The sequence below is a fragment of the Pinus tabuliformis genome, chromosome X (assembly GCF_031772625.1).
Source record: "Pinus tabuliformis cultivar Carrire ecotype Pingquan chromosome X, CPIR1, whole genome shotgun sequence".
In the NCBI taxonomy this organism is placed as follows: Eukaryota; Viridiplantae; Streptophyta; class Pinopsida; order Pinales; family Pinaceae; genus Pinus; species Pinus tabuliformis.
In genome coordinates, this window is record NC_142308.1 from 5,935,956 (window position 1) to 6,080,134 (window position 144,179).

At 38.9% G+C, this 144,179-nt stretch overlaps 1 protein-coding gene across 1 annotated transcript; it reads right to left on the reverse strand.

Annotated features, from left to right (window-relative positions):
• Positions 1 to 40,335: 40,335 nt before the first annotated feature.
• On the reverse strand, positions 40,336 to 118,323 carry ACD32.1 (alpha-crystallin domain 32.1). The gene is made up of 6 exons (XM_089453296.1): positions 118,068 to 118,323; positions 79,567 to 79,680; positions 79,121 to 79,430; positions 78,648 to 78,756; positions 78,369 to 78,524; positions 40,336 to 40,625 (listed from the first exon to the last, which is right to left on the reverse strand). Exons 1-6 carry the CDS (start codon positions 118,158 to 118,160, stop codon positions 40,583 to 40,585), a joined length of 825 nt encoding a protein of 274 aa, XP_089309422.1. The 5' UTR covers positions 118,161 to 118,323; the 3' UTR covers positions 40,336 to 40,582.
• Between the last annotated feature and the right edge of the window lie 25,856 nt (positions 118,324 to 144,179).

Consider the following 144,179-nt stretch of genomic DNA (forward strand, 5'->3'; position numbering starts at 1 on the left):
ATTGGTACAAAGTCCCTAACTTGTCCCACAAAGCCTTCGCCGTAGCTTCCCCTGATACATTCAGCAATACTGAATCTGAGACACACAATCGCATTGTGCTCTTTGCCTTCCGATCCAACTGTGGAGCGATAAAAAGGGTATTTTTCACCTCTAATTACCTTCACATTAATTATCAACCCAGGGACGACTTTTTATTTCAAGAGTGTACTCTGTCTGAGGCGGCTATTTACTTAAGAGTAATGTTTAGTAGTATAGTGCTTAAAACCCAAAAGTAAATGAATGCTTGAAACAAAATCTAATTAGAACAGCAAGAAACTGAAATGTTCTAAACTAAATCATTCATTCAAACAACCATCAATCGAGGATATAGTAGCAATAACTCAGTCCTCTAGAAATTGATGCAAAAGGAATTAGAGCATGGACCATGGATCAGGGAGCGTGGTAGCATTTGTTGAGGCTCACGACAGCCTTGGACCTTCTCTCACACCAAAGCAATAAATGCAAGTAAAAGGAATGGCAAAAAGCAGCATGAAACGAAATGGACAGCAGTAAATGAAACAGCAATTAAAAGAACTAAATCTCGCGAGTTAGAACTGAACTCTCATTCCGCAATCAAATAACAATCGGCAAAAGCAATTCCAATGATCTTTACTTTACGAGAAGATATTTACAAATGAATTATGGAACAGCAGTTCATTATAAAACAGGAACGTCAATCATATATACATTCAACACACTAATGGAACAGCAATCCTCAACCGTATGTACACATTCTCTACTACTACAGCAATCTGAGAGTAATGGATGATATGACTATGTTTCTGAACGAAGTAATATTGCTTTCAAGTCTTACAAATACTATTTCACATGGATCTGATAACAATAACATACTTACCAACATTCCGCTACAGAAATAGCTGAAAGATGCAATTCGAATAAATGCAGAGACATGAGATAAAGAACTCATTCAGATATCAGTTATAACGAAGCATAGCATATCACATAAAAGATGTATCAGATTACTACGTAATAAAGATAAACAATCCACACGCAGATCACCGTATAATGATACAAAGGCAAGTGTCCTTCGGAGCCGGGCCCTTGGCTGCCGATGGTGCACCGCCTTAGATTACTCCAGACGCAGAGACGGAATGAACACCAAGTCTTCTATATTAATTGCATCCACAAAAGTATAACAAAATCAGGTCTCAATGAGACTCAACGATCAAAGTTTATTCTGAAACTGTAAAATTACAAAAACAATCCTCCCTCCTCTGATCTTTGGTTTCATTAAATAGAGAAAGATCAGAGCATAGATAATTACAACATGATTTCTTTTACAAATTTGGGTTGATTCTAACCAGATGATCAACAAGAAAATATATTTCCTCTCATCTCTTCAACAAAAGCAAGACGAATTTGGGTTTGCAGCTGAGATTTGGAGGACGGCCGCAACTGCAAATCTGAGAAAATTGTGCTCAAAGAACCCTGCGTTTCTCCCTGTACAAGCCGAATTTGGGCAAACCGTTCTTCACTAAAGTTAATTGGGCCCGTTCTGGACAAAACCCATGTTCCGGATTTTCCAAATTCATCTTCATTTGCTCAGAATCTCAACCGCAAAACTGTCACTCCTTAAACCAGCGGATTTCTGAGTTGACAGATTTAAAAATCAAATCTTCAATCTGGAAGTTACCTTGGCGGCTAAAAATGGTAAATAATGTTACAACCAACTTATTAGAACTATCATTGGTAAAATAATGCATAATAATCAATTTATTAGAAATAAAGGAGAATAAATAATGTAAGAGCATAAATCATCATAAAATGGATTTATATAATAAATTATAATAAATGACATGATGAAGAATGGTAGAAATGGGTGGAATAAACGTTCACAAGTGACAATAATAATGGCATATTAACGACCCAACATACCCCCACACTCAATATGTTGCATGTCCTCATGCAACGAAAACTGAATATATTGCATGTCCTCATGCAACCCAAAGACAAAAACCATGTGTTAACCAAGCAATAAAAATTTGAGAATAAATGAATGCTTCCTTAATTAATGAATATTCACTTTTAGTAATCTTGATGAAGGCATAACAATCCTTACATTGACATTCAATTATATGCATATATGAAGTTGCAACAAAATGTGATATAGATAACAACAAACTTCATTAACCATTTTGTCAAAACTACAAACCAGATTTTGTTGAAATGTTGCAAGTAGATTTGTAATATATGAAGGCCTTTATGATCCAAAAATCAGATCGTTTTGATGCATGGATCATGGGATATAAACAAAATGGCTGTAAGTGAGAGTGCATGATTTCTGAAATTTTATGAACCAATATTTCTTGAATTTATCTAGGTATGTGTATTTTAATAGTATGTCTATGTTTCCTAGAGATCACAAGAATTGAGTTCATAGTTTTAAAAATATTAGGGAAATCAATTTCTACACTGAAATTGTATGCCTTAAAGGAGAGAAAATAGAAAACATCCATCAGGCGTAGCAATTCCTCCCCCTCTTTGAAAAATTAGCATGCCCTCATGCGATGCTAGAAAACAAATAGAGGTGGTAGCTATTATCTGTTGAATTCTATGCTTGGTGTAAAACAACATGGCATAAGGGAGGTGTTGAGAATGAATAAGAATAGCAATGGATGATAAAGAATATGAATGGCGTGGTCATAAGAAAGAAATGAATGAAAAGAACACTCCCCCACACTCGAAAATGACATGCTGCTGAAAAAAAGGGGAAGTGGTAAAGATGTGGAATGAAGGATGACAAATAATGCTCAAAATGGATTTTCATTAGATTCTCCTAAATTTATAATAAATTAGAAAACTATGCAATTTTACCTCAAGTTTTACCTCCAAAAATGTGGAATGACATATAAATACTGGCAGTTGTTGAAGCTGATGTAGGCAAAGTTGGTGTTGAAAGTGATGCAAAAAGATAGAATCCAGGGAAGCACATCATGTCTGAAGAATTGTTCACGTTCGCGAGCCTCTACTGTGAAGTGCAATAATGTGGTCATGCTACGAATAGAATTTTGCCCATACTTTTTGTTCGCCTGTAAACAAAGCACTATTTTGCATACAATGTTCTTGAATCCATAGTGTTAGTTTTGAATAGAAATAGATAAGATGCATGCAAAACTTTCAGTCAGAAAAACTGTTGTCAAATCAACAAGTTATGGCAGAGTGTAGTAATCATATCACATGCAACCCCATAATGCATACATTCCCCCCCTCCAATTGGAAAATGGGTTCCATAACCATAAAGCATATGAGAGGGGTGGTGCTGACGGCAAGGCAATGGAATGAACAATATATCAGTAAGGGAGGCAGAGTACACTTATCAATGATAGGACGGTGAAAGTGATGGTTATTTTGAGAGCAAAGTGTGTAAAGATAGTTATGAAAAAGAGATAGGACGCTTTGGAGTGATGATAGTTTATGCAAAACAAAAAAGGACAACAATATGCTAAAAAGATGCTTTGCTGGCGGTATTCTAGCTGAAAATGATGTGATTCATCATAAAACAATTTCTCATGCATAAAGGTTCAAACAGGGAAAAAGTTAAGGAAATAGCTTCTCTGATAAAAAGAAAATAAGAAAATGGTATTATAATAATAATTGACGAAAAGATATAACTTCAATACCATAAGCAGAGCCGCTGCTGCCAGCAGGCGTCCATAGCCTCGGCAGGGTTGCTTTTTAACCCATATGAGCCAGAATCCTCAATTTATAAATGGAGAGTTACAGTGTTGTTCTACAGAAGAGATCAGTGTGCTGGCGTGGTAACCAGATAACCACACTGCCATTCACTAGGATGTAGCAAGAGTGATCAGGCCGGCTCGTGATGAGACCTCCTGTTCCAAGGATAATTTGGCTATCCAATGGATCATAACCCTGGTGTGGTGGCCATAATGGGAATGTCACTTTGTTACAGCCTTATGAACATGGTAGGCTGGCTCGTAATGAGACCCCCTATCCTCGATCTGCGAACAAAATTTTGTTGTTATTACATATTTTTATGATAAAATGAGGGAGGCTCAGTACTCCTTAAGAGCAGGGATGGCGGAAGAAGTTGAAGATGTCAATAGAAAAAAATATACCCATAATCTCATTTATTACAGACAGAAAAGATTATAACCAGGGATGATGGAACCAGCATGGTATTAAGATGGTCAATCAATATCATGTTCAATAGAAAACAATGCAGTAAAGTAGTATATAAATAATTGTGTCTCTTTTGAAAAAAATCTATCATCAAGGAGCTGTCCTGTTAAAGATCATAACGTAAATGATAATAACTCGCTTCAAAAGAATCCATAATTCTTGTCCTCATAAAAATAGTGTACTTCATGCCATGAAAGAGAATCAGGAGAATGTGGTTGAGCTGAACTATGAATAATCCCACAAGAGAAAGGAAAGGGTTGCCCTCAAAAATACTCTCAAAGTGTTGCTTTTTTTTGGAAGGAACAGCAAAAACACTCAAAAAGAAAGTGGTGTTCTGTGTAGGGAACAAAAAAGAAAATGCATACCAAAAAAAATCAAAAATACACACAAAAACGCGAAACTACTGTTCCTTTTGAAAAAGGAACAGAAAAAACACGCGCTGCTGTTCCTTTTGAAAAAAAGAATAGCAAAAACTCAAACTGTTGTTCCTTTTGAAAAAGGAACAGCAAAAACACGCACTGTTGTTCCTTTTGAAAAAGGAACAACAAAAACTCAAACTGTTGTTCCTTTTGAAAAAGGAACAGCAAAAACACGCACTGCTGTTCCTTTTGAAAAAAAGAACAGCAAAAACTCAAACTGCTGTTCCTTTTGAAAAAGGAACAGCAAAAACTCAAACTGTTGTTCCTTTTGAAAAAGGAACAGCAAAAACACGCACTGTTGTTCCTTTTGAAAAAAAGGAACAGCAAAAACTCAAACTGTTGTTCCTTTTGAAAAAGGAACAGCAAAAACTCAAACTACTGTTCCTTTTGAAAAAGGAACAGCAAAAACACGCGCTGCTGTTCCTTTTGAAAAAAGGAACAGCAAAAACTCAAACTGTTGTTCCTTTTGAAAAAAGAACAGCAAAAACTCAAACTGCTGTTCCTTTTGAAAAAGGAACAGCAAAAACACGCGCTGATGTTCCTTTTGAAAAAAAGGAACAGCAAAAACTCAAACTGTTGTTCCTTTTGAAAAATGAACAGCAAAAACTCAAACTACTGTTCCTTTTGAAAAAAGAACAGCAAAAACACGCACAGCTGTTCCTTTTGAAAAAAAGGAACAACAAAAACTCAAACTGCTGTTCCTTTTGAAAAAGGAACAGCAAAAACACGCACTGCTGTTCCTTTTGAAAGAAGGAACAGCAAAAACTCAAACTGCTGTTCCTTTTGAAAAAGGAACAGCAAAAACTCAAACTGCTGTTCATTTTGAAAAAGGAACAGCAAAAACACGCACTGCTGTTCCTTTTGAAAAAAGGAACAGCAAAAACTCAAACTGTTGTTCCTTTTGAAAAAGGAACAGCAAAAACTCAAATTGATGTTCTTTTTGAAAAAGGAACAGCGAAAACACGAACTGCTGTTCCTTTTGAAAAAGGAACAGCAAAAACTCGAACTGTTGTTCCTTTTGAAAAAGGAACAGCAAAAACACGCACTGCTGTTCCTTTTGAAAAAGGAACAGCAAAAACACACCAAATGCTGTTCCTTTTGAAAAAGGAACAGCAAAAACACACCCAACGTGAAAGTGCAAAAGTGTTGTTCCATTTCGAAAAGGAACAGCAGCTGTTCCATTTCGAAAAGGAACAGCAAAATGAACTGTGAAAAAGGAACAACAAAATGAATCGCTGAACCAAAAAGTGTTATTCCTTTAGAAAATAAATAGCAAAACGAAAATGATGTCCCTTTGAAAAAGGAACAGCAGGAACGACAAAAATGCACACAAATGTTGTTCCTTTAGAAAAGGAACAGCAAAATACACAACCATAAAATGCAAATACGCAAGGAATGAGTTAGTTGTTCACTGTATTGAAACTGAGGATGGGTCACAGTTTGAATGAAGCAACACCTGAAACACAAAATATAAAAGAAATTAGAAAAGAAACAACATTTTAAAAAAACAATATGTAAATTAAGTTACAACAGCAATGATATTATGTAAAAAAATGATCTTTTTGAAAAATGTTTTGGCAGCAGTGACAAGACATGAATCTTGAAATTGAAATCAATTCTTCATTTGTTCTATTATGAATCCGTTGGGTAATGATTTGGATAAAATTCCTTTGTTTTATAAAAACTTCTTTGAAAAATCACTCGTCCATAAATTAACCTTCTTTATTTTCCCAAGACCTGCAAAAAACGAGTATCTACCTGCAATAAAGTATTAAATCATGAAGAAAGAGAGGTGTACGGGCTCCCTTAATCCAAGAATTATGCAAAAAACAACAAGTAGTTATTCTGTATAACAAATCCATAGAGAAAATAACAAAGTAAAATTTATTTGTTACCTGCGGGAGAGTAGTGGTCGACCATACTAACCAGAAGTGTTTTAATCACAACTTCTTTGTTTTTCGTCCAAATTGAGTGATTCCAAAGTCAAATGAGAGCTAATTCAAAGTTGTATCTCGAATAGAAACATGTTTTAAAAACTCAATGATATGATATGTCAAATTTGTTTAGAACAACCTGCATAATAGAGTCATTTTCGATTACCCGGCTTAGACCAACAGTTGATATTTCAAGCATAACTTTTTCGTTTGATGTCGGATTTGAATGATTCAAAGTGGAAATGAAAATAGATTCATTTATTGATCTCCAATAGAAACAGGTTTTGAAGACAAGAAGAATTGATAGGTCAAATACTTTAAGGAACAGCTGGAAAGACAAAGTTTTAAGAGTGCTGATTTACGATAGACAGTCAGTATTTTGATCATAACTTCCCCATACGATATCGAAAATGAGTGATTCCAATTGCATTGTAAACTAGATTCATAGGGGAATCTACCATAGAAACAGGTTTTAAAAATTCATTCATTTAGGCCTCCAAAAACTGACTGTCCCAACTTTGTTCCTGAGCTGCCCGCTAGACATCCGGTCAATGTTTTGGCTCTAACTTTTTCGTTTCAAATCCAAATTGAGTGATTCAAATTGGGTTAGAAAGTAGACATCAAGGGCTACTTAGGGTAGAAACAGGTTTTAAAAATATTCACTTTTGGTCCCTCAAAACATGACTGTCCCGACTGTTTTTCCAGAAAGTTTATCAAGCCCACAAGCCAAAAAAAATGAAATTCAAGCATTTTTTCAAATTGGTGATAAAAATGAAAATGAGTGTTTGTAGAACTTATTATTTCCATTATGATTCATCTACATACACAAATTATTAAAAAAATTATCACCGATGTTGATTTGCATAGCATGTTGCAACAAAAACCCTAGTTTTACATGGAAAAACAAAATGCATTTATTTATTCCCTTATTTATTTTATTTTCTACCCTAACCTATTTTGATTTGAAGAATGAATATGACTACGTATATGAGTACTTCCAGTGAAGCCGTTTTCGAAATAAGGCTTCATGTATACACATACCCAAATTTGAAAAATGCATATTAATGAAAATTAGGGTATGAGAAGCCATCTTCCCTTGAAAAAATGATATCAAAAATTGTTGAAGCATGGAGTGATGTTGCAAACAAATGATGGAGTGAAACCAATCTTCAATGTATCCTTTACTTTTTTGATCTTGCATAGCCATCATATCATGAAGTTCTTGAGCTTTTAAAATGGCTTGTTGATGCATAGTAAAAAAAACCTCATTTTCTTCCATAGCTTCTACAATTTTTGCATTTGAAACATTATGAATCTCATTGTAGATTTTCTCTAATAACACATGTGAGATAGAATGGGTGGGAAGGGTGGTTAAATTTGCCAGCTCAACATTGTAAGCATGTTGTACTGGTTTATTATGGTGAGGGTGTGGAATTAGTTGAGCAGGAAAATGTGTATGGAATGGAGCATTTTGATGATGTGGCTGATTGGGTTGTGTGAATGGTTTTGATGGGCAAGCAAGGTGTTGTGAAAGCGCTGGTGGAGAATATGGAGAATGTGCTTGTGCTACAAGATGAGGGAGAGTAGTCATGCCATCATAAGATGAACCATGCCCAACTTGTAAACAAGATAGGTGGTTATATTGAAATTGACATGGCTACCCTAACACATTAACATTCCATAATGGATTATGCAAGTATGACAATGGAGAAAAAATGTTTTGAACCATACCTATAGGCCTTGTTGCAGCTTTCCCATCTCTTTGATATGCCACTTCCATCCTAGATAAGGAAGAGTGAGTATCTATGAGATGCTCCTTTCGGTCATGAGGGCAAAACACTTCATCCAATTCTTGATTTTTATGAACCTGCAAAACATCCAATTTTTCATTTAGAGAGCTAATAAAATCAACTTTAAAGTTTTCAAATAACACATTGATTTCAGCTCTTATGTCTCCTATTCTTGTAGCAGATTTGGAAAAGAAAGAAAAAACATCTCTAGGATTCTTACCAGCCTTGGAGATTCCTCTTGAATACCTTATGCACAACTCACAAACATCATCATATGATAACTGAAAAACATCACCTTTTCCTATCAGATTTAAAAGTTCTAAAAATTCATCTTTGATTCCTTTAAGAATGAGTGTTTTTAAGATCTCTTTTTCCAAATGCTTATATTTTGATTTTTGAAGGTTGTATTGAAATCGATCTACATAATCCTCCAAGCTTTCATCTTCCCCTTGTATCATACTGAAAATATCTTCATTGGATTTGCAATAGTCTTGGTACTTCTTCAAGAATATGTTCTTCATGTCCTCCCATGATTGGATGCAATTCCCACCTAGGCTCATGAACCATCGGAGAGCTGCTCCTTTTAGAGTAAGAGGAAACACTTTCAATCTTTGATCATTAGTACAATAATCATATCCTCTACAAAGTATTTCAAACTCAAACATAAATGTATGTGGATCTTCATTTGCTAAACCATGAAAATTTGGTAAAGATGGGGGAATTATGTGCATTTGTGTCACTCCTAGATCTTTGATAGGAAATTCAAAAGTAGAAACGTGAGCCATTTCTTACCATAATAGAAGATGTTCTTCATGTGTTTCTTCGAGGCTCCTTCTTCAATTGTTCCTGTCAATTAATTAGTGAAATGGGTGGTGCTTACATCACCACTTAAGTGAAATCATGTGATTCATTTTTTTTTTAAATTTCTATACACAAAAATTCAAACATCTATTTCTACTCTAGGTTCTTTAACAGTCCTGCTGGAAAGCGGACGGGGGAGCAGGGTTTTTACATGCTCCGTACGCAGGTTCTTACCTTCCGTTTTTAAGATCCAACTCTTCCCTAGCAGGCACTCATCAGATTCACACTACTCTTTAGAAATGGCTACACTCTCCCCGGCAACGGCGCCAAAATGTGGAGCGATAAAAAGGGTCTTTTTCACCTCTAATTACCTTCACATTAATTATCAACCCAAGGACGACTTTTTATTTCAAGAGTGTACTCTGTCTGAGGCGGCTATTTACTTAAGAGTAATGTTTAGTAGTATAGTGCTTAAAACCCAAAAGTAAATGAATGCTTGAAACAAAATCTAATTAGAACAGCAAGAAACTGAAATGTTCTAAACTAAATCATTCATTCAAACAACCATCAATCGAGGATATAGTAGCAATAACTCAGTCCTCTAGAAATTGATGCAAAAGGAATTAGAGCATGGACCATGGATCAGGGAGCGTGGTAGCATTCGCTGAGTCTCACGACAGCCTTGGACCTTCTCTCACACCAAAGCAATAAATGCAAGTAAAAGGAATGGCAAAAAGCAGCATGAAACGAAATGGACAGCAGTAAATGAAACAGCAATTAAAAGAACTAAATCTCGCGAGTTAGAACTGAACTCTCATTCCGCAATCAAATAACAATCGGCAAAAGCAATTCCAATGATCTTTACTTTACGAGAAGATATTTACAAATGAATTATGGAACAGCAGTTCATTATAAAACAGGAACGTCAATCATATATACATTCAACACACTAATGGAACAGCAATCCTCAACCGTATGTACACATTCTCTACTACTACAGCAATCTGAGAGTAATGGATGATATGACTATGTTTCTGAACGAAGTAATATTGCTTTCAAGTCTTACAAATACTATTTCACATGGATCTGATAACAATAACATTCATACCAACATTCCGCTACAGAAATAGCTGAAAGATGCAATTCGAATAAATGCAGAGACATGAGATAAAGAACTCATTCAGATATCAGTTATAACGAAGCATAGCATATCACATAAAAGATGTATCAGATTACTACGTAATAAAGATAAACAATCCACACGCAGATCACCGTATAATGATACAAAGGCAAGTGTCCTTCGGAGCCGGGCCCTTGGCTGCCGATGGTGCACCGCCTTAGATTACTCCAGACGCAGAGACGGAATGAACACCAAGTCTTCTATATTAATTGCATCCACAAAAGTATAACAAAATCAGGTCTCAATGAGACTCAACGATCAAAGTTTATTCTGAAATTGTAAAATTACAAAAACAATCCTCCCTCCTCTGATCTTTGGTTTCATTAAATAGAGAAAGATCAGAGCATAGATAATTACAACATGATTTCTTTTACAAATTTGGGTTGATTCTAACCAGATGATCAACAAGAAAATATATTTCCTCTCATCTCTTCAACAAAAGCAAGACGAATTTGGGTTTGCAGCTGAGATTTGGAGGACGGCCGCAACTGCAAATCTGAGAAAATCGTGGTCAAAGAACCCTGCGTTTCTCCCTGTACAAGCCGAATTTGGGCAAACCGTTCTGTATTAAAGTTAATTGGGCCCGTTCTGGACAAAACCCATGTTCCGGATTTTCCAAATTCGTCTTCATTTTCCCAGAATCTCAACCGCAAAACTGTCACTCCTTAAACCAGCGGATTTCTGAGTTGGCAGATTTAAAAATCAAATCTTCAATCTGGAAGTTACCTTGGCGGCTAAAAATGGTAAATAATGTTACAACCAACTTATTAGAACTATCATTGGTAAAATAATGCATAATAATCAATTTATTAGAAATAAAGGAGAATAAATAATGTAAGAGCATAAATCATCATAAAATGGATTTATATAATAAATTATAATAATGACATGATGAAGAATGGTAGAAATGGGTGGAATAAACGTTCACAAGTGACAATAATAATGGCATATTAACGACCCAACACCAACTTCTTCCATTCTTCATCGGTCACTCCCGTTGGTTTAGTACCTGGATCTACCATGATCCACTGATCTTTATCCACCAACAGATCCTCCATCTTGAGTTTCCACAACTCAAAACTCTGACCATTAAACTTCTCGATCTCTATCTTTCCGATGCTCACCATCTTCTTTCACCACCAGAATCAATCTCACAGTTCTCCCACTGAATAGGGTCTACCACAGGCTCGAGCGAAACCCCTCAGCAACAAAGGCGTCCCCTTGAGCCAAATCAACTCTGATACCAAATGTAGGTTTTAACCCCGTACAGAAATTACCTGCATACGAATTCTAAATCACATAAAAATAAACAATGCAAGAGCATAACACATAAAACACATATACACAAAGATTTTTCCGTGGATCCCAAAACCGGGACTACCAGCTTGATTTTTCATTATATTCCTTTCAATGTTACAATACATATTTATACATGCCGAAGCATCCAATACCATGGACCGAAAAACCATTGCGTCCAAAACCATGGACCGAAAAACCATAGGTAGGTTCGCCCAACCTAATATAGGGTCCAAAAAAAAATTTCTCGGGGCGCTACCCCGAACCCCATAGAGGGGGGCTACCCGCCCACCCTGTGACCCCCCCTCTAACCCCCCAGTTCACTACGTAGGTTAGTCGTGGAAAGAATATAACACAACCCAACACTAGTGTTCTTTTATTTACTGTTATTACTGCATAAACATTAATAATAATTTGAGATTAACTAATGCTCCGAAAAGATTTAAAAATGTTAATTGCTAAGGAATATTGATTCACCCCCCCTCTCAGTATTTTCCAACAATTGGTATCAAAGCTTGGTTCCTTCAGTAACAGCTTAACCGTTGGAAGTCAATTTTCAGAGCATAGAGATGGGAAAGTCAAAGAAGCAAGTTACAAGGATTTCAAAGGAAGGTACAAGTACAACAAAATATAAAGAAAGTGAGTATTGTGTACCAACCCCTGATTTTGATGCAGATAAATACTGGATATGGGAATCCAGGATGGAAGTACATTTGCAGGCACATGGAGTATGGGAACCAATTGTTTCTAGAGACACATCTGCCAACAAAGCTAAAAGGTACAATTCAAAGGCCATGAATGTAATTTTGAATGTTTTGCCAAATTCTATGAAAACAAAAGTTGGTCAATGTTCAACAGCTAAAGCTATTTGGGAAAAGCTTCATAATCTTTATTCAACAAAACAATCAGATCAAGATGTTATTGAAAATTTGGATCCTTCTTATTATGATGAAGAAATGGGAGAAATGAGTAAAACAGAGTTTCAAAATCAAGTGATCAAGGTGATAAAGGAACTCAAAATGCAAAAGGAAAAGACAAGACTTTTGGAAGCAGCATTGAAGACAAAAAAAGAACTCATAAAAGAAAATGAAGAGTCTGAGAAGATGATTAGTAGTCTTAGAAATCAATTAGAAGAAATCAAGAATACAGCGACACGAGACCTCAAGAGAGAAGTCCAACAGAAGCAATAAGAACTCTACACAACGTTTGCAGATATTAGCAGGATCACACAACAGATGTAGGAAGCAGAAATTGAAAGGAAGGAATCTAATAAAGCAATTAGCAAAAGGAATTAGAAACATCTTCAGTAGAAATAAGTAGGCTCGGGATTGAAAATGAGAAGCAAAAGGAACATATACAGGCTCTCAACAAAGAAGTAGAGAATACCACTCTTCTCAAGCTACAGGTTGAGGAGGCAAAAAAAAGAAGGAAGATATTGAAAAGATGGTTTCAAGAAGATCTTGCTCAAAAGAAATAATAACTTGATGCAACCCATGATGAGATCAAAAAACTCAAGGGATCACAAAAAGAACACTCACAAGATAAGACAGATGAAAAAGCAAAAATGAAGGAAATTAAAGATGGTAAAGCTCCAGTTGATGAAGGTACAAGATCCACATCTTCGCAGGATGATTCTAAGAAGGAAGTTGATCAAAGTGAAAAGCCAAAGAAGAATGTTGCAACTCCAAAGAACAAGACTAAAGCAATCAAGAACAAAGGACCACAACAAACTACAACACTGCCTCCAAAGAAGAATGAAAAATATTGTAGTTATGTTAGTTTATTTAATGGTTATTTCTTTTTATGTGCTAACTATGGACATATGGCTAGGGATTGTGAATTTTTTGACAGGTACAATCATTATCTGCAAAACCCTAGAAGCAAGTTTGCAATATCACAAGACAGGTTCCATGATGATTTTGTTAGAAGAGAATACGTGCTAGATGGGCCAAACATTGAATGTTTCAAATGCCATAACTATGGCCATAGCGCTGGCGAATACAGATATCAGATGGAATCACCTATGGACAACATTGAATGCTTCGAGTGTCATAACTATGGGCACATGGCTCAAGATTGTACGAATAAGAAGGTCTAGAAAAGGAAACAGGTAGAGGAAGACAAAGAAGATAACAAGGTTTCAACATTTATTCTTTCAGGATTTGTAAAAGCAAAAGGTCACGAGGAATTAGCAGTTGCTTCAGATAATGACTCAAGTCAAGATGGCCCGTTAGGTGACTCACTATTTTGAACAATCTGGATTGTCGACTCCTTAATGTTTGTAGAGGAGGAGTCTATGCAGCAGTATATGGCACAAGTCTACGATTTACAGGAAGGTAGTTTGAACAAGACCGCAGTTTCATTACAGGTTCAGGGAGAGAAAAATAGTTGAAGGATTACAGGTTACTAGGAACAAGGCAAGATTAGTCTGCAAAGGATATGCACAGGTTGAAGGAATCAATTTTGAAGAAACATTTGCTCCTATTGCTAGAATGGAAGCTATCAGGATGTTTCTCGCTTATGCTTGCCCAAGAAAAATCAAGGTCTGCCAGATGGATGTTAAGTTAGCTTTTCTAAATGGTGAATTGGAGGAAGAAGTTTACATTGAACAACCCGAAGGTTTTCTGCTCACTAAAAAAGAAAATTACGTTTGCAGATTAAAGAAGGCACTATATGGTCTCAAGCAAGCTCCTAGGGCTTGGTATGATCGTCTTGATAGGTATATACATCAACAAGAATTCAATAAAGGAAGTGCTGACAGAAATCTCTATGTGAAATTGGATCAAGATAACCTAACGATTATCAAGGTATATGTGGATGATATAATCTTTGGAAGCAATGATGACAGATTAATTAAAGACTTTGCCACAAAAATGTAAAGCTATTTTGAAATGTCTATGCTTGGCAAGCTGACATACTTTTTGGGGCTTCAAATTTCTCAGCAGGATAAAGGAATATTCATATATCAAACCAAGTACATCAAGGAAATGCTCAAAAAATTTCAGATGGAAGATTACAAGCCAATCCTTACCCCCATGATAACATGTTGAAAGTTAAGCTTAGAAGATTCATCAAAGGCTGTGGACCAAAGGTTGTAAAGATCCATGATTGGTAGTCTCCTATATGTAACAGCCTCCCGGCCTGATGTGATGCAGGCAGTTGGACAAGTAGCAATATTCCAAGCAACGCCAAAAGAATCTCATATTATTATCGTCAAAAGAATTTTTCGATATATTAAGGGCACAACGGAATATGGTCTATGGTATCCAAAGGAAATTATCTGGTTATCCAAGCTTATACAAATGCAGATTGGGCAAGAAGTGTTGATGATCATAAGAGTACCAGTGGGGCATCATTCTATTTATTGGTTGCCTTGTTTCATGGTTAAGTAAAAAGCAGTCTTGAATCTCGTTATCCACAGCAGAAGCAGAATATATCACGACAACAGCTTTTTGTACACAAGTTCTCTGGATGAAGAAAACTTTGCAAGATCTTCAAGTCAAGTTTGATGATCTTATTCCCATCTTTTGTGATAACACCAGCACCATTAGTATCTCCAAGAATCTTGTGATGCATTCCAAAACGAAGCACATTCCGATTAAATATTGTTTTGTTAGAGAGCAAGTCGTCGAAATGAATATCAAGCTTGACTATGTTGGTAGAAAGGAACAAATTGCTGACATATTTACCAAACTATACCTCGTGAAGCATTTGATTATATTCACCAAAAGCTTGGGATTCTCCCAAGCTTTCATTAGAATCTCTCTTATTTACTCGAGTAGAAAGGGGGATTGGAGGTGTGTACAGGTCCACAAGATGGTTGTTTTTCAGGGGGAGTTACCCTTTGCCATTGATGACAAAATGGGATAGAAGGCAGTAGGAAGAGGTGTCATGATCGCAGGGGGAGTACTTGTGTTGCCATCAATTCCAAAGGGGGAGATTTTTTATCAGTGGTTGTCATTGATGTCAACCCAAGCAACACCAGGGGCTACCTCGATATTGCAAGGGAATTTTGACTTGACAACTCATATTATTTTGAGTCAAAGATCTTCTCTATGGATTCTACTCGTCGAGATGTTTTCGTTGATATGTGGCTCCCAAATTCCATGTCAAACAAGATATGTTGGGAAAATATTCATAACTTTCTCTCTAAGCATTGGATTCAAGTTTCGTAAATAGTCATAGAAAGAGGACGGACTGTAGTTTGTTGAGAAGTGTTTTCAGGGCCGAAGGTTGCAACGGTGACACATGGCACTTCGTACAAGTTCGCTCCACTGTACCAGTCTATAATCAAGTCATCGTGGGAGAATGGGCATAACTCTTTCTTGAAGAATCCAATCTTGATCATACTTGTGGTGTTGGAAAGAGGACTCAGAGGGATACCACGGGATGAAATTTCATGCTTTGGAGATCCGAAATTACATAGAGACAACATATTCAATATAGAGCTCCTAGAAGGCAAGAAAAAACATGCATTCAAGGATCACTGCAGTAACGACCACACATCAACAGTCAAGGGTAAGTCTCCTACAGCAAGGTATGTATGATTAGTGTTTACATTCGAAATATGAGTATCATCTCTGACATATTTTTTTGCAGGACAACGTGAGTATATACAGGGTCTCGGTTATATCTCTATGTCTCTATATGTCACAGTTAGTTTTGATACTACATTTAGGATGTGCTATTCTTGATACTACACATTTGATGCTACACCAAGTCTACTAAATCTATATGATGTTGTAAAGTCATGTTACTTGTCTTGTCATAGTTGATAGAATGGTCTCTTTTGTTGTACTTAGAACTTGGTCCATCACAAGTCTAAGGCCTGTCATCAATTTTTATTGTATATATCTTTAGGTCAGTTTTGGATATAGTCTTGCATAGAGTCCATGCCTATATCAAGAGTGGGATTCTTTGTCTACTGCTGCAACAAGTCAACAACAAAAGTGACAAGCACACTTCACGTACGCATTGTAATTTTAATTTTTATTTATTCATTATTATGCACTTACATGTGTAACTTTGCAGGCATAGATAAGTTGAAGGGTATTTTGTTTTGTTTTAGGATTGGTTTCACTGAGAAAAGTTTGCATGCAAGTAGAAGAAGATTCATGTAAAACTTCAAGCAAGAATTCAAGAGCTGAAGTATCAAATCAAAGGAGGCATTGCAACTAGACATCCTTTGAATACATGACAACCATCTACATATTGTGAAGAAGTATCAAGGCCAAGAGTCAATGGGACATCCTTTGAAGACATTACAGCCATCTGCATATTTTGAAGAAGTGTCAAGGCCAAGAGTCATCATTGTAAAGTTGTAAAAGAGTCATTTGTAAAAGTGTCATCTTTGGAAGAGTCATTATTGTAAAAGAATCAATCTACCTAGAGTCGAAAAGGCATTGTTGGGAGGTATAGGAGTCTTTGTTGGGATGATGTCATGGTTGGGTTTCAGGTCATAGTGTGATTGGGTGTTCGGTCAAAATCATTGTAAATCATATTATATCATGGATCATTGTCCTTGGTACAGGAATCCACACTCTTGTCTCATTTCATTCATTAAAGGGGGAAGGGAGGTGCTAGGCAGGTGCATGAAGTCTCCTACAAGTTGGAGCCTGTGAACACTTCAGGGTGGTAGGTTGGTCTAGTGTTGGGGCATCCATTCAGTTGATTACTAAAAAAAACAGGGCGTTGGGGTGTTCTTCTAGTGGGAGCTGGAGAAGAACGCTTTTCTAGAATTCTAGGAAATTGTTGCTTTCATTTCAGTTGGGGCTGAAGATTAAAGAATTTATTAGAAAAGCATTCAGTGGTTTTTGACCCAGAGGGGGTTTTCCACCTAAAATTTTTGTGCCTCTGATGTTCTTTTATTTATTGTTATTACTGCATAAACATTAATAATAATTGAAGATTAACTAACGCTCTGAAAAGATTTAAGAGTGCTAATTTCTAAGGAATATTGATTCACCCCCCTCTCAATAAATCAACATTACATCAAATGCCCAAAATGGGATTGCATACATAATTGAATTGACCCCCAATAGTCCAAACATGACTGAATATTACAATTATTACATCATGGGTCTTTACATGACCTTTACATCAAGAGACAGATATTACATTTATGACCAAAACCAAAGACCTCAATAGTGAGGTAGCAAGACCATGATAGTCTTCAACAATCATCATACACCATATAGGATCCTACAACATGAACATCTTTATCATCATCATGAAGTAAGATAGGGCAATGTAGCATCAACCTTCAACATCATCAATATGTGACTAAATATGCAATGTCTCCAAGCATCACCCAACAGTTATAGCAGTAGTATATCAATAACCATCCTCTTATCTTCATGTAACCTACCTTTTCCTCATATAGGCATCAATATCATTCTCTTGGCCCATTATCTTAATGCAAGAAGAATTATCACATCATAAACAACTTCACCAATATGCAACTCAAGTAATCATCCATAAGATTCATGCATCATCACCATATAACATATGTGAGAACTAAGGATATCACATGCAACAGCATCATAACAATTTTTCACATGAATCTCAAGCAACATATAGGCATTATCCATAATTTCACCATATGCAACCCATGCATCATTGAAGATATAATGACAACAGCATATAAGTAGTGAGTGAATCATAAACTCATCATCATCAACCAATGTCACTAAGGACCATAGCATGCACATCCTCTTCATCAATTATATTATGTAGGATCAACTTCACTAAGTGCAACTTAAGAAATATATCCAAAACTTCAGCAATCATATGTGTCTTCAGCAACATCACCAATGATATATATTATTTTCATGAACACCATTATGCAACAAGAAATGCTCAATAAATCATAATGCCAACAATGCACTATTAGAAGCATAGCAAATGCTCCCCCTGAACCTGTGGCAGCGATTCACTGTGATGTATGATCATATCCATCTTCATCAATCAGTAAATCCATCAAAAGAACCAAAACAACAATGAAATATAAAATTATAAACCATCATAAGCCAATACCACTTCTAAGTAATATATGAGCATCAACATACTGTAACCAACCAATTTCATAGCCATAAATCCAAATAATAAATGTTTGAACCATATCAGAACTTCTCCCTGATTCTGACCCACTGTTTCTTCATATCAAAGAAACATACGCGATGTCTAGATAAAAACTCGTGTATATATGTGACTTTTATTCATAAGATCCTCGTACAGAACGTAAAATGTTGAATTATCATAACCACGGCTCCCCTTGAGCCTGTATTGTATGTTCATGTTCATTGTTACTACATCAGATGCACTTTCATTAATACAAGCAACATGAATATTAAAAAAACATGGGAATCATCATGAAGATATACATATGTATATTCCCTGTGAGATCATACATCATTGATCCCGAGTACCTAATAATCATCTCTTGTTCTTCATGATTTCATGTACCTCACATCACTTGTGTAGTCACTATGAGAAGTAAAGTTTTAAAAAAATAGACCGCGGTAGGGTCAATCATCCCTACATTTCTAATTGAAGTTCCTTCTTCCTCCATATATGCTTTCAATTACTAATTATGTGTTGGAACTTATCCCATCCCATGGTTAGGTTCTCTTGACCTACAATCAGTGGCCTTATGCCCAAATGAGTTACAAGAGAAACAATATCCATAAAACCATCCTTTGTGCCTAAGGACTGATCTTGACCTTGATCTAGGATATTTTATTTTAGATGTGTGTCTTGATTCAATTTTCCTTTAAACAGCACTATATTGTTTTTTTTCATCACATTGTGTATCTGAAGCCATGTGATTGTACCCAATGTCAGACTTGATTAAAGGACAACGTTGTTCATTAATAAACTTATCTATAGTCTCATATGACTTTGCCCACTTGTTGATCTTCTCATAACCTTCCTTTACGGTCATAACTTCAGATTCTAATGTTTCACAGTGCTTTTCCTTTTCTTGAAGTTGTTTTCTTATGTTTTATGTTCTTCTATTGGTTGCTTCTAATTCCATCTTTAACATGTTTATTTCCTCAATCATATTGTTTCCTTTTGTTTCCAATTCTTTGTTAACATTCTTGAGCTTATCATTCTCTTTTAGTGATTTCATTAATTCATCTAGCTCACAACAATATGATTCATTAATTTATTGTTCTTCAAGAGCCATAAGTACTTGATAGTGACTATTAGAATCTGAATTTGAATTTTCCTGGTCATCGGATGTGTTATGACTATCTTCATTAGAGTAAAAGATTTTCTTAACTTCTGTTCAGCAACATTCTTTCCATTCTCTTTATGATTTTCTCTATATGGAAATTTGGATGCATAATTCCCTACTCTTCCACAAGCAAAACATTTAAAGGGAAGCTTACCTCTGAATTTTCCAGTTCCTACTTGCAATCTCCTCACAAAGTTTGCTTCTTCCTCATCTGATATGTAGCTTATATCTTTGGGTGATTCCTTCTCTTTCCCTTTATGTGTGGCTTTGAAATTTTCTTCTCTCATATCTGATGGACCTCCTTTTCTCATCTCAAAGGCTGTTAGGATCCCATGGAGCTGTTCAACAGTGATAGTTTTCAAATCCTACATTTCTTCAATAGCACAGACTTTGGAATCGAACTTCGGAGTTATTGATCTAAAAATATTTTCAACAATAGTAGCATCATTTATTTCATCACCAATAGTTCTCATTGAGTTAACAATCTTGTCTACTCTAAGGAAAATTTATGCAATTATTTCATCATTATGCATTTTAAGTGTCTCATATTGAACTATGAAATTACAATTTTTCCTTATGGGAAAAAAAAGTGTCTCATATTGAATTCTAAATGTTTGAAGTTTAGAACTTTTTACCTTAGTGTCACCTTCATACCTTTGGATAAGCTTATCCCACATTTTCTTTCCAATGTTCAGTTGCATGACTTTCACAAATTCAGACTTGGACAGACTTTCCAAGATGGCATTCACAACCTTTGCATTGGTTTCACATTGCTTCTTCCCTGCAGTATCTGTGGGAACAGAGGCTAGATATTGATATCCACCTTCAACAATTGCTGATACATCTATTCCAAGTTCCTGCAAGTATGCCCTCAATCTAACTTTCCAAAAGGAAAAGTTAGTTCCATTAAATAAAGGTGGTCTGATAGAAAATACTCCTTGACTACTCATCTTGACAGATCTCCCTTAACAGATCAAGCTTCTACTGAGGGACTTGCTTTGATACCAATTGTTGGGAAAAATATTGAGAGGGGGGCAATGAATCAACATTTTAAAACTCACTTAAAACTTTCAATTTCTTATTCAGATTTCTGTACGCTATTGTCATTAAGTAAACCCGTGTATGTATGCGACTATGATAAAGGAAAATATCATATATCCAGTTAACTAAATTTTCATATATTTCATCATATGTTCTACTTTAACAAATGTATCATTATTTCATTAGTATTAAACAGTAACCATGAGTAGTAAGAACAGAATAAACCATCACACATAAGAAACACATCAACACATGAGGACACTAGAATTTTTAATGGAAACCCAATGTAGGATAAAATCACGGTTGTCGTCATCTTTGTCTTCATATTTTATTATAAAGAAAAACATCTTACAATCTTATACTGGCACATACTCATACTAGCACGCATGCACCCACCTGTGAAAGGCTACAACATTCTCTCGTTCTCTAGCACCTACTAGAAGGGAGCTCCAAGTTTACCAGCACCCACCGAAAGGGAGCTCCAACCCCCTCATCAGATTTACCAGCTACCATTGGCAAGAAGCTACGACTTCCTCACTGAAGGCTCCAACCCTCAACACCTTTGTGGACCATGTTTCATAATATTTCATGTTGGATCCACCTGACTCACAACATAAAACTTGTAGGCCACTTTTCATCATATTTTCATACTAGAACCACTACCATGATTTAAACCCCATACCAAAGAACAATACTGAAATCAATCACTGTATCAAATCACTTAATCATTAAACCAGCTAAATCATCAAAGCAATCATTAAATCTTAATCAATCAATACAACTAGATCAAACTAAACTAGGATATATTATATCAATGCACAACTACTCATCAATAAGCCAAGCATTGTTATCTATCACAGAAACCAACTACTGATACTGCAAACCCGAATCAACCATATGTCAGAATATATACGCTATTGTTCTGAGTCATACCCACGTATGTAAGTGCTTCTCCTTAAGAGGACTTGCGTATAAATCTCAAAATATTGAAAAATTGAGTCTAAATCACTGTCACACTGAATCACATATTGAACGCATCACATATCACTTAACCAAATACAGATCACCACACAGTGGCATCATCCTAGTCAACATACCATTCCATAAACAATTCAACCCAGCCAACACTATCAAACACAGATTATCATAAGACAAACTTCACCGACAGACAACAACAAACATAACAAAACTTATCAGACATCATTAATAACTCATACTACAAAACCCTAGTAGATGTACGCAACTCTTATAAAGCACTTCTACGCATGTACACGCTTATCATTCACCACACCTGCATACATATATGTCCATATTGCAGAATATATATGCAACTACCCAGAAGAATATCCACGTATGTATGTGACTTCTCAATGGAAAAACAATGTATAGATCTGTAATCACTGAATCATACCTTCGTTGCACAACACAACATTTGTCAAACCCAAATATTGGCATGCAAATTGTTACAGACACACATCATAATATTATCATCACAAATCTATCAAATCCTAAGCAAATTATCCAATATGTATTCATTTCAGATCTAACAGATCTGATCCATCTCCATGCTCCTTGGTGCACACATATTTTAGATTAAGGCATTCATAAATAATCCATCACATGCACACTCTAACACTTGATCTCCATCGCCTTATATAGATTTATGCCTTAGCCAATACCTTAGTAATGTCGATGGTATTCTTTGACGGGATTAAATATCCATTGTCGTGATCAATACTATGGGCCAATACCATGGTAAAGACCCCTGGTATTCATAATACCATGGTGCAGAAACTGTACGCGACTTCTTTTCATCATACTTGAGAATGTACGTGGTTTTTCTTCACAAGGCCCGCGTATACTTTCCTAAACTTCACCTTTATCATTTCTTTGTCTTTGAACTGATATTCCTTTGTCCATTCTCTCTATCACATCTGTATAACCATGTTGGCATCTTTATCAAGTAGGTTACCATTAAGGACAACACATTAGTCATAATGCCAACAGAAGTATCAAGCTTTGAGATGTATGGGATTAGATAATCTTTATTGGAGTCCACAATAATGCTCATAGCAGTGATGTCATCTTTCTTGTACTTCTTTTTTGCATCATCTGTAAGTTCAGTCACTTTGCCTTACACAATTTCCAAAAGATCTTCCCTTACAAATATTAGGTCAATTCTTGTTTTCCAAAATATGTAGTTTGTAACCCCTTCTAACTTGTTCTCAAATTTTATAGTGGGAGGCATGGACAAGTCTTTATAGTAGATTTAGAGTTCCTTAAGAGTGATCTTACTGCTTTTTCCTTCACCAAAACTCTGAACCCATGTTGCTTTTTCAAGAGAAAATCATACAAGCACTTCTTTTGAAACTTGATAATTACTTCCAATGATGTATATGATTATTTAACACTTCCAATATATTATCAAGAAATTAGGCATTCATAAATTCAACCACAAAGATAGTAGAGCAATAAAGATCACAATTTATAAGAAGATAATAAGATTTTACCTTAGGAAAACCCACTTGGGAAAAAACCAGCGAGCCTTTTCCTTAGAGAGTCAATGCAACAAGAGATACATCAAATTCAAACTAACCAACAAGATGACAACCACAATATGCCTCAATATGCCAAGTCAAACTTCACCAAAATCACCTCAAGCAACTTCTCCACAGATTCACACAAGGTTAGCACTAGGGCCAAATTTTGGCCTCCTCTTCACCTCAAAATTTCAGACTTGTAGTCTTACTTTACCAGAAAAACTCGGACCTGCAACTTCCACACGTGAAAGGGAAATAGGTCACATATGCGAAGGTTTCTTCTTGAGTTAGGTTTCTTTTTTCCCTTTAATTCAACCTTCTTCTCCCTTCTCTCCTTCACTATGCAAGATCAAATATATACTTGATGATCAGATGAAAAAAAAAAAACTTTGAGTGGAGATCAACTAGTCTCTATATACACACACTGGAAGGAGTCGAATAGGTGCCTCTTGGGGCAGGGTTGACTTCATCACTAGGAGGTCAACTTGGGAAACTTGTGGTTTCTAGAATACAAATTTAAAATTTCATTTTCCCATTTTTTATAAGATCATGAAGAACATGTCGTATAATATTTTTCTTTTGATTTTAAAATCAATAAATATTTTATTTTCTTGCAAGCATGAAGAACATGCTTCAAATAACTTTCTTTTGTCACAAATATAATTTATATTTTATTATTACAAGTATAAATGAACATTATGAAGATAGGTCATAGCTACAAAATTCAACAAAAACAAGGGTGACCCCTCTCATCAACTCTCTTTTGGATCTATATTGATGAGTTAAATCCTTTCCTCCATCAGTATATCCAAAAGGGCAGTGGTTGTCTTCCGCACCAAGGGTTGATTTCTCAGCTCCTATTTTCCAATGACTTGGTCTTGTTGGTCTCTACTCCTAAGGGCTTGCAAAGATAGACTAATGCACTGGGTACTTTTTGTGCCCTCTAAAAGTGGCCAGTCAACTTGGGTAAAACCAAGGTTTTGATCTTCAATGAATTGAAGAGCTCTCTCACATATTTATAATACTATTATTAAGGGGCGGATATTGAGATCACCACAACTTACACTTACTTGGGAGTACAATTCACAAGTCCTCTCTTTTGTTTGTCGCAAGCACTCCAACATCGACTCAATGGAGAGCATGGTTTCCTATCCCTCATCGAGAGATACTGCTTCCAAGGGCAGTTTTAGAACACCTCAACTAAACTCTATCTCATGGAGGTAATTATTACACCCACAATTCTTTATGGCTCTGAGGTCTAGGGACCAAGCTTATTACATATAGACTAAACTAGGTTAAAGAGAGTACAAACCATGCTTCTTTGGCACATCATCGGATGTAAGCAGATGATCTCGCATCCCATCATCCAAGCAAATTTTAGCATCCACCCTTTCCGTCTCCGAGTCATTTTCCATTTGGTTTCTTTCCTTCATAAAGTTTGATCTCTCAGTGACTTTTCCACTGGGAGAGAGAGGTATCCCTACCTTGCACTTTGCTCCTTAGTGGCTCTTGCTTCAAATCCTTCCTTGGGTTGGGCACGAGGTTGGCTCTCAGAGGCATATCAATTTCACCAATGGTTTATTATCTCCCCAAACCACCTTCCTTCTTTCAAATTCTCCCTTGATGAACCAAGGCATCTCTTTCTAACTAAATAGGCATTGAATCAAGCTATTAGAGTATATCTATAGATTGTACATTCAAGTCAACAGGACTTCACCTTCGATGAGTTTGGGCTCAAAGATGTCCTACTTAGAGCACTTTTTGGAGTTGTGAGATGGTATTGTCCTTTGTCCTTACACACAGGCATTGGATGCACTCGCTTAAGATCCAATCTGTAAACTACCATGGACATTCCATTGGATAATTCATCATAACAAATATGGAAAATATATTATAAATTCCAAATCTATACTATGAGGGTTAATTTCCCTTAGATTCTTAGATTTATAAAAATTACTTTTACTGCTTATGCATGCATATATGAGATATGGAAAATAAAAAGAAATGAAAAATATACACTCACAAAACACAATGACAAATGTATGTATGTTATGGTAGGATTTTACATGAGAAAACCTAGCTGGAAGGTGAGGTTGCTTTGCTCTCTCTTTCTCTGAAAGGAAATGGATGCAAGTACAAAGGAGTGAGACATGTGGCTTGTGGACTGCTACAGCACACAAACCCTCTCTATTTGCTTTATCTTTATCCACTCTCAGCTACTCTGCTCAAATATGGAACAAATTCACTAACAAGAATGAAACCCTTTTCCTCATAGTAGCTCGGTTATAACACAACCCCAGAGCCAGATAGTGGCTAAGTCTGACTCCTTCAATTCTTAATTAGAGTTACAATATTGACTCTTCTAGAGTCTACTTCATCATGATCACGTGGCTAGCCCCTTTTTCATGATTATTGGGGATGATGTAGCATCCTCTCGAATGATGGAAATTAAAACAAGAAGGTTAAAATCCAAGTGGCATAACTTTTGCATTAGGAATTTGTTTAAAGTCTTTCTTGTGTCATTGAAAATGTATCTGAATGTAAAACAACGCTATAAATTCTTGCAGAAGTGAAATGTTTTGGGTCCCAAAAATATTAAGCTATTTCGAAAGGTTTAAAACCCTAACTCACCAAACTAGACCCGCTAGTAAAAATGGTCTTGTGAGCTTATTCCTCAAATTTTTCCACTTTGAAAGCATCAAGATGGATAACAAATAATATAATGATCCAATCTGAATCAAGGTCCTCTTGGGACAGCTCTGGGTTGGCTCTCATCGACTCTGAATAGAGATAAATCACCATATACCACAATGTGGTAGGAAAGGCAATGATGCACCTTATCTTTCAGTTTCAGGGGTACTACAAGGTAAGAGGGCATTATCACTGCCTCTATAGGGATTTTAGGGGTTCCCTCTCTACTTTCTTTTGGTACCAAAACAAAAGATGCTTAGACATCTTCATCAAGGAGATCTTCTACCATAGATATAATTTCCTCAATGCCATGCCTTACTCTAAGATGATCAAAGTTCTCACCTCTTACTTCCCTATTGATCCATCAAATTGGAGCACAAATTTCCAAAATGTTACAAATTGCAAAATGGTGAGATTCCAAATTTATCTAAGGAATGCCAACCAATATTATCAACATTGACCTGTGTATCAAGCCACACGATCTTGGAGTATTAGAGAGAACTACTCCAAATGGATTCAGAGTAGAGAACCTCATGAATGTCAGACTACTTCCCAAAACCAGAGGAGAAAACGACGACCTATTCAAAGTTCCCTTCTAACTTTTGGGTTGTGTTATATTCTTTCGACGACTAGCCCACATAGTTAATCGGGGGGTTAGAAGGGGGGCGGAGCACCCCCTTTGTTGCTCCTATTGTGTAGCGAGGGGGGGCACAAGTGGTTTGAGGGGTGCAGGTAACCCCACTCGCTGCCCCGAAAAATTTTGTTTTTGGACCCTATATTAGGTTGGGCGGACCTACCTATGGTTTTGTGCATGATTTTTTGCACATGGTTTTGGACGCGATGGTTTTCGGTCCATGGTTTTGGACGCAATGGTTTTCGATCCATGGTATTGGATGCTTCGGCATGTATAAATATGTATTGTAACATTGAAAGAAACATAGTGAAAAATCAAGCTGGTAGTCACGGTTTTGGGATCCAGGGGAAAATATTTGTGTATATGTGTTTTATGTGTTATGCTCTCACATTGTTTATTTTCTATGTTTTTAGAATTCGTATGCAGAGAATTTTTGTATGGGGTTAAAACCTACATTTGGTATCAGAGTTGTTTTGGCTTCAAAGGGACGTCTTTGTTGTTGAGGGGTTTCGCTTGGGCTTGTGGTAGACCCTGTCCAGTGGGAGATCTACGAGATCGATTCTAGTGGTGAAAAAGGATGGCGAGCAGTGGAAAGATAGAGATCGATATATTTTAATGGTCAGAGTTTTGAGTTATGGAAACTCAAGATGGAGGATCTGTTGGTGGATAAAGATCAGTGGGTCGCAGTAGATCCAGGTACTAGACCAACGGGAGTGTCCGATGAAGAATGGAAGAAGTTGGATTGGAAGGCTAAGAGCACAATACGATTGTGTGTCTCAGATTCAGTATTATTGAATGTATCAGGGGAAGCTACGGCGAAGACTTTGTAGAACAAGTTAGGGACTTTGTACCATTCTAAGTCTCTGGTGAATAAACTGTTCCTACGAAAAACTTTGTATAACCTAAGGATGAAAGATGGAGACTCGGTGACAGAACATATGAATGCACTTAATACTATGGTAAGTCAGTTATTATCTGTTGATATTAAAATTTCAGATGAAGATAATTGCATTAGTTTGTTGTATTCTCTACCAGATTCGTGGGATAGTCTGGTTATTGCAATAGGTAACAATGCAACTGCCTTGCAATTTGATGAAATAGTTTCATCCTTGCTGACAGAGGAGATGAGACAGAAAAATATGGAGAGCCGGAATGGTGATGCCTTATCTGTACGAGGACGGTCCCAGAACAGAAACAAAAATAAATCATCGAGTGGAAGATCTAAATCTCCAAGAAAACTTGTAAAAGTGGTGTGCTGGAAATGCAGAAAGGAAGGGCACTACAAAAGGGATTGTAAATCTAAAGCTCCTGACAAAGTAAAGGGATCTGATGATACTCCTTCTGCAGAGGCAAAAACCACCTCAAATAAAGGTGGGGATGTGTACTTGGCTTCTTCAAGTACACATGTAGACCATGAGGCATGGTTGATTGATTCGGGTGCATCCTTTCATTTCACTCCCCATAGAGAGTGGTTCTACGAGTATGAAAAATATGATGGTGGTGATGTCTTCTTGGGGGATGACAGGAAGGCTAGAATCGTTGGTCGTGGAAAAGTAAAGTTGAAGTTTCAAGGTGAAAGGGTTAGAACACTTCCGGTTGTTCTGCATATTCCTGCATTGGCAAGAAATCTAATTTTCGTAAGCAAGCTGGACGATGCAGGTGTAAAAACAGTGTTCAAGAAAGATACCTGTAAAATGGTTCGGGGAGTTCGGATTGGAACTCTGTACAAGCTGCAACGTATCACTGTTATTGATGGGTGCAACAATTCTGTGGTTCCTGAAAGTGGAGCAGAAAATCTAGTGGTCTCTGGAGAGAAGACCATGTTGTGGCATCAAAGGCTTGGACATATTAGAGAGAAGGGCCTTCGAATACTTCATGGTAAAGGTATGGTAGAAAGTATGAGTAATAGCTCTCTGGATTTTGATTTATGTGAAAATTGTGTATATGGGAAGCAGAATCAGGTGAGTTTCCCCTCTGGTGGTAAGAGGGCGAAACAGATGTTAAAGCTTGTGCACAATGATGTGTTTGGACCTGTGAAGGTTCCATCACTGGGTAAGTCCGTGTACTATGTCTCATTTATAGATGACTTCTCAAGGAATACATGGATATATTTCCTTGAGAAGAAATCTGAAGTCTTTGACAGGTTTAAAGAATTTAAGGCTCTGGTGGAAAACGAGACAGAGAAGAAGATAAAGGTGTTGAAGACAGATAACGGTGGAGAGTTTTGCAGTAAGGAATTTGAAGAATTCTGTAAGTGTGGTATAGCACGGCAGAAGACTACTCCATATACACCTCAGCAAAATGGAGTTGTAGAAAGAATGAACAAGACGTTAATGTAAAGGGCAAGAAGCATGCTCAATGGTTTCAGGTTAGGACAAGAATTCTAGGCAGAGGCAGTGGAAACTGCATGTTACCTAGTCAACGGATCACCTTCTTTAGCATTGGAAGATAAGACTCCACAAGAGGTATTGACTGGTAAGAAACCTTCTCTTTCACATCTGAGGGTATTTGGATGTGATGCATATATACATGTTCCAAAGGAGAAAAGAACCAAGTTGGATAGTAAACTGAAAATTGAATCTTTATTGGGTATAAGGATGGTTTAAAGATTTATAAGCTTTGGAACCCAGTAACAAGGAAGGTTGTGTACAGCGGAGATGTGATGTTCAGAGAGGTGAAAGATGTTATTAAACATGAATTCCAACCAAAGGAACATGAGAAGATAGAGTTTGAGCTAAAGGAGGAAGAATCAGACACTACAGCCGAGAAGGAATCAGAAGATGAAGAGCCACAAACTTCAGGTGTGAGAAGATCAATTCGAGAAAGTAGGCAGCTAGAAAGGTATATTCCATCTGCTTTCTATTCACATTTTGCTTATCTATTACTGATGATAATCCCAGAACTGTGAAGGAAGCAGTAGATTCAGAGGATGGAAAACTATAAAAAGATGCCATGGTTGATGAAATGGCATCTTTGCACAAAAATGAGGCTTGGGATCTGGTGGAGTTGTCGGCTGAAAGGAAACCCATTGGCAGCAAATGGGTGTTTAAGAAGAAGAAAAATGCAAAAGGAAAAGTGGAGAAATACAAAGCTTGATTAGTAGCAAAATGTTATTCCCAGGTACTGAGAATTGATTTTGGTGATATTTTTTCTCATGTTGCCAAGGTAACTTCTATTAGATTACTTTTATATGTTGTTGCTGCTTTTGATTTTAAGATAGAACAGATGGATATGAAGGCAACATTTCCTCACGGGGATCTAGAAGAGGAAATCTACATGAAGCAACCTGAAGGTTTTGCGATGAAGGGTAAGAAAGAACTGATATGCAAGTTAAAGAAGTCTTTGTATGGGTTAAAACAGTCACCAAGGATGTGGTATCAGAAATTTGATACATTTATACGGGGTCTTGGCTTCATCAAAAGCAACGCAAATCACTGTGTGTTTTAAATATATTGGTGACCGTGTTATTTATCTGGTCTTGTATGTGGATGATATGTTACTGGTTGGAAATGACAAAGAAATTATCCAGGATTTGAAGACCCATTTTTCCTCCAAATTCGACATGAAATATCTTGGTGTTGCAAACTATATTTTGGGCATGGAAATTAAAAGAGATCGGACAAAGAAGAAGCTTTGGTTAAACCAGAGGAAATATGTCGAGACAATATTGCAGAGGTTTAATATGTAGGATAGTAAACCAGTGAAGGTTCCTATTCCTGTAGGTGTAAAGTTATCTGCTGAACAGTGTCCCAAGACACAAGAAGAGGAAGAGGACATGTCTCGTGTTCCATATGCAAGTGCAGTCGGTAGCCTAATGTATGCGATGGTCTGTATTAAACCAGACATTGCACATGCAGTGGGAGTATTGAGCAGGTTTATGTCAAAACCAAGGAAGGAGCACTGGACAGCAGTGAAGCGAGTTTTCAGGTATTTGCGTGGCACTAGTGATTATGGTTTGTGCTACCAAGGAAGACCATGTTTGGACAGAGTGTTGATATTCGTGGCTTTGTTGATGCAAACTGAGTTGGAGATCTGGATCAAAGAAGATCTACAAGTGGGTTATGTGTTTAACCTATTTGGAGGTGCAGTCAGTTGGATGAGTAAGAAACACTCTGTAGTGGCACTATCAACTACAGAGGTAAAATACATGGTAGCCACTCATGCAAGCAAAGAAGCAGTTTGGTTGCAGAGATTGTGTTCAAGTATGGAGTTAGTACAGGGAGCTATAAGGATACATTGTGACAACCAAAGTGCAATTTTCTTAGCAAAGAACCATGCATATCATTCAAAGACAAAGCACATTGATGTTCAGTATCACTTTGTGAGGGATATGATAGAAGACAAAAAGGTGTTGCTGGTAAAGGTAGACACTTTGAAGAATACTGCAGATGCATTGACAAAATCTATGAGCTCTGAGAATTTCTCTTAGTGTAGAGAAACAATGGGCGTTGCAACGCTGGATAAATGACTAATCTCTCTCGTGGCCCCATGTAAGAAAACTGTAGGAATTTACAGGGTAAGTTCCTCAGAAAGAACACCAAAAGGACACCGCTCACAACCAGATCACAGATCAATACACCAGTATTTTTGACGTGGTTAAAACCCTCAAAGAGGGAAACAGTCCACGGCCTGCGCCAACGTGGCTACTACAGGCAATTTATTAATCAAAGAATGGGAATTTACATAAGCTTCTCTCATGCACGGATCACCCGAACAATGACCCTCCATGCGCTTTAAATAGAACTCATGGACCAATCGGGTGTCAAGCCACGGATCAAGTGTCGGTAATACCGAGGAGAGAATGAACCGTCGGATCACTACATATCGTGACCGTCGGATTGTAAGTTACAAAATGTACAACGGTAAAGAAACACACTTTACCTAACTCTATACCTAACTCTACACTAGACCAAGTTGAACTTAACTATATCCTATGTGTCGGAATATCCTAACATCCCCCCTTAAGAACAACTTGGGATAGGATTGAAGGATTTACAAATATGACACAATAGGAGAAGGAAGGAGGCACTAGAGCCTATCCCCCCTCAGTGACAACTTCCTGAACTCCAAGCATATATCGAAGTTTAGTGAACTTCGCCTCTATGAGAGCCTTTGTGAAGATGTCTGCAACCTGATCATCTGTTGGACAATATTGCACTTCAAGAACATGGTCATGAATGAGCTTTCTGATGAAGTGCATGTGTAGTTCAATGTGTTTGTTGCGCTGATGCTGGACTGGATCTTTGCATAGCTGAATGGCACTTTGATTATCACACCAAAGTGTGGTTGGATGCTGCTGCTCAAAGCCAAACTCTGATAGGATCTGACGAAGCCACAAGGCTTCCTTACTAGCCTCCACGGCACCACGATACTCTGCTTCTGCTGACGAAAGAGAAATGGCAGCCTGTTTCTTACAAGCCCATGTAATAGGTCCTGAACCAAGAGTGAAGACATAACCGGCAGTAGACTTCCGATCATCAGGGTCACCAACCCAATCAGAATCAGTGAAACCAACTAATAGAGGAGCTGCTTTGGCACTGTAATGAATCCCAAACTGTACTGTACCTCGAACATAACGAAGTATTCTTTTAGCTGCTTTCCAATGACTTTCACGGGGGTTTTGCATAAAACGAGCAACAAGGCCAACAACAAAGGAAAGGTCAGGACGAGTATGGGTTAAATACAAGAGTTTTCCTACAAGTTGACGGTATAAGGTAGCATCAACTTCAGGAGAAGTACAAGAGACTGAAAGTTTGACTCCAGACTGAAAGGGAGAAGGGGCTGGCTTACAGTCTTCCATGTGAAAATGACGAAGAATATCACAAGCATACTTGGACTGGGAAAGGAAAATACCGTCCTTGGATTGCAAGACTTGAAGACCGAGAAAATAGTGTAAGTGTCCTAAGTCTGTCATTTCAAATTTCTTTTTAAGGTTGGACTTCACATGGTTTATAAGGTTGGGATCACTACCAGTAAGAATAAGATCATCAACATAAAGAACAAGGATGATAAGAGAGTTTCCCACTTTCTTGGTGTAGACAGTATTGTCAGAATAACACCTAGAAAAGCCAGATTCTAAAAGAAAGCTATCCTTTTTGGCATACCAAGCCCGAGGAGCTTGCTTGAGGCCATAAAGGGATTTCTTAAGTCGACAAACAAGGCTGGAGTCTGTTTGTATGAAGCCAATGGGTTGTTCCATATAGATTTCTTCCTGCAAGTCCCCATGTAAGAAGGCAGATTTAACATCCATCTGATGGACTTCCCATTTTAAAGAGGCAGCAAGGGAAAGAACAAGGCGGATAGAGTTCATTTTGGCAACAAGGGAGAAGGTTTCAGTGTAGTCAATGCCTTCAACCTGTGAAAATCCCTTAGCAACAAGACGAGCTTTATGTTTATCAACTTTCCCATCTGGTCCATACTTGGTTCTGTAAACCCATTTACATCTAACAAGTTTGCGTCCCTTTGGTAGAGGAACAAGATCTCATGTATCATTTTCCAACAATGAATGATATTCTTCATTCATAGCTGCTTCCCAATGTGGATGGCCTGAAGCTTCTGCAAAAGTGTCAGGATCATGATTTACTGGAGCTTGAGCCAGTAAAGAAGAGGCTCTTTCAAACTGAGAACGTGTACGTCGCTGATCTGTAGGATCACCGGCAAGATCACCTGCTGCATCCCGAGTAGCACGGACCCATCTTGGAAGTTGAGGATCCTGAGAAGGTGGGGAGGATTATCATCCTCACTTTCATCATTTGAAAAAGAAATGTTTTCAAAAGTAGAAGAGATAGGAAGAGGTGGCACATCCGCCGGACTAGGCTCGCAGGCCGATTTATTTTCATCAAATTTTACAACTCTTCTAATGATAACATTTTTGGACTTAAATGGAATAAGTCTATAACCTTTTACATCTTCAGAATATCCAACAAGTCACTCTTAGGTTCTAAAGCTTTATGCTTTTCATCTGGAATATGGGCCCATGCTTCACTTCCAAAAACACGAAAGTGACTTACATCTGGTTTAATGGAACTCCAAGCCTCTTCTGGAATGATATTCTCTAGAACCTTAGTAGGAGTGCGATTGATTATATAATTTGCACAATTAATTGCTTCGGCCCAAAAACTAAGACTGAGTCCTTTAGATTGCAACATACAATTAGCCATTTCCTTTAAGGTGCGATTTTTCCTTTCAGCTACACCATTTTGTTGTGGAGTGTATGGAACAGTATGTTGCATTTGAATTCCATTTTCGGTGCAAAAGTTGATGAATGTGTTTTTAACATATTCTCCACCATTATCAGTTCTTAGCTTAAGAATTTGATGTCCAGATTGTTTTTCAACAAAGGCTTTGAAGGCCAAAAAAGTGTTAAATACTTCGCTCTTGAGTTTTAAGAAGTATACCCAAGTGCGTCTGGAGAAATCATCAATGAAAGTTAAGAAATACTTGCAGCCAGAGAATGAAGCAACAGGAAGTGGACCACATAAATCACTGTGCACAAGCTGTAAAGGGGCTGAGGCGTGCCAAGAGGCACGTTTGTCAAAACTGTCCCGATGATGTTTTCCGAGTACACATCCGGAACAAACACCATCTCTGCAAGATACCATAGGAAGACCTGTCACCATATTTTCTTTACATAGATGCTGAAGGGAGCGATAGTTTAAGTGACCAAATCGCTCATGCCAAAGTTTGCTGACTTCATCATTATGAGCAACAAATACTGAGGGAAGATTTGATGACCCAAAGTTGTGAAACTTATACAACCTTGTGGAATCATCAGCAAGACCAGTAGCTAGAATCTGTTTAGGATCTTTTAGATCCTTGATTACAACATCATGAGGTGAAAATTCAACAATTTTACCTTCACCTGAATGAGTTATCTGATATACAGATAGAAGGTTGCAGGATAAGGTTGGAACACATAGTACATCATTAAACTGACCATTGTCTAGATGAACAGTTCCAGTCCCTACAACATTAAGAGATCTATCATCACCAACATATATATTTTTGGTGTTACAATCATTTAAAGAAGAAAACATGGCTTGGTTTTTGGCCATGTGATAAGAGGCTCCAGAATCAATGAGCCACTCATAAGAATGAGAGGAAGAAGATACATTTAATGCATAACCAGACTGAGATGATTGACAACGACATGCAGAAAGTGCCATTCCGGAAGTTGAAGTTGAAGTAGGTTCCACATGGATGTTATGTTTCTTCATTGCGGCTTCCAAGGCTTCCATCTTCTTAAAGCATTTAGATTCTAAGTGGTCATCTCGATTACAAAAGTTACAATGTCTATCAGTCTTCTTCCATTTGTTTTTATTGGTCTTATCATTTTGCTGAAATGATCTTTCATTTTGAGGCTGAGTTGGTTTAGGACCATTCTTTTGAGGATATGACTTCTTAGGATTCTTTGAATTTGGTTGCTGCTGGGTGGCTAACGCTTTCGTGGAAGAGTTTCCAAGATTAAGAAGACCAAGGTGTAAGAGTTTTTCTTGTTCTCTTATTAAGGAATCACAAAAGGAGTCAAAGGAAGGGGCCTTGTAGTCTTTTCCTTGACAAATGAAAGCTTCCCTTGTAGAATGGAAAGTGGAAACAAATACAGAGTAGGCTAGTCCCAACTTAGTAAGGATGGAATAAATAAGGTTACCATCTTCTTTCTTAACCTTAACACCTTCCAAGAGATATCTAAGGGTCTTGAATTTGGACAAGAAATCTTCAATGTAAGAAAAATTATTAGGATCCAAAGTAAGCAACTCATTTTCAAGTTGATGGGCTCTAATTTCATTTTTAATCCCAAAAACTTTAGCGATTTTTTCCAATGCTTCATGAGGAGTCTCAAGTTCTGCAATATGGAATCTAAGATCAGGAAAAATAGACATCCCTATCAAACCACGTGCTTGATCTTGTCTATTTTCCCATTTTGCAGCCTTGTCTTCATCTTTTGATTTCTTCTCTTGGTCTGTGGCTATTCTGTAGAGACCTTTACTTCTAAGTAAATCTTCCATGTAGGCTATCCATTGGAAGTAGTTAGTGCTGTCAAGAATGACTTGGCATGGACTTTCCATTTTTTTTTTTAAACTGAAGCTGAAGACGCTGAAAGTAAGTGTTCTAATGGATAGATCTCGAAAAATTAGGCTGTTTTAAAAAAAACGGCTCTGAAAAAGGCTTCCGGATGAAGAAGTTATGGCTTTTTGAAAAAAAAATTGTTGAAGTTGCCGGCAAAGTGCGCGAATGTGCGGGAATGAAAAAAATCCGCCCCCACAAAATGGAGACTTGAACCCAAGACCTCTACTCTCTTAAAATAGCTTTGAACCAATTGATCTATACAAAAAAATTGAGAGAGAGAGAGAGAGAGAGGGGGGGGGGCCTCGGTTTGTGTGCTTGCCTTGAGAAAGCTCTTTTTCCCTACAAAACACAAAACACAAAACCCAACACGAATATGCAAAGAAAAACGAACCTTGCGGCTCGAAGTTAGCTTTAGCCAAAAAACTAGATATTTTAAAAAAAACCTCAAAGTTAGCTTTAGCCGAAAAACTAAATATTTTTCTCAATGTTTCTGATTTTCCGAGATCACACTAAGGTGCAGGGAAAAGAGCATACGCATGAGAAAAATCCTTCCTTTCTGTTTCTGATTTGCCCAGATCGCACAGAGTCGCAGGGCAAAGAGCATACGCAGAAATGAAAGGTATAGATCCGGTTAAAAAAAGGGGTAAATAAACCGAAACCGAAATAAGCAGAGAGAAAATAACAGTAAACTGCAAAAACACTGTATACCTCCCGATCTGAAAAATGACGCAGCTAGGGCTACCGGAAACCTTTTCGCGTGAAACGAAAGGGGTTCCTCACTGGAACAGATGCTCCGAACGCAACAGAGTAGTCCTCTCGGCCCGAAAGCAGTCAGAAACAGCAGATCTAGGAAACGACAGCCGCATGCAGTTCTACTGGCTTCAGATTTGGATCACCAACGGACGCGGCCCTCAAATAGCTCTGATACCATGGACCAATCGGGTGTCAAGCCACGGATCAAGTGTCGGTAATACCGAGGAGAGAATGAACCGTCGGATCACTACATATCGTGACCGTCGGATTGTAAGTTACAAAATGTACAACGGTAAAGAAACACACTTTACCTAACTCTATACCTAACTCTACACTAGACCAAGTTGAACTTAACTATATCCTATGTGTCGGAATATCCTAACAAAAACAACAAGTGGGAGAATGTTGGGTTGTGTTATATTCTTTCCACGACTAGCCCACGTAGTTAACCGAGGGGTTAGAAGGGGGGCGGAGCACCCCCTTCGTTGCGCTGATTGCGTAGCGAGGGGCGGTCACAGGGGGTTTGAGGGGTGCAGGTAACCCCACTCTATGGGGTCCAGGGCAGCGTCTCGGAAAATTTTGTTTTTGGACTTTATATTAGGTTGGGCATACCTACCTATAGTTTTGTGCATGATTTTTCGCACATAGTTTTGGACACAATGGTTTTCGGTCCATAGTATTGGATGCTTTAGCATGTATAAATATGTATTGTCACATTGAAAAGAACATAATGAAAAATCAAGCTAGTAGTCCCGGTTTTGGGATCCAGGGAAAAATCTCTGTGTATATGTGTTTTATGTATTATGCTCTCGCATTGTGTATTTTCTGTTTTTTTAGAATTTGTATGCAGGGAATTTCTGTATGGGGTTAAAGCCTAGTGCTAGGAGTATCCCTTTCTTGTAAATCCTTCCAAGGATTATACAATCGAACCCCCAATGGTTCTAGAGAAGTTTAACAATGGGCCAGTGACATGTTCATCCTTCTCAACCTCAACAATTACACTCTTAAGTCCTTAACATCATCAATCTCATCATTTGATCTCTCCCTTTCTCTGTCTCTCCTGATAGATTCGAATTACCCAAACTCAATCAATGTTTTGTATCATCATACCTTTGTCATTGTCTTCTACATTTGTGTTGATGTTATACTTATGTACACTGCTTTCTTTATATTGTTTTTGGCATTTCTAGGAGTTTCACTTGCATTCCCACATTTTATACATATTGCTTGTACTCCTCAATCCCATTGACCTATTTTTGTGGTCATTTGTCAGGCATTGATGTAATAATATTATCTTATTTTATTTTTGCCCATATGCCAAAGTCTACTTGGTAATGGATGTCTAAATTTGGCTATTTTTCAAAACACTTCCATGCTACATGACAATTTATAACAATAATTTATGTTGAAAATTAGAAACTTAGAAATGAATTTCTAAAAAATATGAAGTCTAAAAATGGAAAGTCTATAATTAAAAAGTCTTTAGTTAGTAGATCACCTTGCATCAATTGGTAATCAAATATTGCTGATGAAAAATTACTTACTATCATTAATCAATCATAATAGTTCAATCTTTACTTTATATTTTATCATTAATAATATTATTATTCTTATGATACTATTATATTATTATTAAAAAATCAAGTGACTCAATCATGGCTCTTAATAATGTTCTCTTACACTCTCATTATTGGCATGGCATATTCCTCTTACACTCTATTATACTCATTAAAGTACATCATAAAAGATTCTCTTACACTCAATAAAATCATGTCATAAAATATTCCTCTTACGCAGTCTTTAATGCATATGTTACACTCTCTCTTAAAAGCACAAGTTACAAAGGCATGCATACCTCCTTACTGGCATGAGTTACATTTCCTAAATGGATGTAAGTTACTCTCCCTCTTGGCATGTGAGTTACTCTTCCTTTGTGTCATGGATTCATTGCTCCTATATATATGTCTCATTCTTTCTCCCCTCACTACTTGTACATTGTGAAAGACGAATTCGAACCTGAGAGAGTTGGAGAGAGTTGAAGAAGATTGTTAGAGAAACTTGGAGTAGGTGCAAAACTTGGTGAGCCAAAGTCGATTTAGTGCTTTAGTGTTTCACTGTTGATTCAGTTAAAAGGAAAGTTGATTCAGTGTGTGCATTTGTTGTTGCTACCAGTGATCATCATGCTACAACTTGTTTAGATTTCGGTGAACTTAACTATTCTCTTGATCTCTCATTGTACTTCGTATCTCTTCTGAACAATTGATTTCTAATAGAAAAGAATTTGATTGGATTTTCCCCTTTGGGTTTTGCCCTAGTCATTGGACCTAAATTCTTTGTTTCATTTTGTTCTTGGTTGTCTTCTATTGTGCATTTGATTTATGTTCTATCTCCAATTGTTTATTTAATATTGCAGCATAAAAAAAAATTGTCACAAGTGATTGTTACAGCATAGAACATCAGAATTTCAACAATTTATTTTATATGAAAGGAAAAGAATAACGCTTTGTTTAACAAGTCTCATTTTTTTTACAAAACTCTGATAATGTGATTTTTACCGAAAGTTTTCTTACTTTTCAAGTCTCGTCATTTTAAATTTGTCAGCCAACATAAAATTTAACAGTAGATGAAAAGTGTTACACTTTTCTCTCTTTCACGGGTATATTTTCTGTTGAGTTTTGATCAAAATCAGACCAAAAATATTTGAAATAACAAATTTGAGTTGTTAAATTTGTACAGACTGAGTGCCACAAGGGCTTTCAAAACTCTGAATCCATTCAAAAAAACACTTCAAACTTGAAAGATAACAAATGCACCAATAATGATATCACCAGATTCCAATGAAACAACAAAAATGTAGAGCAGTGAGATTTCACCGAAATGAAACACTCCAAATATGGAGGCGGCATGCCCATCCAACTGAAACATTTTCCAGGATGCATAGATTTTTCCAGGACGCCAAATGCACCAATAATGATATCACCAGATTCCAATGAAACAACAAAAATGTAGAGCAGTGAGATTTCACCGAAATGAAACACTCCAAATATGGAGGCGGCATGCCCATCCAACTGAAACATTTTCCAGGATGCATAGATTTTTCCAGGACGCATAGATTTTCTCTTTTATATGGCATGTGCACTTTGCAATGCAGATGTGCATAGAAACATAGTAGCAAAATTTGAATATTATATCAGATGATTCAGTTAAAAAAACAATTAGTGCCAATTTTAGACTTGCTCTATATTCAATACGGTATGCATTGAGTGGTTGTACCGTATGCATGTAACAAAAAAAAAAAATTCTAATGCTGCTCCAATACAAAGTAAATATTTCATAAATTCAAAAACATTTATTTTGGTTTCAGAATCTGAAAAAAATAATTTGCTACGTGTGGATTGGGTAATTTAGTTTATCTTTACAGTTTTTAATGGTTTTGTCAAAAATAAATACAGGGGTTTTGAGCTGTTTTTCCAGCTATATGGGTAAGGCACGGATCAAACTATGAGTATATTATCAAAGACAGTCAAAACTAAGGTCCGCGGTATAATGAAAATTTGTTTTAATTTTATACTCGAATCTTGCTACTATGCATAGAACTGCCATACAAACATCAAATTGCTAATTGGAACATAAAGAATCGATTCCAAGATCATTAAAAGTACATTTGAAGCAGTCCATAACTCACTGTTTGTCAAATTTCACTTAAAGCATGGATAGGATAAAGTACGACCTGGTTTCCAAAGGCTTCTCAAACAGTCAAATCTCTTTAATATTGACCATATCAATTTATAATTAAGTACGATCATGTTTCCAAAGGCTTCTCAAACAGTTAAATCTCTTCAACATTCACCATATCAATACATAAAACAGTACCCTAAACACAATGACATCTCCATCCACCACTACAAGATAGTCATATATATTATATACAAAAAGTCCAATACATTATTAACTAAGCTGGCAGTAGAAACCTTTAACAAGGATTCTATCAACTCATTTTACTGGTCCTGTTTCAGTATTCTGATTTGCAGGAATCCATCCCTGCCAGCCACAGATAGTATTGAGTCAGAAAGCTGTACCACGAATAATCTAATCCAAACAAAAATGAATGATGCAAGCAATATCCAATCTCTTCGAATACTTTAAAGTTTCTCTTCAAGAAACGTGCGAATGACTTCCATATCATGTAGCGCATTTCATTAAAGAATCGTTTTTTTTCAATGTCAAGTATTCAATTTAACAAGTACTCCATTTTCAAAATCTGTGATGTTATCCATATCCCATTGTCAACTTGCAAGGGCGACATACGAAAGAAAGATTAGAAACTTCAAGTAGAAAAACTGAAAATAACTATAGGCATAAAAGTTTTAAGATCTGAACTACCTCTGATAACCTAGGTTACCAGATAGGTTAACTTACCTTAACACACAATTTTCAGATAAAAACAAACCAACAAATTAAACGTCTTCCCAAAGGTCAAGTGTGTATAGGATAGCACATAACGTTTTAAAGGCTCAGAAAACCTCCAGATCCTTAAACATCATCGAATTACGATGCTCTTCTGAGTTGTTCCGGATCTGCCTTGCTCACCGTTCATAGTTGATAAACATTAAAAACGGCTTTGCATATTCTCGTGTTTCAATCAAAATTGCACGCTAATATGTTGTATTTTTTAATATTATTGTTTCATGAATTTTGCCAAATTCTCTCCCTTGCAAGCCTAGGTCTTTGTACTTGTGATTGTGTCCACACCAGAAGACCAAACAGGGGTCTTCAGTGAGGGATTCACTTCACATTAATTTTGCCATGTGCCCCATTGGGGAAACGAGAGTTTTGAAAACACACCTTCCAGAAGGATTAAACTTTCCTGGAGATTTTCTTGGTTCACAAATATATTTCGCGTCGAGAACCACATCCTTGTCTACTCTCTACAATTGGAAGTGTCTGATTAGATTATAAAAAAAAAAGGGCCAAGTTTCAAACAATGAATTGCCAGGCCAATTATGCTGTATTGCGAGCTTTAGGGTTAAAGTATAAAAAGAAAACATATAACAGGCAGGCTAAGTTTGTAATAAAATTGAGCACTATGAACCACCCATCATCAAACAATTGATCGCAAGTAGCAAAATCTAAGCTAATAAAAAAAATTATGTAGAGCAAAATAATATTTTTTATGTATAGCCAATGTTTTAAAACTCCAACTCCAGTTTGGAAACGGCCGAGGGTCGGCTCCAACTTCGGTTCGCAAAACCGCCGAGGGTCGGCTCTAATACTCCGACTCGGTGTCGACTCGGCCGATTTGATTTCAGTGACTCAGTTGTTGTAAAAAATACATTAAATATTTATTTTTTTTAATTAAAAAACATAATTTTAAAAATTTTCATTCATGTTTCCAAACACAAAGCTTTAGAATATAGAGAGAAGACAACAAATGATCAAAGTAGGCTCATGAATATATCTATCATATCAAAATGGCACCCAGTGCATTGTCCAGTGTCCAATACATACATGAATGATGATATAGAGATCACAAGAACACATAACCAAGGAGGCTAAAAATGGCCCCTACAACAAAAGTAAATTGTGAAACATCACTAGTCACCAGTACTACTGGCTACTGCTAGAGGAGCCAACATCATTTGGCTCAGACTCTGAATCAGGGTCAAACAGGGAAACCCATGGCTCCTCCTCATCATCATCTCCAACTGCAACTGTAGAAGTGGTAGCAGGCTATGCAGTAGTTGCACATTAAAATAGACGAGATATGCGCTTTCGTTGTGGTTGAACAGAGGAAGTGCCTGCAACTGAAGGACTTGGGGCTGAGCCTGACGCTAGTACAAGTGGATCTGAATTCAACTGAACATTTTGTTCAAGTGATGCCTCTATCAGTAAATCCAAATCAAGATCCTCATCAGAATCAAACTCTGTTGGATGACTCTCCACTACCCAATCTGATGTTCGATCAATATCTTCCAACATAATGGGATCTGAATCAGGGCTTTTGTTCAACAATTGGTTCCGTCTGAGCCGGAGGTTGTATTGGACATAGACTAGATCATTTAACCGTTTTTTATCTAAGCAATTTCTCTTCTTCATGTGAATCCTCTCAAAGACAAACCCATTGCGCTCACACCCAGTAGCACTGCAAGTTTTGACTCAAAATACGAATTGCAAACCTCTGCAATTGAAGACAATGGCTACCAAAAGCCTCCCACCATTGTGCTGCAAAAAACATAGTAGTGTAATGAGTTAGCTCAACAAATTATATCCAACTTTCAAATTATAAACAATTTAACAAAATAAGTATTAAGAATTTGAAAATTGAGATTTTTCTTTCCCTGGCTCATTCGCTTCCCTTGCAATCTTTGCTAGGTTCTTGCCAAAGGTACCTGTGGCTTCGCTGAAAGTTGTGACATGTCGATGTATCTCCAGCTGATCACACTCCAATGGGATCATGCGATCAATGCAGTCAATCAATCCATCTCTAACCTCCCCACCCAAAGCTCCTGCCTCCAGAAGCTTTATAATGAAACTGTGGGTTCAAAAAATACCCAACTACATGTATAGGGCAATGGGGTTGATTGTTCCATCTTTCATTAATGATTGCCCAAATGGGCCCATGCTTAGCCACTCTATCCTTGTCTGCCCTCTTTATTTGCTCCTTTGCTTGATCCATAGCCAACATTTCCCCATCCACCAACCGCAACACCTTAACCAGTGGCTCAACAACCTTCACAATCTTTGCTGCCTTTTTCCAAAATATTTGTTCATTAACTTTCTTTTTCAAATCTTTCCCTTCTTGTTTGTTAGACCACTGGCTTTGATTCCAATCATCACCGGAAAACATCTTTTGCAAGTTTCTATGTTGTGAAAGCATAGATTGTAATGTCAAAAAATGTGTTGCAAATCTAGTGATGGAAAGCCTAATAATATCTCTACCCCCTGTGTGTCTCCTCATCAGGCTCAAAATCCATGAATAATTGTAGATAAATTTTGTTATGCTTTTGGCATAATCTACAGTGTTCTTGACCCAATCTAATTTGCCAATATCCTCAAGCATGAGGTCTATGCAATGTGCAGCACATGGGGTCCAAAAGATGGTTTTGTGTTTTTCCTCTAACAGTTTACCAGCAAGAACATAGTTAGAGGCATTATCTGTGATGACTCTAACAACATTAGCCTCCCCCACCTCCTCAACAACCTCATCCAATAGCTGAAACAACAATTGTCCATCTTTCACCCTATCAGATACATCAACTGATTTTAGAAACATGGTTCCTTGTGGGCAAAAGATAAGAAAGTTTATGATGGCACGGTTCCTTTGATCAGTGCATCCATTTGATATGATGGTACATCCTATTTTTTCCCATGAGTTTTTGAAATCTTTCAAATACTCATTAATGGAGGAAATTTCTTTCTGCAAATGATGCCCCCTTAACTCATGCATAGTAGGGTCTTTGAAGCCCTTTCTAGCAGCAAATATGGCATCAAACATAGGCTCATAATATGGTGAACGGGAAGCATTGAAGGGGATATCAGCGTCATACCACCATCTAGATATGCAATCACAAGCAATCTCCCTCAATTCTTTCTTCTAGTGGTCATCTAAAGTGGGCTGCAAAGTTCTACTGGCTTGAGGACCATGTGCATCTGATGGAGAGGAGGGTGTGACAGTGAAATAACTTTTGATATTCATATCACCCTTCTTTTTCATTTTACCCTTACCCTTTTTTTTTGCATTGGATCCAAAGAGGGAGGAACATAGCGAAAGGGGTTGGATGCATCAGTACAAAGGATAGAAGAAGAGCCCTCAAAATCAAAATGGGGGTTGGTAGCCGTCATTTGTTGTATACTCCTCTTCCTCCCAATTTCAGCCTATATTTCTTTTTGCCTAGTTTTTTCTTTCTGAAACTTCTCAAAGTTATTTAACAACTCTAGGAATCTCCTCAATTTATGGTGATTCACATGGACTAATTTAGCCTCCAATACCTGCCAAGTGTTGTTTTAGCCTATGAATGCCCCCAAAACCCTCCTTAATTTTTCTATGGCAACATTTGCAATGCATTTAATTATCAACCATATCACCATATGCCCAAGCAACATCTTTCACTCTAGGAGACATTTTTTGACTTGGAAATGAACGGAAAAATTTTGAAAATGAAAACAAAAATAATAGCATTGTTTCAATGTTCATTTCTTTTACAAAAAAACACTCTTTTCAATTCCCAGATTTGCTCAAAAAAATAAATAAGCAAAAACAGATTTTAGAAGTGCAAAAAAAAAACCTCTTGGCACAAACTGCCTCCTCAATGTTGTTCCAACAAACCAACTCCTCAATGCAGCAATGGCTGCCCAAGAAGCTCCTCACTGCTGCTCCAATGCTTGCCCAAAAATCCTCACTGCTGCTCCAAAAACAAACTCCTCGCAATTCTCACTTAAATGCAATGAGATAGCTGTGAGGAAATGAGAGGGGTTGGGTTGGGTAGCTTTTATAGGGTTTGGGAGAGGTAAATGGACGACAAATAACCCTTAAGCCAAAATAGAATTGGTTGTGGGGTCCTTAATTCCCCCCCCCCCAAAAAATTCAAACACTTTTCAGCTGCAGCCACTAAGCCGGTTGAGTTAGCTCAGGCTCGGCCGAACTGGCCGGGGTGATCGACTCGATAACGCAGCCAGCCGAACCGATTCGGCTACCGAGCCAACCCAACCAGGCTCTGGCTCGATCTGGCTCAGTGGTTTCAGTTTCAAGCCAGTTGTGTGTAGAGCAAGATAATCTGTCTCCGCCAAAGGTTTTATCATAACAAGCATAAAATGAAAAACTGCCCCCACAGAATACATCATCCAACCATGTTTGGTGCTCATTAATGCTCATTCTGTGCAGACCACTACTGGCTCTCATTATTTTTCTAGCCTATACATGCAGCTTGCATACAAGTACTTATGAAGAGCTTGTTGCCACCTTAAATAAATATGACCTTAATTTATTTATATCCAAAGGCTAAGTATGGTTAAGTTCCATGGTAGAAGAGTTCAGGAAAGCACTTAACCCTTTAAGCTATATAAGACAGCGAATTTTTTAACGACTAGAGGACTCCTGCAAGAAATAGGTTTCAGTGCATGCAATGTACAAATGAAGGTAGACCACTGAATTAGCCGTAAAGTGATCAAGAGATATTTATTTTAGTTAAAAATGGTGTGTTCTATGCTTAGCACAATTACTTCAATGTTCCTTTAGCAACCCAATGACAATTTCCAATAGCAATCACATTAATCATTAATCACATTGATAATAAAAGTAGATAGAACATGAAACAATATGCAAAAGACAAGCCAAGACAAGAGGACACCAGATTTGGCGGATGCTCGGGAAAAACTGCAATGTGGGGAAAACCCTTTAGTCAATTCTTCTTATTCTTATATCAAAATGTTCAGCAGATAGAGATAATACAAAAGTCAAATTGACTTGCAAAATTCAAAGTCAAAAAGGCCCTGTCAAAATCTACAGTGAAATCAGCCCTAACCAGAAAGCCAAAGATGGTCAAAGCAGTTGTCGAACTTGCCTCCTTGAGCTCGATCAACCACAGTCAAACTCAGCCTTCCTTGTAGGTCAAAATCAGCCCAAAATAGTCCAGTCAAATTCAGTCAAAGGAGAGAGAAACTACTGTAATTTTCTGCGGTCAACCCTGAGGTCAGCGCTGGTCAAACTACCCAGATTCCCTTGTTTTGTGTGCCCAGAAATGCAGCCTAAAAAGACAAATAATTCTCTAAAATCGAAGTCAAATTTGGTCAAAGAACCCCTAGTCAACGTTGGTCAAACTTGGTCTGCTTCCTGAAATTTTTGGCCCTGCAACTCAACCCAGAAATTCGTCCTTCTTGTGCCACACGTGTGAGAGAGAGAACGCCCAATGTTGTACGAACCAATTGTAAGAATTTACAGGGTAAATTCCTTGGATAGAACACCAAAGGACACCGCTCACAAACAGATCACAGATCAGTACACCAGTATTCTTGACATGGTTAAAACCCTCAAAAAGAGGGAAATAGTGCACAACCTGAGCCAACGCGGCCACTTCAAGCAATTTATTAATGTAAAAGAAAGAAAATTTACATAAGCTTCTCTCATGAACAGTGACCTAACAAATAACCATCCATGCTCTTTAAATAGATATCATGGACCAATCGGGTGTTAAGCCACAGATCAAGTATCGATAATACTAAGGAGAGAATGAATCATCGGATCACTTCATGTCTAGAACATATTGTGACCTTTGGATTGTAAGTTACAAAAAGTACATACTAAAGAAACACACTTTACCTAACTATACACTAGACCAAGTTGTACTTAATTATTTCTTATGTGTCAGATGTAGGAATTTACAGGGTAAGTTCCTCAGACAGAACACCAAAGGACACCGCTCACAAACAAATCACAGATCAATACACCAGTATTGTTCACGTAGTTAAAACCCTCAAAGAGAGAAACAATCCATGGCCTGAGCCAACGCGACCACTTCAAGCAATTTATTAATAAAAGAATGAAAATTTACATAAGCTTCTCTCATGAACGGTTACCCTACAAATGACCCTCCATGCTCTTTAAATAGAGATCATGGACCAATTGAGTGTTAAGCCACAGATCAAGTGTTGATAATACCGAGGAGAGAATGAACCATCGGATCACTACATATCGTGACCGTCGGATTGTAAGTTACAAAAAGTACATAGTAAAGAAACACACTTTACCTAACTCTATACTAGACCAAGTTATACTTAACTACTTCCTATGTGTCGGAATATCCTAACATCCCCACTTAAGAACAACTTGGGATAGGATTGACGGATGTAAAAATATGACACAATAGGAGAAAGAAAGCACTAGAGCCTATCCCCCCTTAGTGACAACTTCCTGAACTCCAACCATAAATCAAAGTTTAGTAAACTTCGCCTCTATGAGAGCCTTTGTAAAGATGTCTGCAACTTGATCATCTGTTGAACAATATTGCACTTCAAGAACATGATCATAAATGAGCTTTCGGATGAAGTGCATGTGCAATTCAATGTGTTTGCTGCGCTGATGTTGGACTGGATCTTTGCATAGTTGAATGGCACTTTGATTATCACACCAAAGTGTAGTCGGATGCTGCTGCTGAAAGCCAAACTCTGATAGGATCTGACGAAGCCACAAGGCTTTCTTACTAGCTTCTACGGCACCACGATACTCTACTTCTGCTAAAGAAAGAGAAATGGCACCTTGTTTCTTGCAAGCCCATGTAATAGGTCCTGAACCAAGAGTAAACACATAACCTGTAGTAGATTTCCGATCATCAGGGTCACCAGCTCAATCGGAATCAGTGAAACCAAGCAATAGAGGAGCTGCTTCGGCACTGTAATGAATCCCAAACTGAACTGTACCTCGAACATAACGAAGTATTCTTTTAGCTGCTTTCCAATGACTTTCATGTGGGTTTTGCATAAACCGAGCAACAAGGCCAACAGCAAAGGAAAGGTCAAGACAAGTATGGGTTAGATACAAAAGTTTTTCTACAAGTTGACGGTATAAGGTAGCATCAACTTCAGGAGAAGTACAAGTGACTGAAAGTTTGACTCCAGACTGAAAGGGAGAAGGGGTTGGCTTACAGTCTTCCATGTGAAAATGGCGTAGAATATCACAGGCATACTTGAACTGGGAAAGGGAAATACCTTCCTTGGATTGCAAAACTTGAAGACCAAGAAAATAATGTAAGTGTCCTAAGTCTATCATTTCAAACTTCCTTTTAAGGCTAGACTTCACATGGTTTATAAGGTTGGGATCACTACCAGTCAAGATAAGATCATCAACATAAAGAACAAGAATGATAAGAGACTTGCCCACTTTCTTGGTGTAGACAGTATTGTCAGAATGACACCTAGAAAAGCCAATTTCTAAAAGAAAGTTATCCATTTTGGCATACCAAGCTCGAGGAGCTTGCTTGAGACCATAAAGGGATTTCTTAAGCCGACATACAAGGCTGGAGTCTATTTGTATAAAGCCAATAGGTTGTTCCATATAGATTTCTTCATGCAAATCCCCATGCAAGAAGGCAGATTTAACATCCATTTGATGGACTTCCCATTTGAAAAAGGCAGCAAGGGAAAGAACAAGGCGGATAGAGTTCATTTTGGCAACAGGGGAGAAGGTTTCAGTGTAGTCAATGCCTTTAACTTGTGAAAAACCCTTAGCAACAAGACGAGCTTTATGTTTATCAACTTTCCCATCTGATCCATACTTGGTTCTGTAAACCCATTTGCAACTAACAAGTTTTCGTCCCTTTGGTAGAGGAACAAGATCCCATGTATCATTTGCCAATAATGAATGATATTCTTCATTCATAGCTGCTTCCCAATCTGGATGGCCTGAAGCTTCTGCAAAGGTGTCAGGATCATAATTGACTGAAGCTTGAGCCAGTAAAGAAGAGGCTCTATCAAACTGAGAACGTGTACGTCGCTGATCTGTAGGATCACCGGCAAGATCACCTGCTGCATCCCGAGTAGCACGGACCCATTTTGGAAGCTGAGGAGCTGAAGAAGGATCTTGAGAAGGTGGGGGAGGATTGTCATCCTCGCTTTCATCATCTGAAGAGAAAATATTTTCAAAAGTAGAAGAGATAGGGAGAGGTGGCACATCCGCCGAACTAGGCTCGTAGGCCGATATATTTTCAGCAAATTTTACATCTCTTCTAATGATAACATGTTTGGACTTATGTGCAATAAGTCTATATCCTTTGACATCTTCAGAATATCCAACAAAAATACATTTTTCACTCTTAGGTTCTAAAGCTTTATGTTTCTCATCTGGAATATGGGCCCATGCTTCACTTCCAAAAACACGAAAGTGACTTACATCTGGTTTAATTGAGCTCCATGCTTCTTCTGGAGTGATATTCTTTAAAACCTTAGTAGGAGTGCAATTTATTATGTAATTTGCACAGTTAATTGCTTCTGCCCAAAAATTAAGACCAAGTCCTTTAGATTGAAGCATATAATTAGCCATTTCCTTTAAGATGCGATTCTTCCTTTCAGCGACACCATTTTGTTGTGGAGTATATGGAACAGTATGTTGCATTTGAATTCCATTCTCAGTGCAAAAGTTGATGAATTTGTTGTTAACATATTCTCTGCCATTATCAGATCTTAGCTTAAGAATTTGATGTCCAGATTGTTTTTCAACAAAAGCCTTAAAGGCCAAGAACATCTTAAATACTTCACTCTTGAATTTTAAAAAGTATACCCAAGTGCGTCTAGGGAAATCATAAATGAAAGTTAAGAAATACTTGTAGCCAGAGAATGAAACAACTGGAAGTGGACCACATAAATCACTATGCACAAGCTGTAAAGGGGTTGAGGCGTGCCAAGAGGCACGTTTTTCAAAACTATCCTGATGATGTTTTCCGAGTACACATCCGGAACAAACACCATCTCTGCAAGATACCATTGGAAGCCCTGTCACCATATTTTCTTTACATAGATTCTGAAGGGAGCGATAGTTTAAGTGACCAAATCGCTCATGCCAAATTTTGCTCACTTCATCGTTATGAGCAACAAATAACGAGGGAAGATTTGATGACCCAAAGTTGTGAAACTTATACAACCTTGTAGAATCATTAACAATGCCAGTAGCTAAAATTTGTCTAAGATCTCTTAGGTCCTTAATTACAACATCGTGAGGTGAAAATTCAACGATTTTACCTTCACCTGAATGAGTTATCTGATATACAGATAGAAGGTTGCAGGATAAGGTTGGAACACATAATACATCATTAAATTGACCATTGTCTATATGAACAGTTCCAGTCCCTACAACACTAAGAGATCTATCATCACCAACATATATATTTTTGGTGTTACAATCATTTAAAGAAGAAAACATGGCTTTGTTTTTGGCCATGTGATAAGAAGCTCCAGAATCAATGAGCCACTCATGAGAATGAGAAGAAGAAGATACATTTAGTGCATAGCCAGACCGAGATGCTTGACAACCACATGCAGAAAGTGCTATTCTTGAAGATGAAGTTGAAGTTGAAGAGTGCTCCAAATAGATGTTATGCTTCTTCATTGCTGCTTCCAAGGCTTCCATCTTCTTAAAGCATTTGGATTCTAAGTGGCCATCTCGATTACAAAAGTTGCAATGTCTATCAGTCTTCTTCCCTTTGTTTTTATTTGTCTTATCATTTTGTTGAAATGATTTTTCATTTTGAGGCTGAAATTGCTTAGGACCCTTGTTTGGTTTAGGACCGTTTTTTTTAGGATACAACTTCTTAGGATTCTTTGAATTTGGTTGCTGTTGGGCGGCTAACGCTTTCTTAGAAGAGTTTCCAAGATTAAGAAGACCAAGGTGTAAGAGTTTTTCTTGTTCTCTTATTAAATAATCACAAAAGGAATCAAAGGAAGGGGACTTGTAGGCTTGTCCTTGAGAAATGAAGGCTTTTCTTGTAGAATGGAAGGTGGAAATAAACACAGAGTAGGCTGGTCCCAACTTAGTAAGAATGGAACAGATAAGGTTACTATCTTCTTTCTTAACCTTAACACCTTCCAAGAGAAGTCTAAGGGTCTTGAACTTGGACAAAAAATCTTCAATGCAAGAAAAATTATTGGGGTCCAATGTAAGCAACTCATTTTCGAGTTGATGGGCTTTAAGTTCATTTTTAATTCCAAAAACTTTAGTAATCTGTTTCATTGCTTCATCAGGAGTATCCAGTTCTACAATATGGAATCTAAGATCTGGAGAAATAGACATCCCTATCAACCCTCGTGCTTGATCTTGCCTATTTTCCCATTTAGCTGCCTTATCTTCATCTTTCGGTTTGGTTTCTTGGCCTAAGGCTATTCTGTAAAGACCTTTACTTCTAAGTAAATCCACAATGTAGGACCACCATTGGAAGTAGTTGGTGCTATCAAGAATAACTTGGCATGGATTTTCCATTTTAACAAAAACTGAAGCTATAGATGCTGAAACTAAGTGTTCCAATGGAAAGATCTCGAAAAATTAGGCTGGTTCAAAAAAAACGGCTCTGAAAACGGCTTCCGGATGAAGAAGTTATGGCTTTTTGAAGAAAAGTTGATGAAGATGCCGACGAAGTGCGGGAATGTGCGAAAATGAATGATAATGTTATATTTAAAAAAAATCCGCCCCCTTTCCAAACTTAATCTAATTAGCTCAACAAAAAGAAGACTTGAACTCAAGACCTCTACTCTCATAAAGTAGTTTTCGACCAAGTGAGCTAAACTAAAAGTTTAGTAATTTTTGGAAAAGAGGAAGGGGGGGTGTTTTTTTTTTTTTAGTCACTGAAGCTTTGGGTTGCGTGCTTACTTGAGAAATCTCTTTTTTTCCCTACAAAACAGAAAACACAAAACCCAACACGGACATACAAAAAAACAAACCTCACGGCTTGAAGTTAGCTTTACCCGGAAACTAAATATTTTCCTCAATGTTTCTGATTTTCCGAGATCACACTAAAGCACGGCGGAAAGAGCATACGCATGAGAAAAATCCTTCCTCTCTATTTCTGATTTGCCCAGATCGCACAGAGTCGCGGGGCAAAGAGCATACGTAGAAATGAAAGGTATAGATCCGGTAATAAAAAAAGGAGCTAAATAAACCGAAATAATAAACAGAGAGAAAATAACTAAAAACTGCAAAAAAACACTATATACCTCCAGATCTTAAAAATGACGTAGCTAGGGCTACCATAAACCTTTTCGCGTGAAACGAAAGGGGTTCCTCACTGGAACAGATGCTCCTAACACAACAGAGCAGTCCTCTCGGCCCGAAAGCAGTCAGAAACAGTAGATCTAGGAAACGGTAGTCGGATGCAGTTCTACCGGCTTCAGATTTGGATCACTAACGGACGCGGCCCTCAAATAGCTCTGATACCATGTAGGAATTTACAGAGTAAGTTCCTCAGACAAAACACCAAAGGACACCACTCACAAACAGATCACAGATCAATACACCAGTATTGTTCACGTGGTTAAAACCCTCAAAGAGGGAAACAGTCCACAGCCTGAGCCAACGCGGCCACTTCAGGCAATTTATTAATAAAAGAATGAAAATTTACATAAGCTTCTCTCATGAACGGTTACCCTACAAATGACCCTCCATGCTCTTTAAATAGAGATCATGGACCAATCGGGTGTTAAGCCACGGATCAAGTGTCGGTAATACCGAAGAGAGAATGAACCATCGGATCACTACATATCGTGACCGTCGGATTGTAAGTTACAAAAAGTACATAGTAAAGAAACACACTTTACCTAACTCTATACTAGACCAAGTTATACTTAACTACTTCCTATGTGTCGGAATATCCTAACATCGGAATATCCTAACATCACCCCTTAACAATAACTTGGGATAGGATTGAAAGATGTACAAAGATGACACAATAGGAGAAGGAAGGAGACATTAGAGCCTATACCCCCTTAGTGACAACTTCTTGAACTCCAACCATAAATCGAAGTTTAGTAAACTTCGCCTCTATGAGAACCTTTATAAAGATGTCTGCAACTTGATCATCAGTTGAACAATATTGCACTTCAAGAACATGGTCATGAATGAGCTTTCTGATGAAGTGCATGTGTAGTTCAATATGTTTGTTGCGTTGATGTTGGACTGGATCTTTGCATAGTTGAATCGCACTTTGACAATCACACCAAAGTGTAGTCAAATGGTGTCGCTGAAAACCAAACTCTAACAGGGTCTAACGAAGCCACAGGGCTTCCTTACTAGCTTCAACTGCGCCACGATACTTTGCTTTTGCTGAAGAAAGAGAAATGGCACTTTGTTTCTTGCAAGCCCATGTAATAGGTCTAGAACCAAGAGTGAACACATAACCTACAGTAGACTTCCGATCATCAAGGTCACCAGCCCAATCAGAATCAGTGAAACCAACCAATAGAGGAGATGCTTTTGCACTGTAATGAATCCCAAACTGAACTGTACCTCGAACATAACAAAGTATTCTTTTAGTTGTTTTCCAATGACTTTCATGTGGGTTTTGCATAAACTAAGCAACAAGGCCAACAGCAAAGGAAAGGTCAAGACGAGTATGGGTCAAATACAAAATTTTTCCAACAAGTTGACGGTATCAAGTAGAATCAACTTCAGGGGAAATACAAGTGACTGAAAGGGAGAAGGGGTTGGCTTATAGTCTTCCATGTGAAAGTGGCGTAAAAGATCACATGCATATTTGGACTAGGAAAGGTAAATACCTTTGGATTGGAAGACTTAAAGACCAAGAAAATAATGCAAGTGTCCTAAGTCTGTCATTTCAAACTGCTTTTTAAGGCTAGACTTCACATGGTTTATAAGGTTGGGATCACTACCAGTAAGGATAAGATCATCAACATAAAGAACAAGAATGATAAAAGACTCACCCACTTTCTTGCTATAGACAGTATTGTCAGAATGACACCTAGAAATGCCAGTATCTAAAAGAAAGCTATCCATTTTGGCATACCAAGCCCGAGGGGCCTGCTTGAAACCATAAAGGGATTTCTTAATCCGACATACAAGGCTGGAGTCTGTTTGTATAAAGTCAGGAGGTTGTTCCATATAGATTTATTCATGCAAGAAGGCAAATTTAACATCCATCTGATGGACTTCCCATTTGAAAGAGGCAGCAAGGGAAAGAACAAGGTGGATAGAGTTCATTTTGGCAACAGGGGAGAAGGTTTCAGTATAGTCAATGCCTTCAACTTGTGAAAAACCCTTAGCAACAAGATGAGCTTTATGTTTATCAACTTTTCCATCTGGTCCAAAATTGGTTCTGTAAACCCATTTGAATCTAACAAGTTTTCGTCCCTTTGGAAGAGGAACAAGGTCCCATGTATCATTTGTCAATAATGAACGATATTCTTCATTCATAGTTGTGTCCCAATCTGGATGGTCTGAAGCTTCTATAAAGGTGTCAAGATCATAATTCGTTGAAGCTTGAGCCAGTGAAGAAGAGGCTCTATCGAACTGAGAAAGTGTATGACGTTGATCTGTAGGATCACCTGCAAGAGCACCTGCTGCATCTCGAGTAACGCAGACCCATTTTGGAAGCTAAGGAGCTGAAGGAGGATCTCGAGAAGGTGGGGGAGGATTTTCATCCTCGCTGTCATCATCTGAAGAAGGAATATTTTTAGAAGTAAAAGGGATAGAGAGAGGTGGCACATCCGCCAAACTAGGCTCGTAGGCCGATATATTTTCAGCAAACTTTACATCTCTTCTAACGACAACATTTTTGGATTTAGGTTGAAGAAGTCAATATCTTTTGCCATCTTCAAAATATCCAACAAAAATATGTTTTTCACTCTCAGGTTCTAAGGCTTTATGTTTCTCATCTGAAATATGGGCCCATGCTTCACTTCCAAAAACACGAAAGCGACTTACATCTAGTTTAATTGAGCTCCATGCTTCTTCTGGAGTGATATTCTTTAAAACCTTAGTAGGAGTGCGCTTTACTATGTAATTTGCACAGTTAATTGCTTCTGCCAAAAAATTAAGACCAAGTCTTTTAGATTGAAGCATGCAATTAGCCATTTCCTTTAAGATGTGATTCTTCCTTTCAGCTACACCATTTTGTTGTGGAGTATATGGAACAGTATGTTGCAATTGAATTCCATGCTCAATGCAAAAGTTGATGAATTTGTTGTTAACATATCTCCACCGTTATCAGATCTTAACTTAAAAATTTGATGTCTAGATTGTTTCTCAACAAAGGCCTTAAAGGCCAAGAAAATGTTAAAGACTTCACTCTTGAGTTTTAAAAAGTATACCCAAGTGCGTCTGGAGAAATCATCAATAAAAGTTAAGAAATACTTGTAGCCAAAGAATGAAAATGAAACAACTGGAAGTGTACCACATAAATCACTATGCACAAGCTGTAAAGGGTCTGAGGCGTGCCAAAAGGCACGTTTTTCAAAACTATTCCGATGATGTTTTCCGAGTAGACATCCAGAACAAACACAATCTCTGCAAGATACCATAGGAAGACCTAACACCATATTTTCTTTACATAGATTTTGAAGGGAGCGATAGTTTAAGTGACCAAATCGCTCATGCCAAAGTTCGTTTGACTTCATCATTATGAGCAACAAATACCGAGGGAAGAGTTGATGACCCAAAGTTGTTAATCATCAGCAATGCCAGTAGCTTAAATCTTTCTAGGATCTCTTAGGTCCTTAATTACAACATCATGAGGTGAAAATCCAACAGTTTTACCTTCACCTGAATGAGTTATCTGATATACAGATAGAAGGTTGCAGGATAAGGTAGGAACACATAATACATCATTTAATTGACCATTATCTAGATGAATAGTTCCAGTCCCTACAACACTAAGAGATCTATCATCACCAACATATATATTTTGGGTGTTACAATCATTTAAAGAATAAAGCATGGCTTTGTTTTTGGCTATGTGATAAGAGGCTCCAGAATCAATGAGCCACTCATAAGAATGAGAAGAAAAAGATACATTTATTGCATAACCAAACCGAGATGCTTGACAACCACATGCAGAAAGTGTTATTCCTGAAGATGAAGTTGAAGTTGAAAAGTGCTCCAAATGGATGTTATGCTTCTTCATTATTGCTTCCAAGGCTTCCATTTTCTTAAAGCATTTGGATTCTAAGTGGCCATCACGATTACAAAAGTTGCAATGTTTATCAGTGTTCTTCCCTTTGTTTTTAGTTGTCATATCATTTTGTTGAATTGAATTTCATTTTGACACTGAAATGGCTTAGAACCTTTGTTTGGTTTAGGACCATTTTTTTAGGATGTTGCTTCTTAGGATTCTTTGAACTTGGTTGTTGTTGGGCTGCTAAGGCTTTCTTAGAAGAGTTTTCAGTATTAAAAATACCAAGATGTAAGAGTTTTTCTTGTTCTTTTATTAAAAGAATCACAGAAGGCATCAAAACAGGGGGACTTGTAGTCTTCTACTTAAGAAATAAAGGCTTCTCTAATAAAATGGAAAGTGGAAACAAACACAGAGTAGGTTGGTCCCAACTTAGTAAGAATGGTATAGATAAGGTTACCATCTTCTTTTTTAACCTTAACACTTTCCAAGAGAAGTCTAAGGGTCTTGAACTTGGCCAAAAAATCTTCAATGGAAAAAAAAGTATTGGGGTCCAACATAAGCAACTCATTTTCGAGTCGATGGGCTCTAATTTCATTTTTAATTCCAAAAACTTTATTGAGTTGTTTCATTGCTTCATCAGGGGGTATCAATTTCTGCGATATGAAATCTAAGGTCTAGAGAAATAGACATCCCTATAAACCCACATGCTTGATCTTGCTTATTTTCCCATTTGGCTTGCTTATCTTCATCTTTAGGTTTAGACTCTTGGCCTGAGGCTATTCTATAAAAACCTTTACTTCTAAGTAAATCCACAATGTAGGGCAGCCATTGGAAGTAGTTGATGCTGTCAAAAATAACTAGGCATGAACTTTCCATTTTAAAAGAAACTGAAGCTGTATACGCTGAAACCAAGTGTTCCAATGGAAAGATCTCGAAAATTAGGCCGATTCAAAAAAAAACGGCTTCCAGATGAAAAAGTTATGGCTTTTTAAAGAAAAGTTGTTGAAGGTGCCGACGAACCAGGTGAATGTTGGGAAGTGAGTGATAATGGTATATTTAAAATAATAAAAAAATCCCCCCCCCCCTCCAAACTTAATCTAATTAGCTCACTTTTAAAAAAAGATTACTTTATGTGACCCACTTTTATAAATCAATGGTATTTTATGACCTACACGCTAAATTGTAATTTAAATAAAAGATAAAGTGGCTTTAGAATTATAAGTGACTCACTTTTTATAATGGGTGAGAACACTTTTACATAAAGTAACTTTAAAAGAGAAGTTACATGTGCTTTTTGAAAAAGTGACTCAACAAAAAGAAAGATTTGAACCCAAGACCTCTATTCTCATAAAGTAACTTTGGACCAAGTTAGCTAGTTTAAAAGGTTGGTAATTTTTTGAAAGGAGGAAGGGTTTTTTTTTTGGCTCACTGACGCTTTGGAGTGCGTGCTTACTTGAAAAACCCATTTTTTTGCCTACAAAACAAAAAAAACCACAACTCAAAATGAACAAGCAAAAGTAATCATCTAGATATGGTCGAAAACTATATATTTCCCTCAATGTCTCTGATTTTCCAAAATCACAGTATTGTGCAACGGAAAAGAGCATATGCATGAGAAAAATCATTTCTTTATGTTTCTGGTTTTCCCAGATCACACAGAGTCGCGGGGCAAAGAGCATATGCAGAAATGAAAGGTATAGATCCAGTGATTAAAAAAAATTATAGAGGACTATAAACCGAAATAAACAAAGAGATAAATAACTATAACTGCAAATAAAGATTGTATACCTCCAAATCTTAAAAATGACGTAGCTAGGCCTACCGGAAACCTTTTCGCATGAAACGAAAGGAGTTCCTCACTGGAACATAGGCCTAACACAATAGAGCAGTCCTCTCGGTCAGAAACAGTAGATCTAGGAAACGACAGTGGAATGCAGTTGTACCGCTTCGGATTTGGATCACCAACGGATGCGGCCTTCGAATAGCTTTGATACCATGTAAGAATTTACAGGATAAGTTCCTTAGATAGAACACCAAAGGACACCGCTCACAAACAGATCACAGATCAGTACACTAGTATCCTTGACGTGGTTAAAACCTTCAAAGAGGGAAACAGTCCACGGCCTGAGCCAACGCGGTCACTTAAGGTAATTTATTAATGTAAAAGAAATAAAATTTACATAAGCTTCTCTCATGAAAGGTCACCTAACAAATGACCATCCATGCTCTTTAAATAGAGATCATGGACCAATTGGGTGTTAAGCCACGGATCAAGTGTCGGTAATACCGAGGAGAGAATGAACCGTCGGATCACTTCATGTCTAGAACATATCGTGACTGTCAGATTGTAAGTTACAAAAAGTACATACTAAAAAAACACACTTTACCTAACTATACACTAGACCAAGTTGTCCTTAATTATTTCCTATGTGTCGGAATATCCTAACACCAATGAGAGAAGGAGATAAGATAATTATATTTATGTCCAAATAATGACCACAAAGTAGGTCAAAGGGACTGTTGAGTACAATTATGTCCATAAAATGCAGAAGAACCAAACGGTCTCCTATAAAAAAAAATACAATGCATGAATATAAAAGGTACAATGCAGGAACATAAAAGATACAATGTATCGAATGCTCTGATGGAGAAGATCTAGGGGCTAATGGGTCTGAGGATTAGACCAATCTCTCCTAACATCTTAGGCTGACTAAAGAACACTAAAAAAAATTCCACAAAGTTTGTTGGCCTAATGAAGGGCCAGTGGGAGGTGCGGATTGTCCACTAACTCGTTGTCTAGGGGAGTTCGCACACTGTTGAGGTCTGGAGGACCTAGTCCGTCTCCCGGGGACAGATCTGAGATGGTTTTGTTGTTGAGATCTCGTATGGTAGGGTGAGATCCCACGGATCCTCACTGGTCTAGAGTTTGGATATTAAACGGTATCAATCGTTCTCGTTGTGCCCGTCTGAAGGTAATACCCTGAAAAATGTCGTGATCCTCTGTGTGGGGTCTGGTCTGATGGGAGGCTAAAGAATATGCGCTTGGAACCTGAGAACCTCCTGCATATATAGGGCCAAACATCTCTGGTCGGGATACCTGAAAAAGTTTGCGAGGTTCTGAGAGTCTTTGAACAAGCAATGGAACCTTCCTCTGATCTCGTAGTAGATAGGGCATCCAAAAATGAAGTGCACCTCAGTCTCTACTTCCTATAGGTGACATACCTGGCAGATTCTATCTGGTCTATCAATCTAGTGGTCTGTCTCTACCCGAAGTCTATGAGAACCTGCTTTGAACTGGCCTAGAGGAATGCGAAGAGCATGAATCCAGTAGTGAAACAAACACTGGAGTCGAATTATGAGCCCGTCTCTCAACTCCAAGAAGTGCTCAGCATAGAAGGCCATCTTTGGGCACAACCCTCCTGGAGGATTGACCCAGGTGACCTGGACAAACTGCCTGTAGATGTCCTCCCTAATGATCTTGTTCAACTCTTGTCTAGTAGGTAGAAGGTGGCCAAGAGCATCCAACTGAATGCCCACTGACTCTAAGAGATCTGAAACTCCTGTAAACCAATATCTAGCGCGGCCCGAGGGAGTAGAATGAGCAATAGCCTCAAAAGAGAAATATGCCAAGTAAGGGTAACGGTCCCTACTCTTTATCGAGTCTGCAAATCCCCGGATGCGATGCAAGAATGAGACCAAACTGTTTCGGCTTGAGCTCCAAACTCTGCAAGGATGATGTGCTGAGGTATTGTCTATTTGCATCTAATGATGCAGCAGAGAAGAAGAGTCTGGACTCTCTCAACTGAAGCCCAATCCGACTCAAGTAAAGACGGTCCCCAAATCTCTAATCCATATAGAATAGTGGGACGGATCGAGGTGTCCATGAGGCTCATCTTGGACGATATGTCCTGGAAGTGATGTCGAAAGCATTATCTCTCGAGAAGGGCTAAGGATCAATATCCTTTGTTGATCTGAGGCTGAAGCGTTGGTCACAAACTGAAGTGGGGACCTGAGAATTGCACCCCCAAGTACGTATACGTGTTGGTGATCTCAACCTCCTCCCCTCTGAATAGGAAGTGAAGGTCTGAAGTTTTCTTCACCCCATTGAAGATCATAACCTTGGTTTTACCCAAGTTGATCGTCAACTATCGAAGATCGCAAAACAAAGTTAAGGCATCCAGCTGCCTCTGTAATCCTTCTGGAGATGAGGAGAGGAGGACCACGTCGTCAGCAAAGAGTAGAATAGATATCAGGGCCTGGTGAAAAAGGAAGCCATCAGTGTCCTGGATATGATCGTGTAGAAAAGCATCCAACTCATCAACCCAAACACGGTCGGGGACAATGGATAACCCTGTTTTACCCCAATAGTGCTTCGGATGAAATCAAACATCCCATGAGCCATGTGAAGACGACCAAGGACGGACTCATATAAGCGCATAATAGTTGTCAATAGGGTCGCTTAGATGCCAATATCTCTGAGTCTCTAAAGTAAGGCTTTCCTTGGAACAAAGTCAAAAGCTTTCCGAAAATCTACGAAACAACAGTAGACTTTCAAAGAGCAATGTCGTGCCTCCTCAATCACGGCACGGAGGGTGAAGATGTGGTCAATGGTCTAAAGAGTTGGTCGAAAACTTCTCTGTCCCTTAGCTCTGAGTTGTCTCTACTGAAGGTCACTAGAGAGCTTCCTATGCAGAACAAGTAGCATACAACTTCGAGAATGTGTGTCCCACCATGATCGTTTTGTAGTTATTGGGATTTGAGTTGGACCCTGATTTGTGGATCAGATGGATGATGTGGTGTGACCATGCCGGTGGAAAACCTTCACGGACTACATGGTTGAAGAGATCAGCGAAGTAACTAGCCAAAGCACAGAAACCGTGTTTAAAGAACTCTGCTTGGTAGCCTTCCTCATCGATTGTTTTGTTGTTGTTCATCACCCAAATGGCCTCTCTAATATCTTTGTCTGAGAATAGGTAACAGGAAGGGGGTGGGGAGGTAACATGAATTTGGCCCTGCCCCGGAATATCATAAAGGTTGGAAGTGTGAGAGAACATGGATGTAGGGTCGAGGTCAAATGGAAGAGGGGAGCGTCAGGGAAGGATGGTATGCCAGAATTGTTTAGGGGAGTGGGCAAGGAGAGCAGAAAGTTCCCGTCTTCTATGAGAGACAAAGAGTCATTTCTTGCGACGAAGGAGATGATGGTAAGAAGCTTTGAGGTCAGGGTAGAAGGGTTGAGAGTGGGTGAAAGCATATCGAAGTTCTCGATGTAGAGTCTTGCATTCGTCATCGTACCATTTGTTCATGGGGCAAGATCCAACTTTTCGAGAGGTGGAAGTGGAACGAGTGGAGTGAGGGAAGGATTTGAGTGTTGCTTCCCAAATGGCAGATGAAAGACGAGTGTATTTAGTGCGAGCAGAATCAAGCAAGGAGAACTGGGTCTCTAATGGGAGCATCTTGCATCGGGTAGAGGAGAAGATGTCAGGGTCGCCTTCGTCAAATCGAAAGGTGGTTCGGGGTGGGCCCCAAGGGGAAGGATGGGGTGGAAGGGGAGTGTCAAACTGGAGAGGGAAGGAAAGAAGTGCATGATCAGCAAGGGGGATGGGAGAGACCGAGAGATGGCGCATAAAAGGGAGAAAGTTCTGGCTAGCGAGAATATAATCAACTACACTCGCACCCCCCCCATATGGCCGACATGTGAAAAAGAGAGAGTCTGGGAAACAAGGAAGACTATTTAGAATTAACAACTCCTGTGATTCCTCCAACTGCAATCGATGCTTACCATAAACTGTTGTGGGCCCCAAAGCATCATCTGACATCCAGTGAAGCCCAACTTAGAGAATGTGTGAGTGATGATGATGCCAAATGAGGTGAAAGGCAACTTGTATTTATACAAGTCGTTGAGGGTGAAGAGTCATGTCCATTGGGCTTCACAAGCCTACATGATGATGTGGTCGACTAGAACAATTTGCACATGGGTGGGCATAAATTCAAAATCACACTTCTGCTTGTCCAAATGAGATGTTCTTTATATCAATTTTTGTCCTCTCAAAAAAAGGAATTTAATGCAACCATCATCTCCATCAAATGAGTTGTCCCAAGGTAGAATTTGAACCTAGTTTCCAATTTTAAAACTCCCTCTCAACTAGGGAGAATTCCACCTGTTAATCATCAAATCATCATGCCATCCTGTCATCATGTACCATCTCTATGTTTCATCTCATCTCTACTACGCTGAACACTAATATGAATAATGAAGAAGAATCGATTGAGAGTGAGTCACAAGACCCTACCACTCTCCACTGACAAATGTCAGTCTTGATCCCAGATCAAGTTGTTGTACACCATGCATCGTAGACATAAGGAGTACGGCAGTACACGATGTGTCCATCGGTAGTGCTATGGTCCCTATCCACATTCCCCAACTCATTGGCCAGATGAAAGATACTTCCCATGAGTCCCCGACTACATGGGTAGGATGTATGATGGGGCATCAGCAGGAGAAGGTGAACCACTCATCCTATGCATATGTCAATCGTAGCGGAAGGTGAACCACTCACCTTACACACAGTCAACCATCATGGGGTATCACAGGGGAAGGTGAACCACTCACCCTGTACATACTACATAGTGTACCAATAGGGGAAGGTCAACCACCCACCTTATGGTCGCTCATAGCTCCAAGAAGTACCCCAAGCCGCCAGGAGCTCCTAGAGCTCAATGTCCAACGCAAGCAGGACCCTCATAGGAGGGCCTTTCCACGACTCCAAGTCTCTCTCGGAAGGCTAAGAATTTGACCTTCCCTAAAGGCTCCGTGAGGATGTCTGAGACCTGCTCATCAGTCCTGATGTGTTGAAGCCTTATTGCTCTATGTTGTACCATATCCCGGATAAAGAGGTACATGATATCAATGTGCTTGCAGCGGTCATGGAACACGGGATTCTCTGAAAGGCAAATCCCAATTTTGTTGTCACAGAAGATTACAGTGGTGTCCAGCACGTGCTCAAATAGCTCACTAAAGAGCTTCCTCAACCAAAATCCTTCACAATAGGCCATACTAGTTGCAATGTATTCGGCCTTGGCGGTGCTTAGAGCAACCGATTTCTGCTTCCTGCTCATCAAATAAATTGAAGCAGACCCCAATGAAAAGCAACATCCAGACGTGCTCTTATAATCCACCACACTGCTAGTCCAGTCAACATCAATATATCCATGTAGCCTCAAATTCTCGGCAGTGTATCTCAGTCCATAGTTGATTGTGCCACAGAGATATCTCAAGAGATTCTTAGCAGCAATCCAATGTATGTGATGAGGCTCGACCATAAATTGACTCAACGTATTCATAGCGAAGCATATGTCAGGAAAGGAGTTCACCAAGAACATCAAGGCCCCCACAAGTTGTCTATATTCGGAATGGTTTTCTAATTCGAGCCTAGCAACACTTTCACATAGCTTTTTGAAGTTTAGTTCCATAGGAGTAGACACAGAGTTGCAATCTACCATCCCACATCTCTCGAGCAACTTCACAATGTATTTTCCTTGAGAAAGGAAAATCTCACCTGGCTTTTTCCAAACTTCCAGGCCTAGGAAGTAGTGCATCAGACCTAGGTCCTTCATCTCGAACTCAAAAGCCAACTCCCTCTTGCATTGATAAATGAGAGGGTCTTCACTTGTCAAAAAGAGATCATCGACATAAAGGACCAAAATGAGAGGCATGTCCTTTTCAAACTTGACGAATAGGTTAGGATCCACATCACTTCTCGTAAATCTCAGCTTTATAAGATAGCTATCAATCCTCTCATACCAAGCCCTAGGGGCTTGCTTCAACCCATAGAGGGCTTTCTTCAACCTGCATACGTGTGTCATTCGATCTAGTACTTCGAACCCTTCAAGTTGTTCTACATAGACTTCCTCCGTAAGCGAGCCATGTAAGAAAGCAGACTTAACATCCACTTGATGTAGGCTCCATCCTTGAGAGGCAGCGAGAGCAATAATAGATCAGATAGTTGTATATCGGGCAACCAGTGCAAATATCTTGTCATAGTCCACTCCTTCCTTTTGAGAGAAGCCTCGAGTAACGAACCTGGCCTTATATTTTTCAACACTCCCATCAGCTCCATGTTTAATTTTGTATAGCCATTTTGAGGTGACTACGAACTTGTCCTTTGGTCTAGGCACAACATCTCAGACATCATTTTTCATGAGAGATTCATACTCTCATTCATTACATCCTTCCAAACTTGGTGTTTTACGGCTTCTTCGAATGTACACAGCACAAATTGAACAATAGTACTCATAGCAACTAAGTACCCTTGATATTTGTTCGGCTTCTTGCTTTCATGGAATGTCCCTCTTGGAGAAATATGTCTCTCAGCATCTTCGAGAGTATCTTTCAACCACAAAGGTCTTTTCCTTGAGGTAGAGGGACCACTAGGTGGTGGATCAATGGGATCCATCGGGCCTTCAACATCAGGCATAAGTTCATTTGAAGCGGGTTCATCCTGTTTTCCGCAGCATCATCATTATTATCCTTCCTTGGAATAGGGAGATCTCGAGCCTTCCCAAGGGCAGTATCTTCATCGAAGGTGACATCATGGCTAACTTCCACATCTCTTTTTGTCCAAACACATAGATTTTATATGCCTTTGAATTTTCATTGTAGCCCACAAATATACCTTTCTTCCTAGATGCTTCCAACTTGTTTCTTTTCTCTTTAGGCACATGAAAATACATAGGACAACCAAATATTCTAAAATGAAAAACATCAAGTTTCTTACCAATGAAAACTTCTTCAGGTGTCTTGAAATCCAATGCTTGATGCAGGCTCCTATTTTGAACATAAATGGTAGTGTTAGCAGCTTCTCCCCATAAGAGCTTTGGTAGACCTTGATCATGGAGCATGGCACAGGTGTCTTCCATGATTGTTCAATTCTTCCTTTCAGCAACACCGTTTTGCTTAGGAGTGTATGGAACAGTTGTCTCCTTCTTAATGCCAACCTCTCTACAAAATTCATTGAATTCATTTGATTCATATTTGGTTCCATTATCGGTCCTCAATATCTTGAACTTCTTCCCTGTTTGATTTTCCACCAAGGCTTTGAAAGAACAGAACCATTTGAACATTTCATCCTTCTTCTTCAAGAAATAGATCCACGTTTTGCGAAAGAAGTCATCCACAAAAATTGCATAGTATAAGTATCCTCCTAATGATGTTACTGGCAACATACCAGATAGATCAGAATGGACCAATTGAAGAATGTCGATAGTTTGAATTTCACTAGAAGGGAATGGCCCCGTTGTAAGTTTCCTAGATGCACAACCCTGACAAACTCCTTCATGGTTCATGTTGAACTCAGGCATACCTGTGACCATCTTCTTTACCCCAGGTAAGGCTTTGTAAAGAAGGTGAGCAAATCTTCGGTGCCATAATTCATATTGAAGAGAAGTATCGCAAGTCAAGGCTCCCAAAGGACTTCCTCCAACTTGATAGAGACCTTCAACCCTAAATACAAGTGTAAAAGCATCTTTAGGGTTTCTCTGCCAAATACGTACCTTTCCATCAATGAATGCTACCTTAAAGCCCTTATCATCCATCATAAAAATAGACACCAAGCTCTTCTTCAAATCTGGCACATACAACACTTCTTGTAGATGAATGGTTTAACCTTGATTCAAGTGAAGAGTGACGGTACCTATTCCTTCCACGGGATAGGTGGCATTATCTCCAAGTATGGTTTCCAAATTAGTCTTCTTTTCAACCAAATTTGAGAGGGCCTCCATGTACCCAGTGAAGTGCCTTGAGACTCCACTATCAATCAACCAATGATCCAAAGTATCCGGAGGAGAGGCGATGGATAAAGCGGTAATAAGATAAAATTCTTTTTCTTCCTACAACATTACTTTCCTCGTGCCTAGAATTTCTTGTCCTTTTGGGAGGTCGACCATTTCCATCTCGAGCAGTGGGAGCATTCCTCTTTCCTTTATTGTTGAACCTGTTGTTCCTTTGATTTCCATTGCCTTTGTAGTTGTTGTGGTTGTTGTTGTCATCATCCCTTGGAGTATCCTTCTTGTGAGGACACTCTCTAGCATAATGGCCAAACCTGTTGCAATTGTAGCACCTTCCTTTTCTTCCTTCTTTGAATCCTTGCTTGAATCCTTGACCCTGTTTTCTTGGACCAGCATTATTCTTCCTCTTAGCATGAGAGGAGAAAGCATTAGGTTCATTTCCATTTGAAGGCTTGTCTCTCTCCATCATCCTCGTCTCTTCTTGAGTGCATCTAGCCAATAATTCATCGAAACTAGGAATCCTATCATTGTTGAGAATGGTGGTGTTAAACACATCCCATGCTCTTGTAAGACCTCTGAGAGCAATGAGAATGAGATCCAATAGATAGCTTCTCCAATAGATAGAAGGTCATTCTTGATTTTTGTAATCCTCATGAAGTAGGATTGAACAGATTCCCCTGTATCCATTTTTATGCCCTTACCCTGGTTCTTGAGAAAGAGGATTTGATTTGCATTGTTCACTTTGAACATCCCAACGAGCTTATCATACATCTCCTTAGATGTTCCTAAATCAGAAATATAAGCAACCAAATGCTTTTGAATGGAGTCTATAATAATTCTTTTAGCTTTGACCTCACCTTTCTTGTATTTTGTCGTTGCAGCAGCTGGGGCATTTGAAGGGGGCTCCACCACTCTTCCCTTCACATAGTCCATGGCATCAAGCTCTTCCAAAGTCAAGTCCAAAGTCATCTTCCGTGCATGATAGTCGGATTTGTCTATGGGCTTATCCTTGGATTTGAAATAAGATGTAGTAGCAATTGAAGCAAGACCAATATTCTTGTTTAACAGTGCTCTCTTAGTGATTGTTTTTCTCTCTCTTGTGTCGGCTTTGTCTTCACCTGGGCTCTAATACCATGTTAATCTTAGTTAACAATGGTATGTTCTATGCTTAGCACAATTACTTCAATGTTCCTTGAAAATTTGGAAGCCCAAATTTCTACTGCAACAACTGATTAACTTCCTTCTATTTGTTGAACACTGAACAAATTATTTACTGCTTCCTACAGCAAATATCAAAACTAATACACTGCAACCTTCACCAATTCAAATTATGTGCAGAAACAAGTAACTGAGCAAGAAAGAAATACACAACACATTACACAATTATTTTTGGACAAATGTCCCTAGAAAAACCCAATGGGGGGAAACCGGTGCAGCGCCTGAGGATTTGTATTATTAAGAAGTAGTTTTCTGAATACAATCTTTGGATGCCTTGTTGGTTATCCAATACAAAGAATATGACTGACAGAAGATTAGTGAGAAATACCTCCCACTATCACTCGTGATCCCGACTGATTCAACCACAAAATGGCTTGTCCCTTGTTGCCTTTGCACTGCCTCTACGTAGGCCCAACGTCACAGCTTCTAGGGATAGCGTCACCCCTTCTGCTGATCGATTTGCCTCTAAGACTTCGATTATACCCTCCCAGTGTCACACCCCCCTCCCAGTGTCACACCCCGACTTCCGGCTTCAAAATTGACCTCGCTAGCAAAAAAATACCGATCTCCTCGAGGCTTTGCACTGCCTCTGCATCAACCTACGTTGCCCAGCGTAGCCTCTACACTGCCTCTCCCGGATCTCTCTCTGCCTCCTCTAATGAGTATTCCCGGATCAAAAGAAATCGCCAACCGGAACTATCCCTACCCCTCACTGCAAGGTGTATGAGAATAGGCTTTGAAAGGAGTTCCCCACACCCTAAATCCTGGTTAAAGTTGGTATCCTGGATGGTTCTTGAAGAATGGTCCTTTGAAGGAGCAGGACCACACGGGGCCAAGTGGACCTGATCTAGGGTATGAGGAAGGTATGAAATAATCAATGATTTTCTTACCCTAGACAAGGTGGGAAGGATCAAAGAAAGTATTTCACTCAATGATGTTGCTTTGACCCTGGGAAGTACCAACCTTAGGAATGGCTGGGCAAGATTTGGTCTCGGAGCTAGGGCTTGGCTTTTCTCCCAACTCCACCGTCAAAATGTCTTCAAATTTGGAGGAGGGCTAGAAGAGAGGCCAGCGCAGGAGACCCTAGGAGATCGAACTTTTTTAGTGGCTAACTTGCTGAGAAATTGATGCCCTAAGCACCCCAATGTGGCTAGACTTAGTAGAAGGTGAAAGAATAGGAGTTTTGGTGACCACCCTTAGTAGATCAGTGCCTTAGTACTTGGGAGAATGCAGTCTATGTTGATTATGTGTAAGATTTCTTGGTTTCCGGTCAAGGAGGCCTCAAAATTACTTTTTAAACCCTCTAGGTCAAGTGAAAGCAATCTTGCAACTTTTATACTTCAAATGTACAAGAGGAATGGCTTGTCAAGGTCAAATTTTACCTCTAGGACAAAAGTAACAAAGACTATCATCAAAATTTCGTACTTACATGCAATAGAGTATATCCAATCATTCACAAATGACAATAAAGAAGCTCCAAGAGAAGATAAACCAATAACCATACATCAAAATTCATCCATAAATACTCCAATTCATCCTCCAGGAAAAAGTGCAAAATTCTCTAAAGAAGAGAGAGATCCAATCCAAAGTGATCATGAGCAAATGAGCTCATCTCACTTTTGTATTTATACACAACTTAGGAGTTGGAATTAGCCTCCTTGGCATACATAAGCCCCAAAAATAAAATAATGTTCTAATAATTCAACTTTTGGTGACAAGCCCACCAAACTCACTCATAAATGAAAAAGTAATCCCATTAAGAGGTCGAATAATAATCTATGCATGTCGTAAGGCCCTCTAAGAGGCCTAATGAGGTCCATGGGTGCCACAATGGAGAATAGGACCATCAAAAGCAGTGGACAAGGGGTTAGCCCCTTGTAATAACCTATGGTGCTCCAAATGACATGTGGGGGCACACAAGTGTCCCCATGGGTCTCCAAACAAATCGAAGATGCCTGTAGATTGCCTGCAAGGGCTAGGATGGTGGTGTAGGTGGTGCCACATCATCATGCAAGTCCTGAATCATCTGCTAAGTGTATGATGTAGATCTGGGGCCAACTGGGCATGATAGATAATGTGCATCCTCCTCGTCCAATAAGTGAACCACGAGCAATCTCTGAATGGTTGTGGGGATCCATGGAGTGCAATCTATTGCTGTGGAGGCTCATGGCTCTCAACTCTCACCCTATATGTGCCAATGTAGCCCTCTAAAGGATTAGAACCCTGTATAGAGAGACCAAACCTAAGAAGGAAACCATCTGCAATTCTGCATAAGATACAATGTGTCCCCTAGCCTTCCAGTACAACAAGTCCTTAGAGAAATCGAGTAAATGAGCTTACCTAATCATCAGCCACAAGTTGGGACTTCATAATGGCCTGCCCTTCCATAATGGGCTTCAAAATGTGCCAATGTCTCCTAAACTCCAAATGGGGTTAACCAATAATTCTATTAGGTGGTTTCTACTTCTAAAGGGGATAATATAGTCAAGGTACATCCTTCAAAAGGTGGTGGCATGTGACAAATAAGTGAATGGAATAGGGAATGAGAAGGGGTAGCCCTGGGTCACACACTGGGTACAAGGGTAGCTAATAAGAGGGAAGCCCACACTTGGGTTTATAATGTGTAGAAGGGAGTATTCATGGTACATGAGGTGCCCCGACCTTGATTTTTCCACCCTTCTTCATATGCCTTTTGCCTTTTTATGATTTTCTTTGATTAACTGCTCGAGGCTCAAAGGGGTAAGAGCATGATGTATAAGGTATAGCAATGAATATCCCCCTTTTAAGGTGGGACGGTTCATTGCCCACCAAGGGTTGGGACAATCACGGGTTCCTATATGATGAAGGAAGCTCGTAGACCCTGTAGGAACCAAGGTGATGGCCATAATGATGGGGTAGAGCTCATGTATTGGCTTTTGCCCACGTGCTAAATGTGTTTGTCCTGGCCATCTTTTGCATTTTGTGGTACATTTTCCTGTTGAATGCGACCATATATGATTTTATCTTTCTTTATAGTGCATCAATCTTCGAACTTTATTCCAGGCCATTACCCAAGGTGTGGGCAAGGGGAAGTGGCATGTTAACCCTATGTGGACTCAATGGGGGAATGTGGACCCAAGTGGGAGAAATGATGAATGGATAAATAATGAATCGAAAGAGGGTAATATAAGCGAATAAGGGAGTGGGATCACGCAACCAAAATCGGGGTTTCTCATGAAATATCATGCCTGAAACCAAATGGTCAGTAAAAGAGATCCCACAGGACTAGAATCCAAGGCTAATTCCTAGAAGGGGTCTAGGGGATAGAAGCACATACCTAACCATTCTTTCCGCCGAATCCCCCCATTAATCCATGCCCAGGAAGTGTCCATGATAAGCAAACTACAATACTCAATTTCAAAATGACAAGGCATACCTTTAGATTTGGGAGGCCCACCTTCAAACATGTGATCATGGCAGATGGGCAAGGGACCACATGGCTAGCTCATGGGGCAAAGAAAATGGCACAATGAGCTAGTTGATGGCTGTTGGCATTATGATGCATGTGTTGTACTTGATGGCAACCCTCTCATAGAAGAATATCTCACTTATGTATAACTGGGTGAATCTTCAGAAGAGATATCAGATGTGACTGATGGAGGACAGCTCAAAGGAATCAGATGATGAATCTTCAGAAGAGATATCAGATGTGACTGATGGAGGACAGCTCAAAGGAATCAGATGATAGTTCTAAGTGTGACAAGTTAGCTTTGCCATCAAATCCAAAGGGGGAGATTGTTGGCATTATGAGATAAGTGTTGTCCTTGATGGCAAACCACACTGATGAGAAATCATAGTGCAGAAGGACAGCAGCAAGGAATTGATGATCAGACTATAAGAAGAAGAGAAAGTTCATACACGCAGGTTCGTTAAGCCCAAGTCGCGTGTACACGCCGGTTGGCTTCATTAAAAGCGCGTGTATGTGGAAAACTCATTTTGGTCCATGGCGGTTAGTCCTTGGAAGTTGTGCCTATGGTTTTGGACCTTGGTGTCTCGACGGACGTGTTGATCCCTAGTTTTAAAGTTGATGGTATTGGATTTCTATGGTTGTGGCCCTTGGTATTGAACAAAGCCTAAGGCTATATAAGGAGAAGGAAATCATTAGGCAAGTGCATCTGAAATGTCTTGAATATCTGATAAAGCATTAGATCCAGTATGCAGGGTTATGGGTTGATGATGCATTGCTTGATCTGAGCTAAGGAGAGATCTCACCGGTTGATGGAGAACTAGATCTAAGGAGAGATCGAGATCAAATGGTTTGAAATGAACTATCTTTATGATGCTTATTCTAGATCTACATACTGACGCATGTATTGTTCTATAAATGTTATGAGTATGACTGATGTCTGGTACAGCTGCAAGTTATGAGAAATTATTTTTAGATCTGTACGCGGGTTGTCTTTGGCAAAAGCGCGTATACACGCGGGTTTGATTCATCGAAGTAGCGTATACATTGTAAAGCTTGATATTTGAAGTTGCAGATGGATCTGATGGTTATTACAGAGTTCTGTGTCTGCTCTGTGTTCTGGTGACTGTTGTTAACAGGGTTTCAGTGATTCAGAGTTTGATGATTGTTTTGAGCTTCAATAATAGTTATGGGTCCAGTATGAAAATTGGATGAAAAGTGGCCTTGCAGATTATGTGTTGTGCTTCAGTGTATCCAGTCTGAAAATTGATGAAACGTGGTACCTGGAGGTGAGAAGATTGTAGGCAAGCACCTACGTACTAGTATCTAAGCTAGTACAAAAGCTAAAGGAGATCTTTGGAGCATTGTAGCAGGTAGTAGCCTGCGTACTAGTAAATGGATCGGCTAGTACAAGAGCAAAGGGGGTTGTAGCTCCCGTACTGGTATAAGACTGCACCAGTACAAATATTGTAAAAGGATTTTCTTATTAAGAAGAAGATTGAGATGACTTGCAGCAGGTGGTTTTCACCCACATTGGGTTTCCACCTTATATCTTTGTGTTCATGTGTGTGGCTCTTATGTGATGTTCTGTTCTGTTATTCTGCACCTGTTTACTGTTAATATGCTTAATAATGATCTGATGCATTTACTGAAGATTAAGCTAACTGAATTATAAGATCTCTGGATATACGCGAGTTTCATTAGACACAGTAGCGTGTACACGCGGGTTCACTTAATTGAAGTAGCGTATATGTTTCTGAGTATGAAATTGAAAAGTTTGATTGATCTGATAATACTGATTCACCCCCCCCCCTCTCAGTATTATTTCCAACAATAGCTGCAAGGGGCTGCTTGGCTGCCAGCTGAGGACCATATTGGAGAAAAAAATTCTCCTAGGGATATTACCCATAAAATGGTGGGTAACACCCCCCAAGCTAGCCTTAACACTGCTTGAAGGGAAGGCCATAATTCAGAGCCCAGAAGAGGATGATCTTCCATGAGATGACTAGGGAGGGCTTGTTGCACCTGACACAACTCTAATGTTGGAGAGAGGAGGCATTGCATTAACCATTAGAGACCCATGGAGATGATGTGGTGGCATCTAACTAGATTTGGGACCCTTAGAGCTGCTTTGAGTTTGGATTTGAGGAATATTCCTCAAACGATGGATGATCAGGACACATGGAGACACCTTCAGCCTTCTGCTCACCATCACATAGCATTTGGAGCCCAAAAGGGGCATGACATCATCAACTAGAGGCTTAAGGGTGGGTTTTTTCGGCATGTTTTCACATTGAGCTAGTGGGTTGGCTTGTAACCCAAGGATTATTTTATGTTTACTCATTATCAAAATTGTTTAGGGGCTTCTTAAGCTAAAATTAGATGAGGTAGACCTCATATAAACAAAGGTTACCTAGTTTTTACATTTCCTCCTCACTTGTGGACTATTTCAGCCCTCTTAGAGATTTTGACCTAGCTCTTGTAGCTTGCTACTCTCGTGGAGATGTGATCTTTGTGGATATTTTTGCTAATGGAGACTAGTACTTGAAGTGGAGACATCACTTTGGGATGATGAAGGATTGTTCATGGATATCTTGAGAGTATTTTGTTAAATATATTTTATGGTTAATGCATGCAATATGTTTTTTTAGGGTTTCTATGTTCTTGTCTAATTGCATATTTTTATATGAAATTTCGGTCTATTGTTGTACACTTTAATTGAAGAATCTTGAACATCCCTTGAGAACCACCTCAAGAGCTTTTCTCATGCTTTTATCACTATATGAGTGATAGTTAGGGTTTTGAAAGAGGAAAACTAGGGTTTGCCCCCTTACTCCCTTATAGGGTTTCATATCTCCGTATTAAATTTTGCTTAGACTCCATCACCCATGAAGTAGGCATTGGCTTCCACATAGATGATCAAACACTATTACACTTCATTAATCTCTCTCTTAACCAATTTTTGGCCCTTCAAGGCAAGCCGCTAGGGCTATGGCATAGGGCCGAAGTCAACTAGGGTGGATGCCTTGCGTTGTTTTGAGGTTAACTTACAAGTTGAACCTTGTAACATCAAAATCATGGCTTTTGGATGGTTGGAATAACCTCTCTAGGGTAATGTTACAAACCCCGGGTAATTTTGCCCTAGGAAACCCTAACCTAGCATTTAGGCTTCAATTTAGGGCTTGTTGAAGGCTTCTAACCATTTTTTTGCTGATCATACCCATTTTACAAGCCTTTTCCTTGGTCTTATATGCCTTGATGTGCCACTAATATAGCATATTGTTCAAACCCTTGGCTATAAGCATTCTTAGTAGGTTCCATGGAGGGCATGCTATTCCTTGTCTTATTGGATTGAGCCTTGTTCTTAGTTTGAGTGACCTTCCTTGGCATACTAAAGTTGCCACCTTTGAGCTATTACCCTAAAATATCTATTAGGAGACTAATACTGGGAAGCATCCCTGTGGTTAAAGTCCAATAAAGAGCAAGAAGTGGAGTGTTGAGGTGATGGTGACCTCCACTTCATTGTTGTTTCTTGGTCTAGCCCTTGTCTTGTGAGGCAAGACATGCTAGATTTTGAGGCAACAAGCTTAATAAGCCCCTCGTTAAAATATCTATCAATTGTCCTAAAAAGGTGGCCTCAGATGCAAAAATCATCCACACTGTATCCCATATCGCCTTGTAGAACTCATAGGGAAACCCATCCATGCCTGGAGACTTGCCATTCTAAATCAAGCAAAGAGCAACAAAGAGCTCCTCCTTTGAAAATTCATTATGGCATTGTCTAACTCGTTCCAATCCTCAACAAAAACCTTACAAGGAATCACCTTATCGCAGGAATTTCCACAGCCATAATGAAGTCCATCAAAGCAAAGGATGAAAAAGATTCTGAAAATGTAAACCAATCATACCTTTTATATCAATAGGGTCTTCTTAAAAGAATCATCAAGTCTATGCAAACCAAGAACCCTCTCTGCTACCACCTTTTCAAGAAGTCAAAAAAGAATTTGGAACCTCATCCCTCTCCTAGAAAATATTACCATGACTCTAAGACATCATTGATATGGATTCAACCTCCCGGGAAGTCTTAGTGTTGCACCCTCCCCCCCTTTTTATGTTTTCTAAGCCCCAAGGGTTAGCTTAACTGGTCAAATAAGTGTCTTGCCGTTCAGGAGGTCATAAGGTCAATTCTCCCCGAAGCCCTTGGGGTTAGGCCTAGCTATTGGCCACAGGGCTTGATACCCTTGATCAAGCTCAGATATTTCCGTGGACGTAACAGCCACCAAGTGAACGCGGGTGTCTGTGAACCACCAGATAAAAAAAGAACAAAACCAAAAAAAAATATCATTGATATGGATTCAAATTAAAATAACATGTCTCTAGGATACACACAAATTAACACCTATGCAAATGTTGCTAAATTGTCTAATTAAGACAACTCTTATGATTGGGATGACACGGTAAGTTCCATCATGGGGACTTTCTTCTTTGATCTCTGGTGGAGTTTAGCGTATTCATCTTGACCCTTAAGTTGCTCACTAAAGACTTCAAAAATTGCTTGATTTGATTTGACAACTAATAAGTAATTATTAGTAGCAACAAGTCCATTTTCAAATTTAATCTTTATATGTAATGTTATTTTTCCTTCAAATTGTACTTCATTTTAAATATTTGATTTCAGTGAATAAGGTTTGACTTTGGTCTAGTGGAAAACTGTAATGAACCAAACTGGTTCATCAACATTTATGTATGTAATAAAAAAACTTCATTATCCTTTTCTGATATTATTTTTGGTGGCAATGATATTTTTGCTCTCTCACAATCTTCTCATTTCTTTTCATTCTGTGGTTGAACATTATTTTTAAATGTTGTTGAAGCATATTGTATAAGAATTTTTCGGAAGAAATCACACTGAAGATTTTTGTCGACGCGTTTCGAACCAGCGAGTGTGGTTCATCTTCAGGACATGATGAAGAACAGATCTAGGAAGAGGGTTAAATAGATAAACAAGTCAACCTAACAGCTAGAAGATAACGGCTATATTTGACTCGGGGAGGGAAAGATGGGATTTTTTTTTTTTTAAATGATAATAAAAGATTAAAAGAATTTTACTAGCCATTATGTTATGTTCAATTAATATGTTATATTTATATTATAAATATTTAAATGTATAAGATAAAGGTATCTAAATATGTAATATGGTTATCAAAAATATATTTATTCTTGTCTGCTTATATTAGACTTAATTTATATGATAATCATAGAGAAATAATAACCAATTTATATGTTATATTCAATATATTAATAAATCATATATATATTTTATATATTCAATATATAAATATAATATAGTAACTAATATCTATATATATAAATATGTGTAGAATGGTTATTTATGTAATAATAGATTAATAGATATAATTAAAATTAATTATTTATAACAATCTAAATATATAAAGAAACTAAAGATTAGGGTTTTAGATCTATTTAATCCATTTTAATTTGTTAAAACGAAATATATTAGACTACCAAAAGATTAGACTATTAATAAGGAATTAGATGTGAAAAAAACAAACAAACAAAACCAAGCCTAGACAAAGACTAAGACGAGAGGGCGGGAATCCAACAACTACTAATTTTCCATCCGTCATCCCTGTTAATATCACTGGAAGACTTCTCAATTTCAATGGCTTCCCTAAACTTGCGATGGTGGAAATGAGGAATCTTAGCGATAACCCTAGCCTCTTCAATGCATATATGATGCTTGGTATTCTCCACATGTTCGGCTAAAGCGGAATATTTGGTCCTTCCGCGCATGATATCAGTAGCATGTTCCTTAATCCTATAGTTAATAGAACGACCAGTTTCACCTATATATGAGGTTCCACAGGAACAAGGGATGATATAAACGCTTTTCATATCCATAGGGTTTACGTGGTCTTTAACAGACTTAAGGGAACTTCTAATAGTGTTGAGGGGTCTAAAGGTCGAAGGAATGTTATGCTTCTTCAGGATCCTAGCAATCTTATCTGTCGTCCCTTGGACGAAGGGGAGGTGGACTCCTGAAATGCGATCAATGGGTTCTTTCTTGACCTTGGGACCCTTGCTTGCTTTGAGGAAAGCTTTGACACCCTGCTGCTTACTGTAGCCATTTTGGACAAAAATTAAGAAGATGGGATTTTTCCTTAGAAAAGTGGTCTTTATCGGAAATTCTAAGAGCCCAAGTGGCTAACGTGCTGAGAACACCTATCTTCTGAGCAGGGAAATGGTGAGAATTAGCATGATGATATTGCTCAGTGTGAGTCTTTTTTTGATATACCTCATGGGAAAAAGATCCATCGACTTTCCTAGAAATGAGGACATCAAGAAAAGGAAGGCAACCATTGACCTCACGCTCCATCGTGAACTGGACAGAGTTAGACTGATTATTGAGATGTTGAAAAAAGAGGTCTAATTTTTCAGGTCCGTGCTGCCATATGGTACATGTGTCATCGACAAATCTTTTCCAGAGTTTGGGTTTAAATAAAGACGAGGATAAAGCCTTGGATTAAAAATCTTCCATGAACAGGTTAGCAATGATGGGGAACAGGGGGGAACCCATGGCAACCCCACAGGTTTGTTCGTAGAACTCTCCTTCAAAATAGAAAAAAGTAGAAGTTAGGCATATCTCAACTAACTTGGCCGTGTCGGTATCAGTGAGGCGAAAGATGACATCAAGGGCGTCCTTGATAGGGATGCTAGTGTACAGGGACACTACATCAAAACTGACAAGAATGTCACAGGGTTCAAATCTCATATCTTTTAATTCATTAACGAAAGAAGAAGAGTCTTTGACAAAGGACTCCGTCCGTCCTAGTCAATTTCTCTGACTTCTCGTGATTGCTAACTCTATTACATAGAAAAACAAAATATACACTATTTTCTAGATAAAAAAAGGTGATGTTACTTTTTTACTAAAATATAATTTTAAAATGACCATATAATGCAAATTTGCAATACAAACATATTTCAAAGCACATCGATGATACTACATGCCACAAAGCACCATGCAATTTGGACAGTTGACAGGTCAACTGGATGTCTATTGTGAAATCGTGTCAGCAAAACAAGCAAAAAGAACGTGTTTTTTTTGTCCCTTATAAGTAGGAGGAGCCTCAGTTGCAAGTCAGTCTCAATGGGTCAATATGACTCATATTTGACTTGCAAATCTGAAATATACTTACACATCAAAAATTAAAATCGCCAGTATGACTTGGACCAACTTAGACTCAACAGATCTGACTCAACAGTTTCTTAAAGAAGATGGAATAGGCATACCTGAGTTCTTATTGCCATTGTCAAAGATCATACTCTCTACTCCTGTTGACCTATTTTGGTCATTCATAAACATTAATAGAATTTCATTTTATTCCATTTAAAAGAGCAGAGTCAAACTCAAAAAGAGTTGACTCAGATGCATAAGAGTGTTATAACTTATAACATTGGTACTGTTGTTTTTTATATGTTCTGTTGTGACTTTTACCTTCAATGAGCTAAGGACTATTGTAAGGGTGACATTGAAATACAGTGTTCCTTGGGGTACCATTTGATTTGTGTTCAATCTCACCTCCTTAAACTTTGTATTTCAGAAGACAGCATTCCTTGAGTTACCGTTTGACTCATAGTCATTAAGTGCTTCTTTATATCCTATACAGTTCGATCTTTGAAAACACAAAGGAAAGGTTCCCAAAAACGACTTACACAAACTCAGCAGATACAGCATCCTTATTGCTGTTCCTAGGCATGTGCCACACAACACGGTAAGGGCCCTCTGAAAGCTCCCGCTTATGGTATACTGCAGATTTTTCATTTCCATCCCTCCACCACTCAGTAGAACGTTGTCCAGTTACAATTAGCCTTCAGAACGCATTACATGCAATAGTGAGAAAATATTTCCCAAGAAGAAAAGCAGATTCCTAAACACTGAATTCATAGAACAAGCAAACACAAAAGAGACAGAAATGACTTCCAAGTTCCTACCTTTCATCATCCACCTCCACCCGTATGCTTGAAGCACTAACCCCAGGTAACTCAATAGTAACAACATAATCAGAGCCAGATTCAGCAACATCCATACGAGGAGACCATTCTAAACATGAGTCAGAGATCTCATTGTGAAAGAGGAACAATATCATGAAAATCTATCTAATGTTAAATCAGACCCTTAACTACTGTTTTTTCTACAGTAACCATGGTTAAGAATAAAAAAATTATAACAACAAAGGAAATACCATACAGTTACATTTGGCTGAAATATGCATGCAATCAAGCTCTATTATGACTATGCAAGTTCAATTTTTTGAAAAAACCATATCTACCACAAACTCTAGCATGTGCCATTTAACTGAAAATCCTTTTAAGGTTAAAGGAATTATGTGCTTATCCCCAAGAGACCCGCAGATTTATTCTACAGAATTTGATATCACTCTCAAAAAGAGAACAGGAAGGTATACCATTGAAATTATTCATAGGTTCTCTGGTTAGATGCTTCTCTACTGTAGTATTGTTTCCTTTATTACTGCCAAGAGTGGGTTTTGCAAACAAAGGTGATCGTGCAGCTGCTGATTGCATATTTTGTTGGGACTGTTGTGTGTTTTCAAGAGACTCAGCTGAACCCTGCTGGAATTCAACTGCCTTGCTGAACATGGGATCTTGACATGCATTGGAGGCAAAGTTTTTGTTACCAGAAGCAGCAGAAACATTGCTATCGCATTCTGAACTTGCATCCAATTGAGATGCTTTTACGTCACCATGGTCTGGATACTGCAATAAAAATTACTTGTGTCGATTAATAAAAGGAAGTTCAAATAATGATCCACCGATTCTCCACTTCACTCACTGGCAATTAATTCCAGCAATCAGTGCTAACTTTCTATCCATAGTCTTACAGTGAGCATACCTGCTTAATTGTGACTTGTCGCATAAAATAACCTTGGGATGAAGTGCCTTGACGTGCAAAAAACACCATATTATCAAATCGTCTGATCATGGATTTTGTTGCGCCACTACAACTCTGAAATGAAAAAGGATATTAATGTAAGATCAAATTTTTAACATCGATCGTCATAACCGCAAGCTTAAATAATCCAATCTTGCTATCCTGGTCAAGGGAAACGAGGGAGGAAAGGGGTTGGTTTTGTTGTAGCTTGTTTATACTAAAGCCAGTGAAAAACAATAACGTACTCTAAAATGAATTTGGAAGAATATTTATAACTTCACACTCCAATATTTTGTAAAATGAAGGCATAGGAAATGTTAAAGACCCTTTATAAGCACTTATTAAGTTTTAATATTTATTCTGAATTAGACATTTACTAGTATAACACAAATTAAATTGTCCAGTCTATTCTTGCCATAAGTGCTGGGCACTAAATCACCACAGCAAAAACTTTCAACATCCAAATAAGGTAAGATAGATAAGACGATAGTTTTATTAATGTCCGACAAATGACCACAAAAGTAGGTCAATCAGACTGAAAAGTACAACCAATATGAATACAATGTGGGAGTGCCAGCACATGAAACTAAAAGGTATCTACTGATAAGGTATCATAGCAAATCACATCCCCTCTAAGAGAAATTTTAAGTCAAACATCCAGGATCCAGGTTGCAACACATTTCTACATAGATTGATGTCACAAGTCACAACAGAAATGAATTTCCAGTGGCAGGTTTGACTTCAAAGTAGATATTTACCAGTTCAATGCAATTTCAGGTATTCAATCTACCATTGGATTAAACGTCGATGAACAATTTTACCAACAGATTTCAACATCCAAATGACCTTCAGGGACATTATTGTCCTTGAAATAAAAAAAGGTGTCACCTGATAATGTATCATGCCAAACTACTCCAAGAAAATTCTCAGTTAAACATCCTGATAATGTACATGCATCTTTCTGTATAGTATAAGTATTTTCAAAGAAAAAAAAAAAGGGAGAGGTTGGTCCCTTATGTCCTGTCCCTTGCAATCACTTTTTCACCTTGTCCATGTTACCTCTCATTTCAAGAAGGGTACATATGGTCTTTCCTTCACTTTGCATAACACCATTGTAAATCCAAAGGCTGCAAGTTAAAGCCTTGTAGGCCATGTGAGATTTTGTATTAACGCGTCATAGACCTATTCTGGTCGACCATGGTCGGTCCCTTTGGTTCCCGCTCTTAGCTCCTTTCATCCTAGGGGACTGCAGGACTTGGAGCAGATCTCATTGGGACTTATGGTTTATAGGAGCCTTTGGTTATGTAGGGGTGATCACAATTGTAGGGCCAATCCAACCAATGTCATGCGCACCTGTTTTTCCACATGGTCATGTGTCATAGAGCTAGTATGCATCCTTGGCATTGGTGCAATATTCATCAGACAGATCTCAACATGGCAATCTCACAGTTCTCAACAATTCATGTTTCTTGAGGTAGTGCACATTTCCCAAGGCATAGGGTACCAAGGTCAAAAAGTTAGTAGGGTCTCAAATTGTTCAAAATAAAATGTAGACGACATGCCACATAGAATTTTTTACAAAAGATGAAGGCATCATCCAGGAAATTGCAACCAAAGGTGGCTAGGTGACACATGGGACTTTCAAGTGGCAAAACTGGGTTGCACTTGGACTTGTTCCCCATCTAAATCTAGAACCTGATGTCCTCCTCTTTATAGCTGGAGAAGTACTCTCTAACTCATGTCATATGGAATGATGCTTGATTGTCTATATACCAGACACCTTGTGAAGTTGAGCTAGACAATCTATCAATGTGAATTCCTGTTCCATCCTGCTAGAGAGCTCATCTGCATCTATTGAAGCTGCTACTTGCTTCTTGCCCTTCTTCTTCCTCTATGGGCAATCAGTCATAGTGGTCAAACTCGTGAAAGCCAATGCATTTGAACTTTGATAGGTCCTTCTTCTTCCCTCCTTTTGAGTTGGATCCCTTGTTGGACCCCTTCTTCGCCTTTCCCTTTCCTGCTAGGGCAACATTTTCTACTCCTTCTCCACCTTTGGTGCCTTGTCACTGCTACTGGTGCCATTGACCAAGCTGAGACTAAGCTATCCCATCCTGGAAGTGTATCTCGCCCAGAAATCACATGGACAAACATACTCCATTCCTTGGAAAACCCATTCAGTGTTATCCACACTAGCTCATCGTCACTTGGCTTATCTCCTACTGTAGCTAACTCATCTCTAGCAAGTCGAACTCTAGTGAGGTAGGAATTCATGTCTTCTCCTTTTTGCAGCTTGATGGTCATGTTGCTGCACAAACTAGCAAGCCTTGTGAATAGGAAAAAGTTAGAGGGCACAACAACACCTTGGGACAGAGGCCCACTGTCACCACAGCTTAAGTCCCAGTCTCTTATCGAATTTTCACCGACGGGAGGAGTCCCAATAACCCTTACTTGTGATAGATTTGTCGATGATGGGTTTGAAGCAGTGTTGTTAAAATCGCGATTTTATCGCGATTTTTTGAAAAAATCGCGCTTTTTTCACCAGACCGCATAAAACGCGCGTTTTATCCCAAAAAATCGCCGGTTTTTTTTTATAGCGCTTTTTTTCGAAAAAATCGCCGAGGGCGCGGGCAGCAGGCTTTTAATAAGGAAAAATGAATTTTTTTAAGTCATTTCTGACTGTCGCCGCGCGGAGGAGGAGGAGAAGAGCTGAAGGGTTTGGGTCGACTTTGGGAGCGAATCCAAGTGTTTTTAGGAGAAATCCAAGACAAGATCACCAATTTGTCCATAAAAACGGTATGTAGATTAATTTTTTTTTGTTTTGCTTCTTTAAAAACTTTGTTTTTCATTGTTTTTAAAGAATTTTTTGTAATTTTTCATTGATTTGGGATGGGTAATTTGTTATGACTATGAGAACCAATTTTTATTTTTATTTTTTTCATTTTTTTTAAACATTGTTTATGTTTTTTGAATTTTCATTGTTTTTTGGCATTTGCCATTGGCATTTGGTTGGGTAACTTGGGTTTGGAAATTGGGATTTTGGAAATAATTAACTTGTAATTTTGTAAATGCTAAATTGTAATTTGTATTATATAATCCTAAATTCCTATTTCCTAATCCTTATTTTTCCATAGGTTTGCAAATTCAAAATTCAAAAACAAACATGCAAAGGAAATTGGATCCTTTCTGGGAATATGGTGAACCTAAAGCTCCGAATGATAGACAAAACTTGAATTGCAAGTTGTGTGGAAAGGAGATAAGCGGGGGGGTGTACAGGTTGAAGTACCACCTTGCACAAATCCCTGGACGTGATGTGGGGCCCTGTATAAATACAAATCCTGAACTTATCCAAAGAGCCATGAGAGCATTGGGAGAATTAGAGCACACTAGAGAGGCCAAAGAAGAACTCAAAAGGCAACTAAGAAGGTCAGCTGAAGGAAGTGGACCAAGTGGCACTGGTTCTACTGCAGCGTCAGTCAATCCGGTAGCTGCATCATCATTTTTTGTTCCTCGAACCACACCTGGTTCACAACCAACTATCGGTTCAATGCTAAAAAGAACTGAAAAAGAACAAGCTGATAGGTTGATGGCAAAATTTCTCCTCTGGAGTGATATTCCTTTCAGCATTGTAAGGAATAATCCATTTTTCCAACCTGCTGTTGATGCTATTGCCAGTGTTTGCCCGGGGTACAAAATCCCTTCTTATCATGATTTCAGAGGCCGGATTCTTCAAGAGGAAAAGCGTGACTGCACCCAAGATTGGAGGATTTTAGGGCATCATGGGCACAAACAGGATGCACTGTTATGTCAGATGGTTGGACTGACCAAAAGGGGAGAACCCTTATAAACTTCTTGGTTAGTTGTCCCAAGGGGACTATGTTTATCAAATCTATTGATGCAACTCATCAAATCAAAGATGCAAGAACTTTATGTGATTTGCTGGATGTGTTTATTTTGGAGGTGGGTGCAAAAAATGTTGTCCAAGTCATAACGGACAATGCTGCAAATTATGTTGCTGCTGGTAGAATGCTTATGGACAGGCATCCTACTTTATTTTGGACACCTTGTGCTGCCCATTGTATTGATTTGATGTGACATAGGGAAAATTCCCTTTGTCAAAGATATTGTTGACTCATCAAAAAGCATCACAAAATTTATATATAATCATACATCTGTGCTTAGCTTGATGAGAAGATTCACCAACAACAAAGAGTTGGTGCGCCCCGCCATTACACGGTTTGCGACGAGTTTCATATCTCTTCAATCCCTTTTGAATTCTATGTGGGATTTGAAGAGAATGTTTCTTTCAGAGGAGTGGCGTGCTTCGTCAATGAGCCGCAAACCAGAAGGAGAGGCGGTATGCAGACTAGTTTCATACCAGGAAGACTTCTGGGCGGGAGTGCAGGAGGTGTGCGCCGTTACTGAACCTTTGGTAAAGGTTCTTCAGTTGGTTGATGGTGAGAAGCCCGCAATGGGCTATTTGTATGAAGCCATGGACAGGGCCAAAGAAGCCATTCGGTCCTACTATGATGATAAGGGAGATGATGGGTTTCAGAAACAACTCCTTCTATGGGAAGTGATTGATGAGCGATGGAACAACACACTCCATCGTCCCATTCATGTTGCTGGGCTTTTCCTGAACCCTGCATTTTCTTATGCATGTGGGTTTGATTTTGATGCTGAGGTCGTGGAAGGATTATTAACCTGTGTCCAGAAGATGGTGAGATCTCCATAACAACGTATAGAGATCTCTAGACAAATTGAGACATATAAGATGTCAGGTGGCACATTTGGCTTTGAGATGGTTGTCACTGATAGGACGATTAAAATGCCAGGTATTTTTTAGTTTGTACTTTGTAACTTTGTTTCAAATTTCATTGTCTCTTCAAATTCCATTTTTTTCTTATGTTTATTTAAAATTTTATTTGTAATTTTGTTGTAGACGCATGGTGGAAGATGTATGGTGACAGAGTACCCCTTTTGCAAAAGCTTGCCGTACGCATCCTCAGCCAAACATGCAGCTCCTCAGGATGTGAGCGCAATTGGAGTGTATTTGAAAAAATACACAACAAGAAGCGCAATAGGTTAACACTTAAACATTTAAAATATTGCAAATTTCTGTTGAGATTGCAACAAGATGATGGAGCTTAGTGAAAAGAGTCGCCTTCACTAAGTGGGCCCGCAGGCTATTTTTGGCGCAAGTCTATTTTTAGACTATGTCTATTTTTAGACATATGGATCATGTCTATGTTTATGGATGATTGATCAAGTTGGGAAAATAGATGGACTTCTATTTTTGATGAAAGTGTGAGTGATCAAAGTCTATTTTTAGACTGGCTGTCAAAAATAGAAAAGTCAAATATTATTATCTCACAATAATATTTGGACTATAAACTTAATCTTATTCTCTTGGAGCACTTCAGTTTGAGCTACGGAAGTGGCACATGCAGCTGTCAGAAGGAAATTCGTTTTTCTTATGAGTCAGTTGAGTTGTTGCATGCATGACTTCAGTTAGAACTCAAGTGAGTTGAGTTTAGTGGACTGGAGGTACAGTTGATGGAGTTGTGTTCAGTTTAACTTAGTTAAACTGGTTGTAGTTAGTCTAACTGCAGATAGACTAATGATGAGTTGTTAAACTAATTATTAACTCATAATACAACTAAAGAATACATCAGTTAACTCAGTTGCATGTCAGTGCATATTCAGTTCAACAGGGACAGTGGTAGAGAATCAGATTGCTATCAGTTGTGACTATAGTTGTGCACCAGATCTTGCACAATCAAAGGATTGAGTATGCCAATGAGTTTGCTCATGTATTTGGCCCGCATTTCAGCGTTTGCTCACGTCCACAAAGAGTGAGTGACTATTTTGCAGGTGAAAATCGAGTTTGGGAAGCAATTCTCATCAGTTTTCAGAGCAGGTATTGAGCAGTGGAGGCAGGCAAGCAGTGGAAGAGATTTGGAGATCAGATCTGAGCTGTATTGTGTGTAACAGAGGTGGAGATACTTGTGAGAAGTATTATGCTGTGTAATGTTACATGACTCAATCATTAATATACAGATAGTGTGGGGTTTTTAGCGAGATGCTTTCCCCGTGATACAAACTGTGTTAATGTGTGAATGCTCTTGATGTTTTATTGTTATTGATGCTGCTATATTCTTGATCAACGTAGAGGAGCTTATGTATTGTGTATGTTTTCCGCATTAGTACATGATCAGGATAATCTCTGTGAATATGTGTTAAATTATTCAAAATTTCTACATGGTATCAGAGCTAGATAATTGTAGAAAAAGTTTCTACATGGTATCGGAGCAGCTTGATTTGTAGAAGAGATTTTTACAGGATATCAAGCGAGGGTTGATCGGAAGCAGTTGAGTTGGTTGCTGGTGGAATTTGAATTTGCAGCAGTGTTTTCTTGGTGACAACGCAGCAATGTCTTTCAACGGATTGCGATTGGAGTATGCTCTTGAGGGCAGCTCAAACTATATTGCATGGAAGGACAGGATGGAGGCAGTATTGGATGATAACGGGCTGAAGGAATTCATAGATACGGATATCCCAAAGCCTACTGATGCTACTCAAGCTGATGCTTGGCAAAAGAAGATCGCAAAATGTCGAAGAATTCTGTTGGAGGGCGTGAAGGATCACATTGTGTCCAGCCTCCATGGAAAGGCTACTCCATATTTGATGTGGAAATCATTAACAGAATTATTCCAAAGCAAGAGCGATCAGAGGAAGCTGGCGCTCAAAGATAAACTCAGAAACATCAAATGCGAGAAGGGAGACAGTATTCCCAAGTATCTCACGAAGTTCACTCAGTGTCGAGATGAGCTGGGAAGTGTGGGGGTTACTGTCGATGATGAGGACTTGGTGAGCTTGGCTCTCCTTGGTCTTCCGAAGAGTTGGCATTCCTATCAGGACTCTGTCAATGGTCGGGAGAAGTTGCCAGGATGGGAAAGACTATGGTCAGATCTTGTGCAGGAGGAGATCAGGCGGAGTACCAGGGACGGATCTTCGTCAAAGGGAGCTGATGAAGAGAATTGTGCTTTGGCTGCCAAAGCAAAGAAAGGGAAGAGCAAGAAAGCTTCTCAGTCTGGTGCGAAAGGCAAGAAGCAGGATATGTCCAAGGTGAAGTGTTTTCACTGTCACCAGCATGGACACTATGCCACAAATTGTCCGCAGAAGAAGAAGAACAAGCAAGCTGCTGGATCTGCAGGGGGAGAGGCTTTAGCTTCTCAGTTTGAGCTTGATTTTTCATTGATCGCATGCTTGGTTTCAAGTGTGATGGGATCAGTGTGGTTTCTGGACAGTGGTGCGTCTTTTCACATGACGGGAGATAGAGATTTGTTCTCTGATCTGGAGGACAAAGATCTTGGAGTGCACATCGAGATGGGCGATGATGGTAGATACAGTGCGACCGGTATCGGTACCATTTCCTTTGAGAGGGAGTCTGGTAAACCCTTTGTATTGAAGGAAGTCATGCATGTTCCAGGATTGAAGAAGAATCTCATCTCAGTGGCGATGTTAGAAGACAAGGGGTATGATGTTGTTTTCAGCGAGGGAAAGGCCTTCCTGCGCAGCAAGACAACTGGTGAGACCCGGAAGATAGGGGTTCGAGTGAGGAACCTTTATCAGTTGCATGTAGATGGATGCGCAGCAATGGCAGGCAAGGCAAAAGGATTGGTGAGCCGGGATGATGGCGAGTTGTGGCACAGGAGATTGGGTCACCTTCACCATGGAGCCTTGAAGATACTGCAGCAGATCACTACAGGGCTTCCTAAAGGCACACTTGCGCAGTCAGATCAGTGCAAGGGGTGTACTTTGGGGAAGTTTGTGAAAGCCACCTTTCACGAGAAGGATAGTCGCGCCACGACGATCCTTGAGAGAATTCACACAGACGTGTGTGGACCTTTCTCAGTTGCTTCGACAGCAAAACACAGGTATTATGTGATTTTTGTTGATGATTTCTCTCGTAAGTGCTAGATCTTCTTCATGCAGAAGAAGAGCGAGACATATTCAAAGTTCTGTGAATTCAAAGCACTGGTCGAGAAGGAGTCGGGGAAGAAGGTGAAGGCTCTTAGGAGCGATAATGGTGGTGAATACATCTCGGACGAGTTCAAGGATTTCTGCAAGGCAGAAGGGATTCGTAGAGAGCTCATAGCTCCCCATAACCCACAGCAGAACGGGGTAGCTGAGCGGAAGAACAGAACGATTGTGGGTGCTGCACGGGCAATGTTGCATGATCAGGGCCTACCCCTTCACTTGTGGGCGGAAGCATGCAATACAGCAGTTTATGTGCAGAACCGTTGTCCTCATAGGATACTTGGCATGAGTACACCTGAGGAGACTTATTCTGGTAAGAAGCCTGATCTTTCTCATTTGAGGATTTTTGGTGCTAACGTTTACATGCATGTGACGAAGGATGCCAGAAAGAAGTTGGAGCCGACTGCAGAGGTTGGGATATTTGTGGGGTACACTGATACGCCCCACAACTATCGTGTGTATTTGCCAGACAGTGGTAAAACTGTTGTGCGACGAGATATAAAATTTCAGGAGGAGAAAGCCATGAAGTGTTCGCTTGAGAGGGAGCTACACTTGCATGCAGATGAGGAGCTATTAGTTCCTAAGGATGAGCTTCAGGACGTGGATCAGCCACAGGACGAGGTTCATGGAGTGGAAGAGACCACTCATGCAGCGCCAACCATCAGAGGGCGAAAGCGCTTGACAGAAGCTGAGCGACTGGCTCAAGATGCAGAGAAAGTTGTAGGACCACCTACAGCCCAACGCAGGCAGAGACAGTCACCTGATCGGTACACTGGATACATGGCTCTTATGAGCAAGTGTGTTGTGACTGAGCCATCCTCTTTCGAGGAAGCTGTGGAGGATCCCGCATGGGTAGACGCCATGGTGGAAGAGTATGATTCTATTGTCAGAAACAGTGCATGGGAGATTGTTCCTAGACCGGAAGGGAAATCAGTGGTGGGTTCGAGATGGATCTACAAAGTTAAGCAGGCAGCTGACGGGAGTGTGGAGAAGTACAAGGCAAGATTTGTTGCCCGAGGCTTTTCACAGATTGAGGGGATCGATTATGAGGAGACCTTTGCACCTGTCGCAAGGTATTCTTCCATGCGGACGATTCTTGCTCTCTCAGCGCAGATGGGATGGCACATTCATCAGATGGATGTGAAGACTGCGTTCCTCAACGGAGTCATTGAGGAGGAGGTGTACATTGAGCAACCCGAAGGCTTTGAAGTCTTCAGCAGCGAGTCGCATGTGTGCAGGCTCAAGAGAGCACTGTATGGGTTGAAGCAAGCACCACGTGCTTGGTACACACGGATAGACAGCTATTTCACAGGACTTGGATTCTCCAAGAGCGAGGCGGATCCGAACCTATACCAGATTGTGGTGGAGGGTAAGTTGCTTATCATTGTACTGTATGTTGATGATTTGATTCTAACAGGTGATGAGTTGTTGATACTGTCATGCAAGAAGGATCTTGCTACAGAGTTTGAGATGAAGGATCTGGGCCTCCTTCACTATTTCCTAGGATTGGAAATATGGCAGCGCAGTGGTGGACTGTTTGTTTCTCAGGGCAAGTATGCTCGGGAGATACTGGAGAAGTTCAACATGCATGGCTGCAAGCCTGTTGATACTCCTCTTCCTGGAGGTTGGAGGAAGGAGGATGCCACTTCGGGAGAAGAAGTGGATGCCACTGTTTATCGACAGTTGGTGGGGTCGCTGATGTATTTGGTCAATACACGACCTGATATATGCTATGCAGTTAACCAGCTTTCACAAGCTATGGTTAAGCCTACCAAGCTCTTCTGGAAGGCGGGCAAGCATGTATTGCGCTACTTGAGAGGCACATCGGGATATGGTTTGTGGTACAGACAGGAGGATGAGGTGAAGCTATGTGGCTTCACGGATGCAGATTGGGCAGGGAGCCCAACAGACAGAAAGAGCACATCAGGAGGGGTCTTCAGTATCGGATCGACAGCAGTTTCTTGGTACAGCAGGAAGCAGAGATCCGTGGCACTCAGTTCAGCGGAGGCCGAGTATATGGCAGCAAGTTTGGTTGCATGCGAGGCTATATGGATGAGGAAGATCCTGGTTGGTTTGTTCGGTTCTCATTTGGATCCTACTGTGATTTACTGTGATAACCAGAGTTGCATTAAACTCTCGGCTAATCCTGTATTTCATGATAGATCTAAACATATTGACATCAGGTACCATCATATCAGAGATTGTGTGCAGCGGAGGATCATGTTACTTTCGTACATTCCAACGGAGGATCAGGATGCTGATATTCTGACGAAGGCTCTCACCAGGAGCAAATTCGAGTACCACCGAGGCAGGATAGGGGTTGCTGATAATCCATATCTTGTCGAGAGGGAGTGTTGAGATTGCAACAAGATGATGGAGCTTAGTGAAAAGAGTCGCCTTCACTAAGTGGGCCCGCAGGCTATTTTTGGCGCAAGTCTATTTTTAGACTATGTCTATTTTTAGACATATGGATCATGTCTATGTTTATGGATGATTGATCAAGTTGGGAAAATAGATGGACTTCTATTTTTGATGAAAGTGTGAGTGATCACAGTGTGAGTGATCAAAGTCTATTTTTAGACTGGCTGTCAAAAATAGAAAAGTCAAATATTATTATCTCACAATAATATTTGGACTATAAACTTAATCTTATTCTCTTGGAGCACTTCAGTTTGAGCTACGGAAGTGGCACATGCAGCTGTCAGAAGGAAATTCGTTTTTCTTATGAGTCAGTTGAGTTGTTGCATGCATGACTTCAGTTAGAACTCAAGTGAGTTGAGTTTAGTGGACTGGAGGTACAGTTGATGGAGTTGTGTTCAGTTTAACTTAGTTAAACTGGTTGTAGTTAGTCTAACTGCAGATAGACTAATGATGAGTTGTTAAACTAATTATTAACTCATAATACAACTAAAGAATACATCAGTTAACTCAGTTGCATGTCAGTGCATGTTCAGTTCAACAGGGACAGGTGGTAGAGAATCAGATTGCTATCAGTTGTGACTATAGTTGTGCACCAGATCTTGCACAATCAAAGGATTGAGTATGCCAATGAGTTTGCTCACGTATTTGGCCCGCATTTCAGCCTTTGCTCACGTCCACAAAGAGTGAGTGACTATTTTGCAGGTGAAAATCGAGTTTGGGAAGCAATTCTCATCAGTTTTCAGAGCAGGTATTGAGCAGTGGAGGCAGGCAAGCAGTGGAAGAGATTTGGAGATCAGATCTGAGCTGTATTGTGTGTAACAGAGGTGGAGATACTTGTGAGAAGTATTATGCTATGTAATGTTACATGACTCAATCATTAATATACAGATAGTGTGGGGTTTTTAGCGAGATGCTTTCCCCGTGATACAAACTGTGTTAATGTGTGAATGCTCTTGATGTTTTATTGTTATTGATGCTGCTATATTCTTGATCAACGTAGAGGAGCTTATGTATTGTGTATGTTTTCCGCATTAGTACATGATCAGGATAATCTCTGTGAATATGTGTTAAATTATTCAAAATTTCTACAATTTCCAAATAAATTTTTGAATTCATTAAAGTTTTAAACAATATTTTTTTATAATATTAATTATTAATTATTATTTCATGAACTTTGTACAGGTTGGAGTCCCATAGACTTAATGACATGGTCTATGTCTACTACAATCTTCGATTGTGGGTGAGGCAACTAGAGAGGACACCTGATATGGAAGCCATCTCATTGGATGGGATTGACACCACTGCTGAATGGAGGGTTGAGACCGAGAGGCCTCTCATGGATCCCACTGATGATTGGTTAGTGCAGGATGAGGGGGAGGAGGAGGGGGAGGAGGAGGAGGAGCAGGAGCAGGAGCAGGAGGAGGAGCAGGTGGAGGAGGAGGAGCAGGAGGAGGAGGTGACACCGCCTACCCGGGCTACCACTACCACCAGTAGAGGACGTGGTCTCCGTCTACCTCAGCCTCCTGTAGCTGCTACTACTAGTTCTTCAGCTTCTAGAGCACGTCAGACTCCACTGCCATTTCCACCAGCACAGGCACCAGCTTCTACATCTAGAGGGAAAGAGAAAGCTGTGCCATTTTCTCGCAAGAGGGGCAGAGGAAATCAATAGGATTAGACTTTCATTTTATTGTATATGACATTATGTCATTATGACATGATGAGATACATTATCATATTTTTTGTTGATATTTTGAGGCTGAGTTGGGACTCAGGACTTACTATTTAGGACATGATTCAATGTTATGTGTGATTTTAGCGCTAGAAATGATATTAAACATCTTATATATTAGTTTTTTTATCATATTTATGTGTCAATGTATTTATTTTATGTTGTAGATGGTTTAGTTATTAAAAAAATTGAAAAAAAAAATGAATATTTTTGTGCCAAACGCTTTTTTCCCGCTTTTTTCCGCTTTTTTCCCGCTTTTGCCAATTTTTTCCGCTTTATTCCCGGCGCCGATTTAATCCCGCTCGCGCTTTTAACAACATTGGTTTGAAGTGAGGCAAGGTGGCTCATTCAATGGAAAGATTCAATTGATGTGTGAGCTTTGGGAGGAGCTATGATGACTTTCCACAAAAAACCCCTTAAAGGAAAGACTACATAAGACCTAGGGTTGAGATATTTGACAAGATAAAAGTTCATCCAAGGACGAAGTAGGCAAGAGAAAAGGTTGTGAATGATATACTTCAACAAGTACTAAAGCATAAACCTTCAAAGAATCCCCAAGTTGAAGGATTAGCTTCTAGGGTTCCCACTTGGTGTGATAGCTAGGGCATCAATTTAATTGAAATTCCACTCTCGAAATTTGTTCAAAACTTGTGAAAGCTTAGAGGAGGCACTAAGGAAGAGTCTTATCTAGACAGAATTCAAAACGTACTCCTCTAATGAATTTTGCACCAAGCCCTAGAGAGGCCTCCTTATCCTTAAAGGGACAAAGAAAACGAGGGGAGAAAAAGGTGAAAAGAAAGATGATTCGTTGAGTTGAGAGTGATCACCAAGGATTAGGATCCAATGCCCAGCTATTGAGAGAATTGGAGTCAAAATGATCTTGATTTGTCAACCTCGCTCTTCAAGGAGACCTAGAGGCAGCTTCGCTAGCCCTAATGGAGGCAGCTACATGGCTATTCTAGAATTTTACACTTTGATGGCAATAATTAATGGAGTTTCAAGGATGCAAAGTACAATACAACCTCTAGGAACATTCATTCATTCACTATCTATGAATAACAAATGAAAAATTTACAATAGTTTCAATGTTCTAACAAAATTTCATTAATTAGGGCACAATAAAGACCATGAAACAATATTCCATGCATTAAACATTCATTAGATCATAAATATAGCATCAAATAGCACTTACAAGACAATGAAGAATATATCCATCCATCAAAATGCCAACAAGAAGCTCCAAGAGAGATAGCGAAATTTTCCAAATGTCAAAATGCATTTAATCCATCCAAATCACTCCACAAATTGCAGGCTGAAAATCTCTAATGAGCTAGCCAAAAATCCCAAGCGTGATGGTTTGTAATGAGACTAAGTCTCATGTATTTATACAAGCTCTAACAATTCGAATTTCTAATTACAAAGCCCCTAAAACATAACAAATGATGTGAAGACCCTTGGTTACAAGCCAACCAAGATAGCTTTAACATTAATTATTATTTAATTTCTCTTTTAGCCTATGCGAAGTGTTCTCCAATGCTAGCATTGAGGCCTCATGTGCTGAGGATGGGGGTGAGGGCCTCAAAAGTGATGAATAAGAGGGGGATGCCCTCCAAATGCTGCAAAACATCTCCAAACCCCAAGTTGGGCCTTGTGGGCTCCAAGTCGGTCTCATGGGTCTCCAAATGGCTCAAGACCAAGTCGATGCTCTATCAATGAGGGCTAGAAGATGACACATGTTAGTTTTTGTAGCATCCTATGTGTTCTAGCCATGAAATTTGGTGGAGAGGGTAGAATACATGAGATCTCCAAAACCCAGAAATCGTTTCTGGAAATTCCACCTAGATATGACTTAATTAGATTATTAACCGATTTTTAAATATTTCCTAAGTCTAAACTTAGGGAATACATTTAATTAATCATAATTAATTAAGTCAAGGTGCGAATCATCTAGTAACTCACACAGATCGACTCCAAGATGATCCTAGCCATTGATTAAGATTTAATCTTGGTCATTGGTGCTCCAACAGTGGATTATAAGAGGAAGTCGATGGGCACATGGAAAAGACACTTTTGTAGTTCGATTTCCTTTATAGATCGATTTCTAGAGAGCAGTAGCAGTTGCTGGAGCGCCAGAGATAGAAGCAAGGTCAATGAGGAGCAGAGACAGTGATCCAGAGGAAGTTTTCCATATTTAGAGAGACATCAGCAAGGGGTCGAGTTATTCCCAGTGAGGCAGCGTAGAGGACTACGCAGTTGCTTCAGAAGCAATTCGATTTTGCTAAAGAGAAATTTGTTTTCAGTTCCATAGGTCGGGCAGAGGGTCCAGAGTGCCAAAGAAGCAATTTCCTCAGCAGAGACAGGTAGAACGACTTCATCAGAGGCAATTCAGAGGCTAGACGTCATAGGGTCTACGCAGAGCCTGACGCAGAGGGTCCAGGAGGACACGTTTTCTGGAGAGGAGTTGTGCCGCGATTGCTTGTGGAAGAAGGGTAATTCCCTTAAATAATTTTGGCCAAATTTACTTGTTTTTTGGATTGTCAGTTGGGCATCCATAGATTGTACTCAGATTTCATTGTTGCATAATAAAATAAAACCCTCATCTACTACACCGATTTTCCTGCATTGGGTTTTTTCGGGGACTTTGTCCAAAAATAACAGTGTCAATTTTATTATGTGTGCTAGTATTTTCTCAGTTGCCAGCGCTATTATTTCTGCAGTATTTTATTTGTGAAGATTGCAGTGTGATTTATTTGATATTTGTCGTAGCAAATGAATTGTTAAAATAATTAACAATTAGAAAAATAAATTCCAGTTGCTGCAAGAGGATTCTAGTTTTGGAATTTTCACAACACATGCCCTCCCATGTCTCCCGGGGAGAGACAAAACCTCCTTTGGGCCTTAGATCAGCTACCAAGTGTTGGGTGCAATGTGTTGCTGGCTGGGCAACGTAGTCCAAGTGCATCATCATCTCTATATAACTGGGGCATGAACAAGCAATGTGGTGATGCTGAAGAAGCCCATGGTGTGGCAATCAATGCTTTGCATGGTTGGAGGCCCATAGCTCTCAACGCTCACCCTACAAGTGCCATTATGACCCTCTAGATTGTTTGGATCCCGTATAGGGAGACCAAGTCCAAGATGAAAACCCATCTGCAATCCTATGTAAGATCCAATGCGTCTCCTCACCTTCCAGTACAATGATTCATTAGTGCAATTGAGTAAATAATCTTGTTAATCAAGGGTAGAAGTGAACACTTCATGGTGGCATGCCCTTCCAAATGGGCTTTAAACATGTTTTGGTGCTTCCTTCCTTGACAAGAAAGGTTAATGAAGGACCCTATTAGGTGGTTTCAACCTCTAAGGGAATGACGGGTCCATGGTACATCCATCAAATGGTGGGTGTCATGCGAAATAATGATGGAATAGAGAGGGGACAAAAGGGAGGCTCCAAGCCACATGCCATGAGACAAGGGTAGCTATGATGAGGGAGGCCCACACCTCGGGTGTATAAATGTAGGAGAGAGCAATCGTGGTACATGAGTTACCCCGGCCTTTGTTTTTCCACCCTTCTTCATATGCCTTTTGCCTTTTATTGATTTTTCTTCATTTTACTACTCGAGGCTCAAGGGGATGAGAGCATGATGTGTAAGATATAGCAATGATTAACCCCTTAAGGTGGGGCAGTTCATCGCCCACCAGGGGTTGGGACAATCATGGGTTCCTTAATGATGCAGGGGGCACTCATAGGGGCCCTAAGAACCAAGGTGATGGCCATAATGATAGGGGGTAAAGCTCATGTTTAGCTTTTGCTCTCGTGCTAAATTTTATTGTCCCGGCCATCTTTTGCATTTTGTGGTACATTTACTGTTGTATGTGGCCATATTATGCTTTTATCTTTCTTTTTAGCTGCATCAACCTTCAAGCATCGTTCCAGGCTTCACCCAAGGTGTGGACAAGGGAAGGGTGTTAAAATTGGCAACTAGGGCGAAATTCCATTTGGACAACTCACTTGATGGAGATAATTATTGCATTGAATTCCTCTTTTCGAAAGGACCAAAATCGACCTATGGATCATTAAATTTAGACAAGGAGAAATGTGTTTTTGAAGTGAAGCCCACACATGCGCAAATTGTCAAGGTCGGCCTCACCATCATGTAGGCTCATGAAGCCCAAGAGACATGTTTTTTGACCCACATCGACTCATATAAATAAGAGTGACCTCCAACCTCATTTAGCACCTCATAAAAATCTCTCCTCATCTAATTGGTCCGTACACTTTATTAGATAGTTGTTCTCTTCACATGTGTGGCTGAAAGGAGGACAAATTTCAAGAGGCCGAAATCAAGAAGTTTTCTGAAGTTTGACCAAGCATTGACCAGTGTTGACTTTGACATTTTGTGCAGCTTTTGACTTCGATTTTCTGGGAGAATTTTTGTTTGGGCAAGCCAAGTTTCTAGGCACATGAATCGTGCCATTCTATTAACTTCGACCGCAACCTTCTTCTATGCGTTGAACAAGTTTGACTGCTCAAAATTGGATTGTTTTCACTATTGTTTGACCAACTAAGGAGGCTAAGTTGGAAGACCTTTGACTGAGCTGATGAGGGATTGTTTTGACCCTTGACCATTGACTAGTTAGGGAACACACTGTTGTTGTTTGATTGTTGTTGATTGAGGGAAGAATTGCAGATTTGACAGAGTTATTTTGAACAATAATTTGGCAAATCAATTTTGGCTTTGACTTTGTATTATTGTACTCTCTCTCTGTCGAACATTTGATATTTATAATAAAAAGAATTGATCAAGGGATTTCCCCATCTTGGGGTTTTTCCCTAGCTTGAGCCAAATTCTTGTGTTCTCTTATCTTGGCTTGTCTTTTGCATTTTATTGTTTATGTTCTATCTACAGTTATTATCAATGTGATTAATGGTTAACGTGATTGCTATTGGAAATTAAGTGGAAATTATCATTAGGCTAATAAAAGGGCATTGAAGCAATTGTTGCAAGCATGGAGCATACGATTGTTATCTAAAATTGACATGGCATCAGAGCCCAAGTGAAGACAAAGTCCAAGCAAGAGAGAAAAGCAACCACTAAGAGCTCCGTTGGACAAAGAATATTTGACAAGTCTCCATGGCCTCTACATCTTACTTCAAGACTAAGGACAAGCTCAATGACAAATCTAACTATCATGCATGGAAAATGACTTTGGACCTGACTTTGGAGGAGCATGAAGTACTGGAGTATGTGCAAGGAAAAGTGGTGGAGCCTCCTTCAAATGCATTGGCTGCTGCAAAAATTAAGTATATAAATGGTGAGGTCAAACCAAAGAAAATTTTGATTGACTCCATTCAAAAGCATTTGGTTGCCTATATTTCTAATTTGGGATATTCTAGGGAAATATATGATAAGTTGGTCGGGTTGTTCAAAGTGAACAATGCAAGTCAAATTCTCTTTCTCAAGAACAAGTTGAAGGATATCAAGATGGATAAAGGGGAGTCTATCCAATCCTACTTCATGAGAATGACTCAAATCAAGAATGACCTACTATCTATTGGTGAGGTTATTGCTGACAAGGAGCTTACTCTCATTGCTCTTGGTGGTCTTTCAAGACCATGGGATATATTTACCACCCATTCTCAACAATGACAGGAAACCTGATTTTGATGAGTTATTGACTAGATGCACTCAAGAAGAGACGAGGATTATGGAGAGAGATAAATCAAACAATGGAAATGAACCTACCGTTTTCTCTGCACATGCTAAGAGGAAGAATGATGCTTGTCCAAGGAGACAGGATCAAGGATCCAAGAAGGGATTCAAAGAAAGATGCTACAATTGTAACAAATTCGGTCATTATGCTAGAGAGTGCCCTCACAAGAAAAATCCTCCAAGGGATGATGACAACAACAACAATTACAAAAGCAATGGCAATCAAAGGAACAATAGGTACAACAACAAAGGAAAAAGGAACGCTCCAGTTGCTCGAAATGGAAATGGTCGACCTCCCAAAAGTACAAGAAATGCCAAGTATGATGAAAGTAATGTTGTAGAAAGACAAGATGAGTTCTATCTTATTTCTGCTCTATCCACTGCCTCTCCTCCGGATACTTTGGATCATTAATTGACTGATAATGGAGCCTCAAGGCACTTCACTGGATACGTGGAGGCCTTATCAAATTTGGTTGAGCAAAAAACTAATCTAAAGATCATACTTGGAGATAATGCCACCTACCCCGTGAAAGGGATAGGTATTGTCACTCTTCACTTGAATCAAGGTCAAACCATACATCTACAAGAAGTGTTGTATGTGCCCCAATTTGAAGAAGAACTTGGTGTTTATTTCTACGATGGAAGATAAAGGCTTCAAGGTAGTATTCATTGATGGAAAGGTAAATATTTGGCATAGAAACCCTAAATACGCATTTACTCTTGGATTTAGGGTTGATGGTCTCTATCAAGTTGGTGAAAGTCCTTTGGGAGCTTTAGCAAGTGATACTTCTCTTCAATGTGAATTATGGCACTGAAGATTTGCCCACTTACATTACAAAGTCTTACTTGGGGTAAGGAAGATGGTCACAGGGATGCCTGACTTTCACATGAACCACGAAGGAGTCTGTCAAGGTTGTGCAGCTGGGAAACATACAAAGGGACCATTCCCTTCTAGTAAAAGTTCAACAACTGATATTCTTCAATTGGTCCATTCTAACCTATCTGGTGCCTTGCCCGTAACCTCTCTGGGAGGATACACATATATTATGCAATCTTTGTGGATGACTTCTCATGCAAAACATGGATCTATTTCTTGAAGAGGAAGGATGAAGTGTTCAAATGGTTCTGTTCTTTCAAGGCATTGGTGGAAAATCAAACAGGGAAGAAGATCAAGACGTTGAGGACCAACAATGGAACCGAATATGAATCAAATGAATTCAATGACTTTTGCAGAGAGGTTGGCATTAAGAGGGAGACAACTATTCCATACACTCCTGAGCAGAATGGTGTTGTTGAAAGGAAGAATCGAACAATCATGGAAGCCACCCGTGCCATGATCTATGATCAAGGTCTACCAAAATTCTTGTGGGGAGAAGCTACCAACACTGTCGTATATGTTCAAAATAGGAGCTCGCATCAAGCTTTGGATTTCAAGACACCCGAGGAAGTCTTCACTGGTAAGAAACCTGATGTTTCTCATTTCAGAACCTTTGGTTATTTGGTATACTTTCATGTGGCTAAAGAGAAAACGAATAAATTGGAAGCTTCTGGGAAGAAAGGTATATTCGTCAGCTACAGTGAAAATTCAAAGGCATATAGAATCTATGTACCTGGTCAAAGATATGTGGAAGTAGAGGCCGAGATGTTACCTTTGACGAAAACATTGCCCTCAGGAAAACCAGAGATCTCCCCATCTCAAGGAAGGACAATGATGATACTACTAAATCACAAGAAGAACCTTTGATGGATGAGCCTATGCCTAATGTTGATGGTCTGATGGATCCTATTGATCCACCTGCTAGTGATCCCTCTACCTCGAGGAAAATACCACTATGACTCAAAGATACTCTTGAAGCTGTTGAAAGACATACTGCTCCAAGAGGGAAATTTTGCGAAAGAAGTCGAACAGGTATCAAGGGTATGAGTACTACTATTCAAGTTGAACCTTACATGTTCAAAGAAGTCGTAAAGTGCCAAGTATGGAAAGATGCAATGAATGAGGAATATGAATTGATCGTGAAGAATGATGCCTGGGATGTGGTGCCTAGACCTAAGGACAAGTCCGTGGTCACCTCAAAATGACTTTACAAAATTAAACATGGAGCTAATGGAAATGTTGAAAAATATAAGGCCAAGTTCGTAGCTCGTAGCTTCTCCCAAAAGGAAGGAGTGGACTATGATGAAATATTTGCACCGGTTGCTCGATACACCACTATCCGATCTATAATTGCTCTCGCTGCAAATGAAGGGTGGAGCCTACATCAAATGGACGTCAAGACTGCTTTCTTGCATAGCTCACTTAAGGAGGAAGTCTATTTGGAACAACTGCAAGGATTTGAAATACAAGATAGGACACATGTATGTCTGCAGAAGAAAACCCTCTATGGGTTGAAGCAAGCCCCTAGGGCTTGGTATGAAAGAATTGATAGTTATCTTATGAAGTTGGGATTTACAAGGAGCTATGCTGATCCAAACCTATACTTCAAGGTTGAAAAGGACATGCCTCTTATTTTGGTCCTTATGTTGACGATCTCTTTCTGACAGGTGTAGACCCTCTCATTTATCAATGCAAGAGGGAGTTGACTTCTAAATTCGAGATGAAGGACGTAGGTCTAATGCATTACTTCCTGGGCCTGGAGGTCTGGCAAAAGCCGGGCAAGATTTTCCTTTCTCAAGGAAAATATATTGTGAAGCTGCTAGAGAGATGTGGGATGGTGGAATGCAAGTTTATGTCTACTCTGATGGAACTAAACTTCAAGAAGCTATGTGGAAGTGTTGTTGGGACCGAATTGGCAAACCCTTCTAAATATAGACAACTTATGAGGACCTTGATGTTCTTCGTAAACTCTCGACAAGACATATGCTTCGCTGTAAATACTTTGAAATTTTATGATTGAGCCTCATCACATACATTGAGTTGCTGCAAAGAATCTCCTTAGATATCTTTGTGGCACTATCAACTATGGACTGAGATACACTGTTGGGAATTTGAGGCTACATCGATATTTTGATGCTAACTGGGCTGGCAGTGTGGTGGATAGAAAGAGCATGTCAGGATGTTGCCTCTTTTTGGGATCAGCTTCAGTTTAATGGATGAGTAGGAAGCAGAAATTGGTTGCTCTAAGCACTGCCGAGGCCAAATATATTGCAGCTCGTATGGCCTGTTGTGAAGCTATTTGGTTGAGGAAGCTCTTCAATGAGCTATTTGAGCACATGTTGGATACCACCGTTATCTATTGCGATAACCAGAGTGGGATTCACTTTTCAAAGAATCCCGTGTTCCACGACCGCTCCAAGCATATTGATATCAGGTACCACTTTATCCGGGATATGGTACAACTAGGAGCAAAAAGGCTCCAACATATCAAGACTGATGAGCAGGTTGCTAACATCCTCACGAAACCCTTGGGGAAGGTCAAATTCTTAGCCTTCCAAGAGAGACCTTGAATCGTGGAAGGACCCTCCTGGTCCCGCTTGAGTTGGACATTAAACTTTGGGAGCTCCTAGGGACTTGGGGTACTTCTTAGAGCTATGTGCGACCATAAGGTGAGTGTTCACCTTCCGCTATAGGTACATTGTGTACAGGGTGAGTAGTTCACCTTCCCTTGTGATACCCCATGATGATATATGAGAGCATAGGGTAAGTGGTTCACCTTCCCCTATGGTGGTTGATATGTGTGTAGGGTGAGTGGTTCACCTTCCCCTACAATTGATGACATATGCATAGGTTGAGTGGTTCACCTTCTATGGCATATGAGCAGGATGAGTGGTTCACCTTCTCTTGCGGATGCCACGGCATACATCCTACCCTTGCAGTCTGGGACTCTTGGGAAGTACCTCTCATTTGGCCAATGAGTTGGGAAAAGAGGATAAGGACCATAGCACTACAGATGGATGCATTGTGTACTATCATATTCCCTATGTCTAGGATGCATGATGTTCAACAACTTCATCATTCAAGATCAAGTCTAATTAGGGTTCTACCCCTGGTTAGGTGGACTGACTTTTGTCAGTAAAGAGTGGTAAGGTCTTGTGACTCACTCTCGATCGATCCTTCTTATTCTTTATATCAATATTCAGCAGGGCTAAGACGAGATGCAGAGATCGTACGTGATGACAGGATGGCATGATGATCGATGGTCAAATATTGGTGGGTGGAATTCTCCCTAGTTGAGAGGGAGCGTTAAAATTGCAACTAGGGCCAAATTCCACATTGGACAGCTTATTTGATGGAGATAATTATTGCATTGAATTCCTCTTTTCGAGAGGACCAAAATCGACCTAAAGATCACTAAATTTGGACAAGGAGAAATGTGTTTTTGAAGTGAAGCCCACACGTGCAAATTGTCAAGGTCGGCCACACCATCATGTAGGCTCATGAAGCCCAAGAGACATGCCTTTTGACCCACATCAACTCATATAAATAAGAGTGTTACTTCCAAACCTCATTTGGCACCTCATAAAACTCAACACATTCTTCTCTCTCCTCATCTGATTGGTTCGTACACTTTATTGGGTAGTTGTTCTCTTCACACATGTGGCTAAGAGAAGGATGAATTTCAAGAGGCTGAAATCAGGTAGTTTTTTGCAATTTGACCAAGCATTGACTAGTGTTGACTTTGACTTTTTGTGCAACTTTTAACTTTTAATTTTCTGGGAGAATTTTTTTTTTGGGCAAGCCGAGTTTCTAGGCACATGAATCGAAGCATTCTATTGACTTTGACCACAGACCAATTGCAGACTTTGATCGCAGGCTTCTTCTATGCGTTGACCAAGATTGACAACTTAGAATTGGACTGTTTTGACTGTTGTTCGACCAGCTAAGGAAGACGAGTTGGAAGACCTTTGACCGAGTTGCTAAGGGACTGTTTTGACCCTTGACTGTTGACTAGTTAGGGCACACAGTATTGTTGTTTGATTGTTGTTGACTGAGGGCGGAATTGCAGATTTGACAGGGTTGTTTTGGACAGTGATTTCACAAATCAATTTTGACTTTGACTTTGTATTATTGTATTCTCTTTCTGCTAAACATTTGATATTTATAATAAGAAGAATTGATCAATGGTTTTCCCCATCTTGGGGTTTTTCCCTGGCTTGAGCCAAATTCTTGTGTTCTCTTGTCTTGGCTTGTCTTCTGCATTTTATTGTTTATGTTCTATCTATAGTTGTTATTAATGTGATTAATGATTAACGTGATTGTTATTGGAAATTAAGTGGAAATTATCATTGGGCTAATAAAAGGACATTGAAGTAATTGTTGCAAGCATAGAACATACCATTGTTATCTAAAATTAATAAAGGGGAAGGCTAACACCTTGTGGACCCAATGGACAAATGTGAACCCAAATGAGGAGACATGTGGAAAAGGGCTTGTAATGAGCGAAGGGAAGTGAAATATATGGTATTGGGAAGCGGGACCACGCAACCAAAATCAGGGTTTCCCGTATATTGTCATTTCTAAAGCTAGTAGCCAATAAAGGAGATTCCACAAGACTAGGATGCAAGATTAACCACCAAGTTGAGGCAAGGGAGCAAGAGTAAAGTTAAAGCTCATTCTTTCTGCTGAATCCCCCCCACTAATCCATGCCCAGATGTGCCCAAGAAAAGCAAGCATAAACACCCAATTACATAATAAAAAATCATACCTTCGGAGTTGGAAGACCCAACTTGAACCATACAATCATAACAAAATGAGCGAAGGTATACAATGGTTGGCTCAAGTGGCTGAGAATAGTAGGACATCAAGTTATCATGTGGTTGCAAGAGGTTGTTGCCTGTTGGCTGAAGGGGAAGATTTCTCCTATAGAGGTCACCCACTGGTGGTGGGTAATAGGTCCTCAACTTCTCTTTGAGAATCATTTTCCTGACCTCTGAAGGATTAATTTTACTATAGTGTCCCAAATCTACTTTGTTGTATCCATCTTAGCGATATGCAAAACAATATGGGCCTTGACTCCTTCAAGGATAATCCTCTTTGCTTTGGCATTTTATTTCTTGTAGGTTGCCAATTGTTGTGGATATGCAAGTATGGCAATAACATTTTCCACATACTCCTTCAATCCAAAGTCATCCAATAAGAATGACATTCTGACTTTCCACATACCAAAGTTGGAGGCTCCATCCAACTTGTCTTGATCTCTCAAACCTATTGCGGCCATCTCTGAAAAAACTGGAAATTTAGTGAACTCAAATAAACTGGAGAAATAATTGAAGAATTAGAATTGGATTAAAACCCTTAGCTTTTCTCTTTCTGTGTCTGCGCAGATCCTCCTTCTGCCCTTAGATCCGCTTTGATACCATGTGAAAATTGGATTATTGTTGCAATTACTAGTTATTATTCACCTATCTGATTAGATTATTCATATTATGCAATTAACTTGCGGCAAAATACTGAATAAAACACAATTGCAACTTCACTGAAAATATATAACCACGGGAATTGAAAAAATTATGCTCTCACACACAAATAATGGACACCAATATTTTTGGACAAATGTCCCTGGAAAAACTCCACTGTGGGGAAAGTCAGTTCTGCGGATGAGTAATTTTATTGTTCTTCAGCAAATCTATGATGGAAAAATTACAAAATTGTTTGTTGTAATTTAGCAAATTGTTTGTTGTAATTTAGCAAACCTCCAGGAAAATATTATGATCACTTATGCAAGTCAATCTAACCTCTTGGAAGCAACTCAACCCCTCAGATCAAATTTGGCCTCCCTCTAGCTATTTGATCTGGCTCACATGTGTAGCCTGGCAGCAGATAAACTTAGCCCTCCTAGCAACTCACACTAGCTGAGAAATTAACTCGACCTCCACTAGAAATTGTGACTTCAACAAGTAAATTGATCTCCCTATGCAAATCGACCACTCCTACTAATTTCTCTTTGCCCCAGCACTTTGTCCTCTCTGAGCAATTCGCACTAACGATTACGCTAATTCACACCCCTACCTAGAGCAACTCGCACCAATGGAAAATTGGTCTCCTTCTGCAAAAAAATCGATCTCCTTGTCTCCTTGGAAATCACTGTGAGGAATCTCTCTAGTAATCTCGTCTCCAACCATTGTTGATCTATCTCTATTGATGCCCCCGCACTGACTTTGTGCCCTTGCTATCACTGGAATTCTATATCTCGATATATTCTCCAAACGCCCTTCGATTTCCTCTTGTAATCTCTTATTGATGAATCAATGACCATGATCTAATCACAATCGATGGCTAAGATCATCTTGACCTCTTCTCATGACTTTTCCAAAAGTCTCTAGAGGAAAATTGATTTACCCCAATTAATACTGATTAATTAAGCTATTTCCCTAAGTTAAACTTAGAAAAATTAATTAACTACTTAATTAAATCTAATCAAGCCTTTTCTCGTGAAACTTTTTCTGGGTATTGGAGAAAATGTGTTCCCTAGCCTCATAGACACAATCTGAGACTAGAACAACTATCTAAGCCACACCAACTAACACAAACTTCTTGGGCGATGGTGCAAGACATCACCTTGGACTTAATGGTCCTTGACAATCCATCTATGATGGCATGCAGAGCTTTTGAATTGCAGTTGAACTACTTCTTCTCGTCAAGATCAATTGGAGGATTTTTAGGAAATTTTTATTCATTTATGATCGAGAACCAAACATCCAATCCTATAGTCTTCAAGTAGGTTTCATTCAATTGCTCCATAGTGGATAATCATTTCCATCAAATATTGAAATTGTCCTTGAAGAGATGCCTTCCATATGATCCATGCTTGTTTATGATCTTCCCTCATGCGATTAGACTATTAGAGGGTAACCTACTCTGATTCAAATTGTTGGGAATACTGAGAGGTGGGTTAATCAGTATTTCATAAATTTCAACAATTTAAGTATCAAAACAATTAACCAATAACATCACATCAAATGAACATAAGATATATATGAACAATATATTTATATTACAAAAAAAGCTACAACTTCTAGATTTACCTGCTACAGTTGGAAGGGCTATAACCCCAAGACTTACCAAATCCCACTAGAAGGAGGCGGCAACCTCTTGAAGGAAGCTACAACTTCCTTCCCTAGCATCACCCTGCCACCCTAATGAATGTAAAGATAAAATAAAGCTTCTTGGGCTCCCGTATTAGGGACAATGACCCAATTACAACAACATCCAAACCCTGGTAATTTACAACTTCAATACTACCCTCTGTCATGTCCAACTTGCATGCTGCATTAACTCATGTTGTCGAAGTTCAACAACAAAAATGTATACCTCAGATCATTAATGCAAGTGCCCTTACTCTGCCTTTGATTTTGCCTCACAAGTTCTTCAAGCTTTGCTCCAAAGCTTTGTTAAAGTCTGCTCCATGACTTCAACAAGAACTGCTTCAACTTCAAGACTTTTCTTATAAGACTTCTACAAATGTCAAAAGATGCACCAATCTTCGCTTCAACCTTCTTCACCGACTACTTCAAACTTCTACAAAGATGACATTAAGGTCTGCCCCAAACACTTGTCTAAGTATCACTTAATATTAGCAACCACTGTACAAGACAAACATCTCTGCTAGATTAGCCATGTTTATGCATTCATACAATTTTCAACTAGTCCTTAGACTCGGCCTCAGACAACCTCAAGATTTATCTTAAATTAGTCTCAAAAAAACAGCTTGGAATATGCCTGAGAAATAGTTCTAAATCAGCCCAAGGTTTACATGAAAAAGCCTCAAAAAGTGGCCAAGATGAGCCTCAGGAGTTTTGCCCTATAGGGCCAAAATTCAATTTGAGAAAGGACCTCAAAGCAGGTTGAATTTTTCTACCACAGGAGGAGACACGAATCTGCCTTAGAGATAACTCGAACAACCTCAAAGATGACTCGGACCTACAACAAAGAGACCTTTACCTTAGAAATATTCAAATCAGCGATGGGAGGTCTATCTGAAATCAACAAAAATAGGCCTCAATCAAATTCGTCAAAACAAGCTTGTTGTTAGGATATTCCGACACATCGGAAATAGTTGAGTATAACTTGGTTTAGTGTATTGTTAGGTAAAGTGTGTTTCTTTACTATGTACTTTTTGTAACTTACAATCTGACAGTCACGATATGTTCTAGACATGAAGTGATCCAACGGTTCATTCTCTCCTCGGTATTACTGACACTTGATCCATGTCTTAACACCTGATTGGTCCATGATCTCTATTTAAAGAGCATGGAGGGTCATTTGTAAGGTGATCGTTCATGAGAAAAGCTCATGTAAATTTTCTTTCTTTTACATTAATAAATTGCTTGAAGTGGCCGCGTTGGCTCAAGTCGTGGACTATTTCCCTCTTTGAGGGTTTTAACCACGTCAAGAATACTGGTGTATTGATCTGTGATCTATTTGTGAGTGGTGTCCTTTGGTGTTCTATCTGAGGAACTTACCCTGTAAATTCCTACATGGTATCGAAGCTATTTGAGAGTTGCATCCGTTGGTGATCCAAATCTGAAACCGGTACAACTGCATCTGACTATCAATTCCTAGATCTATTGTTTCTAACCGCTTTCGGGCCGATAAGACTACTCTATTGCGTTAGGAGCATATGTTGCAGTGAGGAACCGCTTTCGGGCCGAGAAGACTACTCTATTGCGTTAGGAGCATATGTTGCAGTGAGGAACTGCTTTCGTTTCACGCGAAAAGGTTTCTGGTAGCCCTAGTTACGCCATTTTTAAGATATTGAGGTATACAGTCTTTATTTGTAGTTTTAGTTATTTATCTCTCTGTTTATTTCGGTTTATTTCTCTCTGTTTTTTTTATTGTCGGATCTATACCTTTCATATTTGCGTATGCTCTTTGGCTCGCGACTTTGTGCGATCTGGGCAAATCAAAAACAGAAAGGAAGGATGTTTCTCATGCATATGCTCTCTTCCTCGCGCCTTATTAGTGTGATCTCAGAAAATCAGAAACATTGGGGAAAATTTGTAGTTTCTAGCAAAATCTAACTCCAAGCCATAAGGTTTGGTTTTTTTTGCATGTCCGTTTTGGGTTGTGTGGTTTTTTGTTTTGTAGGCAAAAAAGGTTTTCTCAAGTAAGCACGCACTCCAAAACTTCAGTGACGAAAAAAGAAAAGAAAAAAACCTTCCTCTTTTCCAAAAATTACTAACCTTTTAAACTAGCTCACTTGGTCCAAAGTTACTTTATGAGAATAGAGGTCTTGGGTTCAAGACTTTCTTTTTGTTGAGTTACTTTTTCAAAAAGCACATGTAACTTATTTTTTAAAGTTACTTTATGTAAAAGTTTTCTCACTTATTATAAAAAGTGAGTCACTTATAATTCTAAATTCTCTTTATCTTTTATTTAAGTTACAATTTAGTGGGTAGCTCATAAAGTACCATTGTAAAAGTGACTTTCACTTATTTATAAAAGTGGGTCACATAATTTTATTTTATTTTATTTTTTTAAAGTGAGCTAACTAGATTAATTTTGGAAAGAGGGGGGATTTTTTTTAAATATAAAATTATCATTCACTTCCGTACATTCACATACTTCGTCGGCATCTTCAACAAATTTTCTTCAAAAAGCCATAACTTCTTCATCCAGAAGCCGTTTTTTTTAATCAACCTAGTTTTTCGAGATCTTTCCATTGGAACACTTAGTTTCAGCATCTACAGCTTCAGTTTTTGTTAAAATGGAAAGTCCATGCCAAGTTATTCTTGACAGCACCAACTACTTCCAATGGGTGTCCTACATGGAGGATTTACTTAGAAGTAAAAGTCTTTATAGAATAGCCTCAGGCCAAGAGTCTAAACTTAAAGATGAAGATAAGCAAGCCAAATGGGAAAATAGGCAAGATCAAGCACGTGGGTTGATAGGGATGTCTATTTCTCCAGACCTTAGATTCCATATCGCAAAACTTAATACCCCTGATGAAGGAATGAAACAGCTCAATAAAGTTTTTGGAATTAAAAATGAAATTAGAGCCCATCAACTCGAAAATGAGTTGCTTACGTTGGACCCCAATAATTTTTCTTCCATTGAAGATTTTTTGTCCAAGTTCAAGACCCTTAGACTTCTCTTGGAAGGTGTTAAGGTTAAGAAAGAAGATGGTAGCCTTATCTATTCCATTCTTACTAAGTTGGGACCAACCTACTCTGTGTTTGTTTCCACCTTCCATTCTACTAGAGAAGCCTTTATTTCTTAAGGACAAGACTACAAGCCCCCCTCTTTTGATGCCTTTTGTGATTCTTTAATAAGAGAACAAGAAAAACTCTTACATCTTGGTCTTCTTAATCTTGGAAACTCTCCTAAGAAAGCATTAGCCACCCAACAGCAACCAAGTTCAAATAAGAAGCAACATCCTAAAAAAAATGGTCCTAAACCAAACAAGGGTCCTAAGCAATTTCAGTCTTAAAATGAAAAATCAATTCAACAAAATGATAAGGCAAATAAAAACAAAGGGAAGAAGACTGATAGACATTGCAACTTTTGTAATTGTGATGGCCACTTAGAATCCAAATGCTTTAAAAAGATGGAAGCCTTGGAAGCAGCAATGAAGAAGCATAACATCCATTTGGAGCACTCTTCAACCTCAACTTCATCTTCAGGAATAGCACTTTTTGCATGTGTTTGTCAAGCATCTCGGTCTGGTTATGCACAAAATGTATCTTCTTCTTCTCATTCTCATGAGTGGCTCATTGATTCTGGAGCTTCTTATCACATGGCCAAAACACAAAGCCAATTTTTCTTCTTTAAATGATTGTAACACCAAAAATATATATGTTGGTGATGATAGATCTCTTAGTGTTGTAGGGACTGGAACTATTCATCTAGACAATGGTACATTTAATGATGTATTATGTGTTCCTACCTTATTATCTTGCAACCTTCTATCTGTATATCAAATAACTCATTCAGGGGAAGGTAAAACCGTTGAATTTTCATCTCACGATGTTGTAATTAAGGACCTAAGAGATCCTAGACAGATTTTAGCTACTGGCATTGCTGATGATTCTACAAGGTTGTATAAGTTTAACAACTTTGGGTCATCAAACCTTCCCTCGGTATTTGTTGCTCATAATGATGAAGTAAGCAAACTTTGGCATAAGCGATTTGGTCACTTAAACTATCGCTCCCTTCAAAATCTATGTAAGGAAAATATGGTGACATGTCTTCCTATGGTATCTTGCAGAGATGGTGTTTGTTCTAGATGTGTACTCGGAAAACATCATCAGGATAGTATTGAAAAACGTGCCTCTTGGCACGCCTCAGCCCCTTTACAGCTTGTGCACAGTGATTTATGTGGTCCACTTCCAGTTGTTTCATTCTCTGGCCACAAGTATTTCTTAACTTTCATTGATGATTTCTCCAGACGCAATTGGGTATACTTCTTAAAACTCAAGAGTGAAGTCTTTAACATGTTCTTGGCCTTTAAGGCCTTTGTTGAGAAACAATTTGGACATCAAATTCTTAAGCTAAGATATGATAATGGCGACGAATATATTAACAATAAATTCATCAACTTTTGCACTGAGCATGGAATTCAAATGCAACATACTGTTCCATATACTCCACAACAAAAGGTGTAGCTGAAAGGAAGAATCGCGCCTTAAAGGAAATGGCTTATTGTATGCTTCAATCTAAAGGACTTAGTCTTAATTTTTGGGCAAAAGCAATTAACTGTGCAAATTACATAGTAAATCGCACTCCTACTAAGGTTTTAAAGAATATCATTCCAGAAGAAGCATGGAACTCAATTAAACTAGATGTAAATCACTTTTGTGTTTTTGGAAGTGAAGCATGGGCCCATATTCCCGATGAGAAACATAAAGCCTTGGAACCTAAGAGTGAAAAATGTATTTTTGTTGGATATTCTGAAAATGTCAAAGGATATAGACTTCTTCCACCTAAATCCAAAAATGTTATCATTAGAAGAGATGTAAAGTTTGTTGAAAATATATCGGCCTACGAGCCTAGTTCGGCGGATGTGCCACCTCTTTCTATCCCTTCTACTTATGAAAATATTTCTTCTTCGGATGATGACAGCGAGGATGACAATCCTCGCCCACCTTCTCAGGATCCTCCTTCAGCTCCTCAGCTTCCAAAATGGGTCTGTGCTACTCGGGATGCAGCAAGTGCTCTTGCAGGTGATCCTACATATCAGTGACGTACACGTTCTCAGTTCGATAGAGCCTCTTCTTTACTGGCTCAAGCTTCAGTGAATTATGATCCTGACACCTTTGCAGAAGCTTCAGGCCATCCAGATTGGGACACAGCTATGAATGAAGAATATCGTTCATTATTGGCAAATGATACATGGGATCTTGTTCCTCTTCCAAAGGGACGAAAACTTGTTAGATGTAAATGGGTTTACAGAACCAAGTTTGGACTAGATGGAAAAGTTGACAAACATAAAGCTCGTCTTGTTGCTAAGGGTTTTTCACAAGTTGAAGGCATTGACTATACTGAAACCTTCCCTTGTTGCTAAAATGAACTCTATCCGCCTTGTTCTTTCCCTTGATGCCTCTTTCAAATGGGAAGTCCATCAGATGGATGTTAAATCTACTTTCTTGCATGGGGGCTTGCATGAAGAAATCTATATGGAACAACCTCCTGGTTTTATACAAACAGACTCCAGCCTTGTATGTCGGCTTAATAAATCCTTTTATGGTCTCAAGCAAGCCCCTCGAGCTTGGTATGCCAAAATGGATAGATTTCTTTTAGATATTGGATTTTCTAGGTGTCATTCTGACAATACTGTCTACACCAAGAAAGTGGGTAAGTCTCTTATCATTCTTGTTCTTTATGTTGATGATCTTATCCTTACTGGTAGTGATCCCAACCTTATAAACCATGTGAAGTCCATCCTTAAAAAGCAATTTGAAATGACAAACTTAGGACATTTGCATTATTTTCTTGGTCTTCAAGTCTTGCAATCCAATGAAGGTATTTCCCTTTCCCAGTCCAAGTATGCCTGTGATTTTCTACGCCACTTTCACATGGAAGACTGTAAGCCAACCCCTTCTCCCTTTCAATCTGAAGCCAAACTTTCAGTCACTTGTACTTCCCCTGAAGTTGATGCTACCGTATACCGTCAGCTTGTAGGAAAACTTTTGTATCTGACCCATACTCGTCCTGACCTTTCCTTTGTTGTTGGCCTTATTGCTCGGTTTATGCAAAACCCACATGAAAGTCATTGGCAAGCAGCTAAAAGAATACATCATTATGTTCGAGGTACAATTCAGTTTGGGATTCATTATAGTGCAAAAGCATCTCCTCTATTGGTTGGTTTCACTGATTCCGATTGGGCTAGTGACCCTGATGATCAGAAGTCTACTACAGGTTATGTCTTCACTCTTGGTTCTGGAACTATTACATGGGCTTACAAGAAACAAAGTGCCATTTTTCTTTCTTCAACAGAAGCAGAGTATCATGGTGTCGTAGAAGCTAGTAAGGAAGCCCTGTGGCTTCGTCAGATCCTGCCAGAGTTTGGTTTTCAGCAGCAGCATCCGACTACGCTTTGGTGTGATAATCAACATCAGCGCAGCAAACACATCAAACTACACATGCACTTCATCAGAAAGCTCATTCATGACCATGTTCTTGAAGTGCAATATTGTTCAACCGATGATCAAGTTGCAGACATCTTTACAAAGGCTCTCACAGAGGTGAAGTTTACTAAACTTTGACTTATGGTTGGAGTTCAGGAAGTTGTCACTAAGGGGGGATAGGCTCTAATGCCTCCTTCCTTCTCCTATTGTGTCATCTTTGTACATCCTTCAATCCTATCCCAAGTTGTTATGAAGGGGGGATGTTAGGGTATTCTGACACATAGGAAATAGTTAAGTATAACTTAATCTAGTGTATAGTTAGGTAAAGTGTGTTTCTTTACTATGTACTTTTTGTAACTTACAATCCGACGACCATGATATGTTCTAGACATGAAGTGATCTGACGATTCATTATCTCCTCGGTATTACCAACACTTGATTTGTGGCTTAACACCCGATTGGTCCATGATCTCTATTTAAGGAGCATGGAGGGTCATTTGTAAGGTGATTGTTCATGAGAGAAGCTTATGAAAATTTTCTTTCTTTTACATTAATAAATTGCCTGAAGTGGTTGCATTGGCTCAGGCCATGGACTGTTTCCCTCTTTGAGGGTTTTAACCACGCCAAGAACACTGGTGTATTGATTTGTGATCTGTTTGTGAGCGGTGTCCTTTAGTGTTCTATCTGAGGAACTTACCCTGTAAATTCCTACATTTGTGATTGTCCAACAAACTTTGTCAATTCCAGAAACCTTGATCAATCAGCTTACTTAATTAATCTCAAAAATAATTAATCTTAGAAAATGCTTGAAGAATTAGATTTCTCAACCTTGGTCATTATGCTTCATGTCCAAATTTTGTCTTTTGCCTACTTCAAATTCCTCCACAGATCTGCTTGCCTCAAAGATGCCGAGTTGGTGGTGTTTGGATGCTCCACAAGTGAGGTAATATATATAGATGTAGGGAGGCCTAATGGGGCCAACATGATCCATGAACAGGCACCACCTTTTGCCGGAGCTAACCTTAAGAGAATACTTTTAACCCTTTAGAAATTAATCTTTGTATCATTCAAAATACATGATTCAAGGTTGATAATGATAAAAGCTTTAGGGCGGTTTAATTTACGATGCTAGACCTTATTTTAGGGAAGAAACGGAGTGATAAAGCCATAAATCTTTGGGGCATAGATGCTGGGATAAACCCATCCTTGGGGCATCAAACTTCAAAACTTAAAATCTCCCCAACCAAGAGGACCCATAGGGCATGCCAACTATCAAACGAAATGGCTTGACAAGGGCTACCAATACGAAGTGTCCTTGCATCCAAATTCACTGAATTATACACGCAAATCACTAAACAAGTACTAGCCCATTCACCTTGGACATCAATGACAAATTCTTCCAACAAGACCAACATAGGTCAAAGAGAAGGTTTGAAGAAGGCAATTGGTTGTTTGTAAGACTCCAACCTTACAAGCAATTATCACTTAAACAACAAGGAAAAAACAAATTGGCTCCAAAATTCTATGGGCCTTTTCAAATCAATCAAAAAATTAGTGGAGTAGTCTATGGGTTGAAGTTACCATACAATTGTCACATCCATAATGTCTTTCGTGTGTTGTGCCTCAAGAAGGTGTTCGAATAAGCCCAACCCACTCGAACAGGGATTCTTGACTTTGACGATGAAGAAAGGATTATTTTAGAACCAAAAGGAATTCTTGCAACTAAGGAAAAAGTGTTACATTCCAGAACCATAAAAGAATACCTTGTCAAATGGAAAAACCTTCTAGAAGAAGATACATCACGGGAAACAAAAAAAAATTGCCAACAATACCCCTCATTAACCTTGCTTTAAGAACAAAGCAATCTTAAAGAGAGTGGATATCTTTTGAACATAACAATAAGTTAATTAATTAAAAATGAATAGTCAAAGAGCATGTACCCTTTCACCTCGTGACCAATCAATGCTTTATAGAAAACCATCACGAGAGTTATTGTAATCATCAATTCAATTCTTATTCAATAATAATAATTTATCTACAAGTATTTTTGTCTTACACTTTTCTGGACAATCTTGCCTGAAATCAAGTAGGGAATTACTAGAATCTTAAGTTTCAGCTATGTAATCTGCAGAAATAGAGTGCTCCAGGGATTTTTCACAACACTAAATCCATTTATACATTCAAAAAAGCATTATAAACAACTAAAATTTGCGAAATGGCCAAAAGATTTACTAGTACAAGTGACTGACAACAACCAATCAAAAGATGGAACAATGAAAAAAGGGCATGCTAGCAAGTGTTAAGTATGAATAGCATGGACACGCTACCATCGTCAATGCCTCCAATTTGTGTCCACCCTCAACAATTAAAGAAAGACCCAAGGAAGGTCACATTTGTCTTATTAAACTAGGAGCAAATGATAACCACCTAGGAGAAATAATGAAACAAGCATATGTGAAAATCCTACACTTGAACCCTATTGCAGCAACCGATATTATTTCTCCTAATTGTTAATTAATTAACAATTTATCTGCTACAGCAAATATCAAAATAAATACACTATAGCCTTCACAAATAAAATTTTGCGGAAAAATAAAACGTTGGAAGCTAAGAAATGCTAGCACACATACATAAAATTAACACAATTTTTTGGACAAAAGTCCCCAGAAAAATCCAAAGCGGAAAATCAGTGCAGCAGCTGAGGGTTTTATTATTAAGCAGTAGTGAGAAATTCTAAGTACAACTGGATGTTGAAATCTGGCAATCATATAGAGAAAATTATTGGCAAAAATCTAGTGAGGAATTTTCCTCACCCCACAGGCAAACTCTCAGTACAACTTGCCTTCAAAAACTTGGTCCTCTAACCCTCTGTGCAGCCTGTTGGACGTCAAGCCTCTGACTGGTCTCTAATGAAGTCATTTTGCCTTCTACTAGTTGAAAATATGCTTCTCCGACACTCTAGGACTCCTTCCCGACCTCTGGAACTGAAGATGTCTCTCCCTCTCAGCAAATCGAACTTGCCTCTAGAAGTTGTTGCGCTGCCCCTGCGTCAGCTTCTTTGTGGCTCTTCTGCCTCTCTACAAATGCACTCACTGGATCTGGAATGCCTCCTCCAGCCTCACGGTCTATGCCCCTCACACTCTGCTTCGATCTCTAACTCTCTTCGGCAACTGACTGCCACTACTCCGGAAATCGATCTACCAAGAAATCAAACTACTCAAGTGTTCTCTCCATCACCACATCGACCTCCTCTTATAATCCTTTGTTGGAGCACCAACAGCCAAGATTAGAACATAATCAATGGATAGGAGAGATCGATCTGTGTGAGTTTCTAGATGATTCTCGCCCTAACTTGAATAGTACTGATTAATTAACCATATTCCCTAAGTTTAGACTTAGAAAATATTTTAAAAACGGATAATAATCTAATTAAGCCATTTCTAGATGGAATTTCCAAAAACGAATTTTGGGTTTTGGAGATCTCATGTATTCTAGCCTCGCCACCAAACTTCGTGGCTAGAACACATCTGATGCTACAAAAACTAACAGTATACACCCTAAGCATCATGTTCTATAATCCAATTTCAACCCATGATCCATACTAGAATGTCAAAGACATTAAATGAAAGCACATGCATGAAAAAATGGTTATTACAATAGATGACCCCACCTTCGTCGGATGAATAGGCTAGACAAATGAATGTATTGACTTAAGAATGGGTGAGAGGCATATGAGATCAGCTATCTATGGAGCATGGGAGGGCTTATTGGCTAGCAAGCTGCATCATAGGAGACAAAATTTCCCCTAAGGTTACCCATGTATATCGATGAGTAACAATGCTTGTTAGTCTAGGCATGATCAAAAGAAACTTTGTCTTATTGATGCCTTTTAGTGCCTTGCCTTCTTCTTATGGGGCCTAACCTAGTAGCCCTTTTTCTAAAAGAATGGCTTGTATGTATATAAATAAGATATGATAAGATACTTCATTAATATAGGTGAATGGGACTCAAAATTATAACCAACGTTAGTAGATAAATAAGATATTGTGCATGAATGAGACTTTAAAGTACAACTAGTGTAGGTACCTAGTAGGGATAGACACACTACTCCTTAAACACAAAAAGCAAGTGAGCTAGAAAGCTAGATAATAGTAACATACTAAAATATAAGATGAATATAAAATCCATGTTGAACATGAAATGTTAACATCAAAGCACATCAGATCTAACGCAGAAGTAGAATGAGAGGACGAATAAGAAGACTTCCCAATAAGGTCATTAATCACCATGAAGGAACTGATACTAAAAAAGAAAATTGGAGGAAAAATTTACCAAGAACTACTAGATATATAGTCCAGTAATAAAAATATATTTCAACAACCACAATGAATGATATCATGAAAGACAACATTGCTATCTTAAACTCTCAACAAAAAGTGAATTTTTGTCCACAGACAGCCTCAATGTTTGAGCAATTTCTAATAGTTTATCTATTACCACAAGCTGCAATGATGGAGAACCTTCATAGCTTGACCCAAATTAGTGATACAAGGAATCTTTACAGGGTGATTTACGTGGGAAAAGAAAAAAGAAAAAAAATCAACCCCAAAGCATCCATGACATGAACACTAAGAACATTGGTATTGGTGTAAAGAATATGGGTATCAGTGTGTGCAATTATTTCTCATTCACAACCATTACAATTTAAAATGTAAATCTCTAAATTGACATGGTAGCATCCTCCCTCAATCCAGTACTAATAACAAATAGAAGTACATGTATACTTTGTGAGTCCCCATTGCTTGTGCTTGTTGTATTTGTGATGCCTTTTTAAATGCAAGCTTAGGAAAATAGCAATGGCATCTCCTTTGTTGATTGTATACAATGACAACATGAGTAACAAAACACGGAATGAATGTTACCTACATCACTGCTCTGCAAGAGTTTGAAGAGAGGGTCATCTGCTAATTTTATACATTGATATCATTCTGCCAATAGCAAAAAGATGGTTGCCATAGTGGACTGGAAAATACTAAAATCCTCCATAACGCATCTCCTTTGACAACGACATCAGTAACAAAAAATGGAACGAATCTTACCTACACCACTACTTTAAAAAGTTTCAGGAGGATCATCTCCTAAAATTAAGCATCTGTATCATTCTACCACTAGCAAATGGATGGTTGCTATAATGGCTGGAATATAGTCAAATACTCCGAAATGAAATGAAATTAATAGCCGATGGGCCAATTTCCATGGCTTAATAAAGGGGCTTAAGATGACAAACATTGAATATAGCAGATCGAAGGATCAGACTTTTTCCTTTACGATGCTTTCGATTTACAACAATGCAAGGCATGCCCTTGGTTATTTTGGGAAAACCAGAATGATGAATATCCAACATTCTCCATACTCAAGACCACTTCGGCTGAGATGTTGTGACTGGGTATTTATTCTGCCGAATTCAGACGGTCTAGAGACTGCTTCAGCTGAGATGCCCTGACTAGGAGCATCTATTCCACCAGATTCATCTGCCCCTGGCACCATCTACAAATAACATCCTGCTTAGAAACGGTCCACAACGGGCAAGCATATGTCTAGGCAAATTAAACCCTGGTGGGCTAACAAAACACACCCCAGCTTGACCATCAAACCAAGAATTTGTTTACAAGGGATTGGACTTTGCCTTAAATTGACAAGAATATGTTAACAAGGGGTTGGACTTCGCCTTAAATTGATTGACAAACCATAGAAATCTACCAAACACAATCAGTGCTGGACTGGTGTATACACATGAGCCACCGAACAACACTCTATCTTTGGGCCCCGTTTCCAATAATATCAAATACATTTGAACCGACAGAACCAAGCAAACAAACAAGCTCCCAGCGGTTCCAAAAAAATATATCTTATGATTGGCCTAGTACATATATAGGTAATAATGACTTACTCTGGGCAATAATTTGTAAGCATAGTTAGCTTTTGTAAGCGAATAAGCGCAAATATGGGCAGGTAGCTCCCATTCTGTGTAATATATACCAGGGTTTGAAACGTACCATGGGAAACAGCAGAGGACGTCCTCCTTCCTTATGCACCGTCAGGTGGCTTGCAATCTGCTGAATTCTCCTCCTCGCCGATGCACTTTCCATTTTGTGGAGATAACAGCTGCTAACAACACAAGAATCGAACTAACTTAGAAAGTAGTAAACGGCCTGTGAGCCGAATTCCCGGCCCTCAAGCTTGTGCAGATGATACAATTCCGGATTCCTCCTCCGAATATATGAGTGGAAGAGAAGAACTTCTAGTACCAAAAATATGTAAAATTAAATGTTACACAGTTCTATTCATTTATTTTTTTGTCATAATTATCCTTGAAATTAAAATACACAATTATTTTATACTAATTAATTTGTAAAATATTTACAAATATATTTTATATATACCTTTTTGTTTGCAAAGTTATTTGGAAACATAATAGAAAATAAAATGGGCAAAAGAAATAGATAAAAGTGCTAAAGGGCAGGCACCTAAATATTTCAGAGTGTTACATATATCCTTGTTTGTAAAGTTATATGGAAGCATGCTAGAAAATAAAATCAACAAGTGGGTGGAACAAAGAGATAAAAGTGTTAAAGGGTAGCACGTTTTAGACCTAAACATTCCACAGTTGATCATGGTGTAACTTTAAGGCACAACATTGAAAAAGTTTGGGAGAAAAAGGAAGAAGTCTTATGTTGCTTTGTTGATTTCAGAAAAATCTTTGACATGGTTCCTACGGATAAGCTTTGGCACAAAATCTTTGACATGGTTCCTAAGCATTTGAGAGCAGTTATGCATAGGTTGTATGAAGAGGTGAAAGTCAAAATTAAAACTTCAGTAGGCATTTTTGAAAGTTTTAGAAGTGATATCCGGGTCAAGCAAGGTTGTCCATTGTCTCCTACTCTTTTTGGTTTATATATCGACAAGTTCAAAGAGTGGCTAAATTTGCAAGGGGGTGACGGTATCCATTTGGACAAGTTTGTTATAAGGTTCCTTTTGTATGTAGATGACCTTATTTTGATTGCTAAATCTACTCTTGGTTTGCAAGAGCACTTGCTTTCCCTTGAACATTTTTGTAGAAGGGTGGGGATGCAAGTCAATATTAGCAAAACGAAAGTAGTGATTTTCTCTAACAAAAGAAAGAATAACTAGCATAAGTTATACTTTGAAGGCAACACTCTGGAAGAAGTTGCGGATTACAAATACCTCATATTTGACTTCCACTGAAATCTAAGGTGGAACAGTTGTAGAAAGAAAAGAACTTTGGGGGGTTGGAAAGAATTTTATGCTTTTTGAATAGAGAGGTGAAGTTGTGGGATTGGAAAACCACTCAAACTATTTTTGGGATTTTAGCGATTCCAGTGATTCTCTACGGTTGTGAACTATGGGCCAACAGTACATTTGACATGCAGTGGAAACAAATTGAGAAAATTCAAAAGTGCTTGATTACAAACAAATTCAAAATCAAAGTGTAGTCCTTTATGCTACCTTGTTAAGTGAAACAGGGGTTGCTCCTATTGAAGCAATTGCTATGGTGTGAGTCATAAGGTATTTAAAAAAAAATGAGCAAATGGAAGAGGGCAAATGGCCTAAGGTTGTCTTTAATGACATATTATGCAAAAGAAAGAAGACTTGGATGTGGTAAAATAACATAGTAAATGGAGTATTTTCTTGAACATGTGTCCCACAAACGGTGAAGAGATCAAAGCTTTTGTTATGGATAGGTTCCACAAGCATACTTGGGATAAGGAGCTAGGGAGAAAGAAAAACTACTATATTGATATTTTAATCCCACTCATAATCATCAACAAAAAGCGTACATAGGGGCCAATATTTCTTGGAGAGCAAAAATTCTTATTGCTCAGTTCTCATCAACTTTGTTGTGAAACAGGGCATTAGAAAAAGGCCAAAAGAAATGTGCGAAGAAAGAGTATGTATTTTTTGGTCTTCTGGAAAAGTGGAAACAGAGAAGCATTTCATTTTAGAATGTGAGGCCTTCAAAGATACCAGAGAAAGTTATGCAGATATTTTGGTAGCTAGCTCTTGGGATAATCTATTTAGCAAGGGGTTTGTCGAGAAGCTAGGAGCGTTTAGTGTGAGACTTCACATGAAAATATTTGAATACAAGAATCAGATGGAGAATCATTATGTCCCATAGGCTACCTTTAGCCTCATAGACATTAAAATTAATTTCTTATTTCTTTCTAAAATAATAGTGATTGTTTTTCCCCCCAATCGGGGTGCGTCAGAGAAGGAGAAGTGGGCCAAAGGCGATGGGAGGTGGAGATGCTAGAGATCATTCACTCAGGCGCAAGGACAGAGAGCACATCAGGATGTGGGGAAATGGGACAGCAGGAAGGGCAGGAAGAAGGACAGGGCAGGGAGGAGAAAGGCCCAAAAAGAAGACAGGTGTGGTTGAAAATGGGAGAGAGAGGAAGGCCTGGGGGCAAGCGTGAGGGCAGGCAGATTAGAGCCGACAAGTGGCATGAGCACAGAGAAGTACCCACGGCAGGAGCAGCCGGAGGCACAAGGGAGTTAATGAGGGACAAAGAAGGAAACGCCAGAGGGTCATCATTCCGAGGAGTAGGAATTAAAGAAAGGGCGGCGGGAGAATTAGGAGGACAGGTGGGAGATGTTAAGGAAGATAGCAGGGACAACAACATAAAACAAAAGGTATGTGAGAAAGAGGATAGTTGCATGCAGAGAGCGAGGGCGAGGGCAGGAGCAAAGAAAGGTGGTGGATGCAGGAAGAGGACGCAGGTCAATGGATGCAGCCGTGTCAACTCAAATCGATGGTATGTAATTATCAATACCCTTAACATTAGAATTACAGTAATGTTAAATCCAGAGGTATTAGGGAAGGAGGCTTGGGAAAGCGAGGACTTGGAAAGAGTCAAAACTAGGGTTTCCTGGAACGCAAACCGGGTATGGAACGATAATGAAAGGGAGAGAGATGTAAAAGATAAAGAAATTCCTTTGAAAAAAGAGCAGAGAGGGAAGGAGGCAGGTCGGGGAAATAAGAGCGATCATGGTAAGAGAGAGTGCAAAACAAATGCAGCTCCGTCCAGGTGGTTCCTGAGGTACGGAAGGGATTATTCAGGCAGCCTTTATAGAGGGGAGACTTTCCCGGAGACCATTGGAACTAAGCTAAGGAATAACTGACACATTGAGAAACCTAACTGGAATGCCCATAATAAGGCTTAGAGGGTATCCAGGGGCTCAATTCGAGTAAAGTCATTAGAGAGGAGCGAGACCGGGAAGGGGATACCTCTTGTAAACTAGAACAAGGACAAGGTCCCCCTCTGTAGACCCCCTTGTAGGACTCCTAAAGTAAACCAACCGGGTGAGGGTAGCCGGGAAGCATTGAAACTGAGAGAAGATGACTTGAGAGGCTGCAAAATGCTAACCCAAGAGCCGATAGGGGGAAGTTTGAGAGAGAAGAGAGGCAAACTTACGCTGCCAGGATTTGAGCGAGAGACAAATCCCGGTACTCATAAACAAAAGGCAGTATGGGGAGTATACACTCATATTATTGATACTTCTTATGGTATTGCTCTAAGTATAACTATAATCTACGTACAACACAGTTTGGAGGCCCAAACCACATAGAGCACTATAGCAAGCAAGCATACAAAGGAGAGAGATTGGGGCGAAGAAAATTGCAACCGAGACAAAGCGAGAATGGCGAGAGAAGGAAAAGAGGTGGCTAAAAGGAGCAGCAGAGGAGCAGGTAAGGCAGGGAAACGGACCATTGGGGGGTTGGAACCTCCAATAGAGGCCAATGCAAGCGAGGCAGGAAGACATGACAGGATCATATTAAGACTCTTATCGTTGCGTACATGGCTGGTAACCCACTCGAGGTAAGAGCGCAAATAGTTGGATAGGAGAGGGAACTAAATGGCAACATCATCAACCAGGATATTGCGACAGAAGAGTGGGAAGCCATGGTACAAGACCCAGGGAACACCCGCGACTGCCATACTCTATTCAAACAAACAATCCAGCAATACTGGGTTATGAAGAATGTAGTGGCCCGAGCTATGACACTCAACGAAGAACAAGAAATAAACAAAGGACAGGAGGCACGGGAGGAAACCAAAATGAAGAAACCCAGCAGAGTGGATCTCCTTAGAGAGATATCAGCAATACAGATTCAAATCTACCGAAACAACTTGGCACTGAACAGGATCGAGCAAAGCCTGCAAGACATGAGGAGAAGCGAGATGCCGGGATCCAGCGCTAAAGCTCCAGCCCCGGTGGAGTCCTCGGATGATGAGTAAAACAAAGGTCTAGATAAAATTTTGCTTCTACGACGAGTAGCTTTTGCTTTCCTAAGTTGATGTTTATTATAGATAGAATAGCTAATGTTGCAAGGATGATAGAAAAAGACATTCAAATTTTGGACAACTTATAACGCTAACAGGTGGCCAACCTGGTTTCCCACGGGCAGGTTGAGACCACCTGATACTACTGGAAAAACTCGATTATGGTTTGATAATATAATTAGAGACAGTACTACCAAGTTCACAAAAAAAATAGTGATTGTTATTTCATTTAGGATATAAATATTCTTCCTTTTAACCATCAATTTAAACCCAATTGAGAATGGACTCGTCCAACATAAGATGGATTGAGAGGACATTTTAATGTTATATTTATATTTTAAATATTTATTTTTATTTCGTTGATGTTATGGATATTATTTTATACTATTAATGATATTAAATTGTTAATATTATTTTATATATCTCAAAATTATAGTTTTTTTTTTTAATATTAATATACAATAAAATCCAAATATGGTTACAAAGGGTTATTTTGGGTGGTTGGAAAGTAGGAACGAAATCCTCCCCATTCATATTTAATTTCTATAAGTGACATGATGAATGTTGACAATATTGATAGTAAACATATATTCCTCATCTAAAATCCATAAGTGATATGATGAATGTTGACAATATTGACAATAAACATATACTCCTCATCTAAAATATACAACATTATACTTGTTAAAAAAACAAAAAATAATTAGCATTATACTTGTTTTAAAAAAAATTGCATTATACTTGTTTAAAAAAAAACCATTATAATAAAAAATCATCAAAACTTTTACTATATGTAAAACCAATATCATAAAATTATAAATCTCTTTTACAAACACAATTTCTAGTCATGTTTGTGCTTTTGGCCTTTCAACTATAATCTTGCCTTCTCAAAGTACTTATAGATAGATACAATATTGCTTATTCTCATAGGCACAATCTATATACATTTACAAATATTATGTCTTTGTCAATTTTTACCATTGAGGATAAATAACTAATGGGCATTTTGGAAGACCATGTCACTATACTTTTGACTTCCTACAAAACCTAAATCCCATTAATACTAGCCTAGATTCATCTTAACTCTGGATCTACCAATACCCAAGAGGGATCAAATCTCTTTTCATTTTGAAAGAGGTTTGCATCTCAAGAGATTTGATCCTTCTCGACACTTGGTAGATATAGAGTTAAGATGGTTCTAGGCTAGTGTAATTTCCCCCCTTTAAATAGGCTATATTCCACATGAATACCGTGGGTCAATACCATTGATATTTTAATTTTTATTATTCTATTTTTATAGGGTTGATTTTATTTTGTTATTTTTACTTTTATTATTATTATTTTATTCTTTTTACCAAATTAAAATATTTATATTATATTACATTAATCTTTTTATTTTATTTTTATTTACATGACATTCTATTATGATACTTTACAAGATCTTTATCGATTTAAACGAGAGAACGCCTGTCAACACAATAATAACCTATAGACACCAATAATTATCGGTGTATTAACTTTTAAATGTAAGACCTTGATAAACCATTAACCTTGTCTAATCAACATGTGACGTGACTCATAACTCAAATTGACCTCTAAAATTTTTAACGATAAATTCATAAAAGAGTAAGGAAATGCCTCAAATTTCATAGCTTTATTGGCCTAACTTAATGCTTGGTCAAACATGACTTAGATTATTCAACACACTAAATGTATGAACGTGAACTTATTTAAATATATACCTAACTTGCATTAGACACAAATAGTCAAGCAAAGTCATATTTGTAGTGTAGAAACTCAATTCTCAACATGAATTTCACCCTTATGTTCAATTATAAACCAAAACATAAGAATTCTCAACTAATGTTGATGCCTTATTAAATAGAGTGTTCACCATGGCCACGTATTTCAATCCAAAACCAAACAAGTCAAGCTCTCTATAATGAAGCACCGATCTATACTTTGTCAAAGTCAATTTTCATGCATTGGTCCCTTTCCCAAAGAGTATACTCCTATTTATGTATTTAGGTAATGAATGCTTTGGGTTATTTTAAGAGTATTTTGGTATTTAAAGATAAGTGCAGAATATTCTCCTAAAATGGTTGAGAGTGGCAAATAACCATGTTGTTAATGATCCTCTATGGTCTATGAATGTGATGTTTGGTGAATGGAGCCTTTGCATGCTAGGATAATTTTCACGCTACATTGGGTGATATGTTAGTAACTATATGATAATTTTTTGGTTGGTTAGGTTAGACTTTCCACTAGATTAGATTCATGCAACCCATACATATATTAAAATCAAGGTGATTGTGAGGTATTTGGGCTTTCCTTTTGGAGTGGGGTTACTACCAATATTCATGAGGGATTGGTGTCTCCAGATGTTACATAGAAAACTTTATATTTAGCATCATAATGACCTCCCATTTTCTAGGAAGCTAAGAATAGTTGTGTGCATTTGCAAGCCTCACATGTGTATTATGTCTCATGTTGGTCTCGTGACTAGGCTTAGTTTCAAGGGTTAGAGCAAATTCTAGGATTACATTTGTTATTTAAGTATGGTAGAGAGATGTGTCTTCCTTTGGTTTCTTGGGATGTTTATAGTATTCCCAAGGACGAGGAAGGACTTAGTTTGAATAATGTTGCTACTTAGGGCAGTGCTCTTGCAACAAAGTAGATAGTGAGAAGTATTGAGTGTTCGTAACCCTAATAAGTCTTGTTTCAACATTGGAGGACGAGTGCTCAACATACTAATAGAGTGCAAGGGGCCTTTGGTCTTTGTGATATTATTTCCTCACTTAAATTATTTCAAGTTTCAAGTTCCTTCAAATCCAAAAGCATGTAGTTAGCTTGGGAGGTGGTTGCAAGTTTTGTTTAATGGAATTAGGAGGGAAATAGGGTTTGTTGGGATTTAGTGTACTGCCTGATTTGGAGTTAAAAGTTACGAGATAGCTGAATTTTGAAGATGCCTCACTTTCAAGCATGCAATATGAGTAGGAAGAATATCTAAGTGGATTTATGGGATGTCACCACATGCTCTCAAAAGGATTAACGCTCCCTTGCTTGGGAATATGGACTAATGGCTCCTGAAAACTTTTTAATTATGGAGTTGGTAGGGCTTATACTATAAATCGACATATTTAAAATTAATATAAGGATGCCAAAGTCTATTTGGTGGGATAAGGGATGGAGTTTTGACTACCCTCTTTGACAATATGAATCCCAATGATTTATTTGATTTTGCACCACCAACATTCATTATCCTCGATTTTCAATGTGATATGGGTATCAATTGATCTAGATGATAAATGGGTTCATAGACTCCATAGTGTTTGCTTAGTCCAACTTTCTTGTTAACTATGAGTTTTTGCTTAGTTAGTTAGTTACCAGGGAATTCTTTCGAAGTTTCAATTGACCAGAAGAGGGCTCTCTAGAAACCTATGCATTATTTATCATTGCCTAAAGATGGTGAAACACATTTTTTGGGAGTGTTCATTTATCAAGATTCATTGGAATTATTTCAAAGATTGTTGTTCAATTTTACTGCAAGACATAGTTCATTGGCATGCTTCCTTGTCTCAAGATTTTCACTCTCTAGTTCATTTTTCCTCCATGGTATCTAATATTGCTTAAGGATTTTGGTTCTATTCATTCTCTAAAAACTCAAATGTAAGTTTGTTTTTTAGCACGAGGCTAGTTATTTGTCTACTTTTTGTTCCATGTGGCATGATGAGGGATGTCATCAACTCCCACTCAAGGGATTCATGTTGATTAAGAATACCCAATCTTTAGAGCCATTAGCATATTTAAATTTTATATCAATGTCATTTTCATAAAAACAGGTTATAATTCCAATGTATATACCCTTCCACTTTTTGCTTCACTACTTATAAATATTTTCTATAAAATTAAGGCACATTTTTCCAACAAAAAAAACATGAAAATCATCATATGCATCCACGCATAGGTTAGTATCGAAATCATTATGCTTTAAAAAGTAGGGATGAAACTTTATGCCTTTGCAAATGGTATTCATCCAATCTTGAGTAGGATAAACCAAGCCTTCAACGTTCAAACAATTTTTATAAATATAGTTAGGTACAACAGTATAATTGACACCATCATTTTCCCAACCAATTCTATCTTTTGAACACCACTAAAATTAGATAATATATCCTCCCTACTACTAATAAATCCACTTTTGAATAAAATATATTTTATGGATTGTTACCCACCACTAGTCGATGACCCCATAGGAGAATTTTTCTCCTAGATTTGTCTTCAATCAATAGCCAGCAACCCCAACAACCATTAGTGTAGCCGATGTGTGCCAGTTCATCTCCGCTCCCTGAGTCTGTCTAATGTCCCCTCACCCATCTGTCGGGAGTGTGTGTTTTAAGGTGGGTCATCCAATCCTAAAGGTATTTCTTCCATTGTGCAGCAAGGTGTTTATGCTTGTTTTTCATAGGCACACTTGGGTATGGATTATTGAGTGACTTGGAAGGAGGAAGGATTTCAACTGTAGTCTTGTTCCCTCACCTTAGCTGGAGAGTTAATCCTCAATCCTAGTCATGTGGGATCTCCCCTATTGGCTTATAGATTTCGGATGGGCACTACTTGGGAAACCCTGATTTTGGTAGCGTGGTCCCATTTTTCCATTCTACATTTTTCACTTCCCTCCACACATTACAAGCCCTATGTTATGAATATAAATTACATAAAATAAAATGGACATAAATAATGTAAAAAATAAATAATCAAATATTGATTATGTTAAATAGTCACTAAGTTAAATGAAAAGGCATGTCTAAAATACATGCCTAGTCATGAAAGGACACCTGCCTAGGTATATATGCAGGTCATCATTGTAACATTCAAATCATATGTACATGCACTTAAGAAATGTTGGCAATACCAGATAAAGCACATTTGATAGAATTGGAAAATCAGAAGGCTCACATTCTAAAGGAGCGCGAGGAGTCCATGAGACTAAGGAGCATAGCCATATGGCTGAAAGCTGGCGATGATAACACCAGATTCTATCAAAATTATGCAAAGGGGAGAAAGGTATCAAATACAATATGGAAACTTCCTTTACCTGAGGGAGGATTTGCTGACTCTTTCAACAAGCTCTCTCACCTGGGCACTAATCACTTATGGAATCTATACAAGAGTCCTCCTGGAGAAAATCTTGCTAATATTATCAATGTGGCTGGTCATTTTCCAAGATTTGTCAACGATGAAGAAGCTGAAGAGCTTTATGCCCCGGTCACCTCTGGGGAACTTGAAGGCACATTAAAATGGTTCAAGAAGGATGAGAGTCTTGGGCCGGATGGCTGGACTATTGAATTCTATATTGCTTTCTATGAGATCTTGGGGCAGGATCTATTGAAAGTGGTGGAGGAGAGTAGAACTACGGGATCGCTATACCATGCCATCAACTCGACCTTCATTGCTCTCGTCCCAAAGTCAGATTCGCCATCCTCTTTTGATGATTATAGGCTTATTTCCTTGTATAATTGCCTATACAAAATTATATCTAAGATCATTGCTAACAGACTCAGGCCTATACTATCCCGGCATATTGCCCCTCAACAATTTGCCTTCCTTGATTCTAGACAGATTCACAAAGCCATTGGATCAGCACAGGAAGCAATCCACTCTATTTGGACCAGACAATTGAAGGGCATCATTCTCAAAATTGACCTGTCAAAAGCCTTTGATAGGGTCAGCTGGCTATACATTAAGATGCTGCTCATCCATTTGGGTTTTCCACAAAATTACATCACCTGGATCATGGCCTGTATCACCACTCCCACCTTTAGTGTCCTCATAAACGGCTCGGCATCTCACTTCTTTCATTCTGAAAGGGGGCTTAGACAAGGATGCCCTCTTTCTCCTCTCCTCTTTCTTATTGTCATGGAAGGGCTCAATCGACTCATTGCTTCGGCTAAAAGGGAAGGAGACCTTTGCGGCCTCAAGATTTCTGATGATTGTTTTCTCACTCATCTCCTTTTTTTTGATGATGTGCTTAACCGGCTGGATGGAAGCATCCGCGATTCCCACACTTTCTCCAAGATTCTGCTCCTTTTCTCGTCCGCCACTGGGATGCTCGCCAATCAAACAAAATCTACCATCACTTTTGCCCGTACTTCCGTCCATGAATCCCATTTTTCCCATTAGCTTTTTTCCTTATTGCATTCACCCCTTGGATAAAGGTCTAAAATATCTGGGCCTTTGGCTAAAACCTACCTGTCAAAGGGTTGCTGATTGGGTCTGGCTTGTCACTAAGCTGGAGAAGAGACTGTCCACCTGGAGTCATAGATATTTATCCAAGGCGGGCAGACTTGTCCTCATCAAATCAGTTCTGGAAGCTACACCAGTATTCTGGATGGCACTAGCATGGATCCCCAGGAATATCCTATCTCGTCTGCAGCAACTGTGCAATCGATATCTATGGAATGGGAATCAAGACAAAAGAATCTTTGCCTGGATTAGTTGGAAAAAGATTGCACTGCCAAAGAAGTGGGGTGGATGGGGTTTAAAAGATCTCCCTCTATTTGCGCAAGCCCTCGCTGCAAAAATGGGATGGACCCTGCTGACCGGTCAGAACTTATGGACCCACATTACATATCATAAATACATCTGGCCACAAAACATCATGGACTGGGTTTGTCTGCCTAGGTGGCCAATGACAGGCATCTCATCGGTGTGGAAGGCATTGCTTCACTCCCTCCCACACATTCGAGACAATCTGGTGTGGAGAATTAACGATAGATCCTTGGCTCGAATTGGCATAGACCCATGGACTGGAGGTGGAGGAAGACATCTGCTCTCTAGAGACCTTATTCAGTATCTCCACTCTCACGAAATCAGGGTTATTTCACACATTGCTGATCCACAAAACAAAGGTATTTTCTCACAAGCATGGAAATATGCTCGTCTTCTAGGTCTACCCCCTCGCTGGCATCAGGAATGGCAGGACTACATATCAGCGCTTACTGAATCTCACATCAGGATTAAAGAAGGACTAGACGAACTTATATCAAGCCAGGCGAAGAATGGCATATACTCTCCAAAGTCTGGATATATTTCCTTGATCCAACACAAAAGACCTTAACAGGTTACAAGCTGGTGGAGAAACATATGGAAACTCACTGCACTGCCGCGCATCAGATTATTCTTCTGGTGCATCCTCAGAGATAAAGTACCCACGGGGGATCACCTCCTTCACAGATCCTTTTCCAGCCCAACCTGGTGTATATTATACAAATGTGCATTTGAATTGACCGAGCACCTTTTCTTACATTCCAGCACCATACACTCTCTGTGGAAAGATTTATCCCTCTCTATTCGATTTACTGGGCAGTGGGAAGGCATCAACCTTGGTACTGCTTGGGATGACTGGTCTTCTCGTGATAAGGGATCAAAATTACAGTCCCTTCCTCTGATTGTCAGTTGGTACACCTGGCTGGCCCGCAATCGTTACATATTTGAAAACAGACCAACGAACTGGCCTCACATCGTGGCGGGTATAATCTCTGCATATAACGAACTGCCTGACCCACCGCCACCCAGAGAACACAGAACACATGCCCTGCCAATCATTAACAAAAGCACCCCTTGGGCATTCTTTGATGGCGCTGCAAATCAGTGGGGCTATGGGGGAGGTTTCTTTTTATACATTAATGAACAACATTTCTACAAGGTCAAGATGGGATTAGGAGAGGGAACAAATAACTTTGCGGAACTCATTACCCTCCGTCATTTACTTCATTTCTCTCTGGGGCATCATTGCATCAATTTAAACATCTTTGGGGACTCAAATATCATCATAGACTGGTTCAATGGCATTACTGCATGTCACATACACACACTCAGTAACATTTTGAATGAAGTTAATATGTTGAAGGCTGAATTTAACAATATCTCTTGCAAACATATCTACAGGGAGCATAACTGCAGTGCTGACCAACTATCCAGGGAGGCCACGGCATTACCCAGAGGAGAGTGGTTGATACATGAGCAAAGGGGGACAGATGAATATCGTTATTTTCATCAGCCATGCATAAACCAGCAATATCAAAGGGACATCAGTCCCTGAATTTTTCGCTGTTATTTTGCTAAATACTATAAAAACATCAAATTTGTCTAATGTATATAGGCTTATATATATAGTTACATATTCTGAACAGGCTCTGCGTGGCTCTTATTCAGACTTATACAGGCATAAAAGAAAGGAAATTTACAATGAAAATTATGACAGATCGCCCTGCGTGGTGTATCTTGACAAATATTAGTACAAAATTTTGTGGCAGTCCGTGGTGACTCAGTTATAGCATATGCTACAGTATCTACAATATGTAATTTTTCTATATATATAATGAAAAATTACGGATTTTTCTAGTGGAAAAAGAAATGTTGGCAATACTACATGCACTTAAGAAATGGCGACCTTACCTAATGGGAAGACACTTCAAGGTAAAACCGGATCATGATAGTCTTAAATACTTTTTAGAACAAAGATTATCTTCAAAAGATAAGCAAAAATGGGTCACAAAGATGTTGGGTTACGACTTTGAATCATCTACAAAAAAGGGAAGCAAAATGTTGTTGCAGATGCACTCTCAAGAAAGGATGAGGATGGATTGCGTTGTGCCATTTCTATTATCCAACCATATTGGATGAAAGAAGCAAGGGATGAATGGAAGAATGACGAAGAAGTGTGGGAACTCATTCAAAAGTTGCAGCAATATCCCAGTACATCTAATTAGCTGGAAAAATGATTCGCTATGGTACAAAGATTGCTTATACCTCTATAAGAATTCCCAACTCAAACAAAAGATTCTTCTAGAATTGCTCACCTGTCTGTTAGGAGGGCATTCAAGATTTTTAAAAACTTACCACAGGGTTAAGAAGGATTTTTTTGGGATGGCCTTAAATATGATATTCAAAAGTTTGTGGTGAAATGTTTGGTTTTCCAACAAAATAAAGTTGAGACAATTAAGACCCTAGGTCTATTACAACCTTTATCCATTCCAAGTCAACGTTGGGAGGATGCTTCAATGGATTTTATCATAGGTTTACCCAAGTCCAAAGGAAAGAGTGCTATCATGGTGCTAGTTGATAGACTTACCACATATGCACTTTCGCGCATTATCTCATCCATTTAAAGATAGTACAGTTGCTACTGCATTTATGGAAATAATTCAAAAACTACATGGAAACCCAAAGATTATTGTAAGTGACATAATTCCTATTTTCACTGGAAATTTTCGGACAAAATTATTTTCTTATATGGGTACTTAGTTAGCTCATAGCTCATCTTATCATCCTCAATGTGATGGGCAAACTGAGATAGTGAACAAATATTTGGAAGGATATCTTCGTTGCTTTGTATCTAATAAACAAACACAATGGGTCAAATGGTTGCCTCTGGATGAATGGTGGTATAACACCTCCTTCCATATTGCAACAAAAATGACCCCATTTATGTCACTTTATGGATATCATCCACCGTCCATCACATCATATTTAAGAGAAAATTTGAAGGTTCAAGCAGTGGAAGATCACATCGAGCATCAACAAAAAGTTTTCCAACTCTTAAAGGATAACTTAACTTTGGCGCAGAATAGAATGAAGCAACATGCATATCAACATCGCAGCGAAAGAATTTTTGATGTAGGTGACTGGGTATTTCTACGACTACAACCATACAAACAAATGTCCCTCAAGCAAGCTAAGAGGGATAATAAATTATCACCAAAGTTTTATGGTTCGTACAAGGTGCTGCAAAATATTGGTACTATGCCATACAAATTGGAACTTCCTGCATCTTCCCGAGTGCACCCTGTTTTCCATGTTTCATGCTTAAAGAAGGTTATAGATGACAAGCTCCCAGTTTAACTGATATTGCGAGAACTTGACGGGGAAGGAAAAATCATATTGGAACCTGAAGTAGTCATTGAAACAAGAACTTGACAGCTACGAAATCGATCAATTTCAGAGTGTCTCATCAAGTGGAAGAACTTACCCACTGAAGGTTCCACATGGGAAGATGAGAATTTTATACAGAAGCGTCCAGAACTACTCAAGCATTGAGGACAACACTTTTTGAAGGAGAGGGGCATGTTAGGTCCCTATAATACTAGTGTATTCCCTTATTATTATTGTCATTGTAGCCCTTAGTTTTATTGTTGTGCCCATGTTGTCCACATATTGTTGTTATTGTGCCCCATAGAAGCCCACTATTGTTATTGTTGTACCCTTACATTATTATTGTTATGTTGACTCTGATTATATTATGACCCCTTAGACTCCTGTATATAGAAAGGAGGTCTTTTCATTTGTATCATCCAAGAATTGTTCATTTGTGTAATGTAAAGGAGGTTGCTCCCATGAAGAGGCTACTTTTGAAGTTGTTGATCCATCTCATTCTTCTATTTTGTGAGCTGGTTGCATAACACTTAACACATATAAAAATAAAAAGTAAAGTATAGAAACATTGTTGATAGAATCTATCCCAACCAACAAGATTTGAATGGTTACCTATTTAGTCCCAATTCCTCCCATCATGGAGAAACACCCTCTCTTTGTGGAATCCCTATCCCACCATTAGTGGATCTCATCCCTTAGAAAATGGATCCCAAACTTCCCACTCTTGGCTCTATAAAGCTAACCCGAACTTGAGGATTGAGGAGGATTGTTGGAAGTAGGCTTATGCTACAAGAATAAGGTTGGAGTAATATTCATTCAAGGAGAGGATTGGAGATTGTGGGAAGGGACTTGCAACATCAAGACTACATGGTTGTAAGGATATTCTCCATTTTATTAATATAAAGTCAATTGTTCTTTCTCAATTACATCTCTCTTGATATATATTTTTAGGATTCGTTGATCACCTACATAGATTGTGATTGCATATTGATCAGTTTATGATATATGATTGGTTGAATAGTCCATTTATCTCTTATGATTATATATTGGATGCTTTGATCTCTTGTTTGTTTCTTTCAATGCAGATCTCCTTCAAGATATCATGGAGAAGATGTGGGGAGCGACGAGAGGATCTCTAAAGCATCAAGGAGCAGATGAATGAGAGCTTTGAAAGGGACTTCATCAATCATTTTGTTTAAATGGTAAGTGGCCTCTATCATCATATTGGTTTTAGTCAATCATAGTTTAGAGAAAGGTAGAAGTTCCTGGTTGTTTGTTACTAGGTTTCTTTAAAGTCTAGGGAGATCACTCTTGTCTGCAAGAGGGATAAGTCCACCTAACAAATTGGCGACTCCGTTGGGGATTCGTCTGAGTCTCCATTATTTTTCTTGTTTGACCTTTTGAACCTCTTGTACAAGCCTTCCTTGTGTGTATGGAAATCTTAAAATTTTGGATTTTGGCTTCGATTTAACTTTTTTTTTTTTTTTCTTCAAAAATTTCTCGTTGTGTGCACTTAAGTTTTAGGCATATTGCGCATATCTATGCACCTGTCTTTTAGCAACAGAGTGTATACGCATTGGTTTCCACTAGAACCTGCGCACATACCTCATCGAGTCCAAACTTTTGGGGTTTTCCTGTCAATTTACACTTGTTTGTACCTTATTTGAATGATTGTCAATATGGTTGAGTGTTATGGAAAGTTTTTCTTGTGATTGTCTTGTTTTTGCAAATTAGGGTAAAGTCTCATTCGATGAATGATCGATTTATCAAAAGAGAGATCTGTTATTCTTGTCTTGTTGCCTGCCTATCATTCTTCTTTTGATTACATTAGGTTTTGAGTCCAATTTACTCTTTTGCTAAAGTTTGATTTGTGTTTCAAAATCAATGATTTACAAGATTAGGTATTATTTGTGAAAAATACTTCTTGTGCTAGTTTTGAAAGGAAAAATCATTTTTCTTTCTGTTGCTAGAGTGTTCATGAACTGTATTTTTGCTACATGTGAATTCATAACATTCAATTAGGAAAATTCATTTTTAGTGCTTATTGTTTTCTTGTTGCATTTTTGCAAATTTCAGAGTGATTGTATGAAAAGAGAGATTTCTTCTGTTATTGAGCAAGGTGAAAATTTGAAATTATTTTCAATATTTGGGTGATTTGAAATTGGATATTTGCATCTTAGGAAAAGGGATATAGTGGGATTTAGAGACATTGTTTACATTTCAGTTGAAAAAGTGAAAGATTCTTTCCCCACTTTGGATAGATTTTCATTGAATCAAAAAGATTACATTATCATTTTTGAGTGCATTAGGATTTGCGTCAAGTCATAATTTCATCAGTTTCACATCCATTACCTTTGAGTAAATAACATCTCTCAAAATCAATGCTAATAAAATCAATCTAGAAAGTTTTATTTTTAGGGCTCTTTTCCACCTACAATAGACCAGGTTTTAGGGATTTGGAATAGGGAAGTGAATTAACTTTCTAAAGCTGCAAATAAACATTAGTATCTTGTTATAGGGAGAAAATTCCATTTACTACAATTTTTTTCTCTTGGAATCTCCCCTTACAAAGGACTCAAACATGAGATCATATGGACCCGGTGAAGTGATCGACCCCACTTCATTGTTTATGGTAAAGTGATTTACATGTACTAAAAATGGCATCGAAAGGTACTTGGGAGTCACTTGGAAGTAAACCTCAGATTAACCATGTTGAGGAACTTTCAAGGGGATTAAGATTTGTTACTCTGACCTTACGTGTACATCTGGTCTGTGACTCTCCCCGTAGGTTGAATTTTTTTAGGTTGTAACCTTAGTGACCATATTCTTAGGGTTTTACCTGAGGTGACGACAAAGGGGGAGTCTCTGTTGTACCTGGAATAGATGTTGGCTAGACTCACTTGGAAATTTCTGGAGGTTATTCTTCATTCGTGATGGCATAAATGAAGTTTACTTGCATTGGATCATGTACATTAAGTAAGATGTCAGTGTAACCCACTCTATTTATAGGCACTTTTCAATTTGATTTCTATGATGTTGGATTTCATCACCAACTAGTGATTTCACAGTGAAAATATTTTTTGCATGGTTTGAATCCTTAGATTGTTTAGCACGTGTTAATTGTTTGTTTTTACTTTCTAGAAACCTTAGGACTAGATTGTGAATATTGTTTGATTTTGTTATAAATTTTCATGTTGGCTGAATCACCAAGGCAGTCACGTAGAATGCAAGGTAAACCTCCTTAATACACACCTAGTCAATTGGAAAAGATAAAAACTGAAAGGTCGAATTCAACAACATCTAAAGCCCCAAAAGAACCTGAGACATCAACAGTTTTACAATCTAATACAGTAGAAACTAAAGTGAATCCAACTCAAGAAATAGAATTGAGCTTAGTTCACTCAGGCCCATATATTACTGAAGTAGTTCAAATTGAATCTGATACTGATGAAGTTTCAGACACTGAACTAACTGAACCAGATGTAGAAGAACCTGAGTATGAAGTTTCTCAACTTGAATCACCTTCGACTATTATAGCTCATACCCTTGAGCCACCTTCACCTCGAAGGAAGATGATATTTACGACTGGATTACCTCCTCGTTTAATTAATATTGAATATATTACCAGAAACGAAGAGACAGAAACACATATTTTGCCATTTATCGGCAGTGAATCTTTTGACCCAAGAGTTCCTTTCTCTCCTTTCTGACCTGACCCTTGGTATTCTACCACTTTGAGCTTTTTACATTAGAATTTGTCACCGTCGTGCATTCCTTTTTATTCACCAGAAAGAACTATGTCAGAAATTCCTATTGGGAGCCAACCCATTGATTCATCTATGTTTACCAGCTCCCTAGAATCATTATTGTATGGTGGTCCATCAATTCCTCCTGGATACCAGTCACTTACTGGGACTTTTTCAGGAGTTGCTTCTTCTCCCCAACCTTCTACTTGGTCATTTGGTTTATCTACATCTATTGTTCAGAGCATAACATCCATGCTTGAAGCGCTTACAACAACAGACCAACAAATCCACATGGTATCTGGTAACTCAAGTAACCCTCTAGTAACCCCAACTAGTGTTTATTACTCGCATGGGGGGCAACCACCTTATCCTCCACCTAGATGACAACTTATTGTCGGATCTTATCCTACGTTTGGGGGTAAACATTTTACCAGAACTTATGGTCAAATACCTCAGCCTGGTTTAGGTAAACTTGTTGTAACTGAACCTTTGCTTGATACTCCTTACCTTGGGATGAACACTATTTAGAATCCTACTTTTACTCAAGATTTTGATCCAATTGCTCCACAAGTACCACTTTATCAACCCATTTAGCCTACTAGACAACCTATTCCTCAAATACCTATTCCAAGTATTGTCGTACTTGTCCAACAACCTTTTCAAGGGATTCCACAAACAGTTGTACAACAACTTGTCTAAGGAATTCCTCAAACAACTGTTCAATAACTGATTCAATGACCTATTCAGATTTCACCACAGAAACATGTTCAAATCACTGTTTCGCAATCGGTACCAAGTTCTCCTCAGACACTTATCCCATGAGTATCACAAACGACCGTTCCAGTTACCCCTCAAATATTTGTTCCTCAGACTACTCAGGCAATCCCTCAGGTTTCTGCTTACTAAACCATTCCTATGGTCCAGTCTATACCATAGATTCCTATCGGGAAACCCATTGTAGGAATAGTTGATCCAAGTGACTCTAGACACATGTAGAAGTCTAGGAGGACCCATGAAGGGTCAAAAACCAAAGTGTGTGGATTATGCTCGAACCAGGTTCATGTTAAATTTCTCGTCTTCGTGATCGTGGTGGTGTGAACGGTTTGTCAATCCAAGTCCAAATGAGGAAGATAGAGGCAGTCAAAGTTGGGTTGACTTATGCTGATTGGGCAAGATTAATGAAGACACTATTTGGACTTTTTCCGGCGGATGAAATCTGACCAACTCCAGCCAGATTCTGGGCGAAATTGTCACCTGGTTAAAATGACTCCTTCGGTCAAAAATCCGGATTTTCAAAAATTCCATATTGTTTTATAAAACAAAAAAAAATTGTGTAAAAAAAATGGGTGGTGGGCCACCAACCCTGCCACCCCAATCCATACCATAAGCAATGTATGGAGGGGCGGGCCACTACCCTCGACCCCTCCCCACATAACCAACATACATCGTCGGGGCCGTTGCAATAAAGGTGGGTCGGCCCTTGGGGCGCGGACCCAACCTTCCACCCACTTCCCATTAAAAAAAATACGGGCCATAAGGAGAGGGGACAGGTGAGGTGGGTGGGCCACCCAAGGCGAGCCTAGCTCTATCTCCCTTCCCATTAAAAATTTGTTATGTAAAAAAAGGAGGAGGTGGGGTTTGACCGCCCGACCTCCTCCGTAACAAACGGATCTTAAACCAACTCCGCCCAACAGAACTCTTATGAAGTTTGCTGCAATTTTTTTATTATATAAACCTCATTTGCGTAGTGCGCCAAGAGCATGGAGAACCAGGAGCGCGCATGGAAACTGAGACAAAGTTTTTTTTAATTAATTTATTGCAAGTGGAACCATGATTGGGCAAAATTTCCAAGAGGGTGAAATTTTCGCAGTGTCCAAATTGGACAAACTTTATGTCAATCTTACACCTCTCGGCGACATGAACCCAATGGTACAGTTAGTTTCATGATCTGAGCAATAGATTTGTAGAGGACCCAGAGGAGGGAATATTTAAGGAATCTAGGGGGAACCTAAAAGATTCCTTGAGCCCCATATTTTCACTTTCTCAGAATTTAGAAATTTGACAGTTGATTTTGCACTATTCGACACCATGGATCTGATGGTATGCTTAGATTTCCACTTGATCATTTCATTTTTCTGTCACTTTTCTAAGTGGAGTGCAGGTTTTAGCATTCAGCATGCGAGCAGTCATTCCATGAGATTCGACGTCATGAGATTGATGGTACAGCCAGCTTCAGCAGTTTGACATCCGCTTCTTCAGATGACCCCTGTATGTGAGGTATATGCAATGTGTTCATGTACTTCTTTTTCTATGCATTGTGTTGCGAAAATCCCTGTTTGATGTTTGATGTGAAATCTTGTTTCTTACTCGTTTTCATGATTCTTGCTTGATGTGATGCGGAATCATCTGTGTGATGTACTTGTTGTCATGATTCGTCATGTTTTGTTTGAGATCCCTTTGTCGTCATGTTTATGGGATACTCATGTTGTCGCCATGTATGTTTGCATTGAGATCCCCTTTATGCCATGTTGGTGGGATGATCATCATGCATGAGTTTTGTGTCATACTGATAGGAGTCCTTTTGAATGAGAGTTTCCTACAACAAAACATCTCTTGGAGCCACTCCTGTGTGAGGGCATTTTCCTTGTATGATAGCAACATCACCTCTTATGTACATCATCACTATTGACAGCACTTAATGCAGTGGCCTACACCATCTTGACACCGGGGCCCGGAGACGTAGTCCCTCCTAGACGAACTTCGCTATCAACGGATTATGTTTTCATGTGTTGATGAATGTCAAGTTCTTCTTGTTTACAACATGCAGATGTATTCATTTATCTTCTTTTAAAAAATGCAATTTAACACCTCACGAAAGTAAAAGGTCTTGGAAGGGTCCTTGTCACACCAGGACCTGGATCAAGTGGTATCAAAGCAATCTTTATGCGGATGTGAATTGCAAGTGTGAACAATGGAACATGTAGCGACAAAGGATGAAAAAGCGATGTATGAAACTCTATAGAAAGAGACAGAGGAAAAGGAGCGATTGCAGCTTCAGTTGCAAGACACAAAAGAGGCCCTGGAAGAACTGAAGCACAACAAGAAAAATCTTCAAATAGAGAACGCTAAATTAAAGATGCTTCTACATGAAGAGAAAGAGGAGAAGCATAATTTGCTACGACAACTGCAAGCAAGGGACGAGGCCTTGGAAAAGCTGTAGCATGACCCATGTGAGGTAAAACATAATTCTCTAAATTCATGTATGTGTCCTCATGATGATTTTGCTGTTTTTGAAAATCATACCACAGGAATTGGCTCCAAACTGTTGAAGAGAATGGGGTATGAACGAAAAGGCTTGGGCGTTAATGGCCAAGGCATTGTCAACCCCATAAAAGTAGAAGAATTACCCTGTCAGGCAGGACTTGGGTATGTCAGAAAGGAAGTTGGGGAATGTGCCAAGACAGCTAGCACACCACCAACAACAGATGATGAGAAGCCGTCATCAGTTCTTTCCAAATCGACAGAGGAGGTAAAAGATGTTGATTTCCTTTCGATTTCATCTTCACATAGTATGATTTTTATTGGAGATGTGGAGATCCCAATTACAGGGACAAACATGAGGCTCCTTACCAGGACGAGGCACGAGGAGGAAAAATAACTTGGTGTTAATATCCAAGGCATAACTCAACCTTTGGAGGTTGTGCATAAACATCGATTTGTAGGCTTGAGATACACCGAGGGAGAATGCTCAAAGGTGTCAGATGCTTGTGAGACATCGTCGAGGAAAGAGAATGATAGGAATCCATCCCCATCATCCCATGGCAATGCCCATGGCAGGGAAAGAGCTGAGGCAAGCTCTCGTCGCCATACTTACACTAGAGACGGCAAGGAAAGGTATAACCACTTTCAAAATTCAGATGTTCATTTCGATTGTAATCATGTTCTTAATGATGGAAATGAATCAAGACATCGACAAACATGTACCTTTTGTGGATTACATAACCATACATTTTCTAAGTGTTGGAAAAGAATAGAAGCACACAAAAGGATGAGGCGTGAAATACCCTCTCAACAGCATGTAAAGAAACATGTTAAGCAGATCTGGAGGAAGAAGATGTATTGCAGTCATTACGGCAGAAGTGGCCATCAAAGAGCCACTTGTTGGAGGCTCCATCCAGAGCAGCGCCTTAAAGACAAAGTGTTGGTTCATGAACCAGGTGAAGGAGTTGTTCGACAAGCAAAACCGCCACAAGGAGGTGACCCATTCACATTCATAAGTGAAAAATGGTTTCTAGATATGTTAGCTTGTCACGGTCGTTCTTTTGTAAATCATTTGTTGCATTTTAAAATGTAAAAGTGATGATGTGATTTCCATCACTTGTTCAACAACAATGATGTGTGGTATTATTTTGAGTAGCATGATAAACTGTGAAAGTGATATCGTGTTTCCATCACTTGTCGAAAGAAAAAATAGTGTTTGACCTTATATTTTTAAATCATGTGTTGCAGTGATGAAGTGTTTTGCATCACTTGTTGAAGCAACAATGACGTGTTGACCTTGTTTTCGTAGCTGGGGTATTGCGTGCATCTTGGTGTAAACTACACTGATTATGTGTTATAAACTCGTGGCAAGTATGGGATGCTTGGGTCATTAGTTGGTCATGAAATTCAAGCATGTAATTTGCAAAACAATGTACTACATGTTGCAAAGGTTGCAGGTGTCAGATCATTGCTTAAGGCTCCGAAGAATAAAGGTGAAGGAGAGAGAAGCGAGGCCTTTCGTGACGCTTGTGATGTAGACAAGGTACAAAGAAGTTATACGTTATTTTTCATGCTTTTGGAGGACCAAAAGCTCCTCAGTGGGGAGGATTGATCCAGGTGGCTCTAGACACATGCAGAAGTATAGGAGGACTCAGGAAGGGTCAAAAATCAAAGTGTTTGTATTATGCTCAAACTAGGTTCATGTTAAATATCTCGTCGTCGTGATCGTGGTGGTGCGAACGGTTTGTTAATCCGAGTCCGGATGAGGACGATAGAGGCAGTCAAAGTTGGCTCGAATTTTGATGACTGGGCAGGATTAATGAAGACACAATTTGGAATTTTTTTCTGGTGGATGGAATCCAGCCAACTCCAACCAGATTCCTGGCGAAATTGTCGCCTGGTTAAAATGACTCCTTCGGTCAAAAATACGGATTTTCAAAAATGCCATATTGTTTTATAAAACAAAAATTGTTTTATAAAACAAAAATTGTTTTAAAAAAAGGGTAGTGGGCCACCAACCCCACCACCCCAATTTGTACCATAAGAAATGTATGGAGGGGCGGGCCACTACCCCCAGCCCCTCCGCACGTAACCACCATACACCGTCGGGGTCGTTGCAATAAAGGTGGATCGGCCCTCGGAGCGCGGACCCAACCTTCCACCCACCGCCCATTAAAAAAGATACGGGCCATAAGGAGAGGGGACAAGTGAGGTGGGCGAGCCGCCCAAGGCGGGCCCAGCCTGACCTCCCTTCCCATTAAAAAATTTGTTATGTAAAAAAAGGAGGAGGCGAGGTTTGACCGCCCGACCTCCTCCGTAACAAATAGATCTTAAACCAACTCCACCCAACAAAACTCTTGTGAAGTTCACCGCCATTTTTTTTATAGACCTCATTTGCACAGTGCACCCAGGAGCATGGAGAACCAAGAGCGCGCATGGAAACTGAGGCATAGTTTTTTTTAATTAATTTATTGCAGGTGAAACAATGATTAGGCAAAATTTCCAGGAGGGTGAAATTTTTGCAGTGTCCAAATTGGAAAAAATTTATTTTGATCTTACACCTCTTGGTGACATGAACCCAATGGCGCAGTCAGTTTCCTGATCTGAACAGAAGATTTGCAGAGGACTCGGAGGAGGGAATCTTTAAGGAATATAGGGGGAATCTAAAAGATTCCTTGAGCCCCAGATTTTCACTTTCTTTGATTTCAGAAATTTGACAGCCGATTTTGCACTATTCAACGCCACGAATCTGATGGTACGCTCAGATTTTCCATTTGCTCATTTCATTTTTTGGTCTCTTTTCTAAGTGGAGTGTAGGTGTCAGCATTCAGCATGTGAGCAATTATTCCATGAGATTCGACGCCGCGAGATTGATGGGAAAACTAGCTTCAGCAGTTTGACATCCGCTTCTTCAGATGGCCCCTGGATGTGAGGTGTATGTAGTGTGTTCATGTACTTCTTTTGCTATGCATTGTGCTGCACAGATCCCTATTTGATGTTTAATGTGGGATCTTGTTTCTTACTCGTTTTTATGATTCATGCTTGATGTGATGCAGAATCATCTGTGTGATGTACTTGTTGTCATGATTCGTCATGTTTTGTTCGAGATCCCTTTGCCGTCGGTTGATGGGATACTCATGTTGTCGCCATGTATGTTTGCATTGAGATCCCCTTTATGCCATGTTGGCGGGATGATCATCATGCATGATTTTTGTGTCATACTTATAGGAGTCCTTTTGAATGAGAGTTTCTTGCAACGAAACATCTCTTGGAGCCACTCCTGCGTGGTGGCATTTTCCTTGTATGATAGAGACATCACCTCTTATGTACATCATCATTATTGATTACACTTAATGCAGCGGCCTACACCATCTTGACACCGGGCATAGAGACGTAGTCCCTCCTGGATAAACTCTGTTATCAACGGCTTATGTTTTAATGTGTTGATGAATGTTATGCTCCTCTTCTTTCAGCATGCAGATGTATTCATTTATGTTCTTTTAAAAAATGCAATTTAACACATCATCAAAGTAAAAGGTCTTGGAAGGGTCCTTGTCACACCTGGACCTGGATCAATAGTGCAAACACCTTTTCAAGGTCAAGCTTATCAGGTTCCACCTTTTCAAGGACAAGTTTTTCAAAGTCCGCCTTTCTAAGGTCAAACTTTCAAAAGCCCACCTTTTCAATGTCAATTTATTCAAAATCAACCTATTCAAAGTCAATTTGTTTAAGGTCAACCTTTGCAAGTTTAACCTGTATAGGGGAAATATTACTTAGGTCAAATGGGTCAAAATCAACCCTTCCAGATTCAACCATACCTTGGTCATACTTATCAAGTCCCTGTTTAACCTCAACCTAGTATGGTTCACCCTGGTTATCCTGGTGGACTTCCAATTCCAACTGCACAAGTTATTCCAACATATCCTGGGTATCCTCCTCCAAGGTTTGATCTTAATCCGCAAGGTTATCAAACTTTATCGCAAGACCCTAACCGACAGTTACTGTTTATTGCAACCCTAGATTTACCTAATCTATCCCGGTTAAAAAACAATCCCATTTATTATTATCTTTATTAATCAATGATTCCTACCAAGTTACCAAGTGACATACCCAAATTTGAAGGCAAATCGGGAGAAGACCCATCCAATCATGTGATGACATGTTCAAATACCTGTTTCGCATTCGGTTCCAAGTTCTCCTCAGACACCTATCCCAGGAGTATCACAAATGACCGTTCTAGTTACCCCTCAAATATTTGTTCCTTAGACTACTCAGGCAATCCCTCAGGTTTTTGCTTATCAAACCATTCCTACGGTCCAGTCTATACCACATATTCCTATTGGGCAACCCATTGTAGGAATAGTGCAAACACCTTTTCAAGGTCAAGCTTATCAGGTTCCACCTTTTCAAGGACAAGTTTTTCAAAGTCCACCTTTCCAAGGTCAAACTTTCCAAAACCCACCTTTTTAATGTTAATTTATTCAAAGTTAATTTGTTCAAGGTAAACCTTTGCAAGTTTAACTAGTATAGGGGAAATATTACTTAGGTCAAATGGGTCAAACTCGACCTTTCCAGATTCAACCATACCTTGGTCATACTTATCAAGTCCCTGTTTAACCTCAACCTGGTATGGTTCACCCTAGTTATCCTGTTGGAATTTCAATTCCAACTACACAAGTTATTCCAGGATATCCTCCTCCAAGTTTTGATCTTAATCCGCAAGGTTATCAAACTTTATCGCAAGACCCTAACCGAGAGTTACCTGATCTATCCCGGTTAAAAAAAGGCTCATTTATTATTATCCTTATTGGTTGATGATTCCTACCAAGTTACCAAGTGACATACCCAAATTTGAAGGAAA

Excerpts from the sequence above, each read along its gene's own strand:
- ACD32.1 (XM_089453296.1), bottom strand. The coding sequence starts at position 118,160 with ATGGAAAGTGCATCGGCGAGGAGGAGAATTCAGCAGATTGCAAGCCAC. Across the intron at positions 79,431-79,566 it reads GACAAGTCACAATTAAGCAG|TATCCAGACCATGGTGACGT; the intron begins GTATGCTCACTG and ends TTTTTATTGCAG. Across the intron at positions 78,525-78,647 it reads GTGGAGGTGGATGATGAAAG|GCTAATTGTAACTGGACAAC; the intron begins GTAGGAACTTGG and ends TGCGTTCTGAAG.